This window comes from Clarias gariepinus, chromosome 23 (assembly GCF_024256425.1).
Source record: "Clarias gariepinus isolate MV-2021 ecotype Netherlands chromosome 23, CGAR_prim_01v2, whole genome shotgun sequence".
NCBI lineage: Eukaryota > Metazoa > Chordata > Actinopteri > Siluriformes > Clariidae > Clarias > Clarias gariepinus.
Genome location: NC_071122.1, coordinates 18,663,793 through 18,801,381, shown reverse-complemented (window position 1 = coordinate 18,801,381; position 137,589 = coordinate 18,663,793). Strand labels below are relative to the sequence as shown.

At 39.2% G+C, this 137,589-nt stretch overlaps 2 protein-coding genes across 4 annotated transcripts; both read left to right on the top strand.

Moving 5' to 3' along the window:
* The first annotated feature begins 17,253 nt into the window (after nt 1–17,253).
* kif21b (kinesin family member 21B) lies at nt 17,254–82,766 on the top strand. 3 transcript variants are annotated; one of them, XM_053483761.1, is made up of 35 exons: nt 17,254–17,580; nt 38,003–38,225; nt 39,594–39,776; nt 40,741–40,881; nt 41,378–41,512; nt 42,315–42,494; nt 42,943–43,058; nt 44,809–45,004; nt 47,174–47,363; nt 47,479–47,542; nt 47,639–47,863; nt 49,049–49,163; nt 49,256–49,394; nt 49,482–49,670; nt 49,763–49,962; nt 50,067–50,174; nt 50,422–50,735; nt 50,939–51,092; nt 51,191–51,394; nt 51,826–51,927; nt 52,086–52,251; nt 52,576–52,636; nt 53,278–53,326; nt 53,519–53,724; nt 53,877–53,951; nt 56,776–56,889; nt 63,082–63,120; nt 67,786–67,922; nt 68,924–69,104; nt 69,845–70,009; nt 72,241–72,358; nt 72,464–72,634; nt 75,168–75,367; nt 76,169–76,300; nt 77,085–77,153. In XM_053483761.1, exons 1-34 carry the CDS (start codon nt 17,540–17,542, stop codon nt 76,266–76,268), a joined length of 5,001 nt encoding a protein of 1,666 aa, XP_053339736.1. In that variant the 5' UTR covers nt 17,254–17,539; the 3' UTR covers nt 76,269–76,300; nt 77,085–77,153. The 3 variants fall into 3 exon arrangements, with proteins under 3 accessions (XP_053339736.1, XP_053339734.1, XP_053339735.1); XM_053483759.1 differs by lacking the exon at nt 63,082–63,120; XM_053483760.1 differs by lacking the exons at nt 63,082–63,120; nt 76,169–76,300 and having other exon boundaries at nt 77,085–82,766.
* An 11,158-nt stretch (nt 82,767–93,924) lies between these two features.
* LOC128511481 (copine-5-like) lies at nt 93,925–132,943 on the top strand. The gene is made up of 6 exons (XM_053484364.1): nt 93,925–94,216; nt 121,827–121,867; nt 123,334–123,380; nt 130,131–130,234; nt 132,022–132,061; nt 132,863–132,943. Exons 1-6 carry the CDS (start codon nt 94,107–94,109, stop codon nt 132,941–132,943), a joined length of 423 nt encoding a protein of 140 aa, XP_053340339.1. The 5' UTR covers nt 93,925–94,106.
* Nucleotides 132,944–137,589: the final 4,646 nt, after the last annotated feature.

Genomic DNA, 137,589 nt, shown 5'->3' with positions numbered 1-137,589 from the left:
CCGCCCTTTCGAGAATCGGTGTCTTGTTCCTTTTTCCCTGGAGCACTAATGAGCATACTTATGCTTATGGTGAGCCCTTTTAGTTTGTTTGGCATCTCTGTGAAAACCACAGTAACACCCCCGTGTGTATTTTAATGCCTGGAAATACTAATTTCCATGGATATTGCTGTAAGATTGAAGTCTGGTCTTGGATTTTGATTATTTTATCAGAATTGTTAGCACTTGTACTTGGATTTGTTTCACTAGATATGATTTGGTCTTGACCAAGACCAAGAAAAAATACACTGTATAAAGGTTTGATAAGGAGAAATTCCTTCACAGAAACAAAGGTTAACCGTTGATACAATGCACCATTTAATGCATTTGATAATGACTTGGCCTTGCTTGCATTCGGATTTGATCTTCACTTGGCCTCAACTAACTTAAATATTTGTCTTGACTAGACCATCAACTAATCCTAGTCATGAACTTGACATTGGTGGTCTAAACCACCATTACATCCATTGTGGCCAAGCTCAACCCTGGATATCATTGCTTACTGAAGAATAGGTTGATCTTCAGGTTTTATTTGAAGACAGTGACTCAGCTGTTCAGAAAGTCAAAGAAAGTTCATTCCATCACCTTTGTGCCAGGACAGAGAAGGGTTTTAATGATTTCTTCCTTGTGCTTTGAAGAATAGTGGGACCACTCAAGCTGTGATAGAACTTTAATAAGAATTTGGTGCAGAGCAGTGTGTGTGATAGCTGAGTGGGAGTTCATTTTTGTCATTTTTGTCAGAAAGCCAGTGGAGGGAACACAACAATAGAGTGATGTGGGAAACTCATCTAGGATAAATTTCACTCAAAATACAATGAGTGTATTTTATACTTGAGTGTTCCTTACTCTGAAAATCCAAACCAGCACAAGGCTTCACTGGCTAATCAATGGGGCTTTCACACTTTTAATTTGTGATACATCAACTTCTAGGCTGTGGATTTTCTTCATCTCATGGAACTTCATTTATCAATTTTAACGATGAACTAGAGAACAAGTCCTTCAAGGCCACTGTCTGAACTGACTAGACTGGCTGTAGTAACCAAAGACTGTAACCACAGAACCAAAGGCTTCCCTGAACTCTGGTATGATTTATGGAGCTGTTCCAGACTAATGATCTCATTTCATTCCATAGTTCATAAGTCTTGGAATTAGTAGCTAGAAGAACTTTATAGATAGCTGTTTTCTGAATGTGGTTCATTTATTAATGTGATTATTTATTTCTTTGCATTGTATGATATACATTTCTTTGCATTATATATATATATATAAGAGCTGTAAGACAGCGGTGAGATGTGCTGTAGGTGTGACAGAAGAGTTCAAGGTGGAGGTGGGTCTGCATCAAGGATCGGCTGTAAGCCCCTTTTTGTTTGCTCTGGTGATGGACAGGATAACAGATGAGGTTAGACAGGAGTCTCCATGGACTATGATGTTTGCAGATGACATTGTGCTGTGTAGCGCGAGAGGGAGGTATGCTCTGGAAAGCAGAGGAATGCAGGTTAACCGCAGTAAGACGGAATACATGTGTGTGAATGAGAGGAACCCAAGAGGATCGGTGAGGATACAGAAAGCAGAGGTAAAGAAGGTGCAGGACTTTGGAGGTGCAACTCAAAGGAGGTGAAGAGGCGGGTACAGGCAGGTTGGAATGGGTGGAGAAAAGTTTCAGGTGTGTTGTGTGATAAAAGAGTATCAGCGAGAATAAAAGGAAAGGTGTACAGGTCAGTGGTGAGACCAGCGATGCTCTATGGCTTAGAGACCGTGGCGCTGAAGAAAAGACAGGAGACAGAGTTGGAGGTAGCAGAGCTGAAGATGAGGTTCTCTTTGGGAGTGACAAGGATGGATAGGATCAAGAATGAGTTCATCAGAGGGACAACCCACGTTAGATGTTTTGGAGATAAAGTCAGAGAGGCCAGATTGAGGTGGTTTGGACATGTTCAGAGGAGAGATTGTGAATATATCGGTAGAAGGATGCTGAGGTTGAAACTACCAGGCAGGAGGTCTAGAGGAAGACCAAAGAGGAGATTTATGGATGCAGTGAGAGAGGACATGAAGTTAGTTGGTATAAGAGAAGAGGTTGCAGAGGATAGGGTTAGATGGAAGCAGATGATTCGCTGTGGCGACCCCTGAAAGGGAACAGCCAAAAGACAAAGAACATATATATATATATATATGGAAATGTTAGCCATAAATCTTTTACATGCACACAGACAAAATCTGGTTCAGATTGTTTCCTTTTGAGATCATTTTAATTAGTCTAGCTTTTTCAGGGATGGATGATGAATTTCTAAGGAATAATTTCTTACCCAAACCCCCTGCCTGAAATTACAAGTAAGGTGCTAAAACTGCACATAACCACTTATTACCAGATGCGCTTCTCCTTAAAAGAGCAATTATTTTTCTGGTTATTTCTTTCCTAACACTGAAAGCTGGGATTCTCAGCTGAGAATATATTAAATACATGCATAATCAGTAAGCAAAAAAAAAAGCCATTCAGCCAGATAATACATGTTTCTTTGGTCTCATAATGTTTTACAGGCCTGTGGCATGGATATGATGTTTATGATCTAATCATCCATCCATCCCTCCATCCATGCATCCATCCATTCATCCATCCATCCATCCATCCATCCAACGGTCTTTAGTAGTTGCTTTATTTTAAAATGTATTTACTGTATTAAACCATAAAAACGACAAAATGATATCTACAGAATACAATATAAACACTGAACAAAGAATGTTATACAGTAATCAAAACCAACTGTACAAGCCTACGGAGGCAGGTCTAGGCTCAGCAGTGTTGTGTGACGTTCAAATGAAGTCAGCTGATGACCTGCATGTACTGAATGACGAGGTTATCATCTGTCTTCACATCTGTGGAGTTTTTCTTTCCTGATGGCGCAGATATATTCCAGAACTCAAATTGTGAAAGAGTGGATCTGGGGGCATGAGGAATCACTTTCACACATTAAAACTGGCCATTACATTGTATGTAGTGTGCAATTTATTTATATTTTTATTTATGTATGTATTTATTGGCCAGACAGTGTACCTTTTAAATGTAATATTAATATTTTAGTTTTAATATTTTCTTAAAGAAAGAAATCTATTTATTCCAATCTATTTAACTTTGTAATGTTGAGCAAGACTTGGGGACATGAAAAGCAATCTTCTAAATAAAATAATGGTTTTAAAAATACTGAAATATTTTTTAAAGTATTTATTTATTTGATTGTTTGTTTGTTTATTTATTTATTTATTTATTTATTTTTATTTTCTGTTAGTTCCAGACAGCCTTGAAGTTCTCCCTTTTGTTGATTTCCAGTCTATTGCTAAATCTTTTACTATTTTATTTATAATGTTTTGCCCATAACATTAAGTTTTAGGAAACCAATATGGAAATATTAAATACGTTCCTCACTAATGACACACTAATGATATGACTAATGATATTCCAATATCACAAAAACAGCCTTTTTCCATCTTAGAAATATTGCCAAACTTAGGAGTATCCTATCCGTATCTGATGCAGAAAAGCTAGTTCATGCATTCATGACCTCCAGACTGGACTATCGTAATGCATTACTAGGTGGTTGTCCTGCATCCTCAATAAACAAGCTACAGTTAGTCCAAAATGCAGCCGCCAGGGTTCTCACTAGATCCAGAAAATATGATCATATAACACCTATATTATCATCCCTGCACTGGCTACCTGTTCAATTTAGAATTAATTACAAACTAGTACTACTTACATACAAGGCTTTAAATGGTTTAGCTCCCTCATACCTAACCAGTCTTTTGATACGCTATAATCCACCACGTCCCTTAAGATCACAAAACTCCGGACTTCTGGTAATTCCCAGAATTTTAAAATCTACAAAAGGGGGCAGGGCATTTTCATATTTGGCTCCAAAGCTTTGGAATAGCCTTCCGGACACTGTTCGGGGAGCAGACACGGTTTCCCAATTCAAAAGTAGACTCAAGACGCATCTCTTTAATCTGGCATACGCGTAACTCATCCCATAACCTCATACTCCAGTACACCTATCCTGAATGGCAACTACGCTAATTCTCTCCATCTTTTCTGTATTTTTCTACCCATCCTGAGACATCTGGAGATTGTGCCAGCTTCAGTAGACAAAGGCCAACCCTGCGAGGTTTCTAAAGCATCTTGAGAAGGACCTGCTCCAGCTAGATTCTGCTTTATGATGGCTGGAGCTACACATCCTGCTCCTGTGCTTCCAGTGATCTGACCCCATCTGCCCTCTGCACCTACTGCTGAACTGAATCTACACAACTTCTGATATATTGAACTTTCACCTGCACAACACACTTGATGTTATTTCTATCTGTTATCACCCAGATGAGGATGGGTTCCCTGTTGAGTCTGGTTCCTCTCAAGGTTTCTTCCTATTGCCATCTCAGGGAGTTTTTCCTTGCCACTGTCGCCGTCACCCTTGGCTTGCTCATCAGAGACATTTCATTCATCATTCATTCATTTCATTATTATCTAGACACATTTTTCTCACACATACACACTTCCAAATATTTTCTTTTCTTTTCTTTCTTAAAAAAAAAAAAAAAAAAAAAATCTTTCATTTTTTTCTTGTGAAGCTGCTTTGGGACAATGACCATTGTTAAAAGCGCTATATAAATAAAATTGAATTGAATTGAATTAATGCATTAAAATCAAACCTAAGAAAAAAACTTTTTATGTATTTATCCCTAGTATTATACAATATAAAATAGTACAGCACAGTCAGGCATGGTGAAGAATATTACAGTAATATATTTTGATTAAAGATGTAGAGGAATTATATTACTTAAAACCATATAGACAGTAAATTATGGTGCATGATGGCAGTGTTTGGACACTAGGAGGCGCTGTAATGTTATGTACTGCAGCAGCAGGACACTTTTCCCCCTCTCTTTCTCTGACTCAGTCCTATATTAAGACAGAGCACTATTTCAGTCATCATTCAGAGGACAAGAGTGCAGCTGCCTGGGATGAACCAGGCTTGTTAACACAGACTATTTGACTATTGGCTCATTGGGCTTAGAGTGTTGTATGGCCTAATTACATTACATCCGTCCGCAATCATTTATTTCCAGTGTAACGGATGACATTGTCAGATTAAGCCGTGTGTAGTGCGGGTACCATTATCTGGGAAAGAAAGAAGCAATGATACTGACATTTAGAGGGAAATCGTGCCACAATTATTGCCACCATCACCTGCCCAGCTTTGCATAATTCTTTAATAATTCATGATTAAAACGTATGAATGAATGGCAGTGTGACAGCGGAACAATATGACGCGCCTGAGGAAATCAATGAGGTGCTCATCTGCTCAATTCAACTGTCCTGCTGGCTTTGTGAAAACCAGGGTCAAGTGATTGACGGAAATTGCCATCTGTTCCTGCAGATAGTGTGCTATTACGCCTAGCGAACATGGAAAATATCTTTTACAATCAGGCATTTACCAATAAGTGGCTAAGCAGGACAGTTGGAATATTTTATGATTCTAATAGCGTGTAGGGTTTTAGTGCTTTAGTTACAGCTCACACAGAAATTCCTTTAAAATATTTCCGAACTGAAAAACTGTATTCGATGCATAATGATGTCTTTGCGATAATTTTATTCTAGGAATGGCTGAGCGGGCAGCTTGGGTGTCCAGTGAAAAGAGGTGCCACATCGCATCTCCAGAAGCCCCGGGAGATTCTGATCTCAGATTACTATTTGTTTCACATTCTCCTGCATGGGTTTGTCTTTTGTGCCTGGGTTTCCATCTACCTCCCGAAGACATGCTAGCGGATTACTTTGTCTGAATGTGTGCCTTAAGATAAACCGGTGTCCCAATTGGGCAGGGATAGACACTGGTTCCACATTAACTCTGATCAGGGTAAAGTAGGTTCTGAAGATGAAAGAAAGAATGAATGAATGAACGGCTGAATGAACTATTTGAATCGAAGAGTCTGATGTACAGATATACAGGGTGGGTGAAAAGTAACTAGGCATTCAAATTTCTAATGCAAATTTATTGAAACAAAATGAAACAAATTGTACATTTATAACATTGGTAAATAAGAGCAAATCTGTCACATACACATTACAGCACATTTTCTTCACATATCTCAGCTTACTAGGAAGCATGGTTCAGAGCACATGGTTCAGATACACACACCTGGAGCTGAGAGGGTTAAGGGCCTTGCTTAATTTCCCAACACTGGCAGCTTGGTGATACTGCGGCCTAATGCTCTGACCTTTTGATTAGTAACCCAAAAGCCATATCTGAGTGAACATCTAGACCAAAAAACACCAAATCCATTTCAAAACCCAGTCTTTGCTTTAACTAGATGGAATTGTTTGTGCACTGCTGAAATCATTAGATTTAAGTAGATTAAATCATATCTCATCAAACTTTGTGCAGAAAAAGACATGAGACTGAGACATGTCCAAGTCAATACAGAAAACATCTTAGGATCAGACTCAATGCCTATAGACTTAACCAGTCGTCCCTTCGTCGCTTCCCTTTAATTATGTATCCTTGCTATTCTTTCTGCATTTGAATAAGTTCACATCAGTTCTTTTTGACATATATTCTGCCACACTCGTAAGGATAAAATTGTCCCCCAGATATATAAGACTAACTACTATCATGGAGAGCAGCGCTTCATCTACATCTACTGTACCTGGGGACTTTTCTGCCGATTCTTCTTTTTTTCCCCCCTTTAATTTGCGATCCATAACATACAGTATTGGGATCAAATTTTCTCCAAGAGTGACCCAGTGACCCAGTTAATATGACAGTACGCCAACAGAAAGTAATCAGATTAGCTTTTAAACTAGTGAGTGTTTCAGCCCTTTAAACTTGTTAGAAGGTCAAATTCTGCGCGCAGATATCGTACAGTAACTGAGACAAGGCACGTAATCAGGTTACCGTTAAACAGCAATTCAATTTGCATGCACAAAATGGAGTCTCCGGTGGCTCCATCTTTCATCACTGAGAGCTTAAAGACCTGTAATGTGAAGTGTACTCGAAAAAAAAAAACATCAGCATTTTAGTATAAACAGATCGGAACAATTCAATCCACTGTGTTCTTTGACATCGACTGAGGAGAACAAACTCGAATTGTTTGCGCTGGAGATATTTATAGACTGAGATTTATACTTGTTCGCTGGTGAATTTTTGCCTCTGTTTGAAGCAGATGTTCATCTTGTGATGTCCCCTGCCTGGGGTGCTGAGACTGACCCATATTGGGGACATTGTGAATGATCCAGCATAAAAAAGGCTTTTATTCAAGAAATTCCTATGTGGTTTGATATAATCCTAATCATCCCAACCATGCGTTATTAACATCTCCACCATCCATTTTAGTGTTCTTGTTTTTTATACAGTAGCATAGGTCCTATGCTTTCTTCTCCATGACCTCCTTAACCATTCATTGTCTTCTCAGATTCACTGGATGTCATGTTAATTGTTAACAAAATGAGAGCAGTGCCTGCTTGTCTTTCATGCCATACAATAGTTCCACTCTAGCCAGGGGAACACCGGTCTTTTCCTGTCTGCTTGTGTACTTTCATGTACACAAGCTCCTGTAGTTTTTTTTTAATGGTCCAGTGTGAGTCCAGTAAATGTCTGTTCTGCTTACTGGTGCGGAGCTAGCAATGCTCCCCAGCTGTGACCCCATGGTCCCTCCCCTTCCATATGGGCCATCTTTGTGCCTCGTGTGGCATTAACCTAGGTCAATAAGCATGCGAGCTCTACCCCACCCCCAGTGTCCACCATGCACACACTACAGCCTCTCCAGGACCACAAGACACCAAAAAAAAAACAACCCAGCCATGGATTCACAGGACAAAATGCCTCTTTAAAAAATTTAAAAAACTTCCTGAACTTAGTAATGTTTTTTTAAAGCAACTCTAGGTTTTATACCCTCTAGGAGCATTTTATTATTATTTCTTTTTTATGCGCACCCATTTAGATGAAATATGGTGTGATTATAAACCTAAAAGTCCCATTTTTGTTGTAGTGTGTATATTGAGTATGTATCGGTGTATGTGTGTGTGCCTGAGTGTGTGTGTGTGCCTGAGTGTGTGTGTGTGTGTGTGTGTGTGTGTGTGTGTGCTCCAGCTGTAGCTCAAGGGCACACTTATCTGATTGATGACCTAAATGAAGACAGAACCAGCTGACTCTGCGGCCCTGCTTTCATGTCCAAATGTGTGTCTGTGCTCACAAAAGAGCAGTAGACCTGATCCGGATTCTGCATAGGCTGGCACATTAAAGTACACGCTAACACACACTCAAATACACAAGTGTCCTTTGTTAAGCATTGTGCTGTTACTGTATACGGGAGACTTTGTTCGGTGATACAGAACACAGCATGAGATAGATATTACACAGAGTGGCATGGGATCGATCAATAGATAGATAGATACATAAATAGATAGATAGATTTACTTAATGTCTGTTCTCTCTCTTTCTTTCTCTTTCTTTCTCTCTCTCTCTCACTCACTCACACCAACATCTGGTATATGCATTTGCACCCTAACATATTATTACCATTCACACTCTCTCACACAAACAGACATGCCCAGGTGTCCTCATTCATTATATATAGTGGTGCTATAGTGGATGTGAACTGAACCTCAAAGGTATTGAACTCACATGTTCTTCCCATGACCATGTCGATTTTTTCTGCTGCGTTCTCCAGTTTCCCTCTTTCCATCAAAATTCCTGTAAGAATAAATGCTCTTAAGTATATAGCTATAAAAGGTAACTGGTTTCTGGAAGAGTTTTCAGACAGCAACTAGGTTTCTTTTATCTCTGTGTGCATTCAAGACAATTGTAGGTCAGTCTTAACGCTCCATCTTCAGGTTCAATGAATTGCATAGAATAATGTTGTTTGATATACTCTGTTTAACAGAAACCTGGATTAAACAGGACGAGTATGTAGCTCTAAATGAAGCTAGTCCTCCTGGATACAGCTACATACACCAGCCTCGGTTAACTGGTAGAGGAGGAGGCGTCGCAGTTATTCACAATGATAATTTGACTATTGTACAAAAACACGGACACAAATTTAATTCATTTGAAATTCTTTATAGTAACATAAGTGTATTTAACTATATTAAGTCAGCCCAGTCGATCCCGCTAATTGTCATTTACAGACCTCCAGGGCCGTACTCGGAATTTCTTAGTGAATTTGCAGATTTCCTCTCAAACCTAGTCATTTCTGTAGACAAAGTGTTAATTGCTGGAGATTTTAATATTCATTTTGAAAACCCAGAAGACCCTCTGAGAACAGCATTTATGTCTATACTGGACTCGGTAGGAGTAAATCAGTGTGTAGTAGGACCCACTCATAAAGCAGGTCACACTTTAGATTTAATAATATTATTTGGATTAAGTATAAGAAATTTATTCACAATACCACTATCTGAAGTTATCTCAGATCACTATCTTGTCTCATTGCAAGTGTGTCACAATAATAATGTACACACAGCGCCGCGCTACCGTATGAAACGTACATTCACATCAACTACCAAACAGAGTTTTATCAGTAATCTCCCAGAGTTCCCAACTTCGATTAGATCACCGTCTGACCCCACAGAACTCGATCAGGCGACTGAATATTTAGAGTCGACATTTCGCTATACCCTAGATAATGTAGCTCCAGTCAAAAGAAAAATTATTAGAGATAAAAAACTTGCTCCCTGGTATAACGATCACACGCGCACTTTAAAACAGACCGCTCGGAAATTAGAACGTAAATGGCGTCAAACTAAATTACTAGTATTTCAAATAGCATGGAAGGAGAGCATCCTGAACTATAGAAAAGCTCTTAGTGTAGCTAGATCAACATATCTCTCCACTCTTATAGAAGAAAATAAAAATAATCCTAGATTCTTATTTAATGCTGTAGCCAAATTAACCAGAAATAAGACCACTGCAGAAATCTCCACAACAACATCATGCAATAGTGAGGACTTCATGAACTTTTTTAATAATAAAATTGTAAATATTAGGCATAAAATTGAGGTTTTGAAACCGAACAATGTAATTGATGCAGATGTTAATCTAGCCATGTCAGATCAGAACCTAGAATACTTTACTCCCCTTGAAGAGAATGAACTAATTTCACTCATCTCTTCTTCAAATTCATCAACCTGTATATTAGATCCTGTACCGACACATTTTCTTAAACAGATAGTACCAGCAATAATAGAACCCCTGTTGAGAATAATTAATTCTTCACTCAGCATTGGATATGTTCCAAAATCTTTTAAATTAGCAGTTATCAAACCAATAATTAAGAAACCTGACCTCGACCCCTGTCAGCTGTCCAGTTACAGACCAATATCAAACCTCCCCTTTATCTCTAAGATCCTGGAAAAGATAGTAGCGGAGCAGCTATGCTCATATATACATAGGAATGGCATACATGAACTGTATCAGTCAGGATTTAGGCCTCATCACAGTACAGAGACGGCGCTCGTTAAAGTAGTAAATGACATTCTATTGGCCTCTGATCAGGGTTGTGTAACTATGCTTGTATTACTTGACCTCAGTGCAGCTTTTGACACGGTTGATCACGCTATTCTTCTTCACAGATTAGAAAATGTAGTGGGAATTAAGGGTACAGCCCTCTCCTGGCTCAGATCCTATCTGACCCATCGTTATCAGTATGTAGACTTAAATGGTGATTATTCTGCATGTTCTCTAGTGGAGTTTGGCGTTCCGCAGGGTTCAGTTTTAGGTCCACTGCTTTTTTCCCTTTACATGCTTCCTCTGGGCAACATAATCCGTAAGCATGGTATAAGTTTTCATTGTTATGCTGATGATACACAGTTATATGTCTCAGCAAAACCTGATGAGAAAAAACAGCTTACTAAAATTGAGCAATGTGTGCAGGACATAAGAAATTGGATGCTAACTAACTTCCTTCTGCTAAATCCGGATAAGACAGAAGTTCTAGTCATAGGACCGCATACAGCTAGGAGTAAAATTTTAGATCATACCGTAACTTTAGATGGCCTTTCTGTTCCATCAAATGCAACAGTGAAAGACCTTGGTGTGATTATTGATTTCAGCCTTTCATTTGAAGCACATGTAGATAATATTACCAGGATAGCATTCTTTCACCTCAGAAATATTGCCAGAATAAGAAATTTATTGTCGCTAAACGACGCAGAAAAACTAGTTCATACTTTTATCACCTCTAGGTTGGACTATTGTAATGCCTTACTGTCTGGTTGTTCAGCTAGATGCATAAATAAGCTTCAGCTAGTCCAAAATGCAGCAGCGAGAGTCCTCACCAGAACCAGAAGATATGAGCACATCACCCCTATCTTATCTTCACTCCATTGGCTCCCTGTGAAATTTCGCATTGATTTTAAAATACTACTCTTGACATATAAAGCATTAAATGGTCTCGCGCCGCAGTACCTGAGCGAACTGCTAGTGTCTTACGATCCGCCACGCCTACTTCGATCAAAGGATGCAGGCTGCTTGTCAGTACCGCGTATTATGAAAAATACAGCTGGGGGCAGAGCTTTTTCTTACAAAGCCCCAAAGTTATGGAATAGTCTTCCAAATAGTGTTCGGGACTCAGACACAGTCTCAGTGTTTAAGTCCAGGCTAAAAACCTACTTATTTAGCCGAGCATTTTTATAAATAGATTTGCCATAGGTAAAGGAGCAGATCTGGGGGACTCATGGACGTAGAGTATTATGGTAAACTGGTATGTTTGGATGCTGTCTTCCTCACTCTCATTGATCACTCAGGTTTGCTGATGGTGAGGTGATTGTTTGTTTTACATGTCAGGAAGCCCTCATGTTTGTGTTTCCTTCTGGCTCTCCCTTTTAGTTATGCTGTCATAGTTAGTCCTGCCGAAGTCTCTGCTTGCACGCTACAGTTAATATACATTCACATTATACATTGTGTGACTGTGACCATACCTAACTGCCATCTCTCCTCTTCTTCTCTTTCCCCCCCTCTTTCTTTTTCCTCTCTCCTCCTGTCCCCCCCTTTCACTCTTTCTCTCTCTCTCTGTCGAGCTACACATGTCGTTCCTGAGCTGCCAGTGATCCAGACTCCCTCTGCCCTCCGGACCTGTCTGACCCATCCTGGTGCCCCGCTTCTGGCTGAAGATCTCGTCACATGGATGCCCCGTGTGTCTCTCTGGGATGCGTCTGGTGTCTGGGAATGATTCTCTCTACCTAGAAAATGGTTCTGGCCTTGACTGGTGTTGGCAACTGTTTCTCTGGGGACTTGACAGTTCGATAGTTCATGACTGGAACTTCTTACAAGTCTACCTGGGTCTTCAATAACTACCTGGACTCCATATTAACATCAATTAACATCAGCTATTATAGCTGAACTGCCCCCCACCCTACACACTGTATAAATGCAGATCATTTACTGCTTATTGTTTCACCCAAATGAGGATGGGTTCCCTGTTGAGTCTGGTTCCTCTCAAGGTTTCTTCCTCTTACCATCTCAGGGAGTTTTTCCTTGCCACTGTCGCCCTCGGCTTGCTCACCAGGGACAAACTGACCATTTTGATTCATACAAATTCACATTTCATACAAACCTAAATAATTCTTTTGACTATGTAAAGCTGCTTTGCGGCAATGAAAATTGCTAAAAGCGCTATACAAATAAAATTGAATTGAATTGAATTGAATTGAATAAACTGAAAAATAATAAACTGCTTTGATTCATCACACATACATTACTGCACAGTGAAATACTTTATTCTTTGCATATCATATACAACACCCCTGGAGCAGACAGGGTTAAGGGCCTTGCTCAAGGGCCCAACAGTGGCAACCTGGTGGAACCTGGGCTCAAAACATCGTCCTTCTGATCAATAACTGAGAACCAGAACACACTAAGCATGTTATAGTTATCTGAGAACTACATGCATGAAACCTGACAGCATGAACATGGGGACAGCCTGCAAAACCCTACACAGACAGGAACCTGAGCTTAGAACTGAACCCGGAATCCTGGATCTTTAACAGCAGTTTTCTTTTTCATTTTAGAAGTTGAGAAAGCACGTCAACTTTTATTTTACTATAATTTGTACATTTTATGTCTCCAGGATATTACTGTACTGTGCATTCGAGCTTAATCACATCCACAGTCACATTTCCTAAAGATTTCATAAAGGATTGTTTGAAGTCTAGTTTTGATGCTGATGTGTTCAAGATCAGGCATGTTTTGTATCTTAGTGATCATATCTGCAGAATGCAAACTTTTCCCTTGATGTGTTTTTTTTTTTTTTAAAGAGATGAAGAACGAGAGGGATGGGAGGTAGGAGTAGGGCTGAAGCTCAGATGGCTTGAGCTACTACATTAACTGCTAGAGGAAGAAAAAAAAACTACATGCAAATGGTGATGTTCATGGTGAAGGTGATAAGGAAGAGGAAGTTAATGAAAATGTCCAGGATGGAGATGATAAGGAAGAATAGGTTGATGAGCAAAATGAGGAGTTTGAACAAAGACATGGTGAGGATCATGATAAGATTGAGGGAACCTGAGTTTATCACCCCGGAGGACATGCTTTCATTTACTGAGCAGCACGGGAGGATAAAGAGAAGAAAGGACAGGAAGTCTGGGCAAAAGGAAAATGTTGAAGGGGTTCCACCTTGTATGTATAAAGTCCATTGAAATCAAAAGATTTGCAGATTTTAGTTATGGATCTGATTTGAATATCTATACTTGGTCATAGTCTGAATTATGAATTAAATTCATGTATTATAGCACACTTTAATGTACAGTAATGTGCAATACTGAAGATAATACGCTTATTTTGATCAGATTGCATAATGGCCCTGAAACAAGAATTAACCTATTAATATACACATGTACGTAATACATGCTTTTTGAATTTCATTTCACGCTTTATTTATGGGAAATGTACATACAAGGATATAAGATTTAGTCTTAGATATAAAATATATACTAAGATATAAAAACATGCTCTTTATACATATACGTTCCATCCTTCTTCTCCATTAAACATGAAAAAAATCAACAAAACAAATACACAAACATAGTCCTGACTTTCCACATTTCTCCTTAGCCAAAAAATAAAAATAAAATCCCAAATAACTTTCAGATAATAAACAACATCTATTATAAGAAACCTGAATCATCTGCAAAGCCTGCAGCAGGGATTATAGGATTGAAGAATGAATATGAAAAAAGTAACATATACAGAGTTTAATTACGGTAATATATGCATCTCAATACAGATGATTTGCATTACAAATCAATCTTGGGAGGTTTTGTTTCAGGATTAATCAAAAGCTTCTGTAGACACAGACTATTTAATATCAGCAATTTCTACATGGGTGCAAATATTACCATGAGGAAATAAGAAAAGACTTTATGTTGGACAAAAGAATAAATATGAGTTTGTTTGTTTTTCTTGTTTATGCAGTATAGCAATTACGAGGGGCGTTCAAGTCAAACCAGGACTGTAGTTCATGCAAACATAGTTATAAAAGTAAAATCTACTTTTATTTATCTTTATGTATCACAACACTGTATCCAAAAGGAATTAAATGTATATAGCTTTGCACGCGAGGTGGTAAAACATTGCAGTCCCTCTATAATCCTATAGGTGGTGTGTTTTTAACTATTCACTAATTAAAAGGCAGCACAGCATCCTGTGAGGTAGGAGCAAATTATTATTGTGAAGTTTGTTCAGAATTGTAACAAAATCTGAAAACAATCAATAATATTAAATTGGGATATTGGGACACAAATCAAATCAGCACTTACTGTAGGCATCGCGATAATATCGTATCGGGTGGTCCCTGTGGATTCCAGTCCCAACTATATACTGTAATCCCCTGCTACACTAATACACTTATCCCAGTGCTATGTTGCGGCTCTAGTGTCCTGAGAAATGGGAGAACGTTTTCTTAGGACACTAGAGCCATGATCTCACTTCCTGCTTCGCGTCTAAAACGCTGGCCTCTGTGGAACTCCTTTAATAGCCCAAACATGCTGAAATGTCTAGGAGCGAGGTCAGGACTGTGCGGTGGATATGGCAATCTCTCCCAGCAGAGTTCCTCTAATATTAAAGTGGTGTTTGTGAATAGTTGTGTGTACAGTTTCCACAGACAGATGTGTCTCTTCCGCAAGCTGGCGACAAGTTTTTAAGGGCAAGGTGTTCCACTCACTCAATGCGCTCCAAGCCACCTCGGCCAAGATCATGATTCGCAGACGTACTGCTTACTTTAAAAAGTTTGCAAATCTTCTGTAAATGTCAGATGGTGTTAGACCTAATTCATTCATGAGAAATTTCTCAAATCCTGGTTTGAATGCTCTTTGTAGTTTGCTTTAAAAGAAAAAAAATATTTTTTAGAGAAAGGTTTTCAACTTAAGGCCAGCGCAGTTTTTCAGTGGTTAGTGTGGCTGCCTCACACCCCCAGGGTTCGAACTTTGCTTCCGGTCTGTATGCGTGAATGCTCTCCACAGTCCAAAGACATGAGTGTGCTAATGGATGTGTGTCTGTGTGTAGTATCGCTCTCCTCAGGCCCCAACCCCCATCCCTACACAGAATAAGTAATATAAAAAATAAATGAATTTATGAATGAATGAGACCAAAGGAACCAAAGAACATTATCTCACAATAAACAAAGTGGTGCAATTCTTAATGCTTATTTAAAGCATGCAATATAATCTGCCTCTCTTACATCATACAGACTTGTTTTGGTTAAATCTATGCAATCAAAGAAAGAATTTGTCAGCTTTACATTTTATACCCTAAAGGACCCAAAACCAGTATCAGAACATTTTCTGCCTGTATGTCTATATTTTTGTACAGTATGTCTGTCCAGACCTCTGTCTGTCCTGTGATTTTTGTCATGGCATCACACAAAACTATCTGGACACAATTCATTGAAACTTTTCGCGGTATTTACATATCTGCCTGAAGTTTAACCTTTAATAATATTTTTGAAATTAAGCTGCTAATTAGCTATTTGCTTAATGTAAACATACACATGCAACAATATATATTAATTAAAAAATCTAAACTGAATATTTTAACTATCAATCTACTTTTTTGATATCATCCGTGATTGACTCTCTGATTATTCCCGAACAGGGAGTGTATCTGACTGATGAAAAACGAAGTACAAGGCTAAAAACATAAACTTTTATATATCCTCTCTTTCCCATTGATTGTAATAAGATGAAATTAAGGTAGATTCAAAAGGACTAGGTTAATTTTCTGAAATTTAGCCAACCATCCAGTGGAAACCAACCAACTATGATGTTGACACACCAAACAAAATTTGGGTGTAAAAAACGTTTCAGGTGGCTTAGTGGTTAGCACGGTCACCTTGGTTCTGGGTTTGATTCCTGCCTCGTGTCTGTGTGCATGGAGTTTGGATATTCTCCCTGTACTTGGTGGGTTTCTCCAGGTACTCTGGTTTTCTCCCACAGACCAAAAACATGCAGATTAGGCTAATTGATGTCTGTGAATAAGCATGTGAGTGTGTGTGTACTGTACGTGTGTGTGTGCCCTGCGATGGATTGACACCCTGTCCAGGGTATACCCCACCTCGTGCCCAAAGTCTCCTGGAATAGGTTCTAGGCCCTCCACCACCCTGTAAACAGGATAAAGCAGCATTGATATACTGTACAGTATGCAGTGATCTTTGCTGCAGGCAGAGATGCATGTGGCCTTCAACCTGAAATAATAATATCGCTTATTAATTGAAAGCTGATCTAATTATTTTTACCTTTTATTGTTTTTACCTTTCAACTATGTCTACAAACTCTTTAACCGTCAAGGATGCTAGTAAATAAATGATTGTTTTGGTAATCTTTTGTGCTATCTGTAACATCTAGCTCAACAGTCCCTCTTTTTTCTCTCCCCCTCCAGCCCTTGTGTTTTGCCCTCAGACCCATTGAGTGTTTTAAATTCTGCCCTTTGACCCCGCCCCCTCTCTCTGAGGCATTCTCACTTTACAGATGCCGCTCGCACACTCCACAACTGCTGCTTGTGCGCGTTATGCTAATCTCTCCCTGCCGTCTAATTGGTCAATTATTGCTCAGTAGGCGGAGCTAGACGGGCGCGTGTAGCTGTAAGGGTTTCAACGCGTCGCTCGCGCTTGTGCAAGGACACGCCCACTCTTGCTGTGCGCGACGCACGCAGAGCAGGCTTTTCGTCGCGCGGTCTCTCTCTCTCTCTCTCTCTCACACACACACACACATAGATACATACACACTCATGCCAGGATACTACAAACCGGAGAAGGGATGTTGGTGTTTTTTAAATTTATTTATTGAAAATTTTGATTTAGGGACGATGTGTGCGTCCGTGGAGCTGAGCGTCGTTCCGACGTGACCGAACGGAATGCCGTTGTTGTGCGTTTGTTAGGCACAACAACATCCTTTCTGCTGATACACACACCCTCACATACACACTGAAACACACACAGTGAAAGGTTTTGACAGCCGCAAGAACAGGCAACGGAAGGCATGGCGACGCAAAACGACTGCTGTGTGAAAGTCTCCTTGAGGTAAGACCGTCTGGTTTGCAGTTAAAATGCTGCAGGAGGAGAAAGACGTTTAAAAAAGGAGAGGCGGTTTAACGGTCATTTCCTCTTTTTTTCTGTGTCTGTGTGCGCGAGCTCTTTAATAATAAGCAGCAGAAAACCAGTGTGGTTTCACCTTCACGTGCGTTTTATAGAGTTTCCCAGGCAAAGGTCGGTGCTGCTGCACCTCTGTGGGTGAGGCACATCACATTGTGCTGGGTTCGAGCACAATGCACACTGACACAAATGCAACATCTAGTCATGCATGATCCCAGGTGTGCCAGATTTCATTCCCTCTCTTCATGCTTGCTGCAGGAATCGTGTGCATCCTTTGTGAAGGCTGATACTTGCTCACTATTAGAGCCATCATTGAGAAGTAATTCAGCACAATCACTGCATGCTATTAATCTATAAAACTGTTCCGGGTCATAAAATTGTTCGAAGCAATGAAATCTCTGAACCTTCTGTTTGGCTGGCGGTTCTTTTCCATAATAGGGAAGAAGTAAGTGCAGTCTCAAAGATAATAAGCTGCAATTGTCTTTAGAAGCCATGCATGACAGGCAGCCTGGTTACCCCAGGCTCTAACACCCCCACCATGTGTGGCTTCCTTTGTGCATATACAAAGCAGTCTTTTTTAGAAAGACCTGATCTAGGTACTTGACTGTCCTTGTATTAGGAAACCAAGCTGCTCGGTTGTGAAGCGCGATCCGCAAGGTCTGGGAGTCTGCTGCATGCCGTGGAGGTCACACCTGCACAAGCAGACGAGGAGCTCGCATGCTCGTCTCAGTGTGGCACGCTGCCCGTTTTTAAGGCTTACATCATCATCATCATATACATGCGTCTAGCATGAAACCGTCTGGAACTATGGAGACAATAAAGACGCATCTATTCCTCGTGCACTAATTGTGCAGACAAGAAAGACAGGGACATCCTTTTCTCTTCGTCCACACCCCTCAGTCTTTTGTACGACAGGTTCTTTTTTATGGACGTGACAACGGATAGGTCAGGTTCAAGCTTGTAACCGAGCTCTTTGATAAAGATAATCCAGCATTTCCCTCACACCCTGTGTACTCCTTCTTTTATTTTCCTGCTTTTCCATAATCATTGTTAATGTCTGGAGTTGAAAGATTCCTTTTCCTTCCTGTGTGTTTATTTCCTTTTATCATTATTTGCTCTGTCCTCCACCCACGTTCACAAAGTGTCGACTCATCAGCGTTTTTATGGTAAGCTGTGTCCACAGAGTATTGCTATTTTAGTTTCTTCACGCATAGAAATGCTCCGGAGACCGGCGATAATCTCATCTGGTCTAGAATTTTACAATCACCCATGGCTAAATATAACTCCTTGTGTATTTTGCGCTCTCAAAGCCGACTCTGAGTGATGCCATGTTCGACTGAAAAACATACATCCTGTTTACATGTCCAGTCTGCTTCCTTCTGACATTGTTTGAACCCAACCAGTCTGAGAGTTCGTTCTCTGGGGAATGGGGTTGCTGGTTTTTTGAGAGGTGAATTGTGTGGGAACCGGTCTCAGTATGGTGCGATTTATAAAAACGGTCTCCTTCCTCAAGACAGTGAGGTGAAGCTTTAAAAACTCGGGCTTGGTAAGCGTCATGGCGAGTTTAAAGACCCACTCTTTGTTTACTTCTCGATGAAATCACGTGTCCGGATCCTCATTTTTTTGTTGCGAACTACACAAAAAAGCAGAAAAATAACCTTGAGAGATAGCTTGGCTGAGGGCCCTTGGTGCAGTGTTGTCCTTTACAAAAAGAATCTTAATCAGTAGTTTAGCTTTAGAAAGCAGTCCATTAGCTAGCCATTTTATGGTGCTAGTGAGGTTTAATTTTGGCTCGTGGCACAGCCTATTGTCTGCCGAAGCCTCTTCTCACAACTCCATTAGTGATTTCAGACTGCATGCTTAAACAGAACGACTTCCCCTCAGCCACGCGGGTTCGAGCCACTCCTTTTCTGCTGCTTCCTGTTACTGCAGCACTTCGAGACATCTTGCCCACACCGGGGGCGCAGGATGTGCACAGTTTGAGACAGGCTGAGGACTGAAAAAAAATGTCTGAAAAACTAAAGATACCTGGCAACTTACCAATCAATGTTTAAGTTAAGCACCCGAACATGTTCACATCAAACACAGTCCTGGTTCAGTGTTTAGTAAGAAAACCAGGTACATTAGAGTAGTACATCTCAGGATTTCAGGAAGAGCAAAGCACTGCTCAGGAAGTGAAGGTCAATAAGGGTCACTGGTGCTTTTTACCGACCTACTTACATGCACTAATCTGCTTTTCCCGTAACATCCAGCAGTCCTCCTGGCTCTTTTACTGGCTAGTACCAGGCATAACAATATTTGCAGCCAGGCAGGCATCTCAGATTAAACGGAAGTACAGGAAAGCGAGAGCAAGCAAGGAAGAGAAAGTGAGAGTCAATTGATGATGTCTTGCTTAGTTAATTAGAGACTGCTCCCTTTTCGACTCCATCGCCTGGCAGAATGAAAAGACTAGTTGTGTTTGAGATGAAAAGGGGAAGAGATCGGGTGGAGGGGAAGCGGGGGGGAGGGAAGGAGAGAAAAAGACAAAAAAGAGAAAGCAGGAAGTGTCTCTTTTTCTTTTGGTGTCGAAAGGGCAGTGGAAAAAAAATAAACATTTAACTCTTGCTTGAAGCAGACAAAGAGAGACATTTTGTTCATTTTAAGCTTGACATAGATAGCGTGTTTGTTTGTGTGTGTGTGTGTGTGTGTGTGTGTGTGTGTGTGTGTGTGAGAGAGAGAGTGAGGGGGAGAGGGAGAGATGTACATCTGGTCTGCTTTTATAGTTTGCCTCACACAGCGACCAGTAGAGAAAAAGAGGGCACAAGGGACAAGCAGTGAAAGACTTACTAATGTAGAAAGGAGCCAGGTGTCAAGCTCTAAGGAGACTAAACAGCCACTGTATTTTACACATACCCACACCCACACCCACACACACGCACACGCACACACACACACACACACACACACACACACACACACACAAGACAAATAGGCATCAGGACAATGACTATTTTATTACATGTTAATACCATTTATGATTTAGGTTTCACACCACACCACCTTGTTCTTGATTATTTTCCTCTAACCGCACACCTCACCTTGGATGTCCTTGCTCATCCTTCAAAATACTTTTCAAAATCTTCACCTTATAAGCATCTCCTTGCTGATCTACAGATGCCTGGGGTTTTTCAGCTTTTTGTTTGTTGTTTGTATACTTTTTTTTTTTTTTTTTCGCTGATTGAGTTTACGGGTAAAGTTTGTTGAATTTCAAAGAAGGCTCATTTCTTGTAAATTTTAAACACACATACTCGAGGCGTATTTGCTGCCTTACACCCCAGCAGGCTCTCTGCAGGGTGAGGAGACATGGCCATACCGCTCCGGCTATTTATTTAAGAACAGTCTCTTCTGACTGCTGTGACAATTTGGTCTAAATCCCGGTGACCCTTAGTGACCTCAGCTTAGGAGTCGGATAGAGAGAAACAGTTAAGGTAGTGTTTAGAGATTTAGAGATGAAAGTTCGATTAAAGACACAGATCCTCTTTAGGACAGAAACAGGGGTCTGGTGAGACGTCATGCAACTGGTAATTTCAGTTAAGGCTTGGATCATACTGCCTAACGTTAGACAAGCTTTTTTTTATAGGATTTGAAATCGCGCCAAGCCTGTCCAGGTTTGGACCAGTTAGTACAAGTTGCGGCTAGTTTGTGTGGCAAGGAGGCAGAGAAATGACTCTTCCTGACTTAAGGATCAGTATATCAAATGCTGCACAGTATATCAAACTTATTAGACCCTGTTGTGCAGTGTGCAGCGCTCATCGACCCGACAGGAAATGCGCACAGTGATCAGCCAATAAACATACAGGATGCAAGATCATTTACTCCCCCCACGTTCTGGTCTTTAATCATTTATTTATTCATTTATCCCTTACTCATTCATTGTTTATTTGATTCATCATTACACACTCATTCGCACACTATGGGCAATTTGAAATCGCTAGTTAGTCTAATCTAAATGTCTTTGGACTGTGGGAGGAAACCCACCAAGCACAGGGAGAACATGCAAACTCCGGGAATCAAACCCGGACCCTGGAGGTGCAAGGCGACAGTGCTAACTACTAAACCACCCTCTTATTTATTTATCTTGGCTTATTTATTTATCGCTCTGTAAAAAAATAAACACAGTGAGTGCACGTGTCTGCTTGCGTGAACCTGCATGATAGAGGAAAAAAAAAGAAAAGTCTATTGTGGAAGTGAAGTAAAGCCATGTTGTGATACAGTAATGGTGCCGGTTTTCTTTTTAATTGCAGATGTGCATATCAATACATTTTGCGAATGAACGAATGAGCACAAACTTTTAGACGAGTGTTTTAAGTTATCCTAAACATCATTGTTCCTGTTGTGCGGAAATGGCCGCCCACTTTAAAACTTCAGGATGTGATCGACTTAAAATAGATATTGATTAAGCACAGGCACTACTGCTTAACCAGGCCATCACGTTAAGAGCTAACCAGTTGACACTAACTAAAAAGCATGCTTGTTAATGCTGACTAGAAGTAAGTGCTTACGGCCCAAACTGCCTAGCGTGAACTAATCCCTCTAGAGATTACAGTGACTGTCAGAGTTACTGTGTACCAGATTAAGGAGCAGAATCTTTCAACATACGCTACATTTGTGGGTTAGATCGGTCTGTGCTTGCTTGGCACAGTTAGACACAGCTAGTAGTAAACTCTAGGTAGCTAGCTTGGAATTTAATACTGCTGTCAAATACATTGTCCCAAATAAGGAGCCTTCCTGAATGCAACCCAGGTGTAGGGATTGTATGAGATATTTGTGTAAAGAGCACAGAGGTCAATTTAATAGAAACATTTTCTATGGCTATTAATGCATTAGAGCTTTAGTGGACATAAACATCAGAATTAAAGAAGAACAAAGTCTCTGTTCACATTACAAGTCACATTGTTCAGTTAAGTTCCTTTTGGTCAGATCAGATTGGCATGTCTTGACTGCTCGCATTGATAATTACAAGGGACTTTTATCTGACTCTGCTGTGGACGTGTCTCCATGCCGGCGCACATCGGTGTGTCTTTTTACTCTCGACATTTGAATTTAAATGCATCAAAGTTTGTGTAAACTCTCATTAATTTCAAACAACAAATGAGATTTTACCAACAAAAAAAGTCTTTGGATTTTGCTCGGAAGGATGACAGGCTTTGAAGGACACATGACCTTGTACCTAATACATGTACGATCTAGGACCATATAGAAAAGTGACTTAGATCCAGTTTGAAAAGCATCAGATTTGTCATTTTAGGCTTCTAATGTGAACCTAGGGTTTAAAACACAGCATGGTCTCTAGAGTTTACACAAAATTAAGTGGAAGAACAGGCACTGATCAGAGATGCTTTGTTGATACGAACTGTGTGTGAAAAAGACATGGATGCTCTGCAACAGCAAAAGAGAAAAAAAAAGCAAAAAGGCTATGGAGGGCACAGAATCTTTAAGAAAGTTTGAGAATTGCGAATATTATAAAGACCAGAGACAGTAGAAATAAACTTAAGCTCATTGTGATAATCACTTGAAGGTTCTTAAAAAAGTGGCCAGCGAGTGTATATCGCATAAATTGAGGATCATATTTATAAATTCACAGCCTGTGAGTCCATCAAGCTTTGGGAGCGTGAACTAAGATCCCCATGGGGTTCTTGTTTCACTTTAAAAACTCTCTCCGTTGTGTTAACGTAGTGCCTTTTCTTTTCTGCGTTTTCCCGTTTACACCAAATGTCCTGACCTGACGTTAAAGTTAACGTGATGTTAACCACTTTTCAGTTCTTACTTTTTCTTTCCTTCTAATGCAAACACACAGTCCAACAGTCATAGTTGCATTAAGCTCTCATTTCCATTGCATATGTGCGGCATTTAGTTAATTTACCCCAGAGACGGGAAATGCTGAGGGGCGGATTTGCATGCTAATGCAGAGACGCCTTTAGAAAAAAGACGAGCGAGATTAATTACCGTAATGTGTTCTTTAAAGCAAACGAATGCATGATGATTTAAGGGCGACGCACTGATTAAAGCCGACACACCTTAAAGAGGAATTATATGGATTGAACAGTTTTTCTTACGCTGTTTGGATTTATGACTCCATAATTAAATACTTCTGCTCTCATTTTCTCTGCACTTGAGCACTTGCACTTGAATTTGCATGCTCCCTCTTGTTATTCTCTCTCTCTATCTCTCCCTTGTTTTTCTCCTCCATTCTGACCTTGAAGCAGACAGTCTGAAGACACACAACCCGGCTGGTATCCCGAGGCTACTTCTTTCATGTTAATGTGTGATTATACGTAAATCTGGTCTTCCTCCTAATGCTCATATGTCAGTTCTTGTTTTTTTTAATGATCATAAACTTCCATAATTTGATTCATTTGAACCTCACTCGCCCGCTCTTTTGGTCCATATCTGAGGATTGTCAGCTTTTTATGCCGAGCCATGGAAAATTTATCTATTCATCTTCATGTGGGTGGAATAAAACATGTCTGTGTTTTTGTGTATATATATATATATATATATATATATATATATATATATATATACAATGGTGTGAAAAACTATTTGCCCCTTCCTGATTTCTTATTCTTTTGCATGTTAAATGTTTCTGCTCATCAAAAACCGTTAACTATTAGTCAAAGATAACATAATTGAACACAAAATGCAGTTTTTAAATGAAGGTTTACGTTATTAAGGGAAAAAAGAAACTCCAAATCTACATGGCCCTGTGTGAAAAAGTGATTGCCCCCCCTTGTTAAAAAATAACTTAACTGTGGTTTATCACACCTGAGTTCAATTTCTGTAGTCACCCCCAGGCCTGATTACTGCCACACCTGTTTCAATCAAGAAATCACTTAAATAGGAGCTACCTGACACAGAGAAGTAGACCAAAAGCACCTCAAAAGCTAGACATCATGCCAAGATCCAAAGAAATTTAGGAACAAATGAGAACAAAAGTAATTGAGATCTATCAGTCTGGTAAAGGTTATAAAGCCATTTCTAAAGCTTTGGGACTCCAGCGAACCACAGTGAGAGCCATTATCCACAAATGGCAAAAACATGGAACAGTGGTGAAATTACCAAGAGCGCAGAGACAACTCATCCGAGAGGCCACAAAAGACCCCAGGACAACATCTAAAGAACTGCAGGCCTCACTTGCCTCAATTAAGGTCAGTGTTCACGACTCCACCATAAGAAAGAGACTGGGCAAAAATGGACTGCATGGCAGATTTCCAAGGCGCAAACCACTTTTAAGCAAAAAGAACATTAAGGCTCGTCTCAATTTTGCTAAAAAACATCTTAATGATTGCCAAGACTTTTGGGAAAATACCTTGTGGACCGACGAGACAAAAGTTGAACTTTTTGGAAGGTGCGTGTCCCATTACATCTGGCGTAAAAGTAACACAGCATTTCAGAAAAAGAACATCATACTAACAGTAAAATATGGTGGTGGTAGTGTGATGGTCTGGGGTTGTTTTGCTGCTTCAGGACCTGGAAGGCTTGCTGTGATAGATGGAACCATGAATTCTACTGTCTACCAAAAAATCCTGAAGGAGAATGTCCGGCCATCTGTTCGTCAACTCAAGCTCAATCAACTCAATGACCCAAAACAATGTCGTCAACTCAATGACCCAAAACACACCAGCAAATCCACCTCTGAATGGCTGAAGAAAAACAAAATGAAGACTTTGGAGTGGCCTAGTCAAAGTCCTGACCTGAATCCTATGGAGATGTTGTGACGTGACCTTAAAAAGGCGGTTCATGCTAGAAAACCCTCAAATAAAGCTGAATTACAACAATTCTGCAAAGATGAGTGGGCCAAAATTCCTCCAGAGCGCTGTAAAAGACTCGTTGCAAGTTATCGCAAACGCTTAATTGCAGTTATTGCTGCTAAGGGTGGCCCAACCAGTTATTAGGTTCAGGGGGCAATTACTTTTTCACACAGGGCCATGTAGGTTTGGATTTTTTTTCTCCCTAAATAATAAAAACCATCATTTAAAAACTGCATTTTGTGTTTACTTGTGTTATCTTTGACTAATAGTTAAATGTGTTTGATGATCAGAAACATTTTGAAACAAAAGAATAAGAAATCAGGAAGGGGGCAAATAGTTTTTCACACCACTGTATATATGTACAGTATACACACACATACATTATACAACTGTAAAGTTGACGTGTCTGTACTTTGAAGATATGTGCAAAAAAAAATTTAGGGGGAAGTAGCACGAAAAATACCCTTATATCATAAAAAATCTACCTTAAAAAATCATTAGTTCATTCTAAAATTCAACAGAAGTCACAGGCAAATTTAATATATGTGTGTGTACGTGGAATAAGGCTAAACGAATGTCTGTTAGGTTTCTGGACGGGATGGAGTACCGTTGTTACAGCACTAGCCAATCGTATGCCTCTGTGAGTTCATGCATGCAGAAAAAGGCAGATAGCACTTTCCTCCGGACTTTCAGACATGAAACTTGCAAAAGTACGCCTAGCTTTTGCTAAACATCTTCAGGAGCCATTTTCTCAACCACACACACTTTATCTCACGTCCACACTCCCACTCCTGTCCACCTCCCACACCCACTCCGCCACTATATCCATAACACTCTCGACCTCATCCAGTCTCTGCTCTGTCATTGTTTATTTAAGAGCCTATTATCCCTAAAGTTGTAAAGTCGCACTCTAGCTTTCCCACACACCAACCAGCACACGAGTACAATGCGCACAGTGCTCGCTTCAGATCTTCATAATGGCTGTAATCAAATCCTGCAGGGTCTTCTGAGCAGGGGATCGGCCGCGTAACGGCCCACTGGGACTTGCAGGTTTAGTGTGCATGAGACGGGGCTCAAGTCTTCTCGCTTTACGGCTGATAAAAGCTGTAAGATGTCCTGCTGTCCAGCCTGTATTGGTTGAAAAAAAATAAGGAGTGTGATAATGTGTGTTTGCTGTGCCAGAGGATACTTTAATGATAGAGGTGTTCCTAATGAAGATGATGTCGTTATAAATCAGCATGACCCAGATTTATTTATTTATTTATTTTTTGCAGAACTTATCATCATCCTCTGTCTTTAGTCACAGTGATTCTAAATTGGTCACATCATGCTTCCTGAGACCGCAGACTCAACTCACGACTGTACACGAATGCTTGCGTCAGAAGGAAATGCTGGAATAAATAAATAGAATGTCAGCATAATGGGGTTGAGCATGCACACAGGATATCCTTTGTTGGATTTGTTTAAGAGAATGCTTGTGTGTGCATGTGTGTGTGTGTGTGCGTGTGCGTGTGTGCTAGTGTTATATAGATTGATGGAGTGCAATCTAGCAAAGTAACTCGTAACTATTCTTCCACATGCTAATCAACATCCTGGAGAAGAGTTTATGACGGGAACTTATAGTCTATAGTGCTCCATAAGGACTAACCGGAAGAACGAAAAGCGTCTCCTCTTTCATTTTCTCTCACCTTCGTGCTGCCCTTGCTGCGACTGGGCAAGGCGGTATAGCAGTTTGTTTGGACACGAGGCCTGGTCTTGGCTAGACAAGGTGGACGAAGAGAGCACGTCAGCTATCTATATTTACTTGGCCACCATGCCCACCACCTGCTGTCCAGTGAGCCGTCTGTCTGTTTTCCTTCACTCCTCAGGGGTAAGAATGAGCTCCCTAAGGGTACAGGAGTTGGCCGGGACAAAACGAATATCCGCCGTATACCAGATATGAAAACCTGCTGTGACCAGTCGTCTTGGCCGTGGTTGATGATGATGAGGAGGAGGTGGCTGGCGATCATATGGTGTCTGCAGCAACAGACGTTGTCGTGTACTTCCTATTCTTGTCCAGCGTGTGTGTATATGTGTGTGTGTCTGTGGATGCAAGGCTGTAACGATCACTCACAGCCAGATTAATGAAGTCCTAATGCTGTTCATACGCTTACAGTGCAATTAAATGGATGTCCGTGTGCGTCTCCCAAACCTTCCAAGGTGTTTATGAGATCTCTTTTCAGTGTGTGTGCACGTGTTATAACCGAGCTGGTTTTTATTTTTAGAAAAAAATCGATGCAATCAATGTGGTGGCACAGTGAGAAAATTGACCATTATGTTAAAGGTCAAACTACTTGGGGATCATTTAGAGAGTCATTTCTCAGCGCTGTCACTAGTTCCTTGGCCTCCGTTGCATTTATGTTTTAGTTACTTATCGTAATTCATTTGTGGCTCAATTAATGTAACTCCACACTTCGTAAGTGACTTTTTTGAAAAAGAAATTTTCCAATGAAGTGGTTGCAAAGAAAATTCATTTTATAAATGAAGCAAAATGTTAAAAAAAGAAAAAATATAGTAACAGAATTATGATCGTGATAATATCGTAATAGGTGGTTCTTAGTGATTTGCTTTCCTCGAAGCCAACAAGCTTTTTAAAATATATATTTTTTGGTTTATTTATTTATTTTTGGAAGCATTTTTAAACACCAACCTGAAATATGTGTGTTTTAAATAAAATGAATGTTTGTGATGTGCTAAGTGATTCTCTTCCTAGATTGTTAGTTGATGCTGTATTTTTCTATATTCCTTCATTTGATTTAATTGAGTTTTGTGGTTGTGACTGTACCACTTTTTTTAGTGGTCTCCAACCTGGTCCTGCAGGATCCCCTGCCTTGTGCATTGTAGTGTTTTCTCAGCTCCCAGCACACCTGATTTAACTAATTAGCTAATTAACAGCCTATTCTGAATTAAAGTGTGTTTGATAGCACGGGGAAAACACTTGAATGTGTAAGAGGGTAGAGGGTCCTCCACGACCAGGGCTGAGAACCACCGCTTTAAATAGAGATAAATGACGTGCCTATGCAGCATTTGACTGAAAACTCGTAATTCTGACGAATTACGTAATTCAGCAAATTATGTAAAAATTAAGCATCGATTGTAAATGTATAACCAAAGCTGAAAACAGCTTGCCATTTTTTCTTTTCTGTGGTAACTTGAATGCAGGATAAATCTTACTGGCACCATCATTGGTCAGGCAAAACTGCATCATGCGTAATGTAGTAAACTGTTAAGCAAAGTTAAAAAAAAAAAAAAAAATCCCAAATAATAATATCACATGTTAATTATAAAGGTTAATATGCTATTGTTTTGCAAAAGCCTTTTGTTTCCATCACACTATAATCAGCACTCAGCTCCACATCTGTTTTCAGTCAGACTTCTTCGTTCTTATGTGTCACAGCTTTAACAATCCAAACAATCACTCCCACTTTAAGGCATGAGACGGATTTTTATCGGTGCAGGATATCGGCCTGGCTTTGTTTTTGATCTCTAGTTGTCATCATCAAGTCACATGACTTGATTGTTTTCTGTCTTGGGCACCGTAGAGCCCAGCGCAGGAAGGCTACGGTGCAGCCCTACACGTCTGTTAGGTATTTCATCTGCCCTGTATTCAGTGGGCTCTGAGGAAACAACACGGACAGAGATGTGATCATTTAGAAGCACGAAATTTTAAGATTCTATTTAAATGAAGACTGTTATGCCATTTTTGCTCCTTCACTTGTTTTACATTGACACACCCCTTCTCTGTATAATTATGATTGGGGGACCCCCAAAGTTTCTTGTATTTTTAATGTACTGTAGTCTTGAGTAATATTTCTCCAGGCTTCTTGAAGGACTGTTTTGCTTCTCATTTTTGTCAAGTATTTGCCTCTCATTTTCAGTCCAGTTCCTGTACCTGACTAGTTTCACATTAATGTATTTTTTTTTGTTAACCCCTAAAACAAACAAGTGGCACAGTTCCATGGCAGTAACACAGCAGTAGTCAATTGCCAATTTTAAAAGAACAAACTGCTCATTGCGGAAGCATCATTTATTGGATATGTCAGGTAGAACTTAAGTTATCATTACTTTTAAAATATGTCAAATTTACCACTACTGTAATATGGGAATGACGTCACAAAAACTCCCCAGTTGCTAATATTATTTGTATTTTTGGTTATATACACAACCAAAGGCAAGAATAAAACATGTGATCATATATTCCTGTGCTATTTCTTAGCCTATACCTATTTTTACTTTCTTAATCTTTATTTATATATTTATTTATTTTTGCTCAGTCAAGTCTGTATACTTAGTTAAAATAAAATAAAATGTATTTCATCACATTGCGTAGGTTGTGCTGCAAAAAAAAAAAAACGTCTAAGGCGCAGAATCCTGAGCCTTGGATCCTAAATCTAAAATGCTTAAAATGGCTAAAATGCTCTGGGATTTAAGGACACACAGTGACCTATGAATTATTTGAGTATTTAAAAAAAGCTCTACACTGTGACATACACCGCTCATTATGTTTCTGTGTGTGAAGCGTGAAGTGATAAACTGTACATCAGCAACACAGTCGGTAGTTGCTCAGGTAACCCTGTAACACGAAGGTGCGTTTAACAAGCTTGTTGTTCGTTTCAAGCCCCGATTGTGATACTCGTGTCGTAAAAATGTTTATCATTCTATCGCCGTACATGTGCCACAATATTTTATAAGTGTGACAGATGTAAGGTCAAGGGACACTCTCTCACCCACCCACCCACACACACACACACACACACATCACACACTAACCCGGCCCTCACACATTGACATTCCTACACACCTTTCCACTTTAATTAGACCCAAGGGTTCACACGTTCTCTCTCACTCTCTCTCTCACACACACACACACACACACACACACACACACAGTGAAATACACTGCTGGTAATGAAATATGAAGGACAGTAATGTAGTGGAGTGGAAAATTCCACACCGTGCCCCCCGGGTCTCCGATTAACAGTGCTTCCTGAACAATGCGTCCCTCTCAGCTGGAACCCACCTTCAAACACACACACACACACACATTGTGCTTTTGGGTGGGAGTGGGTTTCTAGGGAAGTTCTGAGGTTTGTGTTATCGGTCCACATCAGCAGAGTGTTTAGTAAAAGGAATATGAGAGAGAGAGGGAGAGAGAGGGAGGGTAACTGAGTGGAGATAGGGTTTAGAGTAATATTATTCAGTGCAGGAAGATGATTAAGCTTGTATTTAAAAGAGGAATATTTCTGCAGTTATGTTTTAGAACTGTGATGGATTATAGGACTGTGAGTGTGTGTGTGGGAGGGGCGGTAGATTCTGCTAAAAAATAGCTTAACATTAGTCAAACAATGAACAAGGAGGTTCAACAAGCAGAGAGAGTCATAAAGATGTCGCATGTTTTAAATATGATTTTGTGTAAATCGGAGAAGCATGGTAGCGTTAGCACTGCGTCCTGACATTTCCAGGGACGAGGGTTCAAGTCCCGCCTTTGGATCTTCTCTCTGTGCTTGGTCGGTTTCCACCCACAGTCCTAAGACAAGCAGATTACGCTAATTGATATTTCCAACATTTTTCCCCCACAGTGTACAGTATGGATTGGCATCCCATCCACAGTGTACCTTACCTTGTGCCCCAATCCCCCTGGGGGTAGGCTTCAAGGCTTCCCGTGACCCTGAACAGGATAAGCACTATAGAGAATGAGTGAGTAGGTGTAAATCGATTAGGATAATACAGACCTGAAGTGAAGTTCAAAGCCCTGCAGCTTAACATAAACAGATGCTTTATTTCTGCTCTGTGGTTTTGGTGTATTGTTAAACATGAAGGTTAGAGAAGGCAACAGGAATGTACGTGATGACCAGTGCCTGTTACTTCCCTTAGGTTCTGTCTGTTCATTTGTTTTTTTTCTTACATGTAAATATAGTACTGTATATCCCTGATGCAGAAGCAGCAGCAACATGATGAGTGGCTTTTTTCACTTTACTGTATATTAACTTCTCACATACTTTATCCTTATAAGCATACTACAGCTTTTGCAGAAAATACAAACCGCTGCCGTCTTCAAGAAATTAAGCCGCTTGAGACAAATTAGACAATAAACTTTAGAGATATTTAAGAAAATCGACTTGAATCGACAGTCGAACTAAGATTCATAGCTCACATATCAAATATCTTAAGCTCTTTACCTTCTGTGAAAGCTTTCCAGCATCATTGTGACTTTATTCGTGAGTCACATCTCAAATTAAAAACTCTGACTTTACATTCGGAAGTATCTACTAAACTGGACTTTCAGTTGGGTCGAAAAATTTCAATAAATTTTCCCCCTACTGTGACCTCATATAAGAAGAGCCCCTCCCCCAGCTTTGTGGTTCTGCTCAGCTCTGCTTCTCTCCGCTTCTCTTTACAAAGACACTGAAATGGGACATTTGGAGGATGAGTGAAATAAAGGTAGTTTATGCATTCGTTATCTGAAAGGTATTTTAGCTGGAGCATTAACACACAAACACACACATAAACACACACTTTGGTGGAGCTATGAGACGTGTGTTAATTTGTTAACGAAATAATACATAAAATAAAATAAAAGCAGCAAAGCAGCGATTCCTTAAAAATCAGCCTGATCTTCCTCCGCTAGTGCTGTTACAGAAAGAGTAAGGCGTATATCAGTATAGTAGAGACCGTCTTTGGACCATTAGATGAACATTATGAGCTTTGCCAACTTTCCTTGGCCATTACTGTTAGTGCTTTTGTATAATTTACTGCTGCTCTGGCACACTAATAATGATAATAATACCTGAGGAGAAAAACACAGTGCCGATTGCATGCCGTGCACACATCTAAAGTACCGAGCCAAGTGTAAAAGTCCTCGCGGGCGCTCTGCCCAAAAAGCAGGCAAGATTGATCATCCGTCTGGCTTCAGAGCACTGTTTTAGTGCAAGTCTGTCAGGAGTCGTGTGCGAATGTGTGAGAGAGATGGCACTCGCTGGCCTGTTATGACATTACGATGCTGTAATGTGATTCTGATGATTGGTGACTGTACAGCTGCCAAGTGTGTGTGTATGTTTGCATTCGCCTGCTCTGTTTGTTGCAGTTTGCCATTCTGAATGGTCAGCGTTATCCCTCTTTATTTTTAATCTTGTTTATTTAAGCGTTGTGAAATACATAAATAAGATATTACAGATGTCAGAATTAGAACATAATCCTGTCTGAATAGAGCAGAATGTTTACTTTTGTATATATACGTGTTGTATAGTTGTAACAAGGAGGTATTGACTATATACACTGTTATGAGCTATGTTTAGGGACTGCAGCACACAACACAAACACAAGCCATGTCCCGAAAGGTATTGTGCAAATAGCTTACATGCTCATGCAAATCCACTGGTAGCTAAATGGAGATAACATTTCCAAGGGCCAGGAGAAACAGGAAGAATCCACATGACAGTTCTAGAGAGCCTTTATACTGTACACTGTATTTTTATTTTTGATCTCTCACAGTTTTCCTATCAAGGTAGCGTCGGGTCAATTGTGTTGAAGGGAAATGTGATAAGTATCAAACGAACGTATCCGTTTCTGCTTTAAAGTACTGTATGGCATGTCGCACATTCTGAGAAGCTTTTCTTTTTAGCATGGTTGAAAAGTGTGGTTATTTGAGCTACCCACAGTCTGGCTTCATTAAAAAGAGAACTGCTGCTCTCTGGATGAATATACTTTTGTTTTTACTCTTTGGAATATGTAAAAATAAATTAAATCTGACTCGTATCTGTAGGGTGAAATTTATTTATTTGTTTCAAGAACCTGAGCTTCAATGATAAAAGATGACAGAGAGAGGTTCAAGAGGGATCACAGACAGACGGGTTGTGTCAGACCACTGCGGTTGAATCGACTCGGGCAGCTCGGCAGTACAAGTTTATTTAGACACTCAGACGTGCTGAAGGATAAATGCATCATACGGCAGCATTCATGTCATCAGCTATTGTGCTCTGTGGTGCCTGGATGCAGCAAGGTCAGACTTTGTGGATATGTGTGTGATAGTGTGTGTGTGTGTGTGTGTGTGTGTGTGTGCAACCCAGGCCAGGATGAAAACTGAAAATAAAAGACTTCAAATGTAGAAATTAGTGGAGATGTGAAAACATGTAAAGGTTTCAGTTTGGCTTTGTGGCGTGTGTCTCGCATGAGAAATGATCAGCATGTCTGTAAAAAGGTCACTCGCTGCTGTCAGCCCAAGAGGAAATGAAACCGAGCGTATCCTGCACTGCCCCTCCTCCCCATGACACCAGGGATCTGTAGAGGGGTGGGGTCGGGGGTGATGAAAAAACAAACACGAAAGTCTAATAAAACATATGAGAATAGTTTAATGTCATAAAGCTTGTAGATGGATGAGTGACATGATCCTTCTCATCTATGCTACTTTGATTCAATTTAGATACATATCATGCTTCTTTTGTGTGTCAGTTCATGTATCACCAAAAAAACATAAAATATATATATATGTATTGAGAGTGGTGAAATGTTGCTATTCATCCATAATCCTACAGGTGGTGCACTTTAAACTTAAAATCTAATAAAGAATCAATATTGAATCAGGATGTTTATAAATTTGTGATTACAAAATTTGCAATACAAATTGAACCAGCACCTATGTATCGTGATAATATTGTATCGGGCAATCCCCGGTGATTCCCATCCCTACTACTTCCTGAGAGAAGCAAGTTATTAAGACCTTGTTAAACAGTAATAATAATTTTTTTTAGATCAGATGCACTGATGGTGTTATTTATTTTATTTAGTAGTGTTTACAGGGTACAGTTGTTCTATGCTGTCGCAGTTATTTACATTTCAGACTATGAGCTCATCATTTACCTCCAGGCTCCTCAAGATACTGTTGTGAAGAAGGCAAGCCTAGATTGACCTTTGACCAAACACATGAAAAAGAGAAATGACTGTATTTATGTTGGTGTTTCATTCCCTGTGCTAATCCTCTGCCCGAATTTGCTACGTGTGCCAGTATTTCCCGCCCTGCCCGTCTCTCGGATCCTGTTTTGCTCATCCAGGCGTGGATCACCATCTTATCATGTGCTCTAATATTAAGCAGTTTTCCTAGAAAGTTTGAACATGGCTCTCATCCCAGATTCATTTTCTGATATTTATAATTTGTTCTTTGATTGGATTCTCGTCTTTATAACTTTGTAAAAATGTGCACAAATCTGTGATTCAGGATTTACCAATCCCAATTGGACAGAAAAAAAAAACTGTTTTTTGTTCAATTTGCGGCGCTGTGGTCGTGTTGCTTTGTTACTCAACAGGAAGTGTCAGTTCATGGGCCGGAAATGCAGAAAGCGAAGTGATGACACACTGGATTTTATTTTTTCACATACACATGCATACACACAATGTATGTGTACTTATGCATGATCAGGGTTAGCAAGTGTCTCTCACATTCATGCTTCATCACCAAACTGTCAAATAAACACTGAGGTCATGATTCCTACAGTGATGGAAAATGACTCAAAATGTGTCTTCTGGTACAGAAATTAATTTTCCTACATGCATACACGAGGGCAGTTTTAAATATATGTTACACGAACGGCTCTTACAAATGCACTCCTTGATGTTTTAAATAACTGCAGATCGACACTGATGCCCCCTGAGCCACTCCATAATTACGTTCTATTTCTTTTAACAACGAACAAAAGTTGAGCTGAGTCGTCAGAGAAACTTTAATTAATTTTGCAAGTCTTTTATGTCACAACATTCTCAGAGTCATCAAAACGACTTTCTTAAAATGAACATGATGTCACTTAATAGCATTTAATTGTAATCGAAGGTAAACTGCAGACCTTTATCAGTTGTCTTGACCCAAAAAAACACCTCTGTTCCCGTTTCCGTTCCGAGCTCTTCTCCTCCGGCAGGTTCCGTGTGACCGTGTCTCAGGTGCGAAGGTTATTTTTAGCGCCTGGGTTTATAAGCGGAGTGTGATGAGTGGAGTGTTTAGTCCTTATCGATGTGTCAATGTGCTTCAGATTTCAGCCTTTCTGAGCTGGTGATAAACAGCTTGAGACTGCCGAGAGGGATAAACGAGAAGTCTCGCAGACTAGGGAGCGAACACGAGGACTTTTGTGCGTGGATTAAGGTTTAGGGTCTGTCTTTTAACAGCTGTAGTTTAATAGTGAGCACAGTGCCGCTGCGAGAACAAACATTGCAATAAGCAGCCGAATGTCATCGATAGGCTTACAGAAATTATTAGATGAAATCATGTTTATGACATATCATAAGGTAGGGATGAGAAACGCAAACCTTGGATCACCTGATATGATAACCAGGTGTCGATTCCATTTGTATTGCGATCACACTGTAACTATCACACTTTTATAAATATCCAAATTCAATGTTATTTATAACAATTCTGAACAAACTTGGCAAATAATTTATTTTACCAAACAGGATGCTGTGCCGCATGCCAGTGTGAGACTAGTTTAGAGCGCGCCATCTGTAGGATTATAAAGGAGGAGCAACATTTTACCACCCCAAATGCAAATGTATACAAATAAAAAAAAAAACTATAAAAGTGATTTTGGAGTCAGTGCGGCAATACATGAATTTTCCAGATGAAAGAATTGCGATACATAACTAAAATGACGCCCCCCCCCCCACCCCCCCCAAATTCTACTGTATGGACAACTAATCAATGTCAAGAAGAACTTTTTCTATTGAGTTGCGGTTTGCTAGCTAAGGTCACAAGTACATTTTAAACCTTTAGTTACCAATATATAGTTATTGAGCAGGAGCCTCTGACACAAGTCTCTCACCAAACCACAGGACAATATTGAGCAAATATATGTAGAAATCATTAATGAAGACTCGTGTCAGGCCCCACCTTCAAATCCCCGTATGCCTTAGACTGTGTGTGTGTTTGTGTGTGTGTGGGTCCTGCTCATTCATAGTGCTTAATTTCCTTTCACAATCGATGAATTGCTGCATCTGTCACTCTTCTCTATCGATCAATTTTTACCAAGAGCTCGAAGGTTCAAAGCTGTTTGTGAGTTACAGTTGACATCCACTATGTATCTTGTTTATAGATGAAACATACATCTCCTGTATATGGTATGTTCATTCTGACACCAGGTCTTTTTCACACTGTAGTCATTGCCCCATAAAGTACGTCTGCTGTCAGGGCAACACGCACATGCATTAATGATAGGACTCCTGCAGTCAAAAGACATAACTCAGTCTGACAGTTTTATCTCCATCGTTGGTAACCGGTCAGTCCATACGTAATGATCTCACCGTCCTACATCCTCTCACTGTGGTGTTATGCTAAGCTCTCGTTACATCTTTAAAGACCTTATTATTATTTCGCGAAAGGCAGTTATGAATGGGGTAAGTCTTTTGTTCATGCCTGAGGAACTGCTTAAGTCAGCAGTATAGGGGAGGGGCTTGGAGAGGTGTGTGTGTGTGTGTGTGTGTGGCCCGTGGGTGTGTGTATAAGCGAACAGGGTTGCTAGGATCGCAGTTTTTACACCAAAGTGGGGGTGGTGTTGGGTTAGTTTAACCATTTCTGTTGGAAAGATCAAGACGCATATTTCGATTAGTAATGCGCGCACACCATGGAGAAAAGAAATCTCCTTGGATTTTTGGAATGAAGGTTTTTCTGAGACTTGGCAACTCTCCCAGAGTCGATACTATAATGACCAGTTAGCCTCACTATCCATGTGATAGTGCATCTTTTATCAGCTAGTAAACACATTTTAGTGCACTACGTGTAAGTGCCCTGGGTAAAACAGCAAGATTAAGGACATTCCCATGTGGCAGAGTATTGGGGGTAAAACTGTGTGTGGTGAATAAAGTGGTGGTGGGTGCTCAGCTGAGCGCGGTCGGGGGGGATGGAGTAAATCTGCGTCTGGCTTCACCATAGTAAGAAGCTTATAGCTCTCAGCTGGAGGTTTGGGTACTCTAAACCCATTCAAAAATAATCAGATTGTAATGATTGATCACGTTACATGCCTGTTGAGGTTTCATCTGGGGTTATCACCAACTTCATGCAAAGTGAATCGATTTTTTTTAATTAAGTAATGTGTAAATACTGTAGGCTAAAGGAAATGGAATTTCTTAATTCCATTAATGACCTAACCTAATGATCTCATTGGGCTTTTTGCTGATGGTTTGATCGACTGCTGTACATTCCTCGGAGGCCGTAGCTCTTATTGCAGCAGGGCTTACATAGATTTGTTTAGTCTGGTCAATTCTTTTCGATTAGTCAGGTGGTACAAATGGAACTACTTGTTTTTCTATTTCCTGCAGAAATGTATGTATGTGACAAAAAAATTATGCCACTGTTTTTCATTTAGAGCCATTCTCCTAGATGAAGAAACAAAACTTAGCCATAGATTTAATTTAATTCAAATTTGCATAAATATATATCCTTCCTATACATCCAAACACATTCTACTGATATGTGGATGTTTTTTTTTTTTTTGGCATTTAAATTCTTACCAATGTATAATTGTTTGTGTCCATTTTCCTGGCAGGATTCGTCCTCAGATGGCAAAGGAGAAGATCGAGGGCTGCCACATCTGCACTTCAGTAACCCCTGGAGAGCCCCAGGTGCTCCTGGGTAAAGACAAGGCCTTCACGTATGACTTTGTGTTCGACATTGACGTCCAGCAGCAGACGATCTACAGCGCCTGCGTCCACAAGCTCATCGAAGGCTGCTTTGAGGGATACAATGCTACAGTGTTCGCCTACGGTCAGGTAACGTTTACAGAACACACAAGTGGCAGAATTTCCAAGGTTTATGTTTCGGTTTTCTCTTCCTTTCAGTAGAGGTCATTGGTACATATGAAGAGTTTGTGAAATTGTAAAGTGAAATTTAACTCAGCTTTCCAAAAAATTTAGTTAATCACAGTTCATTCATTATTTATTGAATAATATATATTACACAATGCCGGCTCCCTATCATAATATTTTTATAACCAAAAGCTTTTCACACACACTGCGTTTGTCCCACGTCTATTATACACAAATCGCTTGTGCATCTTTTAAGTGCTGTAACATTATTTCTCTACTTAATTTTTTCTCTGAAATATTACCATAAGTGCATCATGACTCCCAAATGCAGCAGAGTGCTAGTCATAGCAGGAGCAAGAAGGGGAAAAAAAAAGAGTTGTGTTGACTGGGAACTAAAGGTTCTACTGTACTACAAGCTAACTGGGCACTCCATGGCATTTGCACAACATCCAAAAACATCAGGCAGTGCCCTTTTTCACAGAACGTATCATGGACATTAAGCGATGCATGCCTCTCAGTTTTTACTGCCGGAGTGACTGCAGTGGCAGCAACAGAGTGTAAACATTCTTTTTTTTCGGATTCAATATTCCGACAAACCGTGAATGCATTTAGTGTACTTATGAGAGCTGTTATTCTGTAAAGTAGTGACACTTGATGTGGTTGCGTGGTCAATTTTCAAATTTAATGTTGTTATAGACAGCCTTGTGCATCGGGAAAAAAAAATAACTTGCCAAAATAAGTAAAAAGTGAAAATGGCGTTCATCTTATTTTGCTATCCAGCTATATGCATTTAAACGTACTTAAATCTGTTCTCTCTGCATAACCTTTTTTTTAGCTATTTAAATGCTTACTGCTAGCTTTTTGGATACACTAGATCCATATTTCTCCAGTAAGTAAGGCAGAAGTACAATAAAAGCTGCCCTGACCTCATGGCCCATCTCATTAAGGGGTCAATGTGATGTGACAGCTATGCTGAGTGCTATTGTATTTAGACTTCTGGCCTCTCAGGCTAATTTATCACACACTCCACTTCACTGATACAGCCTCCCCTGGAAAGCAGTCAGGATAAATTACCCCACTTCTATTTGTCCTCTTTCTCAGTGCAGGGCCAAATTTATAGTCTTTTTTAAAATCATGCAAATGGGAAATAAAACATGGGTAACTTCAGAGTGTCCTAGTGAAATAAAAGATTATGTAATACATAAGATTTGGGAACAATTTGTGATTAAACAACCTCATAAAAAATTGTTTAATAATATATGCATTTGTTATTCTTTTCATAACATTTGTGTGAGTACAAATTTTCGTTTATTTATTTTTCTATGATGCCAGACCGGTTCGGGGAAGACGTACACCATGGGCACAGGCTTCGATGTGACTGTAAGCGAGGACGAGCAAGGGATCATTCCGCGTGCTGTGCATCAACTCTTCGAGGGTATTCAGAGACGGCGAACGGAGGCACAGGAAAGTGGCTTACACCCACCCGAGTTTAAAGTCAGCGCACAGTTTCTGGAGGTGCGTCATTTCACTCAGATTGCTGGTTATTTACTCTGTTAACACACTTTAGTCTTGTCTGGTGTTGGATTAGGTCATAATGATGATTTGATATTATTTGATGTGGGTTTAACAAAATAAAAGCTGAATGCAGGTTTTTTTTTCCTGCCCAATAAAACACAACTGTGAAAAAAACAAAAACAAAGGTAAGGCTTTCCCCAGAATTTTAATCGTCACAGAGGGAAATCCCATCCAGTGTGGAGGATGAAGTGTTGAAAAGGAGCCAGACAGGGTGAGAGGGTAATTGAAAAGGATGTAGAGAGATACAGAAAACCTGATGACAGTCTAAGTGAAAAGCCCAGGGAGGTCTGTCATCGACCAGACAGAACACACACACCCGCACACACACACACACACACATACACACAATGATGCCTGGGTAATCAGTTTAAACGTCTGTGCTTGTGTTTTAACCTTGCTGCTGAGCTCGATCTGGTGCAGACGTCTCTGTCTGTGTGGAGCCGCTCATTTCTCCGGCTGTCTGTCTCAGCAAATTATTTAGAGAATTTTTCAAAAGCATCTCAGTTGCTGTAAATGAATGGGGCTGTCCCTAGAGCCGTGCTTAATGGCCTGGTATTATGGCCCCTTAAGCTATTAGAGGAGCCCTGTGTGAACTTCTTCTTATGGGCTCTCCGTCTTTCTGTCTCTCTGTCTGTCTCTCTCTCTCTCTCTCTCTCTCTCTCTCTCAGACTTCCTGTCTTTGCCTCTTCATGTGTCTTAGTATGCTTTTACTTTCTCACCTCTCTTAGTTTACCCTTTTCTTTATTACTTACACAATTCAAACCTGTCCATTTCCTGAAACAGTTGTACTTACGCACACAAGGCTAGTTCGATCACCACTTTATCATGATCAGGATTAGCTTGCTGTTTGGTCTACAAGGCCTATAACAATTGTAGATCATTGCGCGTGTGGCTCGCCTTTCAGCTCTATAACGAGGAGATCCTGGACCTGTTTGACAGCGCCCGTGATACTGGCAGGAAGTCCAACATAAAGATCCACGAGGACAGCAGCGGAGGCATCTACACATCAGGAGTGACCTCACGTCTAGTCAGCTCAGAGGAAGAGGTTCGTGTGTCTAGGAGTGTGAAAGAGAGAGCGGGAAAGAGAGAGAGAGAGAGAGTGCATGCTTACAATTTAGGTGTGTCTGATGTCTATCTAGGTAAAAAAAAATGTGATAAGAGTTAAAAGTGTTTCATGTTAATGAGCATCGATAAATAATGTATACGATGTGTAAATGTTTGCTGAGGTTCCAGAACTTTCTCTGGATTTAAAAAGGTTACGTATTTTCTCTTACAAGAACCACATGATGCTTTATTTTGCATGTAAAATTAAAGTAATACACACTTAAGCACTTGCCTGTACGGAAACCTCATGAATTATCTCATTATCTATACTGTGGAAAAAAACTTCTTTGAGCTGCGGCCAAACTAAAAAGCTTTCATCGGTTTCTTCAGATAAAATGATCGTAACGTTTCAGTTTCTAAAAAAATTATCTGCAGTCACAAAAGGGTGCTTCATTAATCTGTTAATCGACATCTTGTTGTGTGCGATGCCTCCTCAGCTCCTCCAGTGTCTCAAACTCGGCGCTCTGTCCCGCACCACGGCCAGCACTCAGATGAACGCCCAGAGCTCCCGTTCTCACGCCATCTTTACCATTCACCTGTGCCAGATGAGAGTGTGTCCTCAGGGCCAGTTGGTACGAACCAGTTTATTATAATTGCATAAGGAAGTAACCACATTGGGGTGCGCTGTTCTAGGAAAATAATAAACAGTCTGGTAAAGTTACTCTTATCACCATTTACAATACAGTCGAGCCCCACCTCCACGAAGTCGCGGTTCAGAGTTTCACGGTCTTAGTTGTTCGCAGATTTTTTTTAGAACTCAACTAATACCATCCTCCAAATTTTTTTTTTAGCTTTTTTCATGCCAATATATAATTTTTATGTATTTTAAAGCTAAAGTTACTTTATAGTACAATTTACTAATTTTTTAAACAAGTATCAACGTAAATTCAGCTAAATTTGTATATAAAATATAATACAGTATAAATTTTTTAGTACTGTATTTACCCTACAGTACTTATACCAAAGAAAACGAACACAGTACATATGGGGGTAACATTTCTATTTTACATTGTAGCACTGTGGGAGACACTGCAGCTCAGTACTGTACAGTATACAGTATGGGTTTACCTTTACATTCTTTTTTCTTTTAAGGGTAATGTATTAAGCTGAGTTTAAAATTAAATTTAAGTGTTTTGGAAGCATATTTGAATTTGTATTTATAGTCATTTTTTAGACCACATCCATAATTCATGTTTTTTCACAGTTCATGGGTGCTCTAGGAGAGTAACCCCTGCGAATCAAAGTTCCTCTTTAATCAATTGATTTCTAGTAATTAAACGATCACACATCTCTAGTCTTTTATTCTCATTCAATGGAATATTTGCAAAGCATGTTATTTCCTGATATCATTCGTTTCCTTTTCTGTATTTAAAGGCGAATGAGTCTCTGAGCGCTGAAGTGAACGGTGTAGCCGACGGCTCGATGTCTCAGGCTGAGTATGAAACCCTAACTGCAAAGTTTCACTTTGTGGATCTGGCCGGATCAGAGCGCCTCAAACGCACAGGAGCCACAGGCGAGCGAGCACGAGAAGGCATTTCCATCAACTGCGGCCTGGTACATGCTTCATTTAGAAGAAATAGCTGTCTAAGCAATTTAAATTAGCCTCATCAATTTGTGTCTTGTATAGAAAGCTTGCATCGTCAGGGAATTGAACTTATTTTCTATGGAATTAATTATAAGCAGCTTTCTGCGGCAGTCAGCACTTTTTGTTTGTTGTGATGTGAAAACACTTTGGCCTGCATCCAGATCGATACGTTAGCTCTGCTGTCGGACAAGGGCAGGCATGTTAAAAGTAATTGCATCGTGAGAAAAGGACTTAAAGATGAGCAGTTTCTTTTGGCTTGGATTAGAGCCTGACATTATTGTATCAGTAACAAGTTACTCAGTCATACATGAGATTTATTAAACATCTTTAAAAGAGTTTAATCGTACTAGTGTAACAGGGTACGGGGAGTGTGATGAAGTGTGACGAGGTGTATGATGCATTGCATGTGTGTTACAGTTGGCTCTGGGTAATGTGATCAGTGCACTAGGAGATCAGAGTAAGAAGTCTGGTCATGTGCCTTACAGAGACTCCAAACTTACTCGCTTGCTGCAGGATTCACTCGGAGGGAACAGGTAACACTTGACACACAAACATTTACACTTATATACAGTGTTAGACACAGACATGAATTTTGTACATTTGCCTCTGTACTTTGCCTTTTCTTTTTTTAAATACGGCAAATTCCTTACCTAAAACTCATGCCAATCACGAAATGCCAAGTTTCCAAGCCTTTACAGCAGCTGCCTTGAGTTTCTGCTTGTTTGTGGGACTTTCTGCCACCTGATTTTATGTCAGGTGACTGACTCGACCATTTCCATTTCTTCGCCTCTGGTTTTAGGTCATAATGTGACATGTACAGCGGAATTCTGTATCTCTACACACTTCAGAAGTCATCCTGCTACTTTTATCAGCAGCCACATCATTAATAAACTCTAGTGACCCAGTTCCGCTGTCAGACATATACATGCCCGTGCCATAACACACTGAATTCAACATGTTTGAAAGGCTTTGACATGCTTTTCTTTAGGGTATGGTTCTTCTCCAGGTTAATCTTGTATAAGAACTGGGTACGTTTTTTAAATATGTTTTTCTAGCAATGACTAATCTAGCCTTTCTGTTCTTGAGTGTTCCTATTGGTTTAGCATTTTGAAGTAAACCCACTAAATTTGCATTCATGAAGGTGTCTTTTCACTGTAGACCTTAACAATAATGCTCGTATTTTCTCTAGAGTGTTCTTGACTTGGCTAGCTGTTGTGAAGAAGTTTTTCTGTGAGCAGGTCTTCAGGCCTTTTGTTGTTGCTGAGCTCGTTGTTGCCAATGCATTCCTTGTTTTAAAGAATTCACAAAATAATTAATTTGGTCGTTCTGAAAGTATCTGCTACCTCTGATAGGTCAGTTTTTGTATGTGTAGCGTAATGACAGCCTTTTTTACTTGCACAGACACCACATATTCACAGTTCTCAGGGCCACTCTCCCAGGGTTTAGTGGTTAAAACATTGAAGCAAAGCCCTTAACTGCTCAGATCTATAATGAGATTTAAAAAAAAGTAAGTCGCTCTTGATAAGGGTGACTGCCAAATGCTGTAAATGTAAATGTTCCAATGAACAGCAACAAAATGCAAATTAAACACTTGGAATAAACAACAGACCGTTTACCTTAGTAATTTGTCATCATATAAGTAAGAAACAGGCCCCATCTGGCCACAAAACTTTGTATCAATCAGTTGTCCGATCACTTTTAAGCCTGTGATAATGAAGGGACTTAAAACTGTTGATGCGTTGTACAGAGGCTAAACTACTACTACTAAAAAAAAGTTTTTTTTTTTTTAAGTTGCCATCGTTCAAATACTTATGGACCTGACTGTGTATATGTATACTCACAGGAACGACATGTACAATTAATCAGTCAGACACACAGACACACATGTTCTCAGATGTTTGGTGAAAATGCCAGTGAACACAAACACATATTTTTCAAGATTTCATTTGTGACGCAGTGGGCATACACATGTACAGTGAAAGCATTGTTATTATCTCCTATTCATCTGAAGGTTAATGCATGCATGCAGCAGTGCGTGTGTGTGAATGTGTGCTTATGTGTATGTGTATGAGAAAGTACATGACTCCATGGTGGTGATATTTAGCCCACAGTACGAGACTGATCACACACAGACGTTTATGAGCTGAGATGTGAGGAGGATTTCTGAATTATATATGAGGGTCTGTAAACACAGATCCTTCCTTTAAACATGCATAACAAGCATATAGAAAAATGTGTGTTTGTGTTAAAAATGTTTCTTTTTTCCCCGCCTTTTGCCCACAGTCGGACAGTGATGATCGCCTGCGTCAGCCCCTCAGACCGGGACTTCATGGAGACCCTGAACACACTGAAGTATGCCAACAGGGCACGTAACATCAAAAACAAGGTTGTGGTGAACCAGGACAAGACCAGCCAGCAAATCAGCGCCCTGCGTGCCGAGATCGCACGTTTGCAGATGGAGCTCATGGAGTATAAAACGGTGAGGAAGATTACGCTGAAACCCATCTCAGTAAATGCATGATTTCAATTGAGGCCAGAATTACTGGCGTGCCTCATGAAAATGAGCTGACGGCTTAAGGAGCTATAGCTGACACTGAGGGCCCAAAAAAACGATATATCGCCACCTTGTGGTGGAATTAAACTAATGTTTTGTCCATCCTCAGGGCATAATCTCCAACATAGATTTTTAAGTTTTATGTCAATACCATGAAGCACTGCAGGGATCACATAACGTCACAGACTTTATGGCTAATCTACAATTCACTTATATGGAATATTACACAACCCTAAAACATATGGTGCGCCGCCATGGTTGCTTAGTTGCCAGGGGTAGCTCAGTGGTTAAGGCAGTGGACTACGGTTCGGAAGATCCCAGGTTCAAACCCCACAACCACCAAGTTGCCACTGTTGGGCCCTTGAGCAAGGCCCTTAACCCTCAACTGCTCAAATGTGTAATGAGATAAAAATGTAAGTCGCTCTGGATAAGAGCGTCTGCCAAATGCGTAAATGTAAATGTAGTTGTTAGCACTGTCACCCTTACCTCCAGGGTCTAGGTTCGATTTCCGCCTCTGAGTGCATAGAATTTGCATGTTATGCACGTTTAGCAAATGCTCAAATCGTCGGCAAATCGGCACTTGTGTATACGCTGAATATAGAGCGTCAAACCTTTTTTTTTTTTCTGGATTTTTTGAATGCCTTCAGCATTTACATTTTATAAAAAAAAAAATACAAAATCAGGAACGCACATGAAAAAATTACTTTTTCAATTGTTAGTGTCACAGTGGCAGAGTGGTTAGAACAAGTGACCTCGCACCTCTGGAGTCCAGGGTTCAGTTTCCACCTCCAGTCTGTGTGTGTGTATAGAGTTTGCATGTTCACATTGACAGGCAGCACAGCATCCTGCATGGCAGGAGCAAATGATTTGCTACGTTTGTTTAGAATTGTCACTGTAAAATAAAAAATTAAAAATATATATATATATATATTTATAAAATCTTGATACAGAATCGTAATACAAATCGAATCGGCACCTATATATTAAGGTGATTTCCGTCCTTAATATATACAGTATTCATCTTACTTCTTTAATTGTCATGCATATATGCCTTCTCCAATGACTTAAGCCTTAGGGGCTGATGTTTAAAGGTTAAGAATAGTAAAAGAAAAGTTATTAATCAAATTTTTTTGGTCAAGATAGAGTCTAGATGCTACTCGGCAATACCCTACACCTCCCCGGAAATATTCCTGCACATCATGGTGCCTCAACAACTGTGACTGTCCTTCATTTCAGTTTTGGCTTCCACTTTGTTTTTGTTTTTTTTGTTTTTATTGAGATGAACATCATACTGTCCATCTCCTCTCTCTCATTTTTGGGTTGCAGTAATTTCAGTAAAAGTAACTGTTGTTCAGCATCTATTATCTCCAAATCAAGATCTGCTCAGTTCCATTCGCAGTTTGTATAACACGAAAACACTAACCAGGGAAACAATAACACAGACATAAAAACCTCGCTGCCAGCTGGTGGTGTAATTGCAGAGTGAGACGGATATATATTTTTTAACCACAGATGTTAATATGCCTGTTTATTTCTCTGTAACTACACAGCTTATAAATAAAGTGTCATTTTTTTCCTTATCATCAGTTCTCTTACTCTTAAAAGTCCTGTATATTTTTTCAGGCTGTGGAAAACTATAATTCAGAGCTTTTTTAATAAATCTTTAATATTATTTTATTTGCCTATTTTTTTCTGCCTCAAGCGGGTGTAGAAAAGGCGTAGGGACACAAGGTGAGCGATCATGGAGTTTGTAGAAGAGTATGATAATGATTTAAAGGATGTGGGCTCATAAGGTCTCATATCGCCGTCAGGTCAGTGAGGCATAGCGGTAATTTAACTGTGCTGTGATAACCAGGATGAGACAATCATCCAGGATGAGTTTTGTGGTTAGCGGTGAGCGTCTGTAGTATTAAGAGACATGAGCCCATGTGTATTAAGAGACATGGGGCTTCCCTCCATGAAGCTGTACTTACTCATAAATAAAGATTGAATAATAGCAATCAATGATAAGACTTCAGAGCAGTTTTCCATCTATTATTAATTATTAAATAGTAATTTCTTTCTTCCTGTTCGTTCTCTTCTACCTCTCTACAGGGGAAGCGCGTGGCTGGGGAGGATGGCTCGGAAGGCTTCAGCGACATGTTCCAGGAGAACTCCATGCTGCAGAGGGAAAATGACAACATGCGCATGCGCGTAAAGGCCATGCAGGAGACCATCGACCACCTCAATGCCAGAGTCACTCAACTCCTGACCAATGAGGTCAACCTACTGCTCACTAAAACAGGTACAGTACACGGTACACATACAGAAGTAACAGTTTTGTAAACTCTTTGCACCCTGCCATAAGCATAGCTTGTCGTTGAATCATGAAGGAATAATTTCTTTGTGTTTCTCTGTAGGAGAAACTAATGAGGAGATTGGGAATCTGATTCAAAACTACATCCGAGAGATTGAAGAACTCCGGTGAGATAGGATCGTAGTATCTTTTATATAAATAACAGACAAACAGTTCTGTCAAAAATGTCAATCAGGATGAAAATATTGTTTGGCCTCTTGTAGGTCGAAGTTGTTGGAGAGCGAGGCGATGAACGAGTCTCTGAGACGCAGCATGTCTCGCCTCTCTTCTCGCTCTTCTTACCCTATCTCTCACACACCTCCACCTGGACACCCCCTGGGCTCCTCCCCGTCCATGTCCATGGAGGCCGAGATGACGGATGTGCTACGGCGCGCCAAGTTGGACATCGAAAGGCTGAAGAAGAAAGAGAGGAATCAGAGGCGCAAGAGGTGACACAACAAGGTTTAATATGTTGTGTGTTTGTGTGTCTTGTGGGGGTAGGGGTAAATTTAAACCATTGTCCAAACTGTAAGATGCTAGACAAGAGGAGAGGATGTGGATTGAATTAAATTATTAAATGAAATCACATGCAATACAAATGAATCTGCTTTAATAGGATATTTTTGAAAACATCAAATTTTGTGCTTTTTTAATGAAAATAAAAATTCTAATCTAATTACTGTGGAATGGAGTATACTAACAAGCTGATTTGCTGAGCCATAATTCATTAATTCGCTCATTTTTAGTAACCTCTTTATAATAAAAGGGTCATGATGAATTCATGTTGGAGTCCAGCCAATGAACATGAAGTGGGAATATAATGTGCAGAGGAATCCAGTCTATTGCAGATCAGCATGATAACACACATCTAAAAGCAGTTTAGTTTAGTAAAACCCAAGTGATTTCTCTTAATAATTTTTTTGTTTCTTGTTTTTTTTTGTGTCAAAAGTAGAAGCTATAACTCTTTTAGGAAGCTGTGTGTGTATGCTGAAATGTGTATGGGTCTGAATAATGCAGAACAGAACACTCTGGCACAGATACAAATCGGCCTCTGTAAATCTCCGAGTGTAATGAGGAAGGGCAAGCACACACATTGTAGTGGAGGAGACAAAATTGGCTGTAATGAGAAGGAGCTTCAGGTAATAGCTGAGCTCTTTGATCCGCACTGTTCTTGCTGTTATTATGAGACGGAGAAAGGATGACTCAGGCTGATCGAGTGCGGAAGCAGCAGCCCTGGCATTAATCTTTACTCTCCTTATTGGTCCCTCTGGCAAAGTGTAAAGTCAAATGTCTATGAGACTACTCGTACCTGAACTAGAATTATGAAACTGTCCTTATTAAGCTTTATGGATGAGGATTGTGTTTTCTTATATCCACCCCCCCTCCCCCACACACATTTCCGAAATTAGTCCAATGAACTGAACTGAAATGTTCAATAACTCGTGATTTTTTTAATCTACAGTCAGCCAAAAAATGTATATACGTACACTACGTACATATCACTGCCCTTTTCAAACCACAAATCAAATGATGGTAGCAATGTGTAGTTGTTATTATGTCAGAAGAGAGGCGTATATTTTTAGTGTTTATACATTATTTTACCTGACTCTGTATATATTGTCTATTTTTTTTAGTCCAGAAACGGAGAAAGGTTTGAAGAAGAGAGCAAAGCTCCAGGCTCAGGAGAATGGGCAGAGCTGTGAGAGCAGAGAGAACGGAGACGGTGACTCGGATAACGAGCCTGAAGAGGTTCGATCTCTTTTCCTACGATTCATAATGTTTGAATTTGCAAGAAGCAGTATGTTGCATCATCAGGAATTATTTTGTGTGTCTCTATTCAGGAAGGTATGTACCCTCTGCCTGAGGAGGAGAGTGGCTGTGATGAAGATGAGGAAGACGAGGAAGAGGAGATCAGGGACGAGGAAGAATTCGACAGCGATGAGAGCCTGGTGGACTCGGACTCTGACTCCGATGAAAAAGGTGCGCGGGATTACTTTGTAGATTAGATATGGTTGTTTTTTTGGCATATGTAAATAGATTTTGAATGGGTTTATACTCTAATTCCAGCAAACTTCCAAGCCGACCTGGCAGACCTGACTTGTGAGATCGAGATCAAGCAGAAGCTGATAGACGAACTGGAGAACAGTCAGCGGCGGCTGCTGACGCTCAAACTTCAGTATGAGGAAAAGCTCATTATGTTACAGAACAAAATCCGTGATACACAGCTGGAGCGTGACCGCGTACTGCAGAACCTCAGTGAGTCTCTGTGACACCATGTTTTTTATAATGATTTGAGTAAAAATTTGAGTGTCTTACTAATCTCACTTTCTGTATTTTAATTATGACAGTGTCCATGGAAAACTACACAGAGGAAAAGGCCAACAGGATCAAGGCGGAGTACGAGAAGCGTCTGAAGGAGATGAACAGGGATCTGATGAAGCTGCAGGCGGCACAAAAAGAGCATGCGCGCCTGCTGAAAAACCAGGGTCGATACGAGAGAGAGCTTAAGAAACTGCAGGCGGAAGTGGCTGAGATGAAGAAAGCCAAGGTAAACCAGGACAAGCAGAATACTGTATAGAGAGATGCTACCACCTAGTGGCAAAGAGTAGCCATTAACAGTCTTCTGAAGAAACAGTTTTCCATCTTGTGTAGGTTGCATTGATGAAACAGATGAAGGAGGAACAGCAGAAGAGGAGGATGATTGATGCCAAGAGGAACAGAGAGATCGCCCAGCTCAAAAAGGAACAGCGACGGCAAGAGGTGACATTACATTACATATTACATTACATCACATTATTCCACCTTTGATTTTTCTCTGTGGAATGCGTGTCTGTTTAGGACTCATGTCAACGTAATTACTCATATATTTTAAAAGTCAAAACACAACTTATTCATGATTAATTCATTAGTCCTCCCTTTTATTGCATTATATTTAATGAAAATTTTAATTTAATCTTCCATTAAGAGGATTATTCACACACACTAACATAACTCACTCTGCTTGCAGTATCAGATCCGCGCTCTCGAGTCGCAGAAGCGGCAGCAGGAGATCGTCCTCAGGAGAAAGACTCAGGAAGTGACAGCTCTGCGTCGACTAGCTAAACCCATGTCGGAGCGTGTGGCGGGCCGCATCTCACGTCGCCCACCGAGCTTGGACTCAGGAGCCGAGCTCTCAGCCAGCACCACCACCTCCACCAACACCTCTTCAGAACCCGAGTCTAGCCGTTCCGTCTCCAGCATCGTCCGGCAGTGGAACAACAAGCTGAACGGCTACCTGGGAGAGAGCGAGGGATCTGGAGGAGGAATATCCCGACTGGCCAAGTCAGTTTTTTTTCTTTTTTTCATTTTTAATAGTTTTTTTTACTTTTTTGTAAATTTAAAACAAAGAGATTAAGTAATTGGGAACAAAGTTTACACATAATGTCATGTTTAAAGTAATAAGCTCAGTATATTTGATAGTATGTGATTAACATCAGTAACAAATTTTTAAACTTATATAAACCATTCTGGTTTGCACCTCGCAGTGGAAGGAAGAAGTTACAGAGAAAGGGCGTGAGTAGCAGTTTCTCGAAGACGGCGCGGCAAAAATGGCAAGCGCTGGAGAGAAGGGTGATGGACATAGTGATGCAGAGGATGACCATTTCCAATGTGGAGGCTGACATGGACCGCCTCATAAAGGTAGCGCCTGGATTTGTGATTTAAATACTTAAATTCTACTTGTACAGGAACAATTTCTAATTGACATTTCCATCATGTAATTTCTATAACTTTATCAGAAACGAGAGGAGTTGTCCATGCAGCAGGAGGCGCTGTTGCGCAAGCGGGAGAAGCTCCTGAGCGAGGGGCCTAGAGAGGAGGAGGACGAACGAGTGGTTCAGGAGATGAACGAAGAAATCGAGGTGCTCAATGCCAACATCGACTACATCAACGACAGCCTGTCTGACTGCCAGGCCACAATTGTACAGATTGAAGAGACTAAGGTCAGTGTGTGTTCAGGGCCTATCTGATATATGTTTTAACACCAGGTTAGAGTTATAGAGCATTAATCTTCTCCTTTATAAAAACAAATGACATACACATTTAGGTAGTGTGTACTGTGTGTTCATTCATTTTCTGTTTGCAGAATGCAAACATGTTCAAAACAGATTCGACAATTTATTGAAGAAAATATAAGTTTTGTTTCCTGTTTTGCATAACAAAGAAAATTGAAAAAATTGTGATTTACAGAAATGCAACACAAGTAACCCTTAGTGAACTAATAATGTTGTATGTATAAAATCTGTTTCATAAATCACCAAATAAGTATGATGATGCCTAAACCAGTATAACAAAAGGTAGAACTCATAAAAAAGTAGTCTTTAAGTAGTGACTAAAAAAATTTATAACTAAAAGTTTTGTATGTTTCCTGCAGGATGAACTGGACTCAGTGGACATGTCGGTGGTCATCAGTTCCTGCTCCCTCACAGAAGCCCGTCACCTTTTAGATCATTTCCTTAAAGCCTCCATAGATAAAGTGAGCACATCAAAGCTCTCCTCTCTTTTCTCGTAGTTTAATGTGCTTAATAAGGTGCAGGAATTACGCAGTTCTCCTCTTGTCCTAGAGATTGGTGTTTGAATGTGATTTAACATGAATGTAACGTAATGCTGAAAAGTGTATCCGTGGCTGTGCAGAACTTGCAGGTGGCTCAGAAAGAAGCCCAAATCAGGTTGTTAGAGGGCCAGCTGCGGCAGACAGACGTGATTGGCTCTTCCCATAATCACATGATCCTGGATGCCTTGCGGGAGAAGGCAGAGTGTATCCCGGAGTTACAGGCTCTCATTCACAATGTCCAACAGGGTGTGTACTTTCAAATTCAAACTGGTGCATTTTAGAAGTAGGAAGAAAGGAAGTGGGTTTGCTTTGGTTTTTTTTTTATAGTCAGACCTCAGTAGATAACTAGGTGTAACTTATTCAAGCTATGCCATGAAGTATCAGATATACTGTAGGAATTTACAGCAGCATGTTGAATATTATTCTGATGTTATGTGTAGACCTGTAAACATGCGTATTACCATTTAAAGAGCTGCATGGGAATATGTCACCGAACCCTTTTTCTCATTTTGTAACTTATTTTTTCACTGTTAGCATAAATTGTTGATAAATGCTGTTGATTTTCCACAGAAAACGGCTATGCCAGCACAGACGAGGAGGTGTCCGAGTTCAGCCAGGCCTCAGAAACAAGGTACGTTTCTTCAGTACAGTTCAATTCAATTCAGTTTTATTTATATAGCGCTTTTACAGAATCCAAAAAAACTGATTGAAATGAGTTTAAAAAGTGTAAGGAAACATGTATAAATCACAATTATCACATTGTTCCTAATGAGCAAGCCAAGGGTAACAGTGGCAGGCAAAAGTATCTGAGATGCTAATAGGAAGAAAACTATCGCATAGCAGGGATTGATCAACAGAAGATTAAGTTATTATGGAGTCTACTTTCGTTATTGGAGGCTCAGGTACAAAACCGTTTGTGGAAAATTCCGTCCTGAACTATTGAGCTACTGCAGACACAAGCCATCAGAGAACAGCTGTCTGCATCAGCCGAGTCCAAAACCATCCTTTTGATCAAGTGGAACAGTCCCTAATCACCACACGCATCCCAAGCAGACCACACAGGGCCTCCATGCAACAAGATCTCCAACCAGAAGCAGGGCACCAGGATGGTTCAGACAGGTTCAGAGGGCAGACGTGAGCTTGGCTCAATAAGTAGGATTTCAGCCTAGACTTTAAACACAGAGACTCTGCTTCTTGCCATGACTGAGTTTATTTCTCTGATTTTGGCATGATCTTTTAAAAAAATATTTATTCAATTTTCTTTCATCCCAGTTACTCTCAAATGAAATCTTCAGCCAGTCAGGATGACTTCAAGATAAAGGTACACACAACACCTTGACAATTCTGCAGTGCTTTTCTTTAAATACCATGTCTGATGTCCATTAGATGGCAGTGCGGTATAGGAGAACAAATATAAATGTTCTCTAGAGTCAGCCTGCTTCAAGTCCTTAATGTTTAATTCTTCATTAGAGCATTCATAAAAAATTTAATTTTGATTTGCCCATGTCTACAGGCTGAGCCTCGCATTTTAGGTCAGATGAAGGCAATATCAGCAGAATACTTGGGCCCTGTCCTGGACACCACCACCAAAAACATCACCAAGTCTCTGGCCTCTCTGTCTGAGATTCAGGAGAATGGCTTGGGGTTTGTCCTGCGCGAGACCTACTCCAGAGAAAGCGTGTCCCGGACTATTAACCTGCCGGTCCGGGGACACACATTGTAAGTGCATATCGAAAGATGTTGTTGAAGCATAATCTAGCATCTATTCATGTGTATATATTCCTTTTTCAATAAAACTATAAGGACTATACAGTTTGCTTTGACGGTGATAGGATTACAGTACCTTGTGACCCTGTATACTTGTTATTTAGTCCCAGGCAGTCTAGAGGCTCGGACGCATCACCGTTCACCAGACGGCCATCGTATGATAGAAGTCAGTCATACAGGTAACAACACACCTCCCTCACCTCAGTACTAGACATGTTGTACTTGTAATAATGTGTTTTCTCCTGCTTGTTACAGTAAATGTACTTTTCTTTTGTTACGTTTAGCTAACTAAATTTTTTTATTCTTCTATCTTATGGGGTGTATAGTGCATTATGTAGGATCGACATAGTCATTACTTGACATTCTTTGTAGAAAACAGTGTTTTTTTTATGTGCGTGTGGCACCCAGGGTGAACTCCTCTTCAGTGAACCACCCTTCGCCTTAACGAACACGAGTGTTATAAAAGCCTGCTTTTCTTAAATACATACTATTATACTCACAAAGAGATTGTCTGTTTCAGCTTTTCTTTCCTCTTTTTTCTAGACTGGAAATTTAATGGCTTTGACCTTTTCTTTTTCTTTTTTATTCGATGATCACCAGGAAATTACCCACACTTAATTAAGAGTCAAGACTAAACATTTCACCTTGGCAGTGTGTAGACTGTGGTTTTATATTATTCCTAACAATTTCACACAAAGCAGGAGAATTAAATGTGCCTGCGAAACTATACAGTACAGTTTATATTCACAGCCTTATGAACAAACTGTGGCATTTTGTTGTCTGAAGGATTTTACTAGTTTTATTGCTGAACAAAGTTTAATGCAGGTTTTTTTTCCCTGCTACTCCTGGCAGTCAAGCTTCCGATGCGGAGACCTGAGGTGATGTCCACTGAGCATCTCCATCTTACGTTCTCACTTTTAAATGAGAGAACTCTCCACTCTGTACCCCGCATTGCTCACAAACTAGAATCAGGGCACAAACAAGATTAATTGACCCCCATGGTGTCATGACAAAAAACATGGTACACAGGAGTACACAGGAACGATAGAAAACAAGATTGTGCAAAAGGTCTCTTCATTCTAAAGTTTTCTTTTCCCCTGTTCGCTCTGTGCCAACAAAAGCAAGACAAAAGCAAAACATGGGTGGCTGCCCATGTTTTCTATAGAGTGCTGTTAAAATCAGGAAGAGGCTAATACTTTTTCACATCACTCTATGTAACTCCTCCACTGAGAAAGCATATGAAGTAAATTAGAGGAGATTTGGGTTTTGGCCAACGGTGCGTGTTGGAAATCGTGCATTACTGTGTGATTTAAATAAAAAATAGATATCACAAATTATTATAATATGATGTCGTTACAGCCAAGTTTTCTCCTTTCATGGTTTATGCAATACAAAGACAATACGGCTAACGTTCGCCTGTGTGTTTGAGCAAACACGCGGCTGCAAAAGTAGGAGTGGTGCTGTAACAATTTACAGGCTCATTTTAATTTTAGTTATATTACAATTATAATTAGGTAATAAATTGTGGAATGTTTTTTAAAGCAATTTGGGAGCACTAGGGTGTGATGTTAACTTTGTCAGCAAGCAGAGAACGCTAGGTGTTAAGTTTTGCACCTTGTGTATTTTGTAAGAATTAAAACATGATGTTAAAAATTCATGGCCTAGATACACACTCTCAGAATTACTTAGTCATTAATTGATGATCTGAGGAATGCTGGTGCAAGTGTGAATTACTCAGATTACAATATAGAAGTAACTTGACAAAACTACCTGATCAGTTTGCTTTTTTCATGTTAATATTATGCATGATTGTTACATAAATGGTGGCATGGCAGCTAGCCTTTCACCAAAAGACTTGTGGGTTCAAATCTCTGAGTTTGCATTTTGAGTTTCTCCATGCTTTTGGGGTTTCATTTGGGTACTCTGGTTTCCTCCTACAGTCCAAAGACATGCACAGTAGGCTGATCAGTGTTTCCTGATTGCCCAAAGTGTATTATTGTGTGTGTAAGAGTGTGTGTGCTTGTGCCCTGCACTGAGTCGTCACTGCATCCAGAGTGCACGCACACTTTTTCCCTAATTTCCCAGGGATCCACTCCAGGCCCCTTGCAACCCAACACAGGATAAGCGTTATATATAATGGATGGATGTTATGCTACATAATTTTCCTGTCACTCTTGTCTGATGAATTCATTTATGATAACGCTACATATAAAAGGAGACGCTTTCTATTGTTACTTGTAGTTGCAGAAGCTTAATACAGCCTCTGCTGTTTTCTGATTTGCATGTGCTTGTTCATTATCTTCTGGTTTTGCTATTTATAATCACTCCAGTGAACTCTGGCATGCTGCCTCGAACTGTAACAATGCATAAATCTATTCTATTGTTTGTGATTTCCTGCCCGGTAGCAGGAAAGTCAGGGTGCGTGAGATGCGAGTGTGTGAGGGCTGTGAGAGTTCTGGTGATGCAGAATGTACCCCTCGTCATTTGACGATTCCAAATCATCACCAGTGCAGTGTCGGATTTTTCCTCGACCTCATAAGCAAAACGTGTCACTACTGGGAGCCTAACAGTCCCTCCCCCCCTACGGCGTCTGGAAGAAAAACGATGTTGTTCCTGAATAAACGGTCGCTTAACCTCATTATCATTTCCGAAGTCTGAAACATTTCTCTTTGCCATTTTTGTCAGTCATTTTGTCAACTCCTAGCTCATTAGAATGTTTTTCTTTTTTTGAGCAGTTATGTCTCATTTTGTACTCTGAGAGGTTTGATGACTACAGCCCACGTCCTGAATTACAAATAATTACTTGAGCTGTCTATTCATTAGATACTTTTCATAACTCATGTCGTTATCATATAGATGGTAGCTATTATTACAGCACTCTTATTCTTCTTTGCCTGCTCATTTCTGTCTGTGTAATAAATATTAATAAAGGATATTTACTTCACTGTTGTACTCGTAGTAAGTTAAATCACTCTCTTTGAATTTGTTCTTCGCTCTCCTCAGACCTCCAGAGACCATCTACACACCACCCTCATCCCCTCCCCTCCGTACCCGTAACGACCGCAATGTTTTCTCCCGCCTTACAAGCAACCAGAGCCAGGGTTCTGCACTGGACAAGTGAGTACACAGAAACACTTCATTAAAGCATGTTTCCTAATTAGTGTTTGTTTTGGATCTAAATTTTCCCATCCTCGCATGGTTTGTTTTGAGTTACGTCTTAGAAGAAAGGTAGCGGGATGTGAGAAATGAGTCGGACAACCATGCTTCACAGCTGCCAATTAGGTGAGGTACGTTCTTAGTAGAGAAAGTATATCTGTTCGTCGAGTTCATCCACACCGCTTGAAAGTCCCCCATTATTAATGCTCCGCGGCTCCTGCGGATGCTCATTATAGCATGGCGAGTGGGTAAATTAGCCCAGGATAACCAATTATACCCCCTTCTGAAGACGGCTCATCTTAGCCTTTTCCTTTCATAATCGAATCAGCAGCGCCTGAGATTACCGTTCAGGACTAAAGGGGTCTGTTACGCAGTTCTCTCATTCTATTTTCAGCCTATTGCATATTGAAAAAAGAGCAGTGAATCCATAGACTGTTATATTTCACACCAGGCGGTGGATTACTCTTGACGTATTGTCGCATTCATGTTATTGATCTCGGTGGTTGCTGTGCTCTCGGCGGTTTTTATCAGCATAATCGTTCTGTTTGCCGAGGAAGTTAGGAAGTTGTCTATGATCGTGTAAATAATAAAAGATAACAGAGTCAGCAAGATCAGTTAACTTGATTGTTTTGTGATTCATTGTGATTATACAACAGTTAGTTCTTTTTAAAACTTATAAAACAGTCGGTTCAAACTGAGCAGGTCTCATCTGATTGGATGAGAGGCATTCCAGGAGTGGTGGGGCTGAACGGTAACAGCCGTCGCAAGTTTAAATATATGTATTACTCCACGTAGCAAGTGTTCTAACAATCATTAATTAAACTAACTGTCAGTCGCCATCATGGGTGAAAGTAGGTCGATACAGTGGACGGTACTGGAAAGTGGGAAGAGCAGCTGCTTCTTTCACCCTGTTTACTGGTTTATTGGTTGCCAACTGTCAGCTCTGTGCCATTCGCGGGTTAGTTAGTTTTGCAGAAGGATGTGTGTGTGGGCGAAGCAAAACATTCAGTTAATTAAACAAACAATTTATAATTTGTTAATAATGAATGGTGTTTTTGGTACTGTTGTTTAAAAGCAATATCACACTCGAGGTCACGCTGTTGCACTGAACATTGACCATGTCGCACCCTTCCTAATATGCACAACAGCAGTATGACCGCAGCACTCCCTCTCGAATTATATGGTTTAATTCTACTTCTCAGTCACTCATTGTGATGGGTGTTCAAGTAAAACCAGGACTCAGGAGGTCATTTAATAAGCAGAAGAACAAAGGCGTAAAACCGTTTCACATAAGATTTCAAGCACAGTGCGGTGATGAGACTCTTAGCCGTAACACTGGAACAGTGCAAACATTTTAAAAAGAGCCGTAGGTCTGTGAATGACAATCCCGGCCAAGGTGGCATGAAGCCCACTGCAGCTGGTCCCGCAAACGTTCAGCGAGTGGAACGCCTGATCGCTGTAAAACGACGGATAACTTGTCGCCAATTTGCAGAAGAGATGTCTGTGAGATCTGTACACACAATGATTTATGGACACCTGCATTTCCAGAAAGTACTGAGAGAGCTCTCTGCATTTGACGGGCACAGATGATGCTGTAATGATTTAAAGAAATGTTTTGACACTGAAGGGCAGGATGTGTGATCACAGCTTCGGCGTACTAAGAAAACTTTCTACGTTGATAGTATCCAGGCACTAGTGAAATGTTAAGATGAATGCACTAGTGTAGTAGCAGATTATATAGAGAGATAAAGGTTTTTCCTCTTAAAACTATGCTGTGCTATTCTGCACAATCAGAAGTCCTGGTTTGACTGGAACACCCCTTATAATTATAGTATAATAATTTATACTACAGTGTTGTTGAATTCTTTAATCTTATTGATAAGATGGTGTTTATTAAACTATTTAAATTTCCTTTTTTTTTATTAAAAAAGGTCTGACAGTAGCACTTGTAAAGCTTAATAACAACTTTTTAAAAACATTATTGGTATGATGAGAGTTTTTTTACAAATTTGTGGAGGTCACAGTCCAGTGTCTGTGATTTGTTTTTCGTCTTATTAACTCTTTTTTTTAAGTATCACTCTAAAAGTGTAATAGTTTGTGAATTGCTGTGGTGTAAAGAAACTGATTACAGTGGATCCTCGATTGCGAGTAGCGCGGTTTGCGATTCCATTTTTTAATGTCTTGGAAAACGAACAAGTCTTGGTCTTAGAGTACCGAGTATCCTGTATCATGCGTGTGTTTTTTGTTTTAACGCAGAGCGTCACATGATCACAACTGAGCCAATGGTTTTTCTCTTTCTTTTGCTGTGGAATTGTGGGTAATCCTCTCCCCTGCTCGGTCTTGGTGCGCATCTCTCACTGGTATAATCATCATCCGTGCACGTGTACTGTTTACTATAACACTGTAACAACATGTATGTGCGTAAAACATCTTTTTTCTTTTATGTTTTTAAGCGTGTGTGTACAGCACATGTGTACTGTTTATTATAACACACGTGTGTACGCATATAAAGCAAAAGAAAGTCTCATTAGAGAGGTTAAAGATTGATTTTCTCATTTTCTGTTGTTATGTGTGTGTGCGCTCTGTTGTTATGTGTAATGCTCTGTCATGATTCTTTTCAAAGGTAAAGTACAGGTTCATTTGTTTGTTTGTTTTTTTACCTTAGAGCAGTGATACTGCTAGTATGCACTCACGCGAGTGTCATTAGCGATGTTCCTTGCTAATTTTTTAGATAAAACAGTCTTTCCGTTAATGTGTCAAACACACGCGCGTGCGTTTCTGCGCGCATAAACGGAAACATTTATCTGTCGGGATTTATTTTTATTTTATATTTTACATTAATTATTTTTATGTATGTAATTTTTTGGTTTGTGGAACAAATAATTTGAGTTTCTATTAATTCGTATGGGAAAACTTGCTTTTGATTATGCTCGTAATCCAAGGTTCCACTGTATTTTCTTATAAATGCCTGCTGCAGCAGTGTTTTATTTCTTCTTAATTATTGTAATATAGGAAATATGCCTTTGTGTTGGGCTGTGCTCTGTCGCTAAGTTTTTGTTGCACTGTCATTCTCCTGTATAGTGGAGTAACTCAATAATGCGAGACATTCTGGCTTTACCTGAAATCAAACATCGGATCCTCAACAACTTTTCATACATAGTTATGAGTCACCATTATAATCAGTAAAAGACTTAAGGAACAGGAGCAAGTTCTAGACCACTACTTCACACAGTTATTCAATTCTTCCTTTGTGTGTATGCATGCATGCCATGTTGATTAATGTTCACTGACTAATGCTGATTAGCGCCGGTGTCCCGAAGTGGAAGATAGACACTTCATTAACCTCTGGTTCATTCAGCTTTTGTTCAGAGGTGGCTGCCAGTTTCCTGAATTCTTTCCCTCAGGGTGTGAGATATTACCCTGTGTGCTCGAACTTACCTTCACGTAGACGCAACCATTTTAACAAGTTCAGCAGGGCAGGCCCTTATCATATGGGGCACCACACAGTGACCCTTATCTTCTACAGAATGAGAGAAATCTTAAACCACGTGACCACACTCTTTTTTTAATCACTATTGAATTCAGGATGTAGGACCAGAGAATATGTAAGTGGTGTCAAATATAAAGTTTAAACCTGGTAAGATCTTGCTGTTTGTCTAGTCTGATTGTGAAACAAGTTTAAAATGTTCTAGAGAAATAGACCGGCGCTGCTGCTGCTGTTTTATCTCGACTGGAGTGATGTACAATTGAATGATTCTCACTGGGTCTGATTTATCAAGCTTGATGCGAAAAAAACCAAACTGGTTTGGGAGAATGTGAGATCCCCTAAGTGTAGTAGTGAATATACTGTAGGGTGATGATGTTAATATTAACCTTGAATAATTTCTTTTAAATTCTAAATTTGTTTTTAGCGATGAGATATGGTAATTTCAAATATATAAATGTTAATTATAATGTCACATTGCAGTAACAAAACAATTTTTTTTTAGAAACATAAATTATTCATTTATATTGTATTATCTCTTCATGACTTATGATCTCATAATCATGACTTATATAGTAACTATGTCTTATTAACTCATAATTCTGACTGACTTTCTCATAACTTACATACTGTCTCATAACTTTTCATAATTAGGAATTCTTACAAGAAACAATTTGTTGAATTATAACAGCAATCATAACAACATTATAATTATGACTTTGTAATTATATTTAACTATCTCAATTATGATTTTTCATAATTCTGACATAATCTTGAAAATTTTTTCCTTAACTGAATTCAGATTTTTTTTAGTTATAACTGGTGTCAGAATTATTCCATACCAACTTATACCTCTGATTACTATCTCATAATTATGATTTATTATCTCATTGGAATGAGATATCTGGCCTCAAAGCTGTGACTTACTATCTAATAATTATTGATTATCATCTCAGTATTATGTTTTATTATTTCATAATTTTAACTTACTACCTTATAATTATGAATTAGTATCTCGTGAGAATGAGATAATAATTGTTATTAATTAGAAAAGGTTAGATGGTCTATCTCTTACGAAAAAATTTGGACAGCGAGAGTAATTCATGATTATGAGATGATAAGTTATAATTATGAGAATTCATAATTATGTAAAGTTATAATGCTGAGATAATAAGTCATAGTTATGAGACAGTAAGTCATATTTGTAAGAAATTATGTTTGAGGGATTAAGTTATAATTATGGAACACGTATGAGATAGACCATGTATGACATCATAAGGTACGAGATCGTAAAGTAATGAAATAGTTATGAAAAGTTATTAAGTTATAATTATTAGTTGGTAAGTCATAACTGTAAGAAGGTATAATTATAATAAATCATAATTATTAAACATCATATATAGTAAGTCATAATTATGAGATAATAGATAAGAATTATGAGATAATAAGTAATTAATATAAAAGAGTATGTAATAAGAGTTGAAAACCAAAACCATAAATGTAGACAAATACAACTAGTTGTTTAATAAAGCCAAAAGAATTGGTGCCCTTTAAGTACATTACTGCATAAAAAATTTAGCTGCATTTAGGATGTGCTCTTCTGTCGTCTTGCCATTTTCAGCCTTGTGTGGTTTGCCTTTTATACAGTTTTGTGGAAGTGGTTTACATATATCAGCTGTGCTTTATGTCTGATTGGCATTTATCAATATGCACACTTTAAAATGAGAAACTCAGCATGTCTGGACGTTTTCTAAATATGAAAAAACATTTTTTTTTACATTTTACAAGCAACTTTAGTAAAACACTGCTTAATGTGTGTGCTCCCTCAGTAGTGTATTAGTAGAGTGATTTAAGTTTGTATTAATATTTAATGCTGGCTGTTATTGCTGTGGCACCACCAAGTGAATCCTCAGAGCAGACCAGGAAATGCTCTAAGCGATTGCAGAGCTAATAGGTTATTAGTTATGCAGCTGTCAAGTTAATGAAACCTAAATCTTTTTTTTTTTTTTGGGATGTATGCAAAAGCACCATTTCTGTTAAGTTAGTTATTAGCTTTATTTTATTTATTTATTTATTTATTTATTTATTTATTTATGTATTCCTTTTTTTATGTTCTAGTAAAACCTTTGCTCCTGTTCCTCATGGTTGATTCTAGTCTTGCTTGATTTTCACCGACTCAAGATGTCTTTGTGAGACCTCAGGGCAAAACTCTCACCAGTGACTGTTTCATTTGAAATTCTTTTAAGACCCGGTGTGCTTTCCTGCAACGCGCATAAAATGTTCTACCTGAAGCGCTTCTGAAGCACACCTTGGAGTTGTACCATGAAATAAAACGATGCAGACTTTCATTAAAAAATAAAGCACTGTGAGGCTCGTAAACGTTTGCAGCGGGAGTGCCGGAGCAAACGTTTTAAAGATTGCAGCCAAGAGTGGGCTCCACTTCCACTTCCTGTGATGTCCGAATATGATTGGATATCATATTAACCCTTCCTGACCTACTGTACATACTCTTTCCTGTTAACTCCTCCCTCTCTTCTACTACCTTTCCTCTTATCTGCGGCTTGATTTCTAAGACTCTTTCGTTGTACTTCCTTTAAAAAACCCTCCCCACTTCTCTCTAACTGACTCCTCCCACCCTCCCCTAACCCTGCTGCTGTTCTGCCCTTTAGGTCTGATGACAGCGACTCCTCTCTCTCGGAGGTCCTCAGGTAGATTTCTCTGTCTGACTGTTTTTTTTTTTTCTGTTGCCTGATTGGTCGATGTCGGACCATTTGTGTAGAGGATGTGGCCACTGTTTATGCATGCTGAAATCCGCACCTCTCAAATTTCCATTTCTGTTTTGTGTTTGTTGTGAAACCCAGCATTGAATGAACCTTATGGTCTGATTTTCAGAAACTTTAATAATAATAATAATTATTATTATAATAATAATGAACATTTTTATAACAGAATGCAATTCAGGCTTTTATTAAGTGATTCAGATTCCCAACCAGTGCTGTTATTTCTTGAATTTTGTCCACGAATCAGTCAGACCCCAATTTACCATGTAAAAGTAAAAAACGTACAATTACTTTGAATCGATTTTGTCCTACAAGTTTAAAATTCACTATGTTAGCAAGCTTACTTTATTCTGGCTTATTTAGATCAACAACTAGTTTGTCTTTAAAGGTGAGTTGACAACATATTTAAGATCGTTAACTTTAAATAATAGCATCTGATTGAATCTGATCTTCGCTACATGAATTTGTTGTTTCTTTTAGTCTCTGTAGGTGAGACTCCCATAAATTGGCTGATTCAAAGCCCGCAGTCTGCTCTAGCGTGCCACATAATTTACTTTACCTTATCTAATAGAGCTTGCAGTGCAATCTCTCAGCACCTTCATAGCCCTATTATCGTGACATGGTGGTTGCATTTTTTTTTTCTTCTGTCAAGTTATCCCATTAGAAAACTACTGGCGTCGTGATGGAATGTGCGGTTTATGGAATAACCCCCTGTTTGCAGCATTTTTTTCCCCTTTTCTAAAATAATCATCATCTAACTGTTTATCTTAAACATCTCAAAGATCTGCTTTTTTATTTTTTCTTATTTACTCCCAAAACAACAGCAAATCCTATTACAGGAGCAGTCCGATAAGGTTCATTCACACCATGATTCCCTCCTCCCTCTGGTTATTCACTAAACACGTTGCTTCATCACATCCTCATTCCTTTTGTCTCCCCTGCTGATGGCTGAGACAGAACGGAGGACCCGTTCCTTTCACCCGTTTCATAACCACGAGCTCACTCTGCATTGATCGAAATGCTGCATGAAGATTTGATTTAAAAAATGAGTTTTGTGGCTTTTTTTTTGTTGTAATTTCTTTTGATGTGCCGTGAGTTTGCTATATTATTTTACCAGATTAGATTTTAGGATGAAAGTGCTTGCATGTGGAGTTTTTATTTATTTATTTGTATTTTTTTTAAGCTGAGCAATGAATGTGCACGCCTGTTCGAGAGGATTTTTAGCATCGAACGTGACACGTTTGCTCAGCATGGCATTACACCTGGGCTTCGTGGGCGTGATGGCGCGTGTGCGATTTGCTGAACGGCGAGGGCTGAGAAGACGCAGCATGATTATATTACACTCCGCTTTACTATCATTACTCACCTGCAGGGTCAAACGAGCTTATCAGCCATTACCGTCCTACGTGGCTGTGCTGTCGAGTCAACACAAAACTTAGACCATGTGTTTTCACAGATGCTTATTTCAGCATTATGTCTCTCTCAGGAATTGTATTATGTTTTACAGTGTGTACCAGTGTTTTTTTTTTTTTTTTTTTTTTTTTTTTTTAAATCTCTATACGTATAACTGTACGGTGTAGTAGACATTCCTATACTCAAGCTATCTAATTTATTCCGCATATGGAATTATTATCATAGTGAACATGTTGAAATTTTTTTTTTTATTATTTGAATAATAAGTAAGTACACTTGTTCCCTTCTTCAGTTATACAGTTATCCAGTCAGCCAAACATTTGGAAGTAGCACGATACATTAAATCATACAAACACAGATTAAGAGCTTTAGTTAAGGATCATCAAATATCATAATTGATCTTAGTGAATGCAGCATAACCTCCTATGGATTTTCATGCACAACAACCTCTAGAGTTTACACACACAAGCATGAAAAGCAAAAAGCGAGCAGCAATTATGTAAGCTGAAATGCCTTCATGATAAGCTTGAGACAGAGAGAAGAATAGCTGAACTGGTTCAAGCTGGCTCAGGAGGGTTACATTAACACCTGTTACCATTCTTCCATCAGTGGAAACTGAAACTGGACATGTGAAGAAAATGTTGCCTGGATGTAACAGTTAACTTAACCTGCATCTGCACAATGTGATACATGATTAGGTGATTGGATAATTGCAATAATGATCCTCATCAGGCAATTAATTTTTTTTCCCCATCCTAAGTTTTCTTAAACGCTCCCAGCCTTTACTCTTGGCCACCATGTCCTTGTTTCCTCTTTAATCATATCTCCCCCTGTCACCTCCGTCCAAATGCCCTGAATGGCGGCTCAGCCATTATTAAGAACACAGAGAAGCTAAGCTTTCACGTTCACTCACTGGAGACCAATTTTTTTTTCCCCTTGCTGAATCTCTCACTCCGTTTCCGTCTCACTCGGACGGCTTCCTAGAGACAGAGAATGGCCCGAGGCCAGACACGCCGGGAATGCTGCCAGCCTCGAGAGGAGATCCTCGTTATTTTGCAGAGTGGAGAGAAGGACTGTTAAGCTCTGCCAGGTTGCTCATAGGTTCCGTAGAAGTATGTGGGCTAATTGGCGAAGAAAGCTCTAGGAGGCGAAGCTTGCAAAGCTTTCGGCCCAGGAAAGGGTTGACAACAAAACTAAACTATTAGTAACTTTGTTGACAATTGGTGCTTTCTTTTTGGTTTTGCTTCCTTTTTCCTTTCTATCTAACATGCAGTGGAAATCCATCTCTTCTTCCTTCTGCTATGAGAAACCCCATATGTTTCTCAGCACTTGAACAGAAGAATAAAATATACAGCAACTGAACGAAAATGTGACAACAACCTTCCCTTTTATTAGTGTTGTCCCTCAAGGACTTCCTTCTGCCCGTTTAAAGAGACAGTGACCTCAAAAAACTGAATGTGTTGAACAAGTGGTCCGTGATAAAGCCTTTCGTTTTGCCTCTGGCTTAAGTTCATCAGAAGTCCTCACAGAAACACAGACTGCCAGCTGTCACGGCGCATCAAGTTTTTTCATAGCACGCCCTCCGATCATTTTCAGACAGATGTGAGGTTTTAGGTTGTAGTTAAATCAGTATCTCGGTGCTATTCGAAGAGCCGCTGCCCGTAGCATCACGCTTCTTGTCTTGCCCATATTTTGATGCAAGCGAGCGTGGCAGGTGTCATGCTAATTCTGTCATTTCTGCGACTGAGCGTGCGGCACTGACGTCGTGGGTCACATTCCTCAAGATGGAGGCGAGTAACCCTTACTGCCTCTTGTCTGACCGCCTTACTTCTAATCGTTTCGGACCTGCGATTCGAGCCAAGCCAGTGTGAAGGTAGTTGGATGCATGAATTCGAGGCTCGGCGGAAATCTGCCAGAGAGGTGATGTGATGGCTGTGATGCCTAATTGAAAGGGCATCTTGCTAAAGTTCAGTCCATGAATAAAAAAGGGCATTGTCGCTGGCTGTCTCTGGGAAATATTTGATTCTGAGGGTATAAATAAATAATCAAGGCTTTAAAAGTAACTATCATATTTGTCTTCACATGGTTGTTTTTTTTCTTAGTTGTTTCTCAAGGAGCACAAAAGCATTTAAGCAGAAAAGCATAGCACAGTAATTGCTCTATTTTGAAACTCATACAAGGTCAATTTAAAAAGTCATCTTTAGCATTTTATAAAAATCACCTAGATATCAAATGAACATGTGCCTTATTTTGCGTAATAACATCTTACAGCCTGGATACAAGCTGCTGTTGTGAAAGAATTAAACAGATCAGGCAGTTAGCAAGACTCTGGAAAGAAAGGTTTAACGGAAAAAAAAGAAAAAGTTCAGCAGATCAGGTTTTAATATAAAAAATCCTCTTTCTTTCCAGCACCATCTTTTTTTTTATCATTTTAAGTGAAACTGCTACAACTGTTTAAAATCCACTTGCAACCAGAGCATGTGAGGATTTTATTCAATATATTACCTCATCCCCAGAGAAACTGATTTCACAATATCCAGATTCAAATTCTGAAATAAACATAGACATTTATTGTCCTCTGTGTACAATTGTGCTCGTTTATTGCCAAGATTCTCATCCTCACAGTCAGGCGTAAACCCTGGCATCACTCAACTCTCATTTTGGTCACGACCAAATCCGCGAGGCTGCAGGCCAACTCTGGCCACTGGCTCAGATATCCTGACACCTCTTTCTTTGGCATTAGTAAAAAACCTCTGCTAGTTTAATTGTGGGTGCCTCGAATATCAGTTCAGCTACAGTTTCCACACCACGTTTCTTCAGTTCCACTCATCACCTTCACGCTGCTTTGAGAAACAGCTCAGCAGGCCTTAATTATCACCTGCCTCGGATATGAAAGCACTTCCATTGTTTTGGTCGATTTCTGTCTGTCACACGTAGCCCAGCTGGGCTTTGATGAAGCAGATTAAGGAGCCCAATACTGATAATGAACTCAAGAACAATGGAGGAAAATAGAGCATGGAGGTATGGAGGAGGAGGAGGCAAGGAAAAACAGGGCTTTGTGAGAGAACAGCCTTTAGAGAAAAGCCTAAGCTTTGTATTATCTTGACACACAAATATAAACCAGGCAAACACCATTTTTGCATGTGCTTGCATTTCCTGAACGTGTGCATCTCGGTGCAGGGGCGTGATCAGTCCCATGTCAGGGCTGAAGGGGGGTAGGACAGCTCCTCTGCAGTGCGTGGCCGTAGCTGAGGGACACTCCAAGCCGGTGCTCTGCCTGGATGCTACTGATGAGCTGCTTTTTACTGGATCCAAAGGTACACATATGCGCACACACACACACACACACACACACACACACACACACACACACACACACACACAGACGTGCACGCTTTTGTTATATTAGAGTATTTGACCTAAGAACAAACTCTCACACAGCCAGATAATCAATTTGGTTTGCATTCTCTGTGTGCTTTCTTACCACAGTCCACACTCCTTTGTGAACTTCTCAGCAGCCTCATATTATGCACAAAGCACAGAACGAGTGTGGAAGAAGTGCCTGTGAACCATAGAGTGGAAAAGATAAAATGTGCAATCTGTTCAAAGGAAAGATTGTGCTTTTAACCCGGTTTTTGAGGATTTTTTTAACAATTAAATTAGTGTTATGCACAGACCACTCTGTTCATGAAAAACTTAACGTTCCACTGTACAATAATAGTTCTGGAAAGTGGACAGTTGAAGTCACTGCCCTAGGGTAAAATGTACTTTGTCCCTCTTTCTCAGCCCCAGTGTTGTGAAATGGATCCAGAAGCATTAGTGGAGCCTGTCGTCATAATGAGCCCTGATGGCACATACTGCTTGTTAGCTCATAAACCATATGGACTATAGAGCCATAGAGAGCCACATTAGTGTGTTCATCGGCTGTGGAGCTGTTAGGGCTATTCAGGATACTCAGTTAAGCGTGTCTACCCAGGTGAGCATAAAAGATGATAACTGATGTTTTAGAAACATCAACAATTTGGAAAGACAGAACAGGTTGTAGCCCTAAAGAGGGAGCACAACAGTTAACAGTGAATATGGGTTTTTATGTGAGTTTTATAAAAAGAAATGGCAAGGTTCTTTCAACTTAGAAACACACTTTCATAGTTTTATAAATTATACTGGAAGATCATTAACAAGATATTTATGCAACCACACAGATTTATACTTAAATAAAAAAAAAAACATCTATAGATGCAAAAAAAAAAACAAACAAAAAAAAACGAAGAATAAAATGAAACACTCTATTTTTACCCGAATCTCTGTTCGCCTTCAGACCGCACATGTAAGATGTGGAACCTGGTGACCGGCCAGGAGATAGTGACACTGAGGGGACATCCGAACAACGTGGTGTCTGTCAAATACTGCAGCAGCTCCGGCTTGGTCTTTACTGTCTCCACATCCTACGTCAAAGTGTGGGACATACGTGACTCTGCTAAGTGTGTGCGCACCTTCACGTGAGTACCTCGTCAGGTCTCAGGTTATCCCAAACATGGTCAGGTACAAAAGCAGCTACAAATATACAAACACTATTTTCCTGTTTTCAAAGTGCACCAACAAAACCTATAACAATATATTTTCTAAATTTTTTGTACTGTCGCTCAATAAATTTGATCCTGGAGGATTTTACAATTTACTTTCATACTTTCAAAGTCCTCCCAATAGACACAATATACTGTGGGATGTAACCATAGCAACTCAATAAAAAAATCTAAAGCATCTCCCGTTTCACTTTAAATTGACCTTAAATCAAATGAAATGCAAATAAAATGCTTTACTACATAAGCCGATTAGTACTGCTGATTACGGACGAGTGAATCGCAGACTTTTTAGAAACACATTTAGAAAATTGACTGATTTAGTGAGAATTGATTCAGTTTATATATTGATCCTGCAAGGGTTTTTTTAGTTATCTGTTAGATGTTAGTAACATATTTAATGCTTTATTCCTCATGTAAAACGTGGGACTCAACATTATTTTTGGTTTTCTGTTTCTTGCCAAATCTTTTTGTCTAAATGTATAGGTTTTTCATGTGACACTGCCCCTGGTGGTCAGTCTTGCAATATGCATATGTATGAATTCACAGTACTATAAATCAGTCCTCAGACACACAAAGGCTATTTATAACACATTTTTAATGCTAGGTATTTCAATTAGTTAGTCCCAGTTACTATTCTTTCTTCTTTTTGATTCTAGATCCTCAGGTCAGGTTGTGTCAGGAGATGCCTGTGCTGGCACCACCACCCGGACAATCACTGCGACCCAGGGCGAATACCAGATCAACCAGATTGCCTTGAACCCATCCGGCTCCGTGCTTTACGCTGCAGCAGGGAACACGGTTCGAACCTGGGACCTAAACAGGTAAACAACTCTGGCCAACCTGCTACATCTGGCTAATTATGTAAGAACCAGCATGCATGAACACGTACATCGTGCTCTCAAGTGACCTGAACTCCTGTACCCTTCGCTATATTATGCTGATTTTCTTTAACAGCTCTACAGTCAGGATGTGCCTTCTGGCTAATTTGTACATATATCCAAATGTGTGGAAGAGTTAATAAATAAAAAGTGGGAAATGTGGGCTTAGCATGGCTTAATTCAGTGCAATTAAACTTTCTTCAGCTTGTTTATGTGTTTAACAGGCGTAAAAGGAAAGGTAATGATGTATAAATTTTAAACATACAGCGAAAGCTTTCCTGAATGTTTTAATGAATGTCAGTTTTTCTAAATGTCACTTTTACTAAATGTCAACTCTGTGCTTAAGCCTGTAGCCCTACAGCAGCAGCTCGTGTTCTGGCGGTAGTTAAAAATCCAAACTTTATGAATGTTATAACTCCCAGAGGTTACAACTCTGCATCCATTTAGATATTTTAATACTGCTGGATGTTAGAAAATATCCCTCAACTGTCAAACTATATACAGTGTCTCAGTGGCTGTGTCTATAATAATCTAACAATAACATTTACTAATCCATGTGGCTTGTAAATACTTGCTTTTGGAATTCAGAAACGTGTGAGGTATCTGATCAAAAGTATTAAAATATTAAAACGGTTATATTACAACTTATGAGCTCTTTCCGTTCAAGGCTACAGTCTTCCTACTCACTGCTGTGCAGGTGTGAACGTGATGCATCAGATAATTTATAAATGTGGTGCGGGCAAAAATGTATGAGTTATGATTTGCACGAAAGAACTGCAGCGTGCAGTGATTCGTTTTTTTGTGGTCTGAGGGTCTACCTGCTGCTGTTATTTATTAAAGTCTTTGTGCGCAGTAGAGAGAAAGTGTTTTGTTGCAAAGAAACATGTATGAATATGTAGAAAAGTTCAAGGTAGGTTGCAGAAGTGTTATCCATCTAGAAGGAGCCAGACTGCCGTTCACGTCCACAGCTGATGACAACATCGCATCCTCCCTATAATCCTGATCTTGCCCCATTAGACTTTCACATGCTTGGTCCCCTGAAAGCAGGACTAAGATTCACTTCTGATAAAGACTTGAAGACAGTGGTGCATTCGTAGCTCACAGCTCAGCCTGAAAAACATTTCCTAATGAATACGAAAGCTTGTTGACATAAGGATAAGGTTTATTGAATAGCAAGGAGATTATATGGGAAAAGTCAGCATTTGTCCAAAAATAATACAAAGTTGATTAAAACAAATTCCACAGCAAGAGTGCGGATAATTTCTGACTCACCCTCATAGTTTAAAGCGCTGTATAATTTGTCTTTTGCTCCCACATGCGAGTCAATCCCACCTGCGTTTTTTACACCTGATACACACTATGCTTCTTTCTAACCTGACAACATGTTGGCATGAGGCATAACGAGGGCCTGAAAAGTGATTTCAGTGTTTGTATACATAAGCCTCAAGTGGGTAGCTGGATATTTTGAGTTTCTGTTGTGTGTCTACTGTGTGTCATGATAAGAAACACTTAAAAATGACTGTTTTTTTTATGTGTGTGGGTTGTAGGTTAGTGGCAAAAGGATAAATCCTGATTATTTTGCTTTTTTTATATTTTATTTAAAAAAAAATCACAAAGCGGCTTCCCCCCACGTTGTTTTAAAATTTGCTTTAAAGAGAATGTTTAATCTAAATAAAATGACAATAGTCTCACAAAATCCTAAATTTTACTGAAAACCGTGTAACGTGTAAAAACATGTAGCACAGTTACTCATCATTTTTTAAAGTAGCAAAAAGTCAGTTTTTTTTATTAGTATTAATTGTGCACCTTTAATTAACCCCTGTACTTACACATGTTTCTTAGCCATGAAAATATTTGACATGCACTCAAACTTACTGTAAGTTGTACTAAAATTAGGATTCAATTATTTGATAAATATGTACCTTACAGCACAGTTAAATATTTATTTATTTTGCATATCGCAGTAAGGAAGCTGGGGTCAGAGCACTGGGTTAACCAGGATACAGCACACCTAAGCATATAGGGTTATGGTTTATTGCGGTGCTAGGACTTGAACTCTTAACATGTTTGATCAGTAACCCAGAGTTCTAACTGTGTGTGCTGCCACTTTTCCGTACTAGATAATACATATGATTTTAATAGTGAGTGAAGTGAATGTGTTTATGTTTTTTTAGAATGCAGGCCTCAGGGAAGCTGACAGGCCACATCGGCTCAGTCATGTGTCTAACGGTGGGCTACTCCGGTGGAGGCAAAGACCAGGTCATCACCGGCTCAAAGGATCACTATGTGAAGGTACCCATGCCACTTTGTTCACGCGTCTCGCACCATGCACAGTCCAGAGAAAGCACAAGCAACATGCAGGCTCATGCTCTTTGTGCCATGGTGACCTTTTCACAGGTGTTTGATGTTGCGGAAGGCATGCAGGGTAATATCGGTCCGGCTCACAACTTTGAGCCGCCTCACTATGACGGCATCGAGTGCCTGGCCGTTCACGGCGACGTGCTGTTTAGCGGCTCCCGTGACAACGGGATCAAAAAGTGGGATCTGGAGCAGCAGGAACTGATTCAGGTATGGCAGTAATAGCAGAAATGCATGTAAGATTTGATGTATTGATTGTTTTCTATATATATATATAATAAAACTGTGTCTGTACATTAAACATATTTGCGAATAAAATAATTTGTGGATGTAAGAGGAGTAATAAAACACATTTAGAATAGAATTTTTGTCATTCTGTTTGTTTGTGCATGCATCATGGAAAAACTAGTGAACAAATTCTAATGGGGTTTTCATAGATGTTTTTGGCCAAGCTTGAGGTTACATATAGGCTTTGTTTCATTGCAGTCAGTCCATGGTAAGAGAAGATATACTACTTTGAAATTTAAATGTAAATTGCCCTTATATCATTAAAAAAAAAAAAAAATCATTAGTTTATCTCAAAATTCAACAGATGGCGCTGTACATTTTAAAAAATGCTTTTTATGAGTGTGCAATTCCTAAAAATTAAATTCCTCAAACGAAGTCATGGACACACCTTGTATATATGAATGTGTTACGTTTCTTATGTTTGTCTTCTAACATGGCCATGATTAAATGCCAAGGTGAAATTGAAAAAACAAAACTCTTGTTCCTTTGAGAGAATTTTAAATACGCTGTTTAGCCTTGTGATTCAAAGCATGAGTAAGCTGGCTTGCTGATGATAATTGCCTATGCCTCACAGCTTCTATATTTGACAGGGGTTAAACTGGATTCAGTATCTAATAAAGTATTTATTAAAATCTTTTCTTCAAAAACTAATTGTCCTCCAAAGCTTATACTGGGCCAGTTGGGACATTGTCAGTCGGAGTAGAAATTCCTTGATTTTCCACTGGTAGTGACAGAACTGGCACACTAACAGCTGTGAGATTTCTTCCTGACAGGGATTTAATGGTTTCTTATGCTTCGAAGCAATCACCCACTCAGTGTAGATGTTCCTTGCCTTTCTGGGAAAAGGGCAGAACTAATTGCTTGGCATAGTGACGATGAGCCACATCTCTATAAAGCGCTCCAGTTCAGGAAAACCATGCCTTGTCATACATAAGCTTAAACGAGCAACTCGGACTCGTTGGTGTAAATGTAGCAGATGTTGATTATAAGGTTAACAGCTGTATCTTATTATTTTTTTTCTTGATTAGTTGTAATAGTTTATTTTGGTCAGAGGATGTAGATTTTTTTATATGCTCTGGTTCTAATTTAAATTACATGTTTGCATTAATGCACATTTGTGTTTCTATGGTAAAAGGTCATTTACAGGAACTTGTAATGTGTATGTTTAACATGTTCTCAGGTATATCGCAATATTACTTATTTGCACTGGACATTATCCTGTTACTTTTCAATAATTCATCTTCTATACCGCCTATCCTGTCGACATTCACGGGAGGCCCGGAGTTCCGGAGTGCCATAGGGCCCCTAAAGCATGCACTAAATCTATGTACACAGACCTGAGGCGGGAATTAAACCCTTGACCCTGGAGGTGCAAGGCCACAGTGCTAAGCACTATGCCACCATGCCACACCACCCTTTTACTGATTATTTTAATTTAATTAACAGTTCACTATTGTGATTTATAACCTAAATATTTAAAAATGAAGAAGTATTATAATAATAATAATAATCAGTGTGTTTATTTTTGGAAATTCTGAAATCACAGAGCAACAGTTCTCAGAAATGCAGTATTAGATAGAACAGAACACAGCACAGGACGACACAGTTGGGTTCCAGTGACAGGATGGGGTGGAGACATCACTGAAACAGCACAAAGCAGTTGGTTAAAACATAATCAAAAGCATGCAGAAAAAAAACAGCAGCTCTCACTGTGCTGGAAACCATGACAGCATCTTAGAATTTTATTTCATGTTTCATCAATTTCACTAACTGCTTGTTCTGTGGTACTGAGAAGAGCTTGAGATCCTCGATGCAGTAAACATTGCTGGATAACCTGTCCCTTGCATCTTGTTTAGCTATTTGGGTTAGTTTTCTAAGCTCAAGTGGTTAAAAGTTCTCAGTGGCCTGAGCATCTCTGGAGTATAAGTAGTTATGTTAATTGACTCATTCTCTCCTTTTATTATTGGCTAATTAAATGTGTAGAAGCAGGAAAGTCAGTTCAAGGTTAATATTGTTCAATATTAGACGTGTTGTACCTCCGTGCAGGGGCCAGTAAAAAAAAAAAAAAGGAGCACAATTTGCAAGCGTAAAGGGAAGTTTATGCTAGGAAATGTTTTATATTTCCGTATTCACTGCAGATTATGACAGCTCAATATATTACAAGGTAATTACGTGGCATGGGATTGTCCAGAGCTAATGCAATTGACAAAGCAGTTCATCCCGTGCCCAGTGCAAGCAATCACACATTTTGTTTGACGAGTGCTTTGTGAGCCTTCAGGCGAATTACTTGCATTTTACTGGGTATGAAACATAAAATCTCTCCATAATTCTGACACTCTCTTTCATTTCCTGATTAGTAGACTTACTTTTACACTTCATATTGAATTTGATTAAAACGCTTCCTTAAAAGCAGATGCTTCGACTCAGCAGAGCTTTGTGTTGTGTTTCCTTACAGCAAATCCCGAATGCCCATAAGGACTGGGTGTGTGCGCTGGCCTACGTGCCTGGGCGACCCATGCTGCTCAGTGCCTGCAGGGCGGGCATGCTGAAGGTCTGGAACGTGGACAACTTTACACCTATTGGAGAAATCAAGGGCCATGACAGCCCAATCAACGCCATCTGCACCAACTCCAAACAGATATTTACTGCCTCTAGGTACAAACTTCAGGCTAGAGTTCATGCTTGAACTAGACATGTAGAAAAGGTTGTTTTAAATACCCATTTAGGTTCTTCACATTATCTGTAATATTGTTCCGAGCCAGACGTCTAAATATGTAACCTAGAAATATTACAGCTCTGCTGCTGCAGCTTATTGCCTGCTGTCTGGAGCGTAAATACAACAAACATTCCACAAGTGACTTCTGCATCCTAACTAACCTGCTACTAACCTTTTCTTTCATTCTTTCATTTTTCTCTATTTCTCTCACTCTTTTTTCCTTCTTTTCTCTTATTTTTTTCCACTTCTCTTTTTGTCTTTACCTTGTTTCCTTTCTCTCAAATTTTCTTTCAACCCCTTTAAACCCTTTTCTTTTTTTCTTTTTCCCTGTCTCATGTTGTTTCTCTCTTTTTTGTTTTCTATTTTCTATTACCTTCTCTTTTTTCTTTATTTTTGACTTGTGTTCTCACTTTTTTCTTTCTTCCTTTCTTTTTCTGCCTTTTTCTGTTTCATTCCTTTTTCCTTCATTTTCTTCTTTTCTATTTATTTTGTTTTACTTCTGTTCTCATATATTTTTCTTCTCTCTCTCTCTCTCTCTATATATATATATATATATATATATATATATATATATATATATATCAATCACCTCTTTGTTTTTTTTTTTCCAACTTGTTTGTTTCACACTTTCCATCTCTGACTTTTTTCTCTCTCCCACTCTTTGTCTTCTCTTTTTCTCTCTCTCTCTCTCTCTCTCTCTCTGGCCACATTGCGGTGTGTGTGTGTGTGTGTGTGTACAGTGATTGTCGGGTGAAGTTATGGAGCTATGTTCCGGGTCTGACCCCCTGCCTGCCCCGCCGTGTTCTGGCCATCAAGGGCCGAGCCACCAGCCTCCCCTGAGCTCCACTAACCCCCTCCGCCTCTGCTCTCTGGTACTGCCTTTCTCACACACTCCCTTCACTGCACTCTCTTCTCCTCCTCCTTCTCTTATTGCTCTTGCACTCTCCTGCGGTCTCTCTCTTCTTCACTCCCAGTGTGAGTTCTTTTCTTTTTCTCTTTGACTCTCCCACTTTTTCTTTAAAAAGAAGAAAAAGTCTTGACTTAAATTGGATGACAAACTGAGTTTTAGCCCTCACTGCCTTTAACAGGATTCTTCTTCCCAAGCACAGAACTCTAATGCAGGTCTAATAGAGTCTAACCCGAGGGCATAAATCCTCTTAATTGTGTCCTTTCCCAAACTTTAGAGCTGAGAACTGTTGTCTGTCTCACGCCTCGTTGAATCCTGAGTACCTGGTGCTTCTTATTCTCTGCTATAATATAATATAGTTGTACTTAAATAAGTGACTTTATATTCCACCAAATTCACTACAAGTGCAAAGTAGGAATTTAAAATAGCCTCTACACTTGTCATGCAGTAGAAGACTTAATAACTTCTTTTAGAGAGCTTTGAGGATTCTGCTCTATTAGACATACAGTAAGTGTGTGTTATATAAGAGCCCACACACTCAGGGTTAAATCCTTCCTCTAGAATCAAACACAGTTTATAATAGAATAGAGAAAGGTTTAACGCTCCTTTTTGTGGTAACCTTCCGGTTTTGATGTCTGCCACATACGTGCTGCGGAGGAGTTCCTGTCAGCCTGTTTGAAGATTCATCCTGCTCTTGTTCCTATTTTCTGTTCACTCACATTTTTATCACTCTGCCTCTCTTCCCACAGTGACAGGACTGTGAAGATCTGGAACCTGCGGATTGCAAAGAAGAGGTGACAGCTTTAATGAAAGCCAACGATAGTCTACGTTCCTTTGGTCAGGCTGCTGACCGCAAGGTGACTCAGCTTGTCTGCAGAGGTCAGAGGTCAGAGGTCACAATCTGGAGCTCCAGGGCCAGATAAAGGTCTCGTAATGGAAGATTGGTTATAAGAAGATAAAGGCAATAGTGAATCTAAAGTGCCATCCTGTTGGTATTTTTGAACCACACACCAAATAACGAAATGCGTGTGTGTTTACGGCACGCACGTAAACATTTACAGAAAGTGTCCTTCTGTGCCAATTCCTTTTTGAAGAGAAAAAAAAGTGTCACTTTAGATGTAGCTGCTGTCCGTTTTTGTTTATTTATTATTTCAAGGATAAAACCAGGCTAAATATGGAGGCCTTGGGAAATCACTTCTGAGCCAAATGGTGGGGGTAAATCCCATCCCCCAACCCCCCAGAGACACATGTTTCAGTTTTTTTGATCGACTGAATATTCGACTTCATCATAGCAAGCGTCCTACTGGAAGCAAGAAGGAGTTTGATTCATCTGTTACCATCTGGTGGAGGTTCTCTGGAGAGTCTGGATACAAATGACGTGACTGCGTAATAGTGCTTGCACAGCCGCATAAGGTGTCAACTTATTATGACTTTAATACAATCTAATAAGGACTTGGTGTCTTCTTAATCGCTCGTAATCTTGAACACGCATAAGAAATCTTTGTATAGCTTCCTCTCCTTTTTCAAACAATTGTGTTCTCCGTGCTGTGAAAGTTCAGTGTTCTACCTCAGGTTTAAATGTGTTTTGGGGTCCGAAGCCCTGTCAAATGTTTGCGCTCGATGCTCTAGCCCACTTCCTTCTCCCAGTCTATTTCGTTTTCTGAACTCCGCAAGCCCGTTATCCACACTCTGCTGAGCGGACACTTTTAGACTCTGGCTTCAATAAGCTCGGGCCAGCAGCGGCCTGAAGTGTGCAATAAAACCGACAGTTTGCTCTAATGAAGGCTCTAGTGCTTGAGCAGGTGGAATGAGATTTTCTTCTAGTGGGTTTCTCCTACTGAGAATCAGGTCTCAATCAGTTCAGTTCAGTCTAACCTAACTGAGTGACTACGGTTGGTGTTTAATGCCGGAAATGGCAAATACACCCCCCAAGGTATCGCAGTAATGGTGTGCTGTTTAACAGAATGTACAGTAATCTAATAGAAGTCATTTTTATCAATCACTATGTATGCGTAATGGGTGAAGCAAAAATCCTGAACTTTTTGTTTTGCTTATTGCTAAAAGATTACATGTAATATTTAATAGGATAGCAACAATTCTCATTGAGATGTAAAATGGGCTGGTTTCTTCGAAGGTCTGTGAGGAACAATTTGGGGGTCAATGAGTAAAATCTAATTTAGTTGTGAAAATGATCCTAAGTTGTTTTTAAGATTTTAAAGTCATTAGCTGAACTGACTGGGGAGTTAAATCCAGATCTAAATAACTAAAAAAAAAACCTATAAATAATGTGAATCAGGACAGATAGGTCAGGAATAATAATAATTACAGCACAAATAAATAGTCAGAATCTGGCTTATACGTGTTTGTAAAACATGCCTGATATTTAAATAGTTGGATAATAACCATAAAATAAACCAGTGTGTGCATCCAAGGGATTTTATTTACCAAAACCACTGATAACCCCAGATCTGCAGTCCCATAGATTTATTTTATTCCTAAAAATCGGTGAAATATAAAGCAAAAACCCCAAAAAACGGCGGAACATCAAATAAGTCTAAAAGTCCTCGTCTAGACACAAGTTGTGTCTTTGTCTGATATTATCTCATAGGATCCATCCCAATTTCCTTTTTTTCCACTGCATCTCTTTAAAATATGCAGAGAGCAGTGTCGAGAAGTAGGTCGTCTTCAAAGCCGTATTTTTTTTTTCTCTGCTCACCTTTTAAAATAAAAAACAACAACAAAAAAAAACAGTTGTTTATTAAACGAAATAGGAAACTGGCCTGCTGGTGCCAGAGGAGCCGACACTCCTGATGGGGTATGTGGGCGATGGCAGGTTGCGTCTTGGCATAACACTGGTATGTATTTTTAGAGCATCAATCATCATCTTCCAGGGCTGCACTCTTCTCCCGGCCCCCAGATTTACTGTCTTTTTTAATGAAACATATTTATCACCCTAATCTTTCCTGTGCGGCCCCCGGCGCATCTATATCTGTAGGAGCAGCTGTCGGTGGGTGCTCGGCTGTCAGGACCAAGCTCTGATTTCCAGCTGTGAGGGATGGGTTTGCCGTGCTAAAAGCCCCGCAGCACAGATCGTGGCAAAATGCGCCGTGTTTAAGGAGCCGGTCTCCCATTAAAACGGTGAGCCGATTCCCCATACCCCCCCCCTCCCACTACCCCCCCTTATAGTTTTTCTGCATATTTATTACGATACTGCTCAAGCAAAGAATGGGGGATTTTGTCTTAATGATGCCATCGTGCTATTATGTGAATACAACAGTTTTCTTATAAAAATGTCAAGCTGCTGTTTAACCCAGTGTTTATTATGAGATTACACCACAGCGCTGTTGAATTCTCGATTATGCTCGGTTTATTCATTTCCAGGAACAGAAGCTCTGACTGTACGTCCAGCTGCAAGGTTTATGTTAATGCGCTCATCTTTGTTGCTATAGTAACAGGGGACTTGTGTAGTAGACATACCACATAATAGAGAGGAAAAAAAAGGTTTACGTGTAATCATGGGTCAATTTAAAATTCAAGGAAGGAGTCTTCAGTTCTAGTGCTTTGTAAAAGTCAGAAGTTAACTTTACACACAAAAGGCATCAGGATCATTTTGCAGATAAAGAAGCTGCATCTTTTTGTGAAGAAAGAGAGAAAGAGACTGGTGATGTGACATAACATAAAATAAACGTGACAATTAATAAACAATACGTCGTTTAATTTTAAATATTAATAAAAAACTGTAGATGTTTACACGTGCGAGTAGTAAATGAAGGATAAAACTGTCTATTGGAAACTAATCAACTGTTTATGCTGATTATTACTACACACCACAGTATTGTTTTATTTGTCACATACTACTGCATCATCAGCCCAAACAAACGCCTAATGTTTATGCGATTTGTGATATAAATAGATAGAGGGAGGGTCTGAATGTTCTTTTGAAGTGTGTGCAAAGTATTGGCACATCCCCCCCCTAAATCATCATCATCTTCCTTAAAGCTTTCCAAAGCTTCTGCGTATTGAAACCACTGAAACCGCATCACAAACACACACACAACAAAAATACACACTTTAACTATCTATCTATATATCTATCCATTTTCTATCTGTACTTTTTAGCGCTGAATAGATTTTTTTTAAAGCTATATAACCCTGTGAAAACCATATTTGTAGTTTAACAAGTGATTTGGAGCACTGCTACAGATCACTAAACTTGTTGCCAAAGCTTTTGAACTGTGATAATTTCAGCACATATTTATTCTGTTTGTGTTTATTCCTCTTCGATTTTTCATCCTGCAGCATTCCTACTCTTTTTTTAATGCTGTTGCTAAACTAATGAGTCATCAACAGTAAATACCATTTTTTTTCTTTGCTTTTTAAAAAACAAATCCTTTTTTTTCCCAAAGCTTTTCCCTCATTAGTTAGCTGAAGAGACTGTACAGTATGTCTGGCTGTATTCATTTCATTTGTAGAAATGAAGGCATTTTAGAGCTTTTTTTTTTTTTGAATGATTCCTATTTTCATATTGTTTCATGACGAATGTTGACTATGGAATAAGTGGGAACGAAGCTTTATTTGGCTAGTGCTCAGAGACTGTGAAATAGAGGGATATAACCTCTAAGTGTGCATTGAATGAAATGTGGATTTAATGGCCTCCACTTTATGCTGTGGATACGACCGCAATACAGTAAACTCCTTGGACAGTGTGTGATGTAGAAAAACAACTTCTAGATTCGAAAATGTTTTCACAGCTTTCGCAAGCTGTTTTTTTGGTGCTCAAACAAACATAACCATTATAACCCAATGTAACAAAATCCTTATTTATTTCCTTCCTTTCCGTTTACATGTATTTCTGTTTTTGCATGGCCCGAACGTGAGGCAGAAATAACTTGTACATTGTTAACACTGCACCGTTTTCTGCATATGGGAGGATGTCAGTGCCTGACTATAGGTATCTACAATCATCTGTGCACTAACCTGGGCTTTGCATTGCTGCTGCTGCTTTCTTATTTTAATGAAGACAGTGGGGTGGGAGTAGCCGGCCCACCCTTGCCTTATGGTCCAACTCTCTCTTTCTCCAAACCTTTACTTACACTGATCCTCAGCGCTGCCCTTTAAATGCTCAGCGATGATTGTTACCTTTGGACATACTGTATCTGTCAATCATTAAGAATAGATTTAAGATATACCAACAGATATGCATATATAAAGGTACAGTGCTGTGCAAATCTTCGACCCCCCTTATTTCTTTATGTGCCTAAAAATACAATTTAGCAACAGCAACCTAATGTCCCCTCTCGTCTGTTCCAACCCCCGGTATACTAATCACTGGCCTGATCATCTGTCATCACCTGCATCTGTTTCTCACTGGTTTATGCCTTAAGTTAGATTTTTTTTATGATTGATTGATTCATAAGTGGCTTAGTGGTTAACACTGTCACTTTGCACCTCCAGGGTCCAGGTTGGATTCCTACTCAGGTTTGATTTAGCCTCTGTGTACATGGAGTTTGCATGTTCTTCCCGTGCTTGGTAGGTTTCTTCTGGGTACTCGGGTTTCCTCACACAGTCTAAAGCAGATTAGTCTAATTGGCATTCCCAAATTGCCCGTAGTGTGTAAATGAGTATGTGAGTGTGTTTGTTCACTGCAATGTGTTGGCACCCACGACCCTGTATACAGAATAAAGTGGCATAGACGATGAGTGAGTGAGAGTGATTCACAGGTCACTGTGTGGCTTAACAAACTAAAAAACATTTCTCTGAAACTGGTCAGATAGAGGGACTGGAGCCAGAAATTTGCACAAAATGAGGGCCAAAAAGTCAACTAGGAAAGCTGGAGAATTGTTCCTCGAGACTACATTAAAAATAGAAGAAAGTCTGGCTCTTACTATATGCATAATGTGAAGAACTAAGGAATGGCTCGAACCTTTTGCACAGTACTGTATACGTGTGTGTATATATGTCATATATAATTTTGTGCAAAAGCCTTTTCTGACTTTTTGCATTTATGCAATATGGAAAGCATTTATAAATTTTGATGATAACTGGAAAAGGACTGAAGATTAGACGTCCCTGATCAGAAACATACATTACTATATACTGTACAACCAGCGTTTGTTACAGGAAAGGTGAGCAGAGATCAAAGTTTGCCCTGGCTCTAGCTGATGGATATCAGTGGAGGCAAATGAAGGCGCGTGCAGAGAGCAGGTTCATCACGCAGCAGCAAAACAACATGGTCAAAGGTGCCTTTTTATTGCACAGACTCCTCCCAAGAACTGGAAATGTTTCGACAGCGGTGTTTGTCTGTTCTTTTTACATGTGCATATGGGTGTAAAAAAAAAAAAAAAAACCTTGACTGTAAATATTGTAGTTAATTTTTATTTAATGATTGATTAAGCATTGCTGCACAAAAAATAAAAACTGGCTCAAAATCACTGTTTAGACGGAGTGAATGTTTTTCTTTCTATATTTAATTCTGATGCATGGTTTTATCAGTGTTATGAAGAACTTAATGTTTCATTTTTTTTTAAATAGACTCCTTGTCTGTTATGATGATGTCTGTTTTTTATTATTATTATTATTATTATTTTTGTTGTTGTTTTTTGACTCATTGCCTAGGTGTAAACCTCAGCAGGTGCCTAAATGTCATGATCAATCACAATCTCGAAGTGTTCTCCGTTTGTTTGTATCTAGCTCAATATTTGCATGCTTGATTGGAGTGATGACAAATCTTCACCTTCTAATTTCTTTTTATTGACTTCTTTCACCTTTCCATCTGTAAAAAGCAAAAGGAAAAATCCACCAAAGCACATAATGAGAAAAGATTGTGCTAATCCAAATGCGCGCTTTTTATCGAGTGCTAAAACAGTTCAGGCTCTCTATTGTGTGGTAGTAGAGTTCGCACAAAGCTCAGTAGTTGCAGAAATAAAAGTGCCAGTCAATGTGCGCTCGTATGTCTTCGTTTCCAGTGCAGATTGTCATCGTTTAGCTGCCGCAGCTCCGAGACGCCATGGGGACATGATGGACGAGGGCAATTAGTGGTGAGAAGGAGGAAGTGGGGCTCTCTAGGAGCTGTGTTCTTGCAGGGAGAAACCCAACCAGCATATAACTCACTGTTATTTAAAATAAAGTTCTTTACTCTTGGGTACACGGCACTGCTCCGATTCAGCTTATCGCCTTGTCAGAATTATACACGCGAGTTCAGTCAGGGAGATTGATGTAAACGTGGGTCACTGGGGCGCCATCATGGGTTTGGGGTTGAAGGTAATAATCTAAGTGATGCTGTGAAGTGACAAAATGACAGGAAAACATTTATTTTTTATGTAGCTGCAAAATCAATTCTATACAAAGTAGGAGTGATAGATCCTAATGGCTCAAACATTAAATGCATCAGCATAGAGCTTGAAAAGATCAGTCAATACATGGCTACAAAAACATATCTTAATCATGGTTCAGAAGTTGGGATTTGGATAAACCTTTGTAAATAATTTAGGTTGATTTATTTATTCTTTTTTTGTCACAGGAAGTTGTAGAGCAAGCTCTAGATCAGTTTTTTTTTTCTCTTAGTATATTGGTACAAAAGTATGTAAATGTAAACAGATTCTATAGCTTTCTCAAATGGCTCCATAGTATATACAGCCCTGTTTTTTTATACAGTGTAGAAATTGAGGCCAGACTTTGAAATCAAAAGCAGCATGCCTAGTCAAATCATTAGCAGAAAATACTGCTGATCTCTCACTGAGGCACATCTGCTTTCTTCGACATGCCTCTATGCTTGTTCTATTCCTGAGCCATGTCTTGCCACAGCTTTAACCGACCCCCTGCTACTGGTGCAGCGGAGGAATACGCTGTTTTTCCAAAGAGTCTGAGGAGGGGCGATAACGAGCCGATTGTGTTTGGGCTGTGGGGAAGATGGGAATTTTATGAGCAGGAGAACTGCTGTGGCCAGGGCTCATTTGGTTGCTGGCAGGGGAGTATGAATCTCTGGATACTCACCGAGCTCTGTCTCTCTCTACATGACAGAACTAAACCAGAGAGAAAAGAAGGAGGAAAGAAATGAGTGAGGTAGAGCTGTAATAATGAGCAGAGGATTAGAAGGAGACCGATCATTTTGAAAAAAAAAAAGGAGGACGGGAGCGATGGAGATGACACGTAGCTTAGAGTGACAGTAAGAGATGGATGGATTGATGAAGCAAGAGAGTGAGTGATGAAGAGGCAGCTCGTTCCAAGGCACTATCTCTGTCTCCTGCCGAACTGGAGCAGGTCCATGGAGCGAAGCAGCGAGTCCTGCTAATGCTTTGATTGACGCAGCAGGGAGGGATCTGGAGCGAGAAAGCATCCAACTTGCTGGAGTTCACAGGAGGCTTTAATGCCAGCTGTCATTAAGACCTCATCAAACATCGCCTGCATGTATCACTCGGCCCAGTTGAGGACACGCAGTATGCAAACACAAAGTCCATCTGCAGCATAAAGCCAAAGAATGCAATTTGTTTTATGACTCATTCATCACCTACAAGTTCAGTTACGCTCTCTGTCAACAGTTTGTATTTGGGTAAACTACCTGCATTTTGCCTTATATCTTTTAAATTAGCTATTTCTCACTATGTAGAAGATATGGTTAAATTATTATTATTATTATTATTATTATTATTATTATTTTTACATATCCCAGTAAAAAAGCTCTGGATAGAGCTTCCGGTCAGCCAGGATACAGCACCCCTGAAACAGACAGGGTCAGGCGCCTTGCTCAAGGGCTCAAGAAGTTGGCAGCTTGGTTGGCAGTGCTTGATGCAGTGTTTTTTAGTCATTAACCCAAAGATTTAACTCTTTAAACCAACTACTCTTAAACCTAAGAACTTAAAACAGATTTTACTCGCTGTCATAACTACTTTCATATTACTGTTCAGTTTCACAACAGAGAGATTGAAAGTCAGAGGTGTGCAAAGTACACTTAATGTAGAGATTCAGTATGGCAAGTATTACTCAGGTAAAAGTAGAATATCTTTATTTGCTTGTGTACTTAAGTAAAAGTACAAAAGTACGCACATTCAAATTTATTTAAGTACTGTACTAAAAAAAGGGATTAAATTAGCTCAATGTAGCTTTTATCATAATAAAAAAACCATTTACATTTAGGCAGCTGTCCTTATCCAGAGTGACTAACATTTTTTTTCTATTATACTGTACATCTGAGCAGTTTAGGTTTAAGGGCCTTGCTCAAGGGCCCAACAGTGGCAACTTGGTGGTCATGGAGTTCGAACCCATACCATAGTCCAATGCCTTAACCACTGAGCTACCCTTGACTCACTTAAATAATAATACTAATAATAATAATAATAATAAACCTTTTTTTTGTTATGTGTTTTGAAGAAAAGGTAAGCCGTTACACATTATAGTCAGCAGGATTAAATAAAATGTCCTTTAGGTAAAGTAAGGTAATGCATTAAGAAATTAAGTTAAGTGGAACAAAAGTAAAAAAAAAAGTATTGTCAAATAAAGTACTGGTACATGAAAATGTGTACTTAAGTACTGCAATGAAGTACATACTGTATATATACTATATATATATACTGTATACTCAGTTACTGTACTTTTCCCTTTATATACTGTAGACACTGAATGTTATTCAAGCCAGGACTTTATGGGTTTTGATGCAGTAGTAACTCTGTGCAAGGATGATGTTCTGTCCTCGCTAGAGAGAGAAGGAGGCAGATCCTAGCTTGACAGTTGGCTCACAAGTCTCAATAAATGCCCATAAAAGCAAGTCTTTCAGATTAGGATCTTTACTGAAGAAATATACTGTAAATCTGAAACACAAAATTGTACCCTTTTTATCAAAATAAATACATTTGCAAATTATATAAAATAAAATTGTTGAGACAAAAAATATCAACTGAATGCATTTTCACTAGCAATTAGCATGCAAACTTAATTAACATTGTACAGAGTTTACATTTAACTAAAAACACAAAATGCACGGCTTCAACATGAACATGTATCATGAGTAAATATAACAAATATCACTTTTACTCACAAATATGTTCTTTAGGCACTCACAAAGGTAAGAGAGGGAGAACAACAGCTAAACTCATGGGGGCAGTACAGATGTTCTACAGTGTGATATGCCTGTCTGACTTCAGCTAGAAGATTGTAGTTAAAAGTAGCTCAAGGTTAGCTCCTTTGAAAAAATCAATGTCTACAGGGTTACAGTACACAATCTCTTGGCAATTTAACTCAACCACTGACTCCAAGAGCAAAAAGTCCCATGGGTCTAAAAGTAGCTCCCTGCCAAAGTTGTAGTAATTGGAAATCTTTAATCGAGGACAACATTGTGTTCTTGAATAAAGTGGATGCATACTGTATTACTTTTTTTTTATTTTTTTTTTTACATTTGTTCCATGATTTTCTATTCAGTATTGCTGAGTGCGAATTCTCATCTCAAGCCTAATTTATTGGAAATCAATTCCATAATCCATGGCATCAATTGAACAATTTTTCATTGTGTGAAGAAAGAATTTAATTGTTCAAATCCTAAACTTTTAAACACTAGGAATATACTAGGAATTAAATTATTTGTTGCATCCTTTAATCAGTATAGGTTTCTTAAAGGAAAAGAAAAAAAGTAGTTGAGAACATTTCACTCACTCCCATGCATTATCTATTTGTGTCTGGAAGTTAAAACCTGTTTAACTGTATTGTGTTCAGAAATTTTGTGAATGTGAATTAATGGGTGGATTTGCAAGAATTGTTTTGATTTATATTGAAGTTTTTGATGCTCAATTCTTAGATAAAAAAAACAAACATAAAAATGTAATTTTCAATAGATCAAAAATTTCAACAGTACATGTTTACTTTAAGAAGGGCATTTGAAATACAAACCACAAAGACTACATAGTTATAGGTTTGCTATTTGTTGAATGTCAATTGTGATTCTTTTGCAATAATACTAGAGCTGTAATGAACCATGTTATGGAATTTATTGTCATTGTACATGCGATGAGAGATAAAGAGCAGAAGAGGAAGGTGAAAGCTGGCTGTATAGAGCTAATATTTTTGTAGCAAGTGTACAGAGTACAAGGGTTGAGGATTGAAATCAGTAAGCCGATGAATGTTCATGAGACTGAGCTCTCCACAATATAACCTGAAGGTTTATTCTGAAATATAATTGACTGAAGAACAAAGAGATAATCCATCTTGTAGTTGTGGGCCAATTCCCATTCATGAGTGCTTGAGGAGAGAAAAAAAAACTAAACAAAACAAAAGTTTAGATAAAATCAGTCTGAGTAATAGCGATGAGCTCGAGCTAGTGCATTGCATCATAGTTCCTATGAGCCCCAAGCAACACATGAGTGAATTAATGAAGGGGAATTTGCATTTACATAGTCCTCTAGACAAAACTAATTTTGCTGAATGCTATGTTGCATAGCTGACTAGTGTGACACAGATTTTCCGCAAAGTGAATAATCCGACTCCTGACACGCTCTTGAGACAAATCTTTGTTCTCAGTTCGTTCTCTTCACATGCTCTTGTTAGATCAAAGGCCGAAGGTCTACTGGAAACCTCCTAATTCGTCTTCTTCATTTTTTTCTTGTTCTTTTCAGACTCTTTTTTTGTCTCCTCTGTGTTGGGCGTCTGTTTTTTCCAGGGCAGACTGTTGTACGAAACGAAAGCGCTGATCAGATATGTAGCCATACCCGTGTAGCCGCCGATCACCAAACACAGTGGCTGGATGAGCACGAACAGACAGAAAACATTCACCGATGCGCTGTCAGGCAGTTCCACGCGGCCTGTCTTAGTCGCTTGCAGAACCCCAAAGAAATAAATCAGTGCCACAGTCGGGTAAAAGGCCAGCTCTACCATGCTTCTTGTCCTTATCTTACGATCCTCACACAGACACAGAGAGAATTGCGTCTCATGCAGTCCCTTTGAATATCAAGAACTCCTTCTGAGGGGATCAGTAAAAAGTTGTGACCTTTAATCTGGAATCCAGGTAAAACATTAGCCTCATGCAGGTTTATCGCGTGTCATGCATGTTGCAAACACTCCAGAGAGTGCAAGTTCCATTCCCAGCTTCCGGAGGTCCCCTCAAGATGACCTTTACTCTCTAAAGGAACTGAAGTAATGCTATAAGCCACCTGCAGAGCAGCTGGGCAGAGCAGCATCTAATACTGTATATCTAAAAGGTGGCAGCTTGCGGTCCACGATCCCACAGAGAACCTGGATTAATCCAGTCTGCTGTTCAATGCTGAGATTAGAACTCATAATCTAAACCATTTTTGCTCTTGTTGTTAAAAAAAAAAAAAAAAAAAAAACCTGGCAGAAAGAAAACTAACTCCCTGTGAATTTTTAAAGCATCATTTATTCATGGTTTTCCTGGCAAGTGGGTTCATTGGGACGGTGTTTTGTGACTGTTTGAACACCTGCAAAACTCTAGTGTGCTGTTTTCTCTGTTAGATTGCTATCTTGGCTCACCATGGTGATGAACGGTAATACAATGCTGGTGATGACACACACACACACACACACACACAAATGCCAAGCAGAATATGACAAATCTGCTTTGACTCCTCCAACCCATTCTCTCCTTATTAATCAACTTATCACATTTTTGAGATGGTCTTTATTTGGTCCTTACCCCCTTCAATTTACTACACTTAATTGCATTCAGAATGGGGATATTTTTGGCCCCTTTGACGCAATGCGGCAGAAATACAGTAATTAAAGCGCCACAATCACAGGGAATGGTAGCCTTTGGCTGATGCTTTGGATAAACATGACTTTCCCACCCCTCCATCTTTGTTTCTTCTGACAGTTCACGTCCCATCAGGCAGCAAGCTGTGATCATACCAGAGCTCAGACTTACTTGGGTATACATCACATTTTCTGCTATGTAGTTGGAGGATAAAAAGAGTTAGGCATGAATAGGTCTCGGTTGGCACTGATGGTTGAGAAAGGCGTGCTTCCCATAGTACATCTAAATTGCCGGCACCACATGGTGCACAATTAGACTTAAAGGTCTCTCTTCCTCTTGTCCCTCCTCCCATTTCTCCTCCAAGCCACAGGCTATGCCAGGCTTTCATCAAAGGCACATCTGCACATCCTTGTGACATCCACCCACTAACCCTCTATCCATGTGCCCACTTGCTCCACCATGGCCTTTTAAATCGAGCCTCGTTCCGATGGGGTGGAGGGAGGGGGCGGATAGGGTCTGAGGCGTAACAAGCAAGACCGGGTTATGTCAATGTCCATAGATCTTCATAGTGCCTTTGTGACTCCGTCCAGGAGCTAAGCCTGTATACTCATCCAAAGCCGGGTTCAGAAAGAGGTTGAAAGCAATCATGCTGCTTTTAATGGCTTGCTGTTGCTTGGGGAATTAAGATATGGGGAAGATACACCAGTGACACGTGGCATTCTTACCTGTTCGGATCACTGGAAACATTTCTCAGCAAGCCCTAACTGATAATTTTTTATATAGATATAAATTAGCCTGCAAAAAAAAAAAAGAAAAAAAAAAGTTGCTTAGGGTCAGGGATAGCTCAGTGGTTAAAACATTGGACTATAGTTCCAGGTTCAAACCCAACAACCACCAAGTTGCCACTGTTAAGCAAACCCCATAACACTGATGTACTGTGCAAAAGTCTTAGGTGCCATATTATATGCTGTACAAATTTTGTTATATATGTTTATCATGTCTGCATAATTAATAATTGATCCATATATAGCTAAATATTTTATAAATAAATAACATTAGAGAAGAATATATGCATGTTTGTAAATATGCATTTGTCTGTGCCCAAGACTTTTGCACAGTACTAAGTAAAATAGTTGTTAGGTTTTATTAAGCATGCTGGAGAATGAGTTTTTCTGTAACTTTGTCATATTTGCTGCTTTCTATTTTTATGCAAATCCCAGGAGCATACAGTACATTGGGTTTTTTGTTTCCATCTGAAAACTGGTCTGTCTTGTGCTATATTTCTATAGTATATAAAAATCTCTGGCTCTGGATGAGGGTGTCTGCCAAATGCCTAAGAGTCAATCAAATGATATTAATGTACAGTACAAGCCACCTCCAAAAAAAACCATAATATGTTTAATTAAAAAAAGCAAAAATTTAAACCGTAAAAGAAAAAAAGGAAATGTGTATTTTCCTATTTTATTACAGTTTAACAATCAAACCACTAATTAACTGTTTGCCCTGAATTCAACTTTTAATGTCTGAACACATCCATTAAGCACACAAGGAGCAGAAACACAGAGCCTTTTTGTGTATTTATTAATGATGTGTTTTTCACAAAGTGTTCGTTCTTGTTTTTGGTGATATTTATATACTAATGGTTTAATAATTACAGCTCTAAATTAGTGATCAGAAGATTGAGTTCAAATTATAGGCATGCCAGAGAGCCACACTTACGGTTTGGGCTCATAAAATCTCAATTGCTTGGATTCTAAGTCACTTACAACATACTGGGTGTGAGGTGTGGATACAAACTGAATAAGCCCACTCATTCACATACTCATATACTCTTTTCATCACCTATTTTTAGAAGGAATTGAAGAAAGATGCATTGGAAGATGATGCACAGTATGAATTCTCTCATCAGCTAAATACTGTAAATGAACATTTAATGCTAAAAGGTAATTTAACACTTGCTATAATGGCTAGCCATTGTGTATTAAACCATCCTGTGTAGGGGGATAACTCAGCATACAGTGCCAGGATACACACTAGATTAAAATACTTTACCCTATAAGTGGCTAGTGGCTAATGATTGATCATACACCAAAAGCAGTTTGGAAACAACATTCAACCTTTGGATTGTGGGAGGAAACCTGCAAAACACCGCTATAACAAGCAAAGACAGGAGGTTTAACTTCTCCGCACTGGAAGTTCAAGGTGACTGTGCAAACCACTAACCACTATGCCACCTAGTTAATTATGGTTTTTAACACACTAGGAACACCGAGAAGTGCCCAAGACATTCAGCTATACAAAATGTAGACCATTTAAATTAATTTTTTATCTCAGGTCAAGAGTGCAAACTTGACAATTAGTGTTGCAACGTAATTCATAATCCATGTGTGACCCATTTTAGAAACTTTACTTAAGACTGTATGACTATTCTTGAATATCGTAGGTTTTTAATTAGTACTTAATATATAGTCCATTATATATTTTTCCTTTGTTCCTAGTTGAAAAAGGACAGCACCGACAGTGTTGCTCTTAGAATATCTGCTCTTTTTGAAAACTGCAGCAGCTTTTCTTTCCTGGTTTTCATGTATGATATTCAGGTTTAGTTTTCTCGCAGGAAGGCGGGATGGCATAATTGCGTTACAGTTCCTGCATCAAAACACGATTAGCCATGTTTAAATGATAAATCTTGGTGCAGGGCAGACTAAACCATTTGTGCCTTTAAGAAAGGGGTGACAAAGTTAAGAGAAAATCCGATCAACATATGGATGAACAGTGTAGACCTTCAGCCTTTTACTTATGTGTTGTATAACTAATAATATGTATGTTTGAATTTACAGACAAGAAAAAAACCTTTCTGCTTTAGATGTTTATAGTAATAGAGATGGTATTGCCTACCTTTGCTCCAGTGATTATGGAAGTGAGAGAAATTTCTGATGGTGAATTCTCTTTTTACAATTTGTGGAGCTGTCCACTTCAGAGGTGCTGAAATGCATAGAACAGAAAGCCACAGCATCTCTCAGTCAAACTCAAAAAATATTTTGCACATTTCTAGCCTATTCCTTTTTCTATGTACTGTAAAACTGAAGCATTGTAATGACTTTTACATGCTAAAAAAGTCTTAATTATTTAATGAAACTTAAAAACCTTGAACCCGCCTACTCCCCAAAAAGTGTACACTATTATTATTTTGTTATTAATTTCTTTCTTTGTACATAATGAAAAATGCTATTATCAAAAAAAAATAATGATGATCAGTTCAGCAAAAAGCACAGTCTTGCAATCCAACCTGCAATATTGATCTATTGCAGGGATGTTCAACTACAGTTTGTGAAGCTTTACTAGCGTGTAATTCTTCACGTACAAAGGTTCAGATCATGTGTTAATGGCAACAAAGCATTCTTCAAAAGGGTAACAATTAGTGATTAGTTCATGGTTGTAAGACTTGTTGTTGAAATTGTTTAGTTTTTTACCACTTTTAACTGAAATGAACCTATATGTGTTTCAAGCTTGAAGTGTAGAATAACTGCACACTTCTTTTACAGTATTTCCAAGCTTTAATAACAGGCTGCAACAGTATTCTTTTCAGTGCCTGCTTTACTCTTAAATATAACGATATAACAGAAGTACATTTCCTTTTCAAGGCTGCCTTTTTTTTGCTTCAGTAATTTAAGGTACATACAGTACATAATTGGATAGGCGGCATGGTGGCTTAATGTTAAGCAGAATCGCCTTACACTTCTGGCGTGCATAGAGTTTGTTTGCATGTTCACCTCTGCACTTCTGCATGTGTGCAGTTTGCAAGGTTTTTCTACTGCATGGTGGGATTCTCTGGGTACCCCAGATTCCTCCCACACTGGGGTTGTACCCCACCCTGTGCCCTGTGACCTCTGGTTTAGGATCCAGACTCAAGCTGAACCAGAATAGATTGAATTGATGGATTGAAGGGTAGATATAATTCAATGTGTTTGTTTTTTATTGATGGTAAAGCCATAGGTATATATTAAATAATGCAAAACATTTACCCTGTAAAGAGAAGCAAAATATAATTCAGTACATTATTTCAGAGGTGTTTGTGCATCAGTCAGACAGGCTTGCATTCATACTCTGCTTCTTTATGCTCACTATAGGTACTGTAAGTATGACCATCACTTCATCCATTCACTCACTTATTCATCTTCTGTATACAGGGTCATGGGGGCCTAGCCCAGGGAATTTAGGGCATGAGCCAGCCAGAACCACACACACTCACACGCTCATTTATACACTATCACCAATTTTGGGAACTGCAATTAGCCTAATGCGCATGTTTTAAGACTGTGGGAGGAAACCAGAGTACCAGGAGGAAACCCACCAAACACACAGATCTGAGGCTGGGTTTCGAACCCGGATCCGGGAGATTATTATTATTTTTTTTAATTAAGGCTGTGACTGCAGAGAAGACAGAGCAGTGGCAGCCCCAAACTGCTGCCTTAAAACCATAATGCGAAATGAGTTCATGATCTTAGTAACTGCATGTCTGTATTGGGTTTAATCCACACACTTAACGGATTTAACGAAACCCTCTACAGGGCAACATACGAGAAGAGGTAGTAGATAGACACCACTGAGTCTGCTTAAGAGTGAAGAGATGAGACTTGTGATGTTGAGCAGGCGTTTAATTCAGCACTGCGGACATGGATGTTCTCCTGCGAAGAGCGCGCGCGCGCGCGAGAGAGAGAGAGATAAAACACAGGGGGTGGAGCGCGCTGCCGCCTCGTTGCGCGGTGTGGACGGCGCGCGCGCAGCCCTTTCCTTTTTTTTCCCCCCTCCGCGCCCACGTGCGGCACCGAACGCCCAGAAAAGGTCCGCGCGCGCTTCTCCTCTCCGCTGTTGTCTCCGCGCGCCCCGCTGTTTCCCTCCCACCGCCGCACTCTCACTTCGACAACTTTACACCAGTGTCTCAGGACTCTCCCTTCACCCGGGGGTTCGCACTCTGGTCTTGTTTTTTTTGTTGGTTAGTTTGTTTTTCAATCCGGGCGGAACCGAGTCGGGTTCCGTGTGATTCCGTGCGTCTTTGGCTTGTTCCGGGCCACGCGTTTTACTCATGGAGGGAGACGTTATGGACAAGCTGGACGACATGGCCTCGGTGTACGAGTTCGACCCGTTTACCGGCAACATTCCCGCCACCAAAGTGGAGATCACGGTCTCGTGCAGGTAGGACAAGTGTCCGGGTGCGGGAGCTCGCGCGCGTGAGTGCGTGCGTGCATTCACGCGTTCGTTCGCGAGAGAGTAACCGTTCCGCGTATGCGCTGCTTAAGAAGAAAAAGTTAATCTAAGTGACGATTTCGTGCATTTCATTAATTAATATATGTATTAAATTCCCCTGGATTCCCCTTTTGTTTCGTATCACGTTTTACGCAAAGCATCTCCTGACGGATGATCCTCTTTTCGCGTGAGGATTTCCCTCTGAGCAGGGCATTGCTTATGGGCATGGGTGGGGACGGATGCCTGCATTCCACTAACCTAGAAATGCATTCTACATTACACTAGTGGAGTGTGCTGTTAGAAGCAGTGCAGCAGCGAGTTCACTGTAGGTATAAAAACCCTCTAAAGTGGTGGAGTTTGCATAAAAGTTTTTATAGATTTCCTTTAGGAATCAATATCTTCCACAACTGTTTGCTTTCTCATTATTTGATATTTACATTTCCCACCCACTAAGCAGAAATCGATATTAACCTCTAACGCAGGCATAGATTTGTGTGTGGTGTGTAACCTCAGTGCCAGACACCCTTTCCTTTCCTTTTTATTTTCCTTTTCTTTCTTTCCTTACCTTTCCTTCTCTTCACTTTCCTTTCCCTTCCTTTCTCATTCTTTCTTTTCTTTTCCTTTCCCATCCTTTTCTTTTTCTTTCCTATCCTTCACTATGCATGTTTTTTTTCCACCCTATTCCATGTCTATCTGTTTGTCACTTCAGCTTGGAGATCCTGAGCACCCACACTGAGAAACAGATCTGCTCTAACACTCAAGGTTTCCAACCTCCCATTCAAGTGCATATACCAATATTGATTCATATGCATGTCAAGGCTGAATTAAAGTATGTTTGTCCTCCTTTTTTTTTTTTTTGGTGAGTGTGTTAGATGATGTGTTATTCGAAGTAAAATCTCTACATTTAAATCGAAGACTAGGAGTGGCACGCATGTCGAGTGATTCACACACTTTATGTAAAGTGGGTCGCTGGTCTCTCTTGTATTCGTTAGCATTCTGTTTGAATTGGATCCACTCAGGCTTAGTTTTGTGCACACGCGTTTGTGCACAATATTTTTAATGAATTATACGTAAGCACATAGCAGAATAGCATTCTCTCAGATAAAAAAAAATTCTCTAGTGTGAGTATTAATGAGTATTTTTTTACAGCTTTTTTTTCAAACAGTCTGTCCTTGTTATTCGCATTTAAAAAAAAAATTGTGGCTCTTCCCAAATGGAGCATGGATTAGCCAAGGTCCTGCTCTGTGACTAATCTGTCAGAAGGTAAAGCAAAACTTAAAACTTAAAAAAAAAAAAAAGGTCCGGGAGTTTGTACTCTGATGGTGGCATTCACTGGTGATCCATATTTAAAGACGTCCTGCTCTAGAGGGCTTTGTGCAATCGGTGCTTCCTTGATTTTGCCAATATCTTATTATCACAGTGTTTTAAGGAATTTAGAACAATATCAGTGACCAGCTGCATATACATTATTGATGACATCACCTGCTGGGAGTCACCACTTCTGACAATCGTCCGTGCCGCAGTAACCCCCTGCTGTTAGTGACTGGTGCGGAACTCTAACTCAAATTTCAGTTAATTCCCGAATTCTCACTTTAACTTGTGGTATAAATGCCCTTTTAATTAATGAAGAGTGTTCTGTTCAGGCTGAGATGATGTACAGATAAATGCAGAGGAGAAGAGGAGGAGAAGGATGTTCAGCATCTCTTTTCTCTTTATTATTGAACCTGGAACTTTGATTCGTTTTTAACACATCTTTAATCAATGCATGGCAATGCAGACCTGCTGGAACGGATTGCGACCCAGGTCGAGGAAACATCCGTGAATTACAATGGCAATGCATAATAAGTATGCTGTGCATTGGCAGAACTCCAGTTCCTTCTCATTATTCAAATCTTTCTACCCTTTCATAATAGCAACCATCCATTCTCTTTGTGAGCCTACCATTAAAATGTCTTCCACTGGAGCTGGAGAACTATTTCCGAAGGCAACACATGCTCATTATAGCAGATCCCATAAATATAGGTCAACACTGGTGCGTAATGGCTACTATTAGTCCCATATGTGCTGGTAAATATTTATTTGTGATATCAGCCTCTGCATACGCAGTCATTGGGCGCTTTAATAGGAACACGTGCGTATGTCGTGCCGTTATCTAATTGGCCGGTCATGAAGCAGCAGCGCAATGTGAAAACGGTGCAAGAGTGTTTCATAATGTAACATAAGAATGGAAAACAAACAAACAAACATGATCTCAATGGCTTTGACTTGTTGTTGGTGGTGGTGGTGCCAGACAGGTTGGGATTCTCAGAATAGCATGGAAAAACAAAGAACATCCATTGAGCAGGGGTTTTGTGGATGGAAACGCCTTGCTGATGAGTGATCTCTGCCAGACAGAAAATATACAGTATGATAATATCAATAATTAATCTCTACAAATATTAAGCACACACATCGTATTCCTCTTCTCACAGCTAACAATAAGAACCTGAGCCAACAGTGGGCACTGAAACTGTATAGAGGGTACTGGAAAAAGATCAGATGATATCTTTCCTTTCTTAAACCTTGTGCTGAGTCTGGGTCATGTTTTCTAAAATGTCATGCATTCATTGTCATGTTTCAGAAACGGTTATAAAGAGAGCCGGATAATTGTACGAAGGAGCATGTGTACAGTTGTTCCCAATGAAGTGGCCACATCCTGTCTCACATTAAATGGTCATGTATGCAACCTCATATTTATTTGCAATGAAAAGCGAGGCAATTCTCAAGGGCAACAACAGGGTTACAGAAGCCTGAGAGCAATAAAAAGGATTAGAGTTTATTTGCAATGTACATGAAGAGGACTGAATGCAGTTACTAAAAGAAAAAAGCAATGGGAATGATTCCTGTTGGAGGTACACATAAGTGAAACTGAGAAGAACCAAACAAAGTTGAACTCTATAGACGTGAAAATCCAAAGAACTTTTCTTTCCATTAATCTAGTATTTCTTATTATTTGAGACATGAATTCATTCATGTAAAGGTCCAGTTACGTTGGAATTGATTGCACATTTGATTGTATCTATCCGTCACACAACTAGTATTTTTATGTTGAAGGAACTGCTAACTCAAAACAAACACTGATTAATCACAATATTCCCAGCGCATCCTGCAACAGTTTTTTCCTCTCCTTCATCCTTCTAGATCTCCTGCTTCACGTGGCACGATTTCGTCCTTCATTAATCCCCTGAAGAGAAAAGCAGCTCCTGCAGGCGTATCATGTATATTCACACCCCTAAATAAACATCCGCAATTATTCTGGCCATGCTTCACTTCATGTCTTCTCCCTCCATGGATCCCATCGCCAGCTGTACGTTTTCTGTCACCATATCTACGACTGAACAAGCATTCATGTTATTTATGCATTTTCGGAGAGGTTAACCTTATCTCTCATGCCTTTATTGGCGATACATCGTTCCTCCATTTTCAGCTCTGTAATTAGTCTTGGCACCTTCAGCGCTCTTCCTTTTCACAGCTTCCTGTTCATGCTTCAGAAGAGCGCTATGATCTCCTCTCTCTGCCGAGCGTGCTCTGCTCGGACATTAAATAATGCAGGAATCGCACACAGACTTGAAAGGCGATGTGGTTTTTCTGAAACTCTTTCTTTAAGGTTTAAGGAGTGTGCTGGTAAGCAGCGCTCTCGCTGAAAAGTTTTAGCTGCTCTCATCGGTTCTGATGATTAATCGAGTGTCCACTATATCTCTAAAATAACCGAGAAGGGAAATACTCCATCCTCGAAACACCTCTCCTTTGTTCACAGCGCGGGAATAAATCATAGCTGCATTCGTTTATGACGGACTGTGAAAGAAAGGAAAGAAAGAAAGGATGGTAGGAATGGAGACAAAAAAACAAACAAACAAACAATAAAAACGATGAAGAAAAACATTTATTTGTGTGCATTTTGATTATTTGTTTGAAACAGACAAACAAGCAAATAAACAAACAAAGCCTAAAATGATATTGGTAGATTTATTGGCAAGGAGAGATTTTTGTGTTGAGTTTTGTGTTTCATAATGATTGTCATATACCGAAAGAAAGAAAGATGAAGAAAGGAATGAATAAATCAATAGAGACCGGAAGAAGAAAGACAGGAAGAAAGAAAAACAAATAAATAATAAAAAGAAAGAAAGATGGAAAGGGAAAGTAACGGAAAAAGAATTGGAAGAGAAGAAAGAGAATTAAAAAAGACAGGAAATAAATAAAGAAATGGAAGAAGAAAGGAAATGAAGAAGGGAAGGAATAAAATGATGAAAAGGAGTAAAGGAATAAAGTAAGAAAGAAAGAAAAAAGTGATCTGAGTGTGTGTCCCATTTAGGTTGTCTCGAACATGAAGACATAAACATATGAATAACAAACAATTAAAAGTGCATTAGTGTCGGAAAAATTGCTTTGTGTCCAAATTCTGATCGTCTCAGAGAAACAGACATACAGACACAGAAACAACTAACATCCGGAAATACATATCGGAGTCTTTGTATAGGAGAGGTGTTTTGTGTTCCGTTTAGATTGTCCTTTAGGGAAAGAAATAGAGTAAGAAAAAAAAAAAAGAAAGTAAGAAGGAAAACAAGAACTGTAGAACTCAAACAACTATAGAAGAGTTTGTGTGCCAATGTAATTGTCTTAAACAAAAAAGAAAAAAGGAAAGAACATAAGAATGAAAGAAACAGACTAACTAACAAACATGACAAATAAATGTATTGATCAACTCATCTCATCAGTGCTGTGCATGAAGCAGCACTTCCACTACAGCACTCTACACGTCATATTAAAGAGGCTCTTTTGAAAGAATTTCCTGGACAAACGAAACAGAAAAATGCACTTAAATGCACTCATCCCCACTGTGTGATTCAGCCATCTCTCTGAGGATGTTTCAGCGTGATGTCAGAGGAGGTAAGACGGAAAAACACCTCTGAGTCGTCGAGCTTGTAGTTGTAGAGCTTTCAGTCTGCAGAATCTCGGCTGCAAAACGCTGTGGCGGATTCAACAGTCTGATTCACTCCTCTTCCTCTTCCAGCCTTCACAGAAAATAAAAAACGATGACCTGTCCAATAATATTCGATTACATTTCAGAGCGGTTACCACTTGCCCTCGTTAAAAATCCATCTCAATGGGATAAAGCATCCACCAAACCGTGGAGCTTTAAAAAAAAAAAAAAAAAAAAAAAGCCTCGGCCAGGTTTCGTCTTGTTAACCTACGGACGAGGGAAGAAGACAACAGCGGGATTAGGGATCAAGAGAAAAGCAGATTACGGAGGCGTAGCGTTCTCAGATTCTCAGTGTGCTTTCTGCAGCAGGGAGGTGAACCCCTGATCTTTTTTCACTAGCCTTGCTGTGATGCTCTCAGCAGGTCAGATAAAAGATTGCACAATCATAGGCACAGTGGGGACGAGTGTTTGCCAGAGAAATAATGCAGAATTTCTGTACACCAAGAAAAGTTTATTTTAAGACTCCTTTAGTGACTTGGCATTTTCAGTCACTCAGTGTACCTTTACTATTTTTGCCTCATGGTGTCTGTGCGTTTGTTCCCTCTCCTGTTAAAATGCCTCTCCACAGGTTGCTGTAAAAAGCAGCAAATATGAGTGTGGTGCAGCTGAGGCACTACTGCTGCATTGTGTTCCATGGTGCTTGTCTCTTTACTAAAGTGCTCTTGTGTGGTGAGTGTCTTTGAATGCTGTGGACGACACGACCCTGTTCCTCACCCCTGCTGGTCCCCCTTATCCCTCTCTCCCACCTGGGTGCTGTTCACTTCTTCTGTGTCTCCTCCTATTGACCTACACTGCTGTCCAGCCGAATATATGCCACTCGGAGCGCAGGTTTTTATACAGCTCTATCAGTCACCATACACAGAGAGAGAGAGAGAGAGAGAGATAGGGAGAGAGAGATAGAGAGAGTGTGAGAGAGAACAATGCACCTCTATGGCTGAGAGTCGAATGGAATAAAGATGATGTTGGACATCATTGGCTTATTATTCACTCTGACTGGCATTCTGACGAAAAAGGAAGTGTGTAAGTATGTTAGTCAATTAGTTAGTCAGTGACTCAGTAGGTCAGTCAGTCAGTAAGTCTATCAGTCAGTAAGTCTGTAAATCAGTCAGTTACTCACTCTCTTAGTCACTTTCACTTAAATAGTCATAAAGTCAGTCGGGCAGTCAGTCAATCGATCAATCAATTAATCAATTAATCAAGCAAGCAGCCACTGATTTAATCACTCTAATTTGGCAAGTCAGTTGGCCAATCAGTCAATCGATCAGTCAGCCACTCAGTCAGTCATTTAGTCAGTTAATCGGTCAATCACTCAGTCAGCCAATGATTTAGTTACTCAGTCAGTTACCCAGTAAGTTGGTAAATCAGTCAGCCAATCAGTCATTTACTTGTCAGTTGGTAAGTCAGTCAGTTTATCAATCAAACACTCAGTCTGTTACTCTGTCAGCCAATCAATTAATCACTCAGTCAACCAATGACACACTCAGTAAGCTGATAAGTCATTTAGCTAATCAGTCAGATAATCAGTTAGTCTGTCACTCAGGCACTCAGTCAGACACTCAGTCAGCCAAATTAGTCAGTCACTTAGTCAGTCACTCAGTCAGTCATTCAGTCAGTTATTTACTCAGTCAGTCAATCAGTTACTCAGTCAGTCATGTAGTCAGTCAGACAGTCAGTCAGTTATTTACTCAGTCAGTCAATCAGTTACTCAGTCAGTCATGTAGTCAGTCAGTCATTCAGTCAGTTATTTACTCAGTCAGTCAATCAGTTACTCAGTCAGTCATGTAGTCAGTCAGACAGTCAGTCAGTTATTTACGCAGTCAGTCAGTCAGTCACTCATTCATGTAGTCAATCAGTTACTCAGTCAGTCAGACACTCAGCCAGTCAGTTACTCAGTCAGTTACTCAGTCAGTCAGACACTCAGTCAGTCCCTCAGTCAGTCCCTCAGTCAGTCCCTCAGTCAGTTACTCAGTCAGTCTGTGAGACACTGAAGACAATGCACAAACAACTGAACAAACACTATGTAGCAGAAAATGTTTTATGCCCCATTATGATGCGTCTGTCTTAGAAAGAAAGAAAGAAAGAAACCCCCTGGAAGAAGGCAAGAAAGGAAGGAAAGGAAGAAAGAACTAGAAAGAAAGAAACAAACTTCCCCAACAAAACAAACATAATCAGTGTAGGAGAGATTTTTTTGTTCCATTTGTACTGAATGTCAAAGAAAGACGGAAAGAAATCAAGAAGCTTATCTAACAAAACAACAAAAAAAGAAAAAGAAATAAAAGCATACTGCATACGTTGTTTATGTGGTCACACCTGAGGGAGAGAAGAGGAAAGAGTTTTTGCAGCTATAAGTTTTTAACCAACAGAATATTATGGGATGGCAACGTCTTGCTGAATTATGCATAACTCTGTATCAATGTCTGAAGAACTCTGAAATAACCCGTCATAAGTCAGGCTTACTAAGCCTCACTTTCGTAACTGATGCAATAAGGATCTTTTTTTACACTAGGCTTTTGCACATTTTTCTGCCTGTCTGTTCTGTTTCTCCGCACCAACCTGGGGCTTGTGGAAAGTGGAATTCAGTTTTAATTTCCCACAGTTTCTCCGCCCTGCCCCAGCGTCCTGGTCCTTCTGATGTTTGCTGGTGCTGGTTTTCACTTCCGGGCTCGACAAACATGCATTCGACCCGGCTGACCGGACCTTTTTATTGGGCTTCACTGAACATGCTACAGGACCTGTAAATAATTTCAAATTCACTTTTCTCTCATTGTTGCCATGGCACCAGGGTCTGGGAATTTTCCTTCTATTGACTTGAAATAGAAGAGCTTGTCTCTTGATTTTTTTGGAGTGCATTTGTCATTACGCCTGTCGCTGTCACACATCTGTGGTAATTTCTTCCTGTTTTTAGATGCAATCAAAGAGAATAGGAAACACAATCCACTTTACCTCAGTTCCTTTGCTATTATCTTAACCCTCTCGAGTGGATATATATTCATGTAATCATCACTGACTCCCAGAGTGAAGATGGTGCCGGATAAGGCTGTGTGATCTTTATCAAGCCCAGTCACAATTATGCAAATTCTAATGAGTACTACAGAGAAGAAGTTTAATGACTTGTCAAACTTTCTGCCCCAACAGCTAACTGGCTCCTTTGAAGTTTCAGCTCGATCTCTCGAGAGAAACGATAGCACTCCACTCCCGCACCTGCTCTAGATCTCTAGCACCAATTACTTTTTAATACGCTTTTAACATGCTGTCTGGATATGAGGCGCTGAGAGAATGTCTTCCTCTACTTTAAATCCGAGAGCGGATCTTTTCTTCATGTTTGTTTTGTTTGATCGCATGAAACCCATTAAATAATAAGGATTACACATTGACCCCTAGACTGGTGAGAGATATACCTTTCCTAACAAAATAAAGATATTCAGAACGGTGATTTACCTAAGCTGTACATGTATATTTTCTTCTTTGAATTTTCATTCTGAAGAATTCCAAATGAGTCCCGAAAGCTAGGTTTATGGTCATCAGTTTGGATCGAGGCATGCGGCAGAATTGAGGTCTAGCTGGGAATGAAAAAACTAACTGAACAGAAAGAAAGAGTGTGATGGAAGAATTGGATGTGGGGGACCAACGGCATGCTTCAGTGCCTCTGCCTGTCTTGCCACAGCCGAGTGTCAAGCACTTCACAAACACCGAGAGGCAGATTTAAGGGCAGGAGCAGTGAAGCGGCCACCTGGTCATGGACACAACCTCTCTCAGGACTTGTGTGTGGGCAACTCCAGACTCACATAAGATCATGCTTCTTTTCTTTTCTTTCTTCTAAGAGGCCTAAGGCTATAGATGGCAGGAATGAAAATCATTCCAAAATGATGCTTGAATGGACCCCGTTAAGGCAAGGGTGCTTTATAAACAGGCACAATGGATTTATATATGTATTTTAAACAGAGCTTGAATAATGTACAGTAGGATCAGTGCAGAGTGTCGTGTAGAATGTCGGCATGTTTAAAGTTTTTGTACCAGGTGAAAGAATTTATATATTGCACCTTAATTGGGATTGAGCCTGACCCCAAGCTGTGTGTGGGAGCCACTTATTACACGTAATTTGTGGGCTGATTTTCCTAACGTCTAAATGTTACTTTGTCTTTTTGTTTTAATTAAATTTGCTAGCAAAGCATCAAAATAAAACATTTTTTTGGCCGTAATCATAATTTATAAGATACTGGCACAAAAATAGAAAGACACATAAGACAATTAAAGTAATTATTTATAATAGGGAACCGACTTTACAACATATAACCAAGTCAAGAACACACTGAAGGAAGTAAGTGTTAGTTGGGGATGTCTATGGGTTATAACCTGTAATAATAATAATAAAAAAAATAATAATAATTGACATTTTATCATGTGTAAATTTATCATTTATCATCTTTTTTGTCACCTTAATAGGAATTATTTAATCAATTAAATAAAATAAAAACATGATAATTATTCAAAAGTCATTCAATTTGACATTGCCTCACAAAACTAACCTTATAGGAACCTTATAGAAACCTTCAAAATGAAGCATTAATGAAAGTCAGCTTAACACTAATTAATTATATTAGCTTATATACTAGCTTAAATATATTGTAATTACTATGAAATGTTCATAGGTTCCAGTAAAATGAATCTAATTTGAAACTGAAAATTTAAAAACACACTGAGCAAAACAACAACAACAACAACAACAAAAAAAAAAAACAGTCAAATCTCTAGCTTACTGATCAGAAGGTTGGGGGTTCAAGTCTCAGCAGTGTCAAATATGGCCCTTAACATTTTTTGCTCCGGTGGTGCGAAGATATGGATCTGACCCCAGCTTGAGTATGTAAAGAAAAAAAGGAAAGTGTTTTCAGGAATCCCAGTGGTTTTAGGGAGTTTTGGTCTGGTTCATTTTGATCAGTGAGAACATAGTCGTTCCACGCTTGAGACCAGTGCCCGAGAACACTGAAGAAGGGGGTTTTGGGAACGATACAGCGTACTCGGGCAAGAATCGAATCAGATATGGAAGTCAGTCGTACCTGAGAATGGAAGTAGATCCAGTGTCTCATCTACAGAATATATGCAGACGAACCCCATACCAAAGAATATTTATTATAAACCAAATGGAATGATTACATTGAAGCCGACAAGCCTTTAGCCCCTAACGTACATGGGTGTCATCGAACCATGTCTTATATCATGTATTAAAAGATGGAGTTTGAGCTGCTGGACAACTGAGCTCATGTCTACGGCGTCGAGGATCTGAATGTGACTCATTTTCTCTGGCTGCCCGTTTGTGTTGATCAGCATATGTTCCAAGCCTGCTATCGTCACACAAGCTGTTGCTGCGCTCCCTCGGCATGATGATAAATTAGTGCTATTAGATTGCGCTGTATTAGAATGCATGTAAGTGCCAAAACAAAGCAATTTAACCACAGATATGGAGTGAAAAATCCACTAAAAGCATGAAACATAGTCATGCTCAGTTGTTGGCAGTGTCGCCCAGGTTTGATCTGGTCGAACGGAATCTGTAAAAAAGGTTCGTCTTACACAGGTACCTTTCTATGGCTTTTGTATTTGTGAAACGTTCCATCATGATACAAAATGCTGTCCAAGTTAAAGTTGTCAGTGAAATATTCAGTGCTAGATGATTTTAATGCAGTTTCTGTGTTCCAGAAGCTTTTTCTGCCATCGTAACAGGCTCTTGGATGCTTCTGACAAGTGGTCCGATTTTAAAGAATGCCTATCAATGCTGCTCAATTTAAGGTTTTAAATGTTTAGTGTTCGTTTATTGTTTGGTTGCAACAGTACTTGATAAGAACAGGGAGAAGGATGGAACAGTTTTTTCTTTTATTTTTGTGGCCTCCAACCAACAACTTAAAAAAAATAAAGAAAAAGTAAATTAGCTGCGTGCCAGTTCTTTGGTCTGTGCCTGCAGTGCTTAGCAACCATGCATTGACTCTGTACACGTGCCTTACAATCTGTCTTATACTGGGCAACATGGGCTGCACTGATCAAGGTCTCCTCAAGTATTTGGACACACTTTAGAGAATTTCTTTTCTTCTTACGCCAGGGCATTGGATTTGAAATTAAGCAGTCAAGGTGGGACTTTCAGGTCTAATTCATTCTGAATGGACAGTTTACTGATATAAGTGGTACCTCAGAATACGTATGCTCCGCCATAAGAATTTTCGCCTTAAGAACTGAAATTTTAAAAGAAATTTGTTTTGGTATACGAACCATGTTTGGCATACGAGTGACCGAGCCGAGACAAACCCCGCTAAGTTGTGTGTACATCTGGAAGCCGTTCAAAACATGTTTGTTTGAATGCCGGTCAGTGAAAAGATTTAGTGTAGACATAGCACGATGGGTAGCAATTCGAAAAGGGAGCGGCTTTCCGTTTCTTTCTCACAGCAGTTGGTGTCAAGAGGAATCATAATTTAGGGTTAAGTGAGAATTAATGTCTTTATTTCAGATTTCCTTCATTTACATGTCTTTTCTTAATGTTTTTATTGATTTTATATGCAAATTATAATTATAGTGTTAAATATTGGTAATGTTTTGGGTGAGTGAAATGGATTATCTGCATTTACATTATTTCCTATGGGAAAATGCATTTCGCAATATGAATTTTTCGGCTTAATATATGAATAACTCGTCTCTGGTACAGACTAAATTCGTATGCCGTGGTACCGCTGTAAATAGTTTCATGTCCAGGTGTGGCCTGCTTTCTTATTATTTCATGTCAAATTGACGAGATAAATCTTTTAGTGGCAGTTCATGGGAACTCTCAATATAAAAATGTTTCAATGCAAGTGAAGGAGGAAAAAAACAAAACAGACATATTAGAGAAATAGTAGAATCTTAATAGTTTGGTACATTTCTAAAAAGAAGGAACGCACTGGCAAAGCTAAGCAACACCAAAACATCTGGAAAACTAGAAAATTCAACTTCTACATGATTGCAGAATTTTTTTTTTTGGTGAAGAAAACCACTTTACAACATCTAGCCAAGTCAAGAACGCTCTGGGAGAAGTGGGAATATTATTGTTAATGTCTACAATCAAAAGACAGTTTCCATCAATGTACAATCCACCGGTCACACTCAACACCAGACTATGTACTAGAAAACAAGTGAAAAAAACCCAGCTGTGTATTAAAATTTCTATATTATTGTGTAATGTTCCAAAGAATCCCACATCATAATCAAATATATTAAAGGAAGTGTTCTAGCATGAGCATGTACAGTATATCTGACATACGTGATTCAGTGGTGGTTTACTGATGATGTGACTGCTGGTAAAAGTGGCAGGATGAATTCTAAATTGTATAGAGCGATACATTCTGCTCAGATTTTGTCAAATGAGTAATGATAAATCTTATCACACAATGCAACCCTAGAGCTTCTTCAGGCAAAAAAATTGATTGGTCTTTTTTTTGGCCAAGTTCACTTGACCTTAACCCAGTGGAATTGCTTTTCGATTACTGAAGACAACACTGAACACAGAAACGAAGGAAACATTTGGTGATGTCCATGGGTTACAGATTTGCATTAAGGATTAAAATAATATTAACATGTTTAAATCTTTTGGTTTGACCAAATACTTTGAAGCTTTTTTTATTACTTTGATATAATTCCAAAACTATTAGGACATTATGTTTGTGTAAACCCCTGGAATGGAAGCTAAAAGTTCACAGTAAGGCGCCTACAAATGAGTTCCGTTCCGAGAGCTCGGTCGTAAGTCCAATTTGTTCGTAAGTCCAACAAACATTGTTTAGGTGCTAGGAGAGGAACACAATATATACACAGTATATTACAGTACGGCATTTTTTTTTTTAGAATTGGTTAAATGTTAAAATATCTGCATTGATTAAAGCTTTAGGCTAGTCATCAGAAGCTTGTGAGTTAAAATCCCAAAGCTGCCAAGCTTCCACAAGACCCCTGTCACACAACTGCTCAGTCGTATCCTGTTTTTGGTAAAACTGTCATCCATATGAGCGGCTGACTCGTCCATGGATCCACTGGCTGGGAATTCCTGGTCTGAAACATAAAAGAAAAAAAACCACAAAGTGAAGGAGAGACGACACTGATGGTTTGTGGAAGACAGTTAACAGCTGTAACAGTTGCCATGGATATGGTGTAGGAGGACAGCACCGGAATCGTAAACCTTCAGAAGCAGATGTGCGAAGTGAAAAATAAGGAAGCATGTATAACATGAAGGGTGCTTCCCACTTTTGAATGAAGTCTCCTTTGAGCAAACCGTGCAGGCAGAAACAAAGCGAATCAGGAAGCACCTAGCAGGAGGTATGCCACATGGTTCGATGCACACCTCTTCCACTTATGTGAGCTTGCTGGGAATGTGGAAGGCATACTGTGCCTGTGTATGGCTGTAGCCCTAGGAACTGTGGCTTCACCCTTGTTCTGTTTGGCGTCCCACATTTCCCAGTTCTTTAGCTTTGTTTGGATTTTCCACTGGCCAGCTTTTCCGGTCTGAATAATTAAATGGACGGTGGGAAAAGCTTTACTGGACTGAACCAGCAATCGATCCTGACCTCTCCTGTGATGTTTTGGCTCAATGTACCATACACAGAATGGATGCTTTTATTAATAGTGATAAAGGACAATTAGGTACCAATAACAGTATGTCCGATCTGCACATGCCCAACATCGATCTACGATTCCCGAAGGAAAGGGATCAAGTGCTAGAATGCACATTGCTCAGACCGAGGACAAGAGCATCTTCGAGGTTAATCCTCAGGCTCTCTGGGGATTTCAGGATCCTAATGTGGAGGAATCCCATCCCAATAACTGACGATATAGCGATCTATATGCAGGGAGGAGTATGTTGGCTTTCCGGGCTAAACAGATGGTTGGTACAAGTCTTTAAATTCCCACAGGGATAGCCTATCGACTCAGATCTAATTGAAAAACCGGACTTGTTTGCACTTATACAGGAGACCCTTGCAGGCATAATTGGATGGATGATGGTGGTTGGACTTAAAAGCTGATGAAACATTCCTTGAGTCTGCTTACAAAAGAGAAGGTGTACAAACAAATTCACTCAGTCCTCTGGTGGACTGTGAGCTTCGGAAATAGATTCTAATTTTACGGCACTTCGGTGGTTTACATTTTCTAGGAATTTCAATGCGGCTATAAAGCTGAGAAAATAAAAATGTCTAAGAGGTTAGGTTTTTAATGCAATCGCACCAAATCTCTAGGTAAACAATTATTCGCAACAGTTATTATAGGACATCTTTTTTTACAGTTTTTTTTTCTTTTTGCCTGTAACTATCCCACAACATCATCCTAGTGTATTTAACGAGCACTGACAGTAAACCTGTAGAGGCAAAATAAGGCCATTGTTATCAACCATGTTATGGTTATCAGTCCTGTCTTCATCCAGTAGAAAAACATCACTCATAGTCGAACGTATCCACAAATATATCTCTCTTTGTAATGGCATATGAGTTCTGTTTAAATAAATCTAGTTACCGATTGGCTTTACCATGCCTTATGTTGTTGGTTAGTTCCAAGACATCAAGTCATTATTAGATTCCTTAATGTGTAGGTACACCCAGAGTACATATGATCTCATAAAAGATGTCTTTGTGCAAATTAATTATTATTTTATGTTCACTCGTGCAGCAAATCACTTTTCCCCTATATGGAAAGCTCCAAATGTACGCTGTCAGACATTCCCGATGTCACTATTAATTGTCATGAGGATATATTCTCTCTTGATTTATGATACCTCTCACTGGAACTTGCACTACAGTGCTTTCAGTTTTCATTATAGTGATGGACCAGTGTTTTTTTCTTTTCCTCGACTATTGTATAAATCACAGTCTGATAAATTTCCTGTGTTGGTTTTGATGAATCAGTGTTGGTTTACACCTTCAGATTGGATTTAGACTCCTTCAAATGAACCGTTGCACTCTTTCTCTCATTGGTACGCGTGTTATTTGACTGTTCAATCCCTTAACATGCCGAGAAGAGGTGAGATGAGGAGGAAACACACACCACATGACGTGGTAAATTTCAGGCCAGTGGATTGTTGTGAATCACTGGTGACCCCCATGGCTCGGTACTGACCTCTGAGAAATATAGAACAATGGGAGTTGGAATATTTAAAAACACAGTGGTTTTATAGTGGATTAAATGCACGAAGCAAAAGGAAGATGGAACCAAAACAGCCCTTCCGATAGTTTAACTTTGCATTTTGTCTAAACTCTGGTGTAATGCAAATAAGTTTGCTCAGGTGATAATATCACGGTCGCGTCTGCACCGATGTGGGTGGAATGACGCAACAGAGGATCTGACACTCGAAATCCACCCACGTAGAAAGAAAAAAAAAAACCTGCTCAGGTCTATAATTGCGCTAACGTTACTCCTGCCAGAGACCATTCCATAGCACAGACTCTGAGCCAAAACATTGTTTTCTAGACATTTAAAAGTTCACTCTTATTTTTTACAACCTGCTATTTATGTCACTGCATGTCAAAAGCCAGCTCGCTAATGCAGTATAATGAACTGAATTGTTTTATCCGTAAATGTGAATACGTTCAACATCGCAACACACGTCATGTAATAAAATCATGTAATTAAAAGATTCAATAAAAAGTCTAATGACAGTAATTAAATAATGAGACTTGACAAATTGTCCTGTCCATGAGGCTCTTTCTCACACACACACTCATATACAGTACACACAGACATTTGTTGAAAGTTGTGTCAGGCATTTAAATGACGAAAATGAAGTAAATTGTCACTTGGCTTTTAAAAAGAATAAGAACAGTTAATTTGCTTAAATATTACCCAACCCTGCCCAGCTTAATTTCCTTGTTATAATGACCAAGTTCTCACCTGTACCACACTTTAGCAAAATATATATAAAACTCTATTTCATGTCAAACCCTCTGTCCCTTCAACTCCATGTTCTAAACCATAACAGCCGGTTTATAATGAAAAAGCCTTCAATGAAAAACCTCAACATTAAATACATTATTTTCTCCATCCCTGACATTTCTGCAATGATGACTAACAAATATCAGGCTAACGAGGTGATTAACTTTTGCTAATCATTTTCGGTTGACACTATCTTCTTCTTCTTCTCCTTCTACTACCAAATACAAATTTTCCCGCAGGTCCAGGTGGCTTGCCGTTTCACCTGATCAAACACATCTTTCGAGTCAGACGATCTCCTGACTAGCTGCTGTATAGCTGGGTCACAGCCAATAAATGATCTAATATACATTTCAAGCGAAACTATAACCATTGGTATGATCTAACTTTTTTTATGTGCATTTCCAGTTTTGTTTTCCAGTATTAGGCGGGAATCGAACCTGGAACTGCAAGGCGACGTCACTAACCACTACACACTACGGTATATCCATGTGTGAACAGTATTACAGCTGACACATGAATGAAAGCATATTGTATGGGTTGTGTGTTAAACCATTATTGCAGTGGTTTAGGAATTAGAGAGAAGCAGAAATACATGTAGAGAAAGAACTGAACGAGCTCTCTAGAATGTATCACACATGAAGAGTCAAATGTAAGAGATGTACAAACATAATGAGGCAAGAATGAGGAGGGGAAAAAAAGAGAGCTGCTAATGAGCAGGAAAATAAGGGGGAAGGGGTGTGATAGCTCCCCATGACCCTTAAACCACAGAGTAGTAGGTAGTCATTACTCTGAAGGCTTTATCATTAGCTGTCTGCTTTCTGCCCCCCCCCCCCCTGTCTTTTTCCCCTTTCACAATCCATTAACTTCTGTTCCTAAGCAGAGCTCCATCTTTCTGCCATCACTCTCTTCACTCTCCACAATCTCCTGGACATCCAAGCGAATATCCCAATGCCAAGGTACTTATCGCCACTGACACCAGAATTAGAATAGTAATGGACCTGCTGGACTCTCTGTGCTGCCCTGGAGGTGTTGTGTGTGTGTGTGTATGGAGGCTGAGCGGTGTAGAAAAGCGAGGGATGACACTGCTTGTCTTTTGGGAGTCGCATGCTTGAACTTGATGACGCCCTTTTCAGGCACGTGCATGTATTGTGTCTTTGTTACAAATTTGGCACCGCCACTGGACATGGACATGGGTCATTTTACTAGTATAGTATTATTAATGCCTGAGCATAGATGACACATGCTGGAAGCCAAGCAGTAACTCTCTACATTGGATTCAAAGTCGGTTGCTCTGATCTGCCTATACCGTGTCAGGCATGTCTGTGGTGCTAAAAAAAAAAAAAAATAATTGGCCTGAAAACAAATGACCTAGAGGTAGAAGCACTGGTCTCTAATTAGTCTTTAATTACCAACGGATCAATTAGTTCGCCTATATGAGAGTCCTGGAATGCATGAAAATAGGATTAACAGTCAAATGCTAAATACTTTTTTTCTTAGCGAACCGATTTGCTTAGCAAAGTAATGAAAAGTTTGTATTTGTTAAACCCATCAAAAACACTTAAACTCGTTTATAGTTTTGTCTGGAATCTTTATATTCGTCTGGAATCTCTAGAGTTAAATCTAATGGGTGGCTACGTCTACTGTATGTCAAACCTCAGTTCCACTTTTTTTATGTAGTAGTCTACATTTCGACACCAAGTTATCAGGATATCAGTGTTTTTTATATTAAATTTGACAACCGGACATGTCGCTTGGGAGGAAAAACTAATCTTCCAAAAATACCTAGGACGCCTTGGTATCCTAGTGGCTAGTTACAGGCATGGTGATAATCACCTGCACTCTGAATATTCTGTGAATTTTTTTTTTATATCTACACTGTATATTAGAAGTGATTATGTTTGAGTCGGTATAATCAAAAGCACATTGCAAATAGATTTCTCAAGAGCTGTAATAAAAAAATGAACCTGACAGAAAGCTTGTAAACGGGTGATAGTGGTGTAACCAGTGATGAAACTTCCCGTACAACCATTTGTATGAAATCCAACGAAATCGGTCTCGCTTGTTAGACCTGCTATGAATTTTGCATGAGCTCATGTTGGTGAAGTCAATCGCCTGTGGGAGACAAAGCTGCAAAACCAGTGTGTGTAAAGAGAATCTGTGAAGGGGACATCAGTTTAATTAAAACTCTGGCCTCTTCCACTTAGACATGTCAAAATACTGAGAGAATAAAAGCGGTAAACAAGTTCAGCCAGCCAGAGGCTTTGTGTTTACTGGAGTAATAGACAATGCAGATGTGGCTCTGCAGATGTTCTGGTACTTTTCTGTCAGAGACGAGCGCTGCACATGATGGAGCAATGACTTAATTAAGAGAAATCTTTGAAATCAATGGTAAATGTGTGATGAAATGAGGACAAAGTCCTGCAGCTGTTGTCCAGATTGAACATCCACGTCAACAAGGGACTCATCTAACAGCGTTCCCCCAGGGTTTCCTCTGCAGACTGTCACATTAATACATCATTTATTTTTTTTTACTTCCAGAATGTCATTTGGCTCATTTTGGATTAGGATCTTTCTGCCTGCAGCGATTGCCATAGCTGAGAGCCGCGTCCAAGTCTGGACAGATTAGGAAATAATTTAGGGCTGTTCAGTGGTGGCAGCTCAGCAGGTAAAGGCTCTGGGTTACTCTCACAAATGCTTATCTAAAATGCGACTGTCCTACTAGAGTCACTCGTTATAACATGAAACACATGGAACAAGGCTGTGTCAATGAATAACAAATCGAAAATTATTTTTAAATAAACACGCACATCTGTCACTTTGTATTTGGCGAGCCAATCATAGCCAAGCATTTTTCTGTCCATTCCTCTTATCACCCAGAATGTGTGCAGATGTGTTGAATAGCTCCTGCATGCACGGAGCGGTAAGGTAAACCCTGGCTGCCTCGGTCAGAGCTCGGAACCTCTCTTTAGTTCCCTCTTCACTATTTTATTTTATTTTTTTGCAATAATGATTTTAGCCTTTTCACTCTCTGCAGAGTAAAACTTGAGCTTTTTAAACACTTCTGTTACAGGGGGTTGAGCGAGGGTCGCTCTAGAGCTAAACTGGAGTTTAAAATATAAACACTTTTTTTTGTACCTTTAATAATGAATTGTATAGATACATTATTAAGATGAATCATTAGGCTTTGAGTACTGCAGCAGTATAGCCGTGGGCATACGTTGTAAGAATGACACAAATATTAATGACACAGGACTGTGAAGTTGGGCTCACTCACAGTGAGATCACTCACAATTTTGCCTAAGAACACAGCCATGAATAAAGAATGGTACAGAAACATCCTTCGAGAGCAACTTCTCCCAACCATCAAAGAAAAGTTTGGTGACGAACAATGCCTTTTCCAGCCTGATGGAGGAACTTGCCATAAGGTAAAAGTGAACTAAGTCGCTCGGGGAACAACACGTCTAAATTTTGGGTCCATGGCCAGGAAACTCCCCGGACCCTAATCTCATTAAGAACGTGTGGTCAAACAAAAACTCACAAATTTTGACAAACTCCAAGCATTGATTATGCAAGAATATGTTGCCATCAATCAGCATGTGGCCCAGAAGATGATTGACAGCATGCCGTGATGAATTCCACAGGTCTTAACACTAGAAGCGCCGAGCAGCGGTCATTTGACCGTAATGGGGTAAAATAATATATATATACTTCACACTCGATCAAATTCCAGGACCCTCCTTTCATGACCTTTCCTACATAGATCTGTGAGCTTAATCACCCTGTATGCTTACATTTTTAAAATCGCACCAGTAAAAGCCAGTAGGCTTTGACAAGAAGGGTCAAAAGTGCAAACATTGTTTCTTTGCATAAACCTAATGTAATTGTAAATAAAAGCCTTTGAGACTTATGAAATGCGTCCTTTGCCCATGGCTGCACACCTGATTGCACCCTGGGAACAAAAGTGTACAGCACCAGGACATACTTTTAGCTTTAACTGCACCATTCAGCTCAGTTTTTTTGTGAGGTTAACTTGGAAAAAAAGTATTTATTGAACACGAGTCTTCATCATTTCCCTTGTCTTTCTCTGCAGTTTGTTCAAATGTCAGGACCACACACGTACACACACACACGTACACACACACACACAAAAACGGTAGGCCATTGATTCACGGAGAGCCGTGTGCTGCGTTTCAGAGGTCAGAGTCGAGCAAGTCAATAACTGAGATTTTTGACAGTTAAGACCAAGAAGATGAATAAGGAAAGACGGAGAGGATTGACATGTTCAGACTCAAAAAGCTATTCAGTGTCTCTTGTCTAAAGGACACAATAGAATACCTTGGTTGTTTTTCAATCCTTTTTTAAGCCCTTTTTCACCCAATATCAACTTCCCATTTACAGTACTAGCCAACTTTCCTCGGTCCTGAGAGTGTAGAGACGTTTTATGTTTCCCTACCCAAACTCGATGACAGGGCAGATATTGTTTTGTTACATCGCTCTGTAGACTTACTGTTTTTTGTGACCAGAGCAGTGAATTAATGACTACAATTCATTGAAATCAATAGTGGAGGAAAAGGGTGGACGTGCAGCGAGATGAATACAAAGAGCTGGCAGAAACAGTGTGAGCTGCCTGCACCAACAAAGAACTCATCAACCACCTTCCAATCGTGGCTCCCTCTCTGAACTTGCACCTTTCTCAATAAATATTTTTCACAAAGCTGTCACGAAATCCTGGATGATTTTGGCACAGTTTCTTTGCTCATCCAAAAATCCCTCCTGTTCACCATTTCAATCTTACAATTAGAAATTACCACAACCAGCAGGGGTTTGAAAAGATGGTCAAAATCATTAAACACAACACCTACACACCGCCTACATTCGCATTTTTAGACCAGTATTATCCCATTACTCTCTCGCACCTTATGCCATATACTGTATAATCACACTCCTGATGCTGCCACCATTCTGGTGATAATTTCTCCTGTGTAAATTTTACTTTAGTGTAATATCATTTTATTATAAGTCATTTTCTTGAGTTCGTTCTCACACACCAATTTTAAAACTCATTCATTCACTCAATCACTGACTCAATCCCAGGAGACTTAGGGCACGAGGCGGTGTACTTCCAGGACAGGGTGCCAATCCATCACAGAATATACACACACAATGGGCAATTTGGAAACGCCAATTAGCCTAATCTGCAGGTCTTTGGACTGTGGGAGGAAACCCACCAAGCACGGGGAGAACATGCACATGCACACAGAGACGGGAATCGAACTGGAATCTTCCAAGAGGTGCAGGTGACAGTGCTAACCAGTACGCCACCGTGCCACTCCTAATTTTAACAATTACAGTGAAAATTATAAACATTGCATACCACCAGCGGTTATTACCTATAAGGGATAAGTAGTTGAAAACGTAATTGGCCAGAAGTACAAGGCGCAAAGAAATTTCACTTGGCAAATCAATGAAATAACATTATGGCATTTGGCAGATGCCCTCATCCAGAGTGACTGAAATTTTTCTTTTTATTACATATTCGAGCAGGTAAGTGATGTTGATGAAGGGCCCAACAGTGGGAACTTGGAAGCCCTTCTGATCAATAGTCCTTAACCACTTAGCTACCCCTGTCTCATGTACAAGGCGAACATGTATGGTCTTACTGTTTCAAATACTCACACACTGTACAAATACCAGAACTACAGCGTTATAGTGAGGGCTGCATATGAGATTAGATTATTTTTGGCTGCTCTGGATTTTTTTTTTTTTCTGTATTCAGCTTTACGGTTGCTTGTGGGAGAAATGGAAAATTTCATATATTGAAATAGTGTATTAGTAAAATATCAGTATAAATAATGAATAGGTAACTGTAACTATATATGTATATACTGTATAATGTGCCTGGTTTCCAATCTTCAATGATTGCACATTCCACCAGAAAGGGCAGAGTGTGAAGGTTTAATTAGCAGAGTAATAGCACAGTTTTGCTTAAAATATTGCAATGCCCACAATATTGTTTATTAAGTATTGTCTTTTCATTTTCTAATATTGCTGCACAATTAATCACATAAAAATCGAAATCGCAAAATGAACCTGGGCGATTATTTATTTGCAAAAGGCTGCAATTTATCACAGGGAATGTATACATAGTTTGGAATTTATATAGAGTATTCGTTGCTTTTTCTAAATACTTTTGAGTAAATATTGGCAGACACTATTCTAATAAATTCATTAGTGCTGTTATTTGACGTTAGCATGGATAAATACATTTAAATACAGAATGGTACACTTAATAGTTACATATTGCAATTTAAATCACAATCAACATGTGTTAAAAATAATTGTAATGTGTTTTTTTTCTATCAAATCGTTCAGCCTTACTTTGTAAGTATTTGGACAGCTCGGTTCTGTGACATAGCGTAAATGTTTCTTAGAAACGTGGAGTTAGTGGTTGATGCTAAGTGCAATTTTACTCACATGGAATTATTTTTTTTGGAATAATTATACAAATACATTTGAGAAAATTGTTCATTTGGTAAATTCTGTCTTATTTACACCATCAATCAGATTTAACATTGTTTTAAATGCTGATTGTAGCTATATTCAAAACTTTAATGCATAATATTGTTTACGATTAATGAATTAATATCACTACATTTTTTATCAATAGTAGACTTGATTTTAGTGTGCAACACGAGGATTTGGTCTGTTCAGATTTTGCGATTTGGAATCTCCCATTCAGAGAACCTTGCCGCCCTATCTACAGGGAGATTTAGCTAGATTTAGCATACTGCATGTCGAATCAATGCTAAACTAAACAAAACCATTGTGTTTCTATCTTGTAAGTAAACAATTTCAGGCAGGCTGGAAATCATCTCTCTTCTGACCTCCGTGTCGGGCGGATCAAGGTCACTGGCTCTCTAATCGGACCATAGCAGCGTTTCTAAGTCTGGATTTTAGAGGTGTGTAACTGGAGCTGGAGAAAGAGCAGCAGCAGCAAGAGCCAGGATTTCCCTCCAGGACTATTAAATTCATCCCAAGCTCCAGCTCCATTTTGAAATCCTTAATGGCTGTAATTAAGACTCCTGGAGCGCTCTCCTCGTGGATGTACTAGTGTTCCACTACCGTCTAAATGACAGTAGCTGAGCCTCGTCTCAGGACAAGAAACCTTGATTTGCAACACTTTTCTGGTGGCATGCGCTTGTTGAAGATATGCCTGGTTATGAATGGATTTTAACGATCAAACTTGTTGGGATGAAAATGGTTACATAACGGATAATGGGATGATTATGTTTTAATGGTAGCTCTTTTGTTTTGTTGGACCTTCAGCATCACTCTCACAGAGAGATCTTTCACATCAGGGAATTTATTCATGATTAACTGCTTTTTCCTCTCTGCATTACTTAATTCATTTAATAAAGCATTAGCATTAACATAGATTGTGCCGACTGAACACATTTATCCATTAGTCCAGATAAGTGGCATTTACCTGCCAGTTTACAAGCTCCTTTCACTTGATGGTTATGCAAAAGGCTCCGAACATTTTATTTACACCACAAGCAACAGCACGTAGCACAAATGTGACTTGAATCTTTATCTGTTAAAGATTGGATGAAAAACAAATCAATCTCACCAAGCCAAGTGTGTGTAACACGTGAGTGTAATCTCTGAGCACCTGATTGCTAACGCTCTCAGTTGGCTGATCATGTATGCTAGGGACGTGACCAAATGTGAAAACGTTATCCAAAATGAGCAGAAACTGTGTTCTAAATGAATACAAATACAGAAAGATTTAGGAGACACACCTCCTGGACGAAGGCTTCGATTGACTGTTTTGGGCAGGGTCATGGTGGGTTTTTATTTAAGCCGTGTGTTTGTATTTATTTTGGGAAAAAACTAATGGATACTGTTTCAAACAGCCCACCTCACAGATCCATAAACTAAAATTTAGCAAGAAATTTGCCTTGGTTTGCGAAGCATTTTTGGAATACGAGCAAATGATCCATGCCGAACTGAACGCTAGCGGCTGAGTTGCGCATACGTCCGGGAGCCACTCAAAACTTCTTTGCGTCAGTGGAAAGTCAAGCGAAGCACATTTAATTTTTTTTGTGTGTGTGTGTTTTTTTTTTTTTGCCATTTAATGCAAGATTTAGTGAAGACATAGCATCATGAGTCCCAAGAATCCTATCAAGCCTGGTGGCAAGAAGATAAGAGAGTCACTTTTAGTTAAAGCAGCTGGTGCAAAGAGTAATCATAAATTAAGGTTAAGTGAGGTTTACTGTTTATTTATTTTGTATTTTACTTAATTCATGTTTTTTCAAAATGTTTGGATTGTTTTTGTATGCAAAAATATGATTATAGTGTTATGAAATTGATAATATTGGTAATATATTTTGGGTGACTGGAATGCATTATCTGCATTTTTGCAGTATGAACTTACGGCTTAGAATTCGCCTCCAGAATGGATTAAATTAATTTGCCAAGATACTACTGTAAGTGTACAAGCGGGAGTAATAAAACTGCCCTATGAACCCGTGTGATATAGCTGGGGTTGAGAAAGTGTCAAAGCCAGAATTCACACATCATATAAACAGTACTGGCATCAGGACTTCCTGGTTTAGGCCACGGCCAATGTGAAGACAGATACAGATATTAAGATCTCTAAACTAATATAAATCATGTCATTTTTATAAAAACCACCAATGCACACACCAAATTTTTTAAATTGTATTACTATAATTTCATTTTGTTAAAAGGTAATTTACCAACCACGGTTGATGTTTAGCAATCCAGGAAATTTGCATTTTGCAATTGATCATCAAGAACAACCCTTGTAGCCTTGCAGCACACTGATCATGTAAACAATGTTAGAAACCCAAGTGTTCATTAGTGAAATATTAGCACTAAATGTTATACTTGTAATCATTAGCTTATTACATGACTGTTCTTGTGTGGGAATTCCAGCAAAAACCTTTCATGCTTCCAAGTGGTTGCTTAAATGAGTGATGCAGTTAATCTCAGAGATGCTTACAATGTTTTTATGCATGAGAGAAATAGATATTGTAGATAAATCTCCTGCCCTTTTCTTCAGGATGTTACTCGCCACTCTCTGTAATTTCATGTCTGAGGCCGACATCATAATTATTGCCATGGGAATAAAAACGTATCATCAGAGAAAGCAGCTGAGTTGTGCACCATAAGGCTTCGAGGGAGGAGAAACAGGTGGACGAGAGCATGTAATCACAGGTGCTTTGTTACTGACACCCAGTGCCCAGTGCCTGTTTTCTTCTGGTGACTTGCCTTTCAGCCTGTGATTGTGAGTGGGTGAGTGACTGTGCCACCGTAATAGATATGTCACCCCTGATTTAGACGTTGGTATGCAGTGACAGGTTTGTAGCTCGGGGCAATACGGAGCTCTCAAGTTCCCCTTATGCACACCAGCAGGAGTGAAAAGCCTGGGCTCGAAAATCAATACTTGGGTTCAGGGTTTATTACTGCGAGTCACATAGATCAAGCTCTTTCCATTCCTGAATCCGTCCTATAGTATATTAAACAATGGACTTGGCTTTCTGTATTATGAAAAAAAATTTTGTGAAGAAGAATCTTTTATGATTCTTTTTGTGAATTTTGTGTTATGATTCTAAAATAACCAAGTTTTTTTTGGTGGGTTCCCTCCCACAGTCCAAAGACATGTAGATAAGGCTAATTGGCGTTCCCAAATTGCCAGTAGTGTGTGAATATATAAGTGTAAGTGTAGGTGTGTGTGCCCTGCGATGGATTGGCATCCTGTCCAGGGTGTACCTCGCCTTGTGCCCTAAGTCTCCTGGGATATAGGCTCCAGGCCCCCCGCGAATACAGGATAAAGCGGTATAGAAGATGAGTGATTATTATAACAGTGGTGCCGCGGCATATGAACGCATTAACCGCTTTAAGAATTTTCACCTTAACCATTAAAATGTTGCATTTGGCATATGAAGCATTTTCAACATGTAAGCGACCAAACCGAGGCAAACCAAACGCTGGCTGAGTTGCGTATAATCAAAACATGCTTTCATCTTTTAGTTTGGCTAAAAGATTTACCTTCTACATTTTAACTAGCTTTGTTGGTAACCTCACTTAAAAAAAACTACTAAAACTTAAATTATTAAAGCAACATCGTGCAGTAGATTGTTTGAAGTTTATCGACTTAAGCTTGGTCAACTTAAATAGTTTTGTTCGTGTTATTGAACTTTTCACTGTCAGTCAGAATGAAAGTGTTTGCATAAACTTGAATTCATTGTCAGCAGCACTGCTTAGCTGGGATTTGAGCTCGTAATCTCAAGGTGAGATAGCAAGTGCCTGTCTGTTGTGCCACTCAAGCAAGAATCCGTACCTGCACGGAGACAGATCGAACAGTTTAAAGCTGCAAGGTTTTTTTTTTCTGGAAGACAAAAAGAAGTTTTTGTTCTGCATTGAACTGACAGGTCTCAACTCATCCACACGCCAGACTCCTGCATGGTGCGACAGAAAAGCGTCTGCCTGCTCCATCTACAGTAGTTAGAAGGTGGGGTTTGGGTGGCATGTTGATGATGATCATAGCAAGACGAACCAATCATGGATAAAACCAAACCGTGCGCTTGACAGAACAGTTATCCAAAATTTCTTCTTGTGTTTGACATTTTTTTAATTACTAACAATGAAAATTTAAGTAACGTGAACAGAACTATTCAAGGTGGCCAAATCAAAGAGTAACAACTAGTCTTCTCTGAGTACCTGAGAGAGATTCGGAACAGTTTTAGTCTTTATTCTGTAGATGAGGTGTTAGAATTGTAAGGATGTTTTCGACAACTTTATTAAGGTTTTATGTTTTATTCTTAAAGGTTTTGACTTGAAATCCAAACAGTTTTTTTTCTTTCTTTTTTTCTTTTCATTTTTTGAATATAATTGTTATAAGTTCATAATAAGGTCATAGAATATAGTTTTTTACACAATATTTTGTGTCCTGGATGAAACCTCAAACAATTATCCATTTTTATTAGATCTCTTTTATCACAGAGTCATTTCTTTTTTGTTATTTTATCTATCTTTTCCGGGCAGATTAATAGTTTCATAAATGCATATAAAGGTTTTTATTTTTGTTTGGTATTGATAATCTATAATAATCCTAAAACATTCGTCATCACAATCAACTTTCTGTACATTTAGCATTTATGTTTCAGTTTTTAACTGCAGAATAACATTACTGACAAAAGTGGTTGTGTGGTTTAAATGATACAGTTTTTTTCTTATGGACTTGAATTTCAAATTATTGTGTAATAATTGAAAAGTGAGCTTATGCACTCTTGTACGCATCTATATTTGCTTTCAAAGTGCAAGTTATATGTTAAGACGTCGACCGCCTGATGGCTTAATAGGACTAATGTATTACAGACACTTGGCTTGTTCGCTTTACATTAGAAACTGCACCACTGCTTGAATGTACAAAGTTTTCTGACACCTAATCGCTATCTGCAGAGCGCTGCAATAAAGCTGTTATTTGTCCACAGACGCAATTGAATAATCCCTCAAATGTCAAATACGAGCAAAGGCTCATATTTCATTGTCATATTATAACAATGTTTTCTTTTTATTTCCTCCCTCCAGGAATCTTCTAGACAAAGACACATTCTCCAAATCAGACCCAAGTGAGTGCTGCTTTGTGCAGTTCCTTTTTTTCTTTTTTTTTTTTGCACTTTTACAGAAGCCTCTGTTTATGACACATGGACATGTATAAATTTCCCCCGTTGTGCTGAAATGTCACTTTTTGATGATAAGATATTTTGATTTATCCTAATGCACATGATTCACTAACTTTAGTGTTAAGAGTAAAATTTACAGAGATTCTAAGAGTTTCTGATTCTGAAAGTTTGGCCAAGAATTGATATTGAGCAACATATTTAAACTAAGAGCCGTATGTAAGAAATAAAAGTAGCATTAAAAAGTAGGTATGTTTAGGTTAAACTAGTTAAAAGTTAGTAAAAAGTAAAAATAAGTACATTAAAATTTTATTACTTATTACAGTAAAATAGACATCAATATGTAAAAGTATGAAACCAGAAGTTTCCGAGTAAGAAAGTCATATTTCCAAGCAGCACATTGTCAGACAGGAATGGAAACAAAAAATGTCCAACATCATGATTAGCTTTCTATGGACACTGTGGGCTCATTTTTAATTCATTTTATTGACTTATTAGACGACTTTAACACTTGGGAATGACTGCTGTCTGGTTAACCAGTAACCAGTTTTGCTGATAATATTCAATTGAAAGCATTATTCAGGTTTGTCAGTTTTTTTAAGCTAGTTAACATTAAGCTAACTTTTATATTGTAACGTTCCTAAACACAGTGAATTGCCAACTTGCACTCGATTTGTATTACAGGCATTACAAGATTTCACTTTTAACATGATCTTTTACAAGATGTACAGTAGCTGTGAAAATAGCTGAACTTGCTTGCACGTACTGTATCCACAGTATAAAACTGTTATGAGATTGTTGTGTGCAATAGTCTATAGTTAGGAGTAATTTCATCTTGGGAGGTTTTTAGTAACGTGCTAGAGGCGATGAAAAAAACTCCAAACAAGAAAAAAATACAGCTGATGCAATTCAGTTTTCATTTCTGTCTAATTGCAAGAAGTGAAAATTCCAGGATTCATTTTTAACATGGCGAAAATGTTGCATATCTACCAACAAGCGTTTGAGTCACATTCACCATTTGGTGTGTCTGATATTCCGAAGATGCTGCCAGATTATACGGGATATAATTAGTATACGTCACTCACTTTTTCTTCTTCTTTTTTTTTTTTTTTACTTGAATATGAGAAACCTAAGCTATGAGGAACTTTACACCAAAGAGGCTCTTTGAAGATGGAGGAGCTCAGGGAGTGACTGGCAGTGTCTGATATTATACTACACAGATGCTTCAGAAGTGTGTGTGGGTGTATGTGTGTGTGAGCGCGAGAAAAAAACGAGAGAGAGAGAGAAAGCGAGAGATTTTTTTTTAAGTTTACTGACAAGACGGAGCTAATATGAAATTAGAAATGTGTGTACAGATGTTTGTATATTATCACTGATAATTAAATTAATTGTCTTTTTTCTCTCTCTTGCCGTAGTGTGCGTCCTGTATACACAAGGAGTCGAAACGAAACAGTGGAGAGAGGTAAATAGACATGAACACAACTTCCCATATCTAACATTTTTCCTTACACATACACCCACAGGCCCACTTTGAATTCTGAAGCTTGTCTTTGAAGAGCTGAAGGCTTTCAGCTCAGCACATGACCAGTGCCAGAGCCTCTGGTTGAGTGTGTGTGTGTGTGTGTGTGTATGCATTTGTGTTTTTGCTCCACTCCTCTGTACTGTCAAAGCTCTCCGGAGCAATCCTCCAGTATGGTGTGACATACTCTCGCTTTCCCCGCATCTGCTCAAGCATTATTTACTGCTTCTAATATAGCACAAGAAAAATGATTTCTTTGCTCATCCTCATTGCTGTATGGATGAGCCTTCTTTACTATTTGATTGCATGCCTGCATGCTCATGATAAATCTTCCCTGTTTGGAATATTGCATTTTCCAATATGTTCTTGCTTTTTTTTTTTTCATTTTAAATGATAACATTTAACAATGCCAGTCTCCTAGTTCTCTCCTGCGCTCTATGGTAATTTATCCAACCTATATCCGTGTCTTATAGATTACATCGTAGCACATCTGTATAGCAGCTCAGCAGCTCAAATACTGTAACAATGTGAAAACTTGCAACAAAAGCAAATGCCATGTTACAAAGTACTCGTCTTTGAATGCATACTTTTTCCCCCTCACTGATATCAGCTCCATAAATGCCAATATTTTTATCAGCCTTCCAACACTGCCACCTTATTTCTGTTGCTTGAGTCTCACACTATGAATAAACGATCGAATTTCCATGTTAACTTGCATGTTATTCACATTCTTGACATAGATGAACTTTTTTTTAGATAAAACCAATTAATCCTAATGCTTCCATTTGGTATTAAGAATATACAGTAGCTCCTATATACTGTAGCTATAGCAGAAGCTACTTGTTCTGATTTGCACCTCCTGCTGCACTACACACATCAGCCAAGTCGGAAGCTGGTTGATGGCTAGAATGGTTTTACTTATATGAACAACAAAACAATGAGCTCCATCGGACCCAACTAAAAAGCATGCAACTATTAGATTTTGACTGTAGAATGTTTGGTCATTATTAAAGGTTTTGGGCATGGGCTTGGAGGCATTTAAGGCCTCCAAAACGTCACCTTTTCTACAGGTGATATACTCTTAACTATTTCCACATTGCCATCCCACATGGTAGGACTGAATTATTTGCTAAGTTTGTTTAGAAATACATGTTGTCTCCGACTTACGAACGAGTTCCGTTCCAGGAGCACCCCCATAAATCTGAATTGTTTTTAAGTCTGACAAAGTGAGCCTTAGATGCCTTTAACATGAATATACGATGTAAAGCATACCAATCCTTTTGACTAAATCAGTCTCGTTTCCATACACTGCCATCATCTGGGCAAAAACCGTAAATGCGGAAATTCGTAACCCGAATGTTCGTAAGTCGGGGACTACCTGTAATAATTATTCCCAATGACAGAGACATGTGCTGCTCAGTTTAATATTGCCTTTTGTTTAATAAAATTTTAATTTAAATGTTAAACTCTTGTATTTGAGGTTAGTTTGTATTGTGCTTGATTTTTAAGTTAGAAAACGAATGCTATAAGGAATGGGCTACATTTAATTACTCACGTTCAGTTGAGTTGTGAAGCTGTTGAATGAAGCCGAAGTATAAAACTTTCAAGTTAGAACTTTTTTTTAATGGTTTAAGTTTCCAAAATTGTATCAAAATCAAAAATATATATTTTTTATAGAATCAGGATATTTATAAAATCGTTATACTTATAGACTGGTAATATTAATTAACTGAATCGACACTCAGATATCGTGATCATATTGTACCTGGTCGTCACTGGTGATTCCCATTCCTATTAATTAGATCATCAATCTCAATTCCGCCAGTGGCATTATTCACTTACATGGCCGGAGCCTTCAGCCCAAAACCTGAAGTCTTCTGAGAAAGCCTCTAGAGTTCAGTCACCTCATTCTTACAGAACAGTGAGTGCAGGAGACTGTGTAACTAAAGACACAATAAAAAAATCCTTCAGAGCTTCTTGTCGTGATCTGACATGACAGGTGCCTGTGTTCTGGGTTTCTTCAAATAACCTGCCTTGGTTTCACAGACAGAGAAACCAAGGCAGGCTTGTTCACCTGCAGGACATTTGTGTGTGTGTGTGTGTGTGTGTGTGCTGTATTTTTTACCATGCTTGTATTCACTGTGACTTAGAGGAGAGGTATGCCATTAAGGAAGTGAAGCCATTGCAGCAGAAATCTGTTCACTTAATGAGGGGCTTGTCATAATTTCCCCTGTTGCTTGTCATGGCTTAGAGAATTATAATTATTTTTGATGATTTCATACATCAAATGATAAATCATACATCAAAACGCATCAAAATATTAGGATACAAAAGTCAGTTTTGCGTGAAATTTTGATAGCCCTATTATTATTTTATTCCTTTTTATTTTCAGTCTAGTGCAAATACACAGTTACATTTAAATCACACACACACACACAAGAGGTGATTAATGCAAGCACTAGTCACTGCTACCGAGCAGAGCAGAGCAGAGCAGTTGCGCTGACTATAAATACGCAGATGAGCTGATGTTTTCACCTGATCTGACGATCATGACCTTTTCCATATTTTTTTTTATTCCTTAGTGATACAGAGCACTTATTTTGAAGACGTCCATGTAACCCTGCCAACTGCCAGTGCAATCCCTAAGCAACAGACTGACTTCCTGTTAGAACAGTCTAACAAGGTGTAAAGTGTGGACAGCTGCATGTCATAATGGTTCAATACTTTCAGCAGACTTGTCAGGTGCCAAAGCATGGATGTTTCAGATAGTTTAGTTTCTGAAGGATCTATAGGAGGAATACGAGGAAGAAAGATTTGACACTCTGGTCAGATAGTTATTCCGTGGGTGCTGTATATGTCTGAAGTTAGGCTTTAATTTTTTATTATTTTTTCAAAAGAAAACCGGGTGCAAAAGCTATTCTCATGCCTTAATATGGACATCTCTCCAGTTCTAAAAATCATTACTATTAATAATCATAAATATTCAGTAATACCTATCAATAAAAATGTATGTACAGTGGATCTCACTGAGGAATGTGAGTCTGCAAACCCAACATACTGTATATAGTATTTAAGTAACACTTTAAGAAAACATTTCTGACTTTTGGATATTTGCATGCCACAGATGCAGTTCCTTTTGCCGTATGTCCTCCATCAGATGCCTTAAAGGCTGGCAGTAGGATACGCTATTGATGGTCTGTCCCGTGGGAATGAATTCTGGATGCAAGCTGCGGCAAATGTGGAAAAACACTACGAGTTGGTATCGCACTTGGTTGAGCTGCGGACCTGCCTCGCCTTTTTTGGTCGTGATGATGATGGGCTCTCCCACTGTGAAGACTCGTCTCAGCTCAGGGTCGTACCTATACATCCAAATTTTGTCATCGGTAATGATCCTCGACATGAAGGACGGGTCGTCCATGGCAGGCTGACCGAGTTCTTGGCAGACATCGACACCATGTTCCTTCTGCTCCTGTGTCAGCCGTCTGGGGGCGAACAACAAAAAAAAGCCAGAAATAAAATCAACAATAATTTCAGTCTAAATATAACTCTGTCATGTCTGTGATACATCAAAGAATCAAAATGGGACTACATTAAAGAAGAGAAAGAACCCTTAAGAGTCGAGTCTTTCATGACTTTGGCCACGGCTGTACACCTGATGGTATATTTGCATTACACCCAAGGGAAGAAAAGCGTAGGTTTTTGGTGAGGTTAACTTGAAAAAAGAAAACGTATTTATTAAACAGTTGAGTCTTTATCATTTCCTATGTCTTGAGGCTGATAAAGGTTTTAAATGGTAACTTTACTTGTACTTCAGTAAAATTTCACTGGAGTAACAGTACTTGTACTTGAGTACAAACGTTTATTACTCTTTCCACCTCTACAATATATATATATATATATATATATTTGATGAGTTGCAGGAATGAAATGCATGTGTCCTAATATGATCTGACCTTCTGCATTACATCGTTGTTCTAAAATCCTGTTTTAAATTGACACAAAATTCATTTTATTCTGCATCATACACGTATAATTGGAATGAATTGTGATATCAGAAAATTGTAACCGTGCATATCCCAGTGGTACAGAAGGTCCCAGCCTTGTAATGAGCAAAACCGAACAAAGTCAACAGAATTTTAGACCACCACAGTCATTTTGTCTCCATGGAATCGGATTCCAAGAAACAGATTGTGCATGCTCACAAACCTCATGTGTCCTCTGGAGCAGAAACACTGCGTCTGGTCCATATGACTGCCTTGTGTTCTGGCTTATGTGTCTATTTGTTGGACACCCAGAGTAAGTAATGCCTTGGCTTAGCTTTCTGGCGAAAGATTTGTTTGTGTAGCGAGTTTTCAGACGAGCCGCTTCATGTCCGATCCTCATTAGATTAGTCCACAGTGTGTGGGCACCTAATCAACTCCTAATTCACTCACTTACCTTTGTCTCCGTCTGCCACTGCGGAACCCGTACAGCCGAAATCCTCTTATTCGACACTGCGCTGAATTTTAATTTCGCTATACACACGCTGCTCCTTCCCTATTTGCAGATATAAAAGCAGGGCTTTGGTTCCTATTCATGCTGAGATAATACTGTAAATTGTGATGAAAGGTAGACAGTTCATATCAGCGCAAACACCTTCAATACTCCTAATCTCAGTTTAGTAAGGCGATTTGCACTTGTAATTTCCACCAGAACAGTACAGCCAGCTCTTTTATTTCTCCAGGTCTGTACATTTGTATAAGTAATTAGAAGATGCAATTACAAGCCTGAACCAATAATTACAGAATAATTAAGGCTGCTTTAATATAGACCAGGTTTTAGCTCAGAGAGTGTGAGAGTCATGTTCTACACCGTGTTGTCTTTACTACACGGCTAATACTTATTTTCTAATTAGTTTAAAAAAAATAAATAAGAAGCAGTGAATCTATATATAACTATGTGACTTGGATTATTTAATAGCAAACTTGTGTGTGCTTCTTGGTAGAATATTATGTCGCAGGGACGATATGACTATGTCTATAGACAGATCTTCAAGTCTTCATCAAAGGCCAAAACGGTTATGCTGCTTATTCATAATTAAAGATGACACACATGGAGTATGAAAGCAATGGAAGTAGAAGAATTTGTGGGGTTTTACCCTCCTTATTTTAAGAAATTGTATGTTGAACTGATAATATCATATTCGATTTAGTACTGATTCTTATTTTATTTTGAGATATCATGGTTATGACTTATTATAGTTATGGATAATATATATATTCTTATATTATTCTTATAATAATAATTATATTATATTATATTAATATATTCTTTTATATTTTTTTCATATTCTAGCACTTTTTTTTTTTTACTTTAACATTCACTTTTGAAAAAAAAAGAAAAGCGCATCCTTGCAGGCTACTCGAGATCTTCCACTCCAGCCTTGGCAGTCCATATATTCATTTATTCATTCATTCATCCTCTATACTGCTTTGTCCTGCGTATAATGGTCGTGGGGGCCTGGAGCCTATCTCAGGTGACTTAGGGTACCAGACGGGGTACACTCGGGACAGGCCGCCAATCCATCTCAGGACAGCCATGGCAGTCCATGACTTTATAAATCTTGCTTTGTCCATGAAGTCATCCTCAAGCAGGCTTGGAAAGAACAGTCTAAGAAAGAGAACCTGTAATGCTACATCATTTAAAGACAACCCTATAATTATTAAGAATTATGATGATCATGGTGTCCACATAGTTTTGGCCACATAATGTACTGTATATGGGTCAGTTTTTTGTTTTAAAGAAGCATTAGATATTAATCTGCCCGAGGACCACATATAAACGTGACTTTGATCTGATCTGACAGACAAACAACCCTGAAAAGCAATCACGTGATACTTTAGGGTACAAAAATCTTTTTTTGCGTCAGATCAGACTGAAGTACCTTTCAGTGAATATATTGGTACCCTTTGGAGTAGGGACTCCATCCAGTCATCCCTTTACTGTGTAGGGGCCTGAAGTCTGTCGTAGGTAACTTGGGGCACAAGGCAGGATACACCCCGAGCACACAGTCAATCGTACATTAAGGGCCTAAATCACATGTCTTTGGTGCGCTGGAGGAAACTGGAGCACCCGGAGGAAACCCAGCAAGCACAGGGAGAACATGCAAACCCCATGCACACAAAAAACCCACAAGTCCCAACCCCATGCTGCAAGGGGTGGGACTCATTCCAATTATTTTGTCTGGTTTGCCAGGAAAAGTGGGGTAAAATAATGGAGTAGCTGCTTTCTGCTGGAATTTAGGGGCAGTATTGGCTGAAAGAGCCTCTAATTAAGCAGGTGTAATTGTCACCAATCTTCTGTGCGCTTGAGCTCGATGAGTGGGCCCATGGCTGTAATTAGCTCTGGCACCCAGGAGCTGTGATCTGCCTCTGGCCAATCCTGCTTCACCAAATCGAGCTTTAGTGTCTCAGGAAGAAGGGATAGTAAAAGAGAGATATTGATAGAGCAAGAAAATAGAGGTTGTACTGCCTTGTTATTGTTGAAAAGAGAGAGCACTTCCTGTGATTAACACTTTGCTCTCCAGAATCTCACTATTGTTTTTTTTCCCCTTATCTTCATTTTCTCCTTTTTCTCTTCATCCCTTATTACCTCTGTCTCTCATCTCTGTCTCTCTCACCATGAACACGCTGCTGCCCTCAATTTATTCTCCAGTTTGGCAGAACCGAGGTGATTGACAACACACTAAATCCAGACTTTGTCAGAAAGTTCATCCTTGACTACTTCTTCGAAGAAAAACAGAACCTTCGGTTTGACTTGTGAGTTGTTTCTTTCCTACAGTTTTTTGATTGATAAATTGTTTTGCACTATGCCTCTTACTTTGCAGCTATTTCTTTTTATCATTTTTACTTAAGAGTTCTGAAGTACCCTTAAGGATGTTATAGTGCTGTGAAAAAGTATTTGCCCCTTTCTGATTTGATGTTTTTATGTATTTGTTGTCACACTTAAATGATTCATGAGTTGATCAAACATTTTTATTTTGCACCAAGATAACTTTAGTAATTACAAAATTCAGTTTTTAAAAGAGGACTTCATTTATTAAATCATGAATGAACTGTGATTTATGGAAAGTTGAGTTAAAATTCTTTTGCCACACCCAGGCTAGATTACTGCCAGACCTGTTAAATCAAGAAATCACGTTAATAGAACCTGCCTGACAAATTGGGGCTCAATCTAACGAAATTCAAGAACAGATGAGAAACAAAGTAATTGACATACATCAGTCTGGAAATGGTTACAGAGCCATTTCTAAGGCTTCGAGACTTCAGCGAGAGGGATTATCCACAAATGGAGAAAACTTGCAACAATGCTGAACCTATGACAGACATGAGCTCATAAAAGAACCCATATCTAAAGAACTGCAGTCCTCACTGCCTCAATTAATGTAAGTGTTCATAATTCCACAATAAGTAAGAGACTGGGCAAAAATAACATCCATTAGAGAGTTTCAGGGCGAAAGCCACTGCTGACCAAAAAGGACACAAAGGCTCACCTTAAATTTGCCAGAAAACATCTTGATTACCTCCTGACTTGACTTTTCTGTGGACTGATGAGACAAAAGTTTACCTTTTTGGAAGGTGTGCGTCCCATTTCATCCGGCGTAAAACTAACCCAGTGTTCAATGTGATGGTCTGGGCTATCAGTTTGTGACCTCAAGCTCAAGCGCACTTGTGTTCTGCAGCCGGACAATGATCCGAAATACACCAGCAAGTCCACCTCTGAATAGCTAAATATAAAAATGAAATATTAATAATTGAGGTTTTGGAGTGGCCTAGTCAATGTCCGGACTTAAATCCGATTGAGATGCTGTGGCATGACCGTCCCTGCAGATGTTGCCGCACAAGGTATTAGGTTTAGGGGCAATTACTTTTTCATCCCGGGTGAGGCAGATTTGGGGGGCTTTTTTCCCCTTCTTAATAAATGAAACCATTTTTTAAAAATTATTTAAATCATCTTTGTGTAATATTTCAATTTGTTTGATGAAAGTTTTTCACAGCACTGTCTGAATTCTTAAAATAAATGATTCTACTTTGGGATAATTTCCTTTTACATTTACATTAATTAATTAAATCGAAAAATATCAATGCATTTCTTTTATTAGCTACATTTGATCGGGGAAGACATCTTTATCTTTCACAGTTAATCAGAGTATACTGTGATTTTCTATTTTTGCCTTAGATGCAGCCTCTTTTCTCAGTGCCTCTACTCAGCAGACTTAAAAAGGCCTTTGAAATCCCCTTAAAAGCTCAGTGTATCTTTAATAACCTGATAGTGGTCTATTCTAGGGCCCACTGCCAGATGTCTTTGTGTAAGAAGAAAGACATCATCCTTAGGTTGAAATTGTCAATTAGCCCAGAGGTGAAACTAATCCATTTAAATATTTGAAGCTATCTGACTAGAGCTGTCATGACTTTTAATGCCCTCTGCTTCTTTTCATATTTACGCTATATCTATAAAAAGAAAGATAAACACTATTCAGAGAGAAGTCAAAACAGATATTATAAGGTGATGATTTAAAAATGTTTTTTTCTTTTCCAAATTTCAGATATGATGTTGACTCCAAAAGCCCAGACCTCTCAAAGCATGTGAGTACTATCTTACCATAACCCGTGGAGACGTGAAATAAAACCACAAATGCAAACCAAAATGAATACTCAGTATCCAAATATATTATTGAAACTATTATAGTACAGTATTTCTAATCATTTCCTCATGTATATATCTTTTGACTTAATCCACCTACTATATTTCCTGTACTACTTCCCGTATTTAAAATACATGCATACACATCTCATTGTTGCTTTTTGAATCCACATGCTTACTATCTACTGTATACGCTTCCTTACTGTATAAGCAATTATGATTACTATAATTAGAAGCAGTTAAAACACCATATTTTGGATGCAGATGTTTGTGTAGACCATAGTGGAAACAAAAAGTATTCAATACAACCATCATACTGTAGATTGACATAGTGTATATTTGGATACGTTTTGGCTTGCATGTTGTTCTCCACAAGCCATCTGTTCCCATCTTCACGGATGCATGCTTGATTATCACCCGGCTTTCATCGGTTGTACAGTAATGGTGTCTTCTGGCCTTGGGGTGGCCATCGTGTTGTTTGTGTCTTATGTTTTCTGTTACATGCTGTGCTCTGTTGTTAACATGGCTGCCTGCACTCCTTCCTGGAAGCCCTCAGAGTTCAACGTACGTCTAAAGCCTTTATCGTTTTTTTTTTTTTTTTTTTTGGTTTAAATTACCATAGTTAGAGTAGCGACCTGTGGGACAAAGGGAATCTCTTTAACCCGTGTATCTCATCTACTGTATGTGTATCTCCACCACCTTGTTCTCCTGTTTTTTCGCCCTCCCTTCTACTGACTCTTTAGGATTTCCTTGGGCAGATGTTTTGCACCCTTGGCGAGATCGTCGGCTCGCCAGCAAGTCGATTGGAGAAAACTCTTGGGTAAGTAAGTGTTTTGAATCAGCCATAACAGTAACACTACCCCGCGGGTAAATTAAATAACATTGATTATGAATTATACAAATACCAGTAAAATGTTGACAGGATCATTGACACCCCAGACTCATTTATACGTTTGGGGATCGAAGGCCAGCCTATCTGGTCTGATAGCAGAGCAGCAAAAGGTAATGCTGGCTTTGATAGAAAAGACTCAGAACAGTGCATCATAGCTTGCTGTGTAAGTTGTGGTAAGCAGGCTGTTGATCCGGCCTTCAAATTCCCCACATCTCGGTCTGGTCGAGCATCTGTGGGATCCATGGGAGCTCCTACCTTGCAGCGTATAGCACTTAAAAGGATCGGCTGCTGACGTCCTGGTGCCAGATCCCACAGCACACATTCAGAGGTCTTATGGAGACATACTTCAAAGGGTCGGAGCTGTTTGGGTGGCCCATGGGGCACCTAAAACCAATGTGGTTTTAATGATGATGGTTTAATGACTGATCGGGATTTGCCCACTCTCCATACTGAGGTCGTGTTTTAACAGTTTGAGCTTTTCATTAGGGACATGCTGAGATTCGAAAAAACATCCATGAACAATCCTTCCTCACGTGGGACACCTCAAGTGAGGTAGTGGACCCTTCAGGGAAAAGGGATGATCATAACTATCTTAAACTGTCTATATCACATCCCATTTCCCAGGACATCGAATAACATTGATCAGACTCGTACTGTTGAAACTGCCATAAAAAACTACCTTATGATGCCTTTCGTCTCATGCAAAATGCTGAAGCTATGCAACCGTGATCTGCTGAATCATTTCTAAATGTATGTTTCTGTTGGTAAATAACTAATCTAAAGGTTCTTTAAGCGCACAATAAACAACAGGGTAATCAACAGTAGCCCTGTGGATCCTGACTCACTATTGCAGAATGTCTGTTGAATTAAATTGAGCATATGTTACAACTTAGCTGACAGCCTCACAGACATGAAAATGCAGCGCATGCTTTTTACTGTTTAGGCGTTTTGTATTCCTTCTTGTACATTTACATTTACATTTAGGCATTTGGCAGACGCCCTTATCCAGAGCGACTTACATTTTTATCTTATTATACATCTGAGCAGTTGAGGGTTAAGGGCCTTGCTCAAGGGCCCAACAGTGGCAACTTGGTGGTTGTGGGATTCGAACCTGGGATCTTCCGAACCGTAGTCCAATGCCAAAACAGTTAGTAGATCGAATATTTTTTCAGTTTTTTTCAGGTTTTTCCTGACTGGAGCCAGTTTGATATGATTGAGATCATTAAGGCGAGATATGGAATAATAACGATTTATAAATCATAAAAAGAGAAAATCTATGCACAATATGTACAGTATAGCGCATGTCATGGTAGTACTCTGGGTGATTAATTACCAGTATTTCATTTGCTCTAGCTTGTATCTGTACAGGCACAGGCCAGTTCAAAATGACTTCTAATTGAACATCAAGCACATTAGATAAGGTGTGTAGAAATTATATCTTGTCCTATATAGTGCATTTATGCAGGGTGTAGGGTGCTATAGGTCACTGATCAGATGATCCCATTGCCATGGAAACAACCATAGAAAAAAAGGGTTATAGTGTCAAGTTTTTTTTCATGCTTGTTATGGAGAAACCTGCAATAAATATGTTGCATTGGGCCTCGTGCAAATTTTTATTCATTTTTTTTTTGTATCCACAATTTTTTTTATTTCATTTTTATTTTCTTTGTACACATTTATTTATGGGATTCACTAATGTTTTCTTATTTTTTTGATCATCCCTCCTGTTTTTATAGTCTGCAAATTGTCCGATGCAAAATAAATTGAGAAAAATGCCTCATATAAACAGATTTAGATTATATGGCTTTTAGAGGAACTATAATGATTTGATTCAAATGAAAATTTTATTTGTCACATACACAATCATACACAGTCTGATATGCAGTGAAATGCTTACATGACCGCTCGTGACCTTAAAAATTAGAGAAAAAAAAAAACAATTACCAAAAACAAGAAATAATAACGAGAAATAGAAAAATAGAAATAAATAAATAAATATCTTAACTATAAGAAAGTAGAACATAATATACAAGTTTTCAAAATATATAAGAAATATAAACCTATCTGTACAGGACAAAAATGAATTTAAATGTGAATAATACGTGGAATGATTACTTCCACGTTATTATTCTAGAAGATATATGCTTATTAAAAGATACTATTGGTCAGCGGATCCCAATTAAGACTAAAAAACCCTTGGATGCTTGCACGCATTCTGCTTCTGAATGGCTTACAGAGTGCTGTTAGATGCTTTGGTTGTCCAGAGCTTACACAGAGAGCACGGTTTTAGAGATCGCACAGATTTGATGAGAAGGATGAATTGGCCCTGAGCCGTTTTGGATTGCCACGAGCACTCTGAAGCACATAATTATAAAAACCATTATCCAGTTCAACAGTTATAAAAAACATTCAGCTTTATAAAACTTTAACATAGGTGAGGGAGGTTATGCCCTCACTCCATGTGCCATTAAACCACTTTTTTTTATTTTATTCTTTAACTGTGCATCCCTCCCAGATGGGGGATTCACAAAATTCCAGATCTTTTTTCCTGTTGTTGGGTTTTGATTTGCCTGTAACGCCAGATTGCCTCACGCTCTGGAGAAGCACATGATTACTCTGTTTAGGTTAATTACAGAGTACTATAATGTCGCTACTGTTGTAGTTCTTTTTCTTCTTTTTACTACCGAACTATTTGCACACGCCACAGCACAAGCCTGCCCTTTTATGGTGTTAAGGGGCGTTACCTATGCTAATTACATGCTAATCCTACATGCCCCCTAATTTAAGATCGAGTGGAATTCATCATTCAGCTCACCTGCATGAGAACAGACTGAGATGTTTAGGAACGTTTGGTAAATCTTGGCTTGACTTGAACTCAACTTCTATTTTCCCTTTTCGCAGAAAATTAAGAACAAATTATAAAGAAATTTAGGAGAATGTTGCTGCATGAGGCTCATTATACAGATAAAGAACCTGCATACCTTATCTACTGCAATAATAAAGATAATAAATATGCCAATTTCAACAATAATTATAGTTACTATGAAATGAGAATAAAAATCCCCAAAAGGTAATGAAATGTAATTTAAGGTAATATTGGGTTTTTTTCAGAATATTTTGCATATAATATTTATGAAATAGTGACTGTGCAGAAATAACTATGTTGGTAAAATTTACCATAAAAGTTTAATCATATGACGGGTCATGTGCTCTATTATGCACTGAGGCTGAAATAAAACTTGGCTAAAATATCTATTGGACCAGGGATTTAGATGGTATTTAACTTTTAATAGGAAAAGAATAATAATAAAAGAAACTAAATTACTAATGGAGTGTGAGACAGTGAAAAATGTTTCCTGCATAACCAGCAGCGTAAGTCATACTTCATAAGGAAATTATTAAAACGTCCAAAAAAAGTACCAAAATAAAAACATAAAATGTCATATATATTTTTTTACAATAATAGATAGAGCTGCCCAATTAATCGCATAAAACCACAGTATGGTCCATGGACCAGTTCAATTACAGTATCTAATCAAAAAGGACTGCAGGTCACATACAATAGTCAGGGATTTATGGAAAGTTTGTCAATAATTAATGTACATTTATTACATTTATTTATCACTTTTTAGGTGATAAATAAATATCAGCAAACATCCTCTTAACGGTATCCCTGGTATTATTTGTTAGCCCAAATAAATACTAAATGTGAAATGTTTTAAAAATTATACTTATTCTTTCCATATTACCAACTACTGCATGTTTACATGAATAATATTTCTTTAATCCAACTTATTTTGAAATTAAATTGTTCTGATTAGAGATTTTTAAATGAACTGTTAACATGGATGGTAATCTGGTAAGATGTGTGTTTACATGCTTAAAGCATTTAATCAGAATATAACTTTTTTGACGTGTGCAAAGTGTTTCTACTGGAAATATAATTTAAAAGAAGAAGAGGGTTTTTTTCTTGTCTTTTAGGCAAATCTTCGTATCTGATAAAATCCCACCTTCTGCATTTTGATCGGTTACAAGAAGTCAGTCTTTGTTATGATTGGTTAGAGTTTAACCTGGTGTGAAATATGAGCCAGACAATAATTCTTTCTCCACCAAAGACCAGGAACCAGTAGATGAAATTCCTAATTAAAGACTGGAAGAGAGGGTTGTTCTTACAGAGTTTACTGATCAGGAATGGAAGCAAAATTCCTCTCCTTGGAACCTTGTCATGTCATCCACAGTAATTTTACCCCCACATGGGGCGAGGATGGCAGCATGGTGGCTTAGTGGTTAACAATGTTGCTTTGCCCCATAAAGGCCTGGGCTTGAGCCCTAGGTCTGTGCGCATGGAGTTTGCATGTTCTCGCCGTGCTTGGTGGGTTTCCTCCGGGTACTCCGGTACTCGCCTAATTGGCGATCCCAAATTGGCTGTATTGTGTGGCTGTCTTCATTGGCCTCCATGGTTCCTGGTTGGACTACAGAGGTTCCTACAGTAGATGGATGGGGCAAAGATGCACAGAAAGACTATAACAAAAGAGAGACAATCAGATCAAGTGTTTTTTTTTAAGACTAATATTTTCC

What these genes read in the sequence shown, in the direction of transcription:
- kif21b (XM_053483761.1), top strand. Translation starts at nt 17,540, where the DNA reads ATGGCGACGCAAAACGACTGCTGTGTGAAAGTCTCCTTGAG. An exon ending in AGGAATCAGAGGCGCAAGAG is followed by an intron (nt 47,864 to 49,048) that starts GTGACACAACAA and finishes TATTTTTTTTAG; the next exon opens with TCCAGAAACGGAGAAAGGTT. An exon ending in CCGGTCCGGGGACACACATT is followed by an intron (nt 53,725 to 53,876) that starts GTAAGTGCATAT and finishes CTTGTTATTTAG; the next exon opens with TCCCAGGCAGTCTAGAGGCT.
- LOC128511481 (XM_053484364.1), top strand. Translation starts at nt 94,107, where the DNA reads ATGGAGGGAGACGTTATGGACAAGCTGGACGACATGGCCTCGGTGTAC. An exon ending in AAACGAAACAGTGGAGAGAG is followed by an intron (nt 123,381 to 130,130) that starts GTAAATAGACAT and finishes TTTATTCTCCAG; the next exon opens with TTTGGCAGAACCGAGGTGAT. An exon ending in CAGAACCTTCGGTTTGACTT is followed by an intron (nt 130,235 to 132,021) that starts GTGAGTTGTTTC and finishes TCCAAATTTCAG; the next exon opens with ATATGATGTTGACTCCAAAA.